The sequence below is a fragment of the Anas acuta genome, chromosome 4 (genome assembly GCF_963932015.1).
Source record: "Anas acuta chromosome 4, bAnaAcu1.1, whole genome shotgun sequence".
Taxonomy (NCBI): domain Eukaryota; kingdom Metazoa; phylum Chordata; class Aves; order Anseriformes; family Anatidae; genus Anas; species Anas acuta.
In genome coordinates, this window is record NC_088982.1 from 14,870,908 (window position 1) to 15,015,086 (window position 144,179).

Genomic DNA, 144,179 nt, shown 5'->3' on the forward strand with positions numbered 1-144,179 from the left:
TGCTTAATAAAATATTGAATTAAGCAGAAGTGAAACTACCTGCCATATCTAAAAGATAGTCTCAATGCCCTTTCAATGCTTTATTTTAAGACCAAGTACAAAAGGTTTTCACCTTACCGTAATTAACTTTTTATCATTAAGATTCAGAAAAATTGAATTGTGTTGGACACAGGTCATCATAATGAGAATTTAATGGATCTGTATTACTATGCAAGTTAAGCTTTGAATATGTGCTAAATGCATTACATTACCATTGACCTATGCAAATTTCCATCTCTGTGACTCTTTTTCTTCACTGCTGCCGCATTAAGACCCCCTCTCTCTCCTCATCTCCTTAAACAATGATTTCCTCATTTTCATATTAATTGCATCAGTTAACTGAGATAATGCTCCCACTGAAATGAGCAATAGGATGAATCACTGAAATGGTGCAGTTATTCTTTTTGCTTAACCAATTTCACAGGACCTTCACAAAGAACTGCCTTAATTTGACTTTATATAATTGCTTATCATTAGGCACAGCAGCCCCATGAAGTACCTTTATTTATTTAAGTCTCATCTCTGATTGATGGAAAATTAGTCACTTGCATATCTGAGGAACACAGATTGTTCTGCTACCAGGCAACTTCGTTGTAGAATACCCTAGAGAACTTCAAAACAAGCAACTGCTAATGCATGCTGAATATAAAATACAGGGAAACAAAGTGCAACAGCTAATGACATCCAGGAGTTCCTGTAGAACAACCATGATGTCACAAAATTGCTTTACCTGCTCTTCACTAAATTTCCTATGTGAAGGAAAAGAAAGACAGATGTTGTTTCAGGAGAGATTATATATCTAGCCGTAGCCACAGATAGACTATGCGTGGCTTTAACACTGACGATGCCTGTCTGTCACACAGTGTGAGCACTGAAGGTTATAACATTCCTCCTTTTAAAATTAACAAAGCACCCTACGTGGTTTGGAATTCAGTCAGAAAGCTTTAATCCACTTCTCATTTTTAATATTCTTAAAGTATTTATTCAGGACGGCTCAAAGGAAATGTTCATGCTTTTCTCCTTTGTAAGGAAAAGGGTGTGTATGTGTGGGGAATTAAAATTTCTAAGGCAAATTATGCTGTTATCATCAACTGACATACTCAGAAGGGATCTAGAAAGGATGCCACCTCCAGCATAAAAAGAGCCATAGCATATTATCCTATCATGGGATTTGAGTTGAAGGATTGCCTCCAGGTCTCCTCGCGGCACACTGTGTACTTTTGTCCCTGCGGATGAGACTACCTGTCACTGAACTAGATATCAGCAGTCATTAAATCCATATAGTCATAATATTGTTCTTTCCAGACATCAATACTGTGATTCATTTTCCCCTTTATATTAGCTCCTACTCTAATTCCACACACAGACCTGCCATCGCCCTCCCCAGCAGAAACCTCAGTTAACCTTCCCCATCTCGCCAGGCTGCTGTGACTCCCCAGCAGCACAGCACCCAAGCGGCCCCTCCAATTTATGCCTCAATTCAGCTTCAGCCACTGGTGCTTGAGTCAGAAGAAAGAAAAAACAAACAAACAAACAAAAAAAACCCAACAGAACACCCTCCTAATGAGCTGAAAGCAGCAGCGAAGAATTATACTGATTATTTCTTCAGTGTGCTGTGCTTGGAGCTGTATCAAATACAAACTGAAGGCAATATTGCCTTGGGGGCTTGCAGTCAGAAGTATTAACCTTGCAGTAATGGCTGTTTTCAATTGTTTGAGAGGGTTAAATTTTAGTTTAATTCTGTTCCTGTTGAAATCCCAGATAAATGAAGAGCAATTTTGGCTTCATTTTGTTTTCCCTGTTTTAACTCTATTTAGGACCTGTGCAGGCAGGAAGGTGGGTCCTTGCCCTCTCTGGCATCATCCATAGCATTACACACAAAATCAGGAAAATTAGCTTGCTCTTTGTGGAAAGACAAGGGCTTGATAAATTAACTTTTCATGTTAGTTGTTAAATATCAGTACATTTTTTTAAACCATTCATGATGCTTAGGCTGAATTATGTTTGCAGGATTCATGCAAACAGGACATAAGAAACACAGAATAGAAATTTTGGTGTTCTATTGAGTTAATCTCAAAGGTCAGAATAACCTGCCATCTCAGTTCATCAGACGTTGGCAAACCTTTTTTTCCTGCCATCTAAAGGTAACTTTCAGAATTAATGCCAAGGAAAAAACCTCACACACTGCCTTCCCAAATGCTGCATTAATCAAAGTTTATTTAAACTGAATAGAAAATTTCCTTGTTGTTTGGCACATCATTTTGCCTTGTATCAGCACTGATATCATACATCAGGAGCATAAACTCAAAACCACTGTCAGCATGAAGACAACATGGGGGTCAGCCTAAGGCCGTGGATGGCCGTGGCTGCACTTTGTATGAAGACAATGCCATTATAAACACTTTCCAAAAGTCTTCACGCCGGTTAAGCTGTCCGTATGCTAGCTGCCAGGGAATGCTCTGCGAGCTCTTTCCTTCTTCACGAGCTTTTATAACTCATCCTTGCTTGTAAAACAATTTGCTATGAAATTACGAGAACATTTCACAAACTGAGAGCAAAACATGGAGCTATTCCAGGAGGCAAGTATTTGCAATCAGGAGGCATCATAGTCTTAGGTAAGTTTAAGAACCCTGCTGTTTACTGTCATGTGTCTGTAGCTGCTTATTTTAGTCCAAAATGGCTAAAATTAATACAACTGCAAGAATCTTTCCCCCACAAACCCTCAACAGCAGCAATAATGAGTGTGTTAAATCAGACCTCATTGCAATGTAATGAAGCCTGACTGACATATTGCAGGTATGATACTAAGTAATTTCATAAATTATTAAACTGTAATTGAAAGTAATAGAGCAGATTACTTTTTGACACGCTTAAAAAAAAGACCTTGGCTTGAAAATAAGGACTGTAACATGGCTGATTGGAAATAATAATCAATACATTAATTTTAAGAATGGCCACAAGTTCCAAGTTTGAAATTAAAACAGAATAAAATTTGAATTTTCTATCACTCAAACAATCTTGACACTCTGATTTCTGCTTTATGTTTAAGTAAAGAGGATAATTGGAAATATATTTTGCCTCATAGAATAGGAATCTCTAACAATTTAAGATTAGAAATGTCAAAACATTAACGGAAAATGAAAATTTAGAGAAAAATAACAACTTTTCATAGAAAATTTTACTTTTCAGAAACCGCATTTTCTCCCTGAATGTGACCTCAAAGGAACCTGTGGCACTAAAATGTTGGTATTATATAAACTGTATTATTTTATGCCTCAGGACATTTTGTGTTTCCTATTTCACCCTAGTAAAAGGTTCTTTGCTGTTATACATGTTTATTTGTGCACATGCCCTATGAAACCAGCCATACCCTTGCACCTCTGCTCAGTTAATTATATTTACTCCAGACCTGGTGTTTTGATGCATTTAGGCAGGGATTTGAAAACAAGGTCAACAAACCTTTGGATGTATTTCTTGATTGTTTAGCTTGGGATATTGTGGGCATGAACTGCATGACAGTAAAGATATTTATTAGATTAACCTGGTTGTTAGTAAATTTCACATGTGGTGCTTGCAAGGATTTTTCTGACAAAGCAATTGTTGGTTAAAAATATAATGTTCTAAAGGGAAAAAGTCAGAATCAGTGATACTTTTATTGTATAAATGCAGAAATTTCAGGGGAAGTGTGTGTGGGGTTGAAAGGAGAGGTGGGCACTGAAACCTGATGGTGAGGATAGGTGGGTAGGTGCAGGAGACCACAGGCTGTCTCAGCTCTCACTGATGGGGATTTTTGTTATCAAGAGATGGAGTTCCACCTCTTAGTAATACTCAGCAAGCTAAAATCACTCTTCTCATAATTACATGGAGAACTACGGTGTAAAATGCCCGAGTCATCCCACCAAAGACAGAAAAAATATTGCCTATTTTAATGCAATCATGCTTCACAGTTTCCCGCTCACTTTATTGGGTTTCCTAAAGTGAAGCACTTTCAGTTCAAGGACATCTTCATCTTTAGCTCTTGTTTATTTTTCTTGTCACTGGTCTATTGCTCTCCAGAGGAACATTAAACATCTCAATGGCATGGCTTATATGTGAAATATACAGTTGGTTCAGCACAGAGGGCTTCATTTTAGGGCTCATATTAGTGGGTCCCTTGCGAGTTGATATTATGCCATTTTTGTCCTTAGATCTTCTGGGGAAAGCCATCATCCAGTAAATTGCCTTAGTCAGATAAACATTACCAGATAGATCTCTTCCAGCCTCTCTCAGCAATGGGCTCTGCGGAAGGAAAGGTCATTGTTCATTTTCTTTCACTTTACCCTGCTCAATTGTTTCTCATTGTATCAGGACAGAGTCGGTTAGTTTTTACCAAGGTGAACTTAAGAAATACTAGTAACATAAACACACAACTTAAGTGAATCAAAACATCCAGTGGTTCAGGGAGAGTGCATTGACTCTTCAGGAAATTTCTTCTTTTACTCTAATTCTGACCAGAGTTCACAAGAGAATAAACATTTTCCAGCCTCTTAGGTTTTCTACCTTTACTCTTCAAAGCCCATAGAACAATTCTGCAACCTTTCCATGAGAATGACTTGGCTTTGATCCATGTCTGTCAACGGGTCAATCCTATTCAATTGTCTTTCTTAGTCAGGGAAAAGATGAAGAGTTTCACAAAGACAAAACAGAGTTACCACCAGTTTCTAACTGTGACTACTTCGTCTACCTGGATGTTCATAGGCATTGTTCAGTCACCATTAGTATAAGAAATGTCACTGCGTGGTCTCTACCAGCCAAGAAAGGGTAGGAGGGAATGGGGGAGTCGTTTTTCCTCTCTGTTGTAGCCCTACCATCACATCCTCATACTGCTTCTCCATCTCACGGCTGCTCCTGCTGTGCCAGCTCAGGCACTGTCCCCCTCTGTGACATTTCTAACTGACTAGTCTAAACGACTCCCTGCCCATCTTGCTGCCTTTACCAAGATTACAATTTCTTCAGGATGGTGCAGTGCTTAAAAAGTTCTGGTTATTGCTGGTTCCTGGACTCTGGCAGTGTAAGTCTCTTGTACTTTATTCCATTCAAAATTCAGAGCCTTTGTCATGAAATTTCCCATAGATGCGTCTTGTCAGTGTGACATTTGAGGTGAAATCAGCATCAGCCGGGGCCTTGTTGAAGTAGCTGATGAGCATTATTTCAATTTTATTCATTTGTACTGCAGCCAACAGCCATGCATTTGAATCTGTTTAAATGTAATTTGGGTTGGATCAGTTTAACCTGGAGACCATACAGGGCAGGCTGATGCTTTAACATAGTCAGTGTAACATATAGGGAAAGCATCCAGCCCTAAATATCTCAACTAAAGCTTAAGATTGCAGTGTGTATTGGAGTAACAGATGATGTGACCAGGGGGCAGCCACTGTACGCTCATCCAAATGAGACAGCTCATACCTTGGTAGGGTTTATGAGTGTGAATAAGGAAGAATTACAAGGGCAATCTCAGATCAGGCATTGAGTGTTTGCTGCAGACTCTTCTCTAGGATCTTGCAGAAATTAAGCTGATAGAAAGAGGGAGAGCTTCTAAATGGCAGATTTTCTGGTTATCTCTCTTTTTGCTCCTACTCTTCCTCTTGCTTTTGATGTGATGCTACAGAAAAGAGTACCACACCACAGAGTGGAGGTTCACCCAAAGGCCCTTCTCTTCCTGACAATCTCCACACTATCCTCTCAGCCTGGATTTTGGGGCCCTAAAATGGAGGGAACAAAATTAGAGCATTTGGTATTTTACTGAATTTGCATCTGGGCATAACTTATTGAAATTTCATTTGGGAAAGTCTTCATTATTTTTCTTACCTTTTCCAACAGCATGAACACCTCAGATTTTAAGTCTAGAGTTTGCTGAATCTATGTTTTCCTCAAACTTGCTACTTTTGTCTTTAGAAATCCAAGCCCTTCAGAAAATGCTTGCTGCACATTTTCAGCTCTTTAGCACACAAGCAGGAGCTCCAATTGATCTAGAATGATGCAAGGGTCCTTCCCACAGGCAAATTGATCTCTGTGTGCTGAAAATCCTGTCTTCAATCATTTAAAAAATGCAACAAATTCTGCTGTTTCACTTGCAGCTGTCAGGCATTCACTAGTAAGCCAGTCAGACTGCAGGACCTGACCTCAAGCAAACCTGTTTTACTCTGTGCTCTAGCAACTAAAGCAATCCACCTTTCCTAAGGAGATTTTCCTTACTTCTAAAATATGCAGAAAGCTAAATAATAAAAATTCCTGTGCAAACTCTCAGCTAAAACCAATACAATTTACATGTTGCACAATGTGTTCCTGATAGCAGTACTTTTAATCTGCAGGATAGAGTACAGCAAAGTTGCCTGCAGAATTTCCCTCATATTTGCAAACAAGTCAGACAGCATTCTGCTTCGTGGCTCTCTTTCAAGCCCCTGTGGCAGAGTATGTACAGAGCAAAATGTTGCTAACCATTACCAACGTTCATATGAATCTGCCTGCCCTGCAGCACGTCTCTAATGCAAGAGAGATGCTACGCTGCATCAAGCTGAGGATTTACTAGTCTGATGCTCTGACACTGGCTGAAACCAATTGTTCTGGAAGATGCTGGAAGATATTACTGTCCAGTAGTTGAGTTGGGGAAGGCTTTTATGTTCCCCTGCTCCACTTTTCCTCACAAACTATTGTCCTCTTTTTCTATGAGGGGGAAAGACTTTTTTTTTTTTTTTTTTTTTTTTTTTTTTTTTTTTTCCCAAAGTCTGGTTGGAAAGTTCTCATCTATGTCTGCAGTTCAAGGTGGACATTATTCATCTCCTCCCTTTCTGGATGACTCAGAGTTTCCCTTAGACATCATTCCTGGAAAAAAAATAAGGTATTGGAATGCTTACTGCCTGGGTGCAGAGTTGAAATGAAATTTTCTTTCATCACAATAACACAAGGTAATTGCATTGCATGAGCTTGTGTGGTCTTAGTTGCAAAAGGTCAGTAAGATCCTTGTGTACCTCTTTCAGTCGTATCTTGCCAAGCCTGTGACAAATAGTTGTGGGAAGCCTCTCTTTGTACAGTGCTAACTGTTGTTCCAATGCAGAGAAAATATTCCTACTGCATCGTGCATTGTAGCCTGCAATTTTCTGTCACTCTCATAGCTGCTGTCCCTAAATACCTCTGTCTGTGCTTGCCTGTGCAACTCCAGTTGAGGCAGATCATCGTGTTGCTCCCTTAACTGCTTCAGCACCAAAATCCCAGAGATTTTTTTAGGTTTGATGACCATTATCCTTGTACTCATTTGCTATCACCATAGCAACAAAGACAAATAGCTATAGCAACAGAAGTTACAGTTTTGCCTTCCAAATGGACTTGTTTAGGTATCGGATAGAAGAAGCACTGCATAGGGTGTGCAGAGTTTTGTCACAGACCCGCAGTTGGCCACAGATCCCCAAAAATTCCTGCAGAGGGGCCACACTGCCATGAACTCAGACCAGAACATGCAAAACAGCTATTTGATATGTGGGTTTTGAGGACAATGTATGGAAAGGAGAGATCAGCTACTGACAATATATGCCTAAGTGCTTCTCAGGAAAAGCCACTGAAAGCTGACAGGCAAGCAACAGCACAGAGAGGTTGCCCAGAGAGTCTCTCCATCAGCAGAGATTTTTGAGATCCAGATGTATCAAGTCCTTAGCAGCTTAGTCTGATCTCAGAGCTGACCCTGTTATGAGCAAGAGGTTTAACTTTGGACCTCCTGAGGTTCTTTCCAGCCTGAGTTGTCCTGTACATATTGATATGAGAGTATCACAGTAATGTGTGAGAACTGGGTAAGAGCTAGGAGCAAAGAAAACCCTTTGGTACAGAATGAGAAAAGCAAAGGGGTTGAAAAGGCCTTTCTTTCCCTTCGGATCATCCTTTTGAGGATAGCTGGGAAATACCAATGACTGAGATTGTGAGATGTATAGCTTATATAGTTGTATAGGTTGTGCAGTTTCCTCAGTTTTGTGATCCAACCCATGTAGCTTACATAGCACACTGGCTGCAAATGAGGTCCTCAAGTATCTGGAAAACTAATCTCTCAAGTGCCAAATCATGGGAAAATATTAGGGAATTAAGGTGAACAGCTGCAGCATTGTGCCATAGAGCAGAGCGTGATTCTACAATGATGAAGATGCATACCAGTGCCTGCTACAATCTCAGCTGTCCCAACAAGACTTCATGTCTTCTGTGCCCCTCTAACTCCTACCTAGAGCAATGAAAACAGCACTGGAGGCCAACCTGTGCAGAAAACATCTGCAGAAAACTCCCCTTCCTGAGGTAAAAACCCTTCACTGTAAGGAAGAAGTATTGTGGAAGTAAATGGTTGATTCCATTGCTCAACACAGGGAAAAAAGAGTTTCTTCCCATCATGTGCTTCTTGTAGTGCCAGACCTTTGCCAGTGCTGAAGGCAGCACAGTGCACTGACTGTGACCTGTAGGCTCTGCCTGACCGCAGACATGTAGAAATGCGGGGTCTTGATCTCTGTGACTCAATCAACTTTCTTAGCAGCAATCCCTGCCAACATACCTCATGCTCTGTCTTAGGAAAAGGCAGCTTTTACAGGAAAAGGGCCTACAAGTTGCTTGTTGTTTACAAAGTCTCTGACAGTGTCCCATCCCCATGAACCCCACATCTGTACATCAGGTCTTTCTCTGCTGAGGTCTCAGCCGTGCTGAACTTCAGAAGAGCTGCCCCTATCAGCCAGTCCAGTGCTGCAGATTACTTTTGCTGGTGGTTATAGATAGAAAATCACCTCCTCTAGGAGACAAAATGTAGGTGAGGGGAGGAGGTGGCACAGCTCATATTCCAGCTCTGACAAGAGAGGGGAACTGCTTCCCTCTGTGTTACACCGTGCAGGTCCTGCAAACACCATGCTGTGCCTGGCATGGCAAGAGTAGTCCTGGAGGAAGCTATCACGATGTTAGCAATGGTTCAAGATACTCCGAATGCCTAGTGGGGCCAACCATGATGGCCACCTTCACAAAGATTCACAAACAAATCCAAAGGCTAATGAGGAACTTGTCTTGAAGAATCCGTAGGCTCACACAGAAAACTTAACAACTCTTAGATGGACATTCATACCAGTAATGTTTAATTTTTTTAACCTTTTGTGCTTATGTCCAGGTGATGATAACCGATATTTATGTGTGCTCCTACATTCAGGTGTCTCTTTGACAGCAAATGCCCTGTCTCTGTCATATGTCATATGTCATATGGTGGTAAAGTTTATCTATACCTGACAAAATGTTTCTGTTAAAATAGTTTGTAGATAACAGAAGTGTTCTCAACCACTTTTTAATTTTGATTGAACTATATTTCCTAGAAGAGACTGTTTTATTTTCATAGAAACAGAGTTTTTGGCATGAAGTCTTTTTTTACAAATAGAGACGTGGGGATTATGATTTCATTTATTTAAAAACAATATTTTTGAAAATTAAGCTTTAAGTTGTGATTAGAAATTATTATTGTAAGAAGAATTACTTCTCACAATATTTTCACTAAATATATTTCAAAATTTCACATTAAAAAACTTTTTATTATGTTCCAATCACATCATAAATAATTTGCATTTACAGGCAGAGGTAAAAATTTCTCAGGAAGTGGGTGGGCAAAAGGCACCACCATACAGTGCCTTTTGATTTTTTTACAGTGCCATCCTGATTTTTTTTGTTGCTTTTGCCTTTGCTGCTGCCATTTCATAGTTGGTAGTTTTCTGTTCACAGCTGCATTTCTGAGGCTGCTCTTCAAGCTTTCTCCATTTTGCTGGAGCTCAGCATTCCAGCTTGTTTGAAGCATGTCTATTCTTCTATTTTTTCTTTGAAATTGAACCAGGGACTGACATTTCCTGCCAATATTTCTGACCTCTCCAGGTCATTTAGAATTGCTCCCTTGGCCTCCTCACTTTCATCAGCAGTGTTAATCATTAATGTTTAGCAAGAGCAGCTCTCAGGCGGGCAGCCCAATGCCCCTGCAGACCCACACTTGGGGAGTCACAGCACCTGCTGGGTTAGAGACCTTCACCTGTTCCATCCATGGACAGTGTTGTCCAAAGCTTCACTTCCAAATCTAAACAAAGCACCCCAGGAGCATGCTGCCCCAGGCAGAGCCAGGACATAACCTTCTGTTCCATGCACACCTTTCTTCAGGAGGTGATGGAGGCTACATCTTCTGCTGGGGCATGTTCTCCCATTGGAGAGAGTTGCACATACACCCACATGTCTGTGCTCACAGCTCTGGGAGGAGCTGGGGCAGTGTGTGGTTGCTTTACTACTGAAATACCATTCAGTAGCTGCATGGCCAGTGTGGAGCATGGGTAACAGATACTGTTTTATATCAGTAGATGCATAAAAAAGGTCACAAAATAAATCTTTTGTGTGATTTTTATTATTTATTTTATTGCCTTCACCACAAACCACGGATTTTAGTATCCTTTTTACCTAAATCAAAGAAGGAAAGCAAAGGAAGCCCCCTAAAAAAATCAGGCCAGTATAATTTCTGGAGGAAATTTCAGGTTTAGCATTTTTAAGAAAGGCAGGAACATTTATCAGGCATTTTTTATTTCTGACTGTTGCTGGAAGGAAATCTGGGAAGTTTAGGAGACCACACAGACACAGTTAGTTGGCAGAGCTCACCTGCAGTGGTAAAGGTTGTTTATTAAAGGTTGTTTATTAAACTGCTTTGAAACTTTGTGTGCATCACCACCATATGTGTACGTACATGGAGCACACAGCTAAGGATGTACGTGTTACTCTCCATAGGCACAGGCAGACACAAGGTGGAGAAGTTTGAAACAGAGATAAAACATGAACCCTTTTGAAATTTATCTGCTAAGAGCACAAGGTAATACATAAAAGGAAAAATCATTTTTCTGTGTTTACAGTTTATGTTAAATGCCATTGTAGATAGAATCTCAGTTACAAAGGCAAACAGTTTGGTTCAGGGTGATTCGATTACCAGCTTTTTAAATGGAAATGTCACTATTTCAAAGCAGCAATACTGAGTATTAACTTCAAGCATGTCATGTGGCAACAAGTTGGACTAATCTCTTCTGGTGCAACTGGTTCTGTTCTTATTCACTCCAGGTTTAAACACAGCTAATAAGGTCTCAGCAGCTGTGCACAGATGGCAAAAGATGGGGTGCAAAGCCTATGACTCCCCCGCCCTAGCTCAGTGACAAGAGGATGATCACACAGATGACAGAAGTGTATCAGCGTGACATGACAGAACATCAGCACTGCTCCTCCAAGGGTTTTGTAAATCCCTGGTGACAGGCTTAAGGCAGGCAACTCACAAGCACCTGGGAACTTGCTACATTTTGGTAATTGGAAAGTTTAGAAGCAAACACAACAAAATTGTTGATATAATTAGTAAATATTTGGTCTGAGAAGTTTTTCTGTTATATATGTACATATATATTTGTGAGGAAAATGACTGCCAGCTTAAAAGCTTAAATTCTGCAGCTCTGGCCATACCTTTATAGCCTAAGAAAACAAAATTGTAACAGAATTAAAAGGCATAGTTTATGTCAATATTCACTCCTCTGGCAAAGTTCCTGGAAAGGAATTTAAAAATGCTCTTTTCCTTTAGGGTTATAAATAATAGAATATCTGCCATTGGTAGTTGTGTAGTTTATTTTCATTACACGTCTTGAGGTTTTATTGAGTTTCATTTAGGAACACATCAAGTTAACTTCTGAACAAGGATTTCTCAGGCCTGTCATCATAGTGGCTCAGTTACAAGGTGAAGCAAGGAGTAAGAAGCTTGAGGGTCAGATGCTCCACCTGACCTCTGAGGTTTTATTTTGCACAGATATTACACCACAGTAACATTCCTTTGTCCCTTGAGATGTGATCTCCACTCAAAAATTACCCTGTGGGTCCAGGCTGCTCTTGGTGTAAACATATTTTAAAGACGCTTTTTTTTTTTTTTTTTTAATGGTTATTTTGTAACTTTTATCTATAAATTCCTTCAATGAAATATCAGAGAGTTATTCAGCTGTGAAACTACATAGAAGGGACATTTTCCTTATCCTGGGTCAGCATTTTCTGACTTTCTGTAAACACTCTCTCACATGATGCTTGTTAATAGGCTTCCTCATGCAGAAAATTCTTGGCAGCCACTGGAAAAGTTCTCCAAAAGACTGATTACTTTCCCTTTGCCTGAGGCCAGCTGCTGATCATGGCCCTTACGTAGCATGACAAACACAGTTAATATCAGAACACGCAGCCAGGACTGAAACACTCAGTCATGCACCAGTTAAAGCCTGGCCCACCAGCACCCCAGGAGGTATATTAATATGTTGTGACCTGTTGGCACTGGTTTCCAGGGGTTTTAAAATAGATGTGGTAATGGAGGGGGAGAGAAGATGGAGAGAGCAAAGGATGGATTTAGCTGGAACTCACCCAGGCACTAGCTCTCATGGTCTGGGAACACTGTTGGTATGGATTGGATGGAAGAAACTCTTCAGCCCCTTCTGATTGTCCTCTACCCTGCCCGGTGGGATGAGCCACAGATGGAAAAATCCTGCCCTACCACTTTTTTTTTTTTTTTTTTTTTGGCTTAAGAACAAAAATTGAATGCTTGGACCATGATGAATTGTGCCATCTTCTTTCCTGAAGGCTGCCTCTAGACAAAATAAATACAAGCGTTTCTGGGATCATGTAGAAGGTTCTTAACTATCAGTGGTAATGATCCTACATCTGCACTGTGCTGCTATTCAGATGGATCCCTAAGCACTTTGCACGTGTTGCTACTTGGATTAACATAAAAGAGAGTTCACCAGAGCAGCAGAGAAAGATGAAATAGAGTAACTGTAACAGTGGGCAGCAGCACTAGAGTAACCCGGGACAAATTAAATGTTCTGCAACCCTCTGAAGTATGTGTGGGGCAGGAAAGGGAGGAAGGAGTTTAGAAACGCCTGGTGGAATTTGGCTAAGACCATGTTAAAAAATATTTTGCAACTGTTGTTACAACGTAGTTCTCTCTGAATGAGCTGTCAACCTTTAAATTCTCACAAAGCTGTTTGCTAGAATATTATAGTGAAATAAAATACTTTATCTGGGGCCAAACAGAAGGGAAAATAAGCGTAAGTAAAACGGTGCAAAACAAAGCTCTGATATACCCTTCCTAGATGTTTTCAGTGAGCAATTAATGGATGCCTGCCAAAAAAAAAGAAAAAAAAAGGTTAAAAAAAAAGTATGTAAGTGGTAATATCCATGCAGACAACACCTAAAATTAGAACCAGAAACCAGATCACACTTTCAAACACAATTTGATCATAGGACGAGACTGCATTACTGTATTGCTGCACATTGACAAAGTGCAATGATTTCACACAAATGTGTGATGCAGGATGTGATAATGTCTCTTCACTAAAGTTGGTACAAATAGGTTCAAGAGATCTGTTCTGTGTCTTACCAGAAGGGCTTCCCTAGTGATTTTCTGGTCTTTGTTCATCATGGTTGCAAAAAATTCCAGTTTATAACAGTGTAATAAAAACTGCCTCTAATCTCAATAAAAACAAAACAAAGCAAAGCAAAACAAAACACTATCAAATTTTACAAGGAAAGCAGTGGCACAGACTAGATATACCCAGAGGAGACTTCATTGTAAGGACAAAATTTCCTAAGCCTTTAAAAGGCTCTCTTTTACATTTCCAGACCGTAGATGAGATTTCCATGCACATACACAGATGCTGAATTTTACCTTTTCCTTTATAAAATGACTGAACAAGTTGCAGTATAGATTTCCAAAAGGAGATGAGTTATTAATGGCTGACAGATGGAAAGCTCTTTCAGGTTCATTCTTGTATCTCCCTGTTCAAGTTTTTTTTTTTTTTTTTTTTTTTTTCCTGAGACTCCATGTCTCAGCTTTGCTCACACTGATGTTTCAGGAGGAATGGAGATACAAACTTCTGTGTGCAGGCTTTGGTGTGCTGTGCTCCTAGCAGATATTGAAATATTGCTATGAACTGAATGTAACTGCAAAGACAGAACTGAACAAAAATGTATCTGTGAATGACCTGTATGGATGATGAAATTAAATGTAGACATCAGGATATCATCCTAATTTAATTTGTAAATTGAGGGCTTCTGACCTAACCTTTACCACTTTGGAGAGAGATTTTGAGGATACTGTTGGTAATTCCATGAAAATAAGTGCTAGTGGTGAACAACAAAGCAACAAAATCACAAATGTTAGGAACTATTGGTAAACCAACAGAGAACAAAACAGGGTTCATCATTATACCTTTATATAAATGCATGGTGCATCTCTGTCTTTGTACTGTTCTGTTCTTTTCATCTCAGAAAGAATGTAGTAGAACTGGAAAAAGGTTCAATTGTCCTTGATTGTCAAGTGCCATCAATATATGGGACGTGTTCTGTGCAAGGAATAGCTAAGTAAGCTAAGATTCTTCTTTCTGGAAAAAAGACAAATTACAGGAGACATGCTAGAAGGCTATAAAATGAGGAGTGAGGATGAGAGGATGGATAGGGGTTGATTGTTCACTGTCTCTTCCACTATAAGCACTAGGGATCATCAACGTAAGATAGAAGGTACAAGCTTCAAAACAAACAGAACTGGGTTATTCTTCTTGCAGTGGGTAATATATCAGTGATGCTGCCTGCCAAAGGATGCAGTGAATCCTAGAGGTTTAGGGGGGACCAAGGGGAGACTGGACATGTTAATGGAAAATAAATACATTGGGGAATACCAACTACACAGAAGTCAGACTTAACACAGGAATTCCCTGAGCTGGAAATTTCTGGTGGCTGGAAGGTATCACAGAAGGATATGGTCTGTTCTTGCCTTGTTTGTAGTCGTCCCTAGTTTACCCCCTTGTGGCAGCTGTAACCTCCAGCCCCGTCTCCCATCAATATTGCTTGTCACCAGTTTGCTTATTCTTACATTTGTTGAGACACAGTGCCTTAACGAAGGGAGATTCTTGGCTTTTCTAATTTGTGTACATGAATGCAGTTCCTAACCTGCATTTAACACTTATTGGCTTTCACACTAATATGCCTTTATGTGGCAGGCCAACAATGCTCTTATTCAGGTGGTGTTCTTGTGTCCATCAGTATAGATATGCCACTTGTGTTCACAGTTCAATTCTTCCATCTTTTCTCTATCTGTGCTTTTCATGCCTGTACTATGTCATTTCTATTGCAAAATGAAGGAAAGGCCTTTGTAATACACAGGGAAACCTAATTTGCTTTCACAATGGACTTAAAACCAGTGATTGATGTGTTTCAGTAATTAAATTCTGCTACCTGTGAGGTGCTGAATGTAAGATTTAGGAAGGCAGGGGGGAATGGGTTGGAAATGGAAAATATATTAGCAACTTTTTTGTCTTGTACTAGGTTATGCAGTGTAGTATTTTATTTACATATTTGAACACCTTAATATTGATCCATGGTAGATGGACTTCCCCCATTTGAGTTGCTTAAAGAGAGTTATATGTATTTCTAAACTGTGTGTTATAACTAGAAGTTACCTGGAAGTTACAGCCTTTGTGCAGACACTGCTGCCTGGGCCTCTGACCTCATTGAAAACATCAACTAAATGAGCAGGGCAATTCCTTCTGGTCTTAAAATCTATGAAAAGCTGGACCACTCAACTGGCTGAGAAAATTTTATGGCCACAACAATTGTCAGTATGCATAATAAATTTGTAAGCACTCCACTACTGAGCTGCATTATGGGTTGGTGGGATTTTTAGCTTTCATATATGTGTTCACCTGACAACTCATCATCTATGGTGCCCGGGAAGGTTATTGAGTATTTGACTTATTTTTGCAGTGCTCCACAGCCTGGAGCAGGGGTGCAGGAAGCCAGGCTGGAGACTGAATCCAAGAACAAAGCAGTGCTGGATGCAGTCTACAAGCAGGATTCTTCCCACTGTGCTAACATGTTTATTTTGTGGTAGCATAATTTTCTAGCTGATGATCTGATCTAATTAAGGCCATTGCCATTAAATTAAAAAGCCATGATGATCTGACTGCATTTGGGAGGCATAACAACTAAAAGGTTTGACATATGGGGATATCCACACCTTGGAAATACAGTGTTTTATGAAAAGTAGCACTAACAGCAAGGATGCTCTTGTTGCAAGTAGAAAAAAGGAGATGCCAGGGGTACTCAGAGCTGTGACACAACCGTAACATCTTGTAACTTACATGTATTCTGCAATTATTACTTTGAGATAAAAAGTGATGCTAGATTTCATTATTGAGCTCTTTGCTTTGAAAGTGAAGTTCAGCCACAAAAAAAGATTCTACAAAGCTGTTGCATTTCTGCAGCCATCAAACAGGGGGCTAGTGAGGTGAAGACTTCATACTGACTTTTTCACACAGACAGTGGCCAAAACAGAACTTCAGGTGTGATTCAGAGTGGTATTTTTAAAGGTGGTTTTAATTTTAAGTGCTCTGCTTTTCTCTTATTCACAGTATGTGGGTTGTTTTACATCAAAACCCCTCGAATTGCTAATACTTCCAGCTAACAGCTGCCAAGTGAGATACAGACCAAAAACTACATTAGGAAATTAGTCAAAGGATAATTAAGAATGGCACATATATTTTAGAAAGTTCAAATATGCTTGCAAATTTTTCTTAAAGTTTCTTTCTTTCCTCTTCCTTTCCACCCTAACAATAAAGAGCTTTGTGATATTCTGCTTTTGTTTTATAGCTCATGGAAAGCAGTTGTGTGTTCTCTTCCTTTTGATATGTAGAGTTCTTAACCCTGCTTAGCCTGGAAAGAGAGAAATATATTTCAGTCCTGAGTACTGTCTGCTGTTTGCTTGTAAATCCATTTTGTTTTACTTTAGCTATTATTTTTGATATTGCCTTCTGAATGTCCCCACACTTTAATTGGTTTAATATAAGACACTTGATGTGTGCCATGAAAAAAGATAAAGCTTTGGAACAAGAAAGGTCACTTCTAATATGCATGAAGAGTACTACATGTCTAAACAACAAAAATTCTATATTTTTGCTCATTTCACTTGTCTAAACTAAAACAAACAAACAAAAAATCTCCTTTCTGTTTCTTTATTCTTGCAGTAGCAGTTTCATATTAATTCTGCCTTCTGTCTATTTTGTTATCAAATGAATGTTACAGCTGTCACAGGTGGTACTGCAGTAATCATGATTATTCAAATGGGAGGAAAAATATTTTTGGTCTAATGAGAAACAAACAAACAAACAAAAGTAAATAAAATGAAAAGCAATCCTGATTCCCTCCCCAAATAAATCCTCATTTGCAGTGCATAAGCAATGAGATAGGTTATTGTGTGCTCTCTTTTATTTTATTTTATTTTATTTTATTTTATTTTATTTTATTTTATTTTATTTTATTTTATTTTATTTTATTTTATTTTATTTTATTTATCAGAGAGGATCTTCTGCCCAAACACTTTATTTCATTTGACAAAAAGTGGTCCTTGCTTTAAGACTGATGTAATTTCTCTGAGGCCATTGCTTTGCTCTTGCTGTAAAGGCATCCTATGGACACCTCCAACGTTACCTGGAAGGATAAGTAGGATGAGGCTGAATTAATGGTAGAGGTTAAACAGAAGCAGAAATACTGGTCATTTAACTTGCCTTTTACCCAGGATCATGCATAGGAAGGGAAGTTCCCCAATGCATTGAACCTGCCATTTGAAATAACAGTTTGTTAGAAACTTAGAAAGAGGGGTAACACAGAAAATATGTGGTTTTATGTAGAAATGTGAAAACAAAGGACACAGCACTGAGGGGAACTGCTATGAACCAGGGCCAGGAGACTAAAGCACCACATCACTTCGGGGATTTCATCCTGCGTAAATTTCTGGCCAATATATACCTTTCTGTTTTGGTGTCAACATTGCTACCTTAACTAGCTTTCTCCTTCAGACACTAGTCCATCTCCCAGGCTATATTTATTAAATGTAAACTTATGAAATTTCATTTCATCTCTTTTAACCAATGCAAAGACAGTCAGAATCTCGTGTCTCTTCTTGCCTAGTTGATCGCAGATCCCTGACCAACTGCATTCTAGATGGTTCCACCTGCAGTAAATCTTACGATGTTGCACCTGCAGTGCATTCACTAGCATATGACCTCCCAATAACGTTGAGCCCTCGGGTGAGTCCAATGGCATCTGAATGAGAGATGGAAGCCCCAAAGGGATGTGGGACACAGAAATTGGAGTTCATAGAACTTCAGATCATATGGTGTGTTATTTCTCTTTTCCAAGTGCCTGAAAGTCAAAGTTTGATAAAATATGCTTTTAGTTAATAAAAAGTAACAGAAGACTCTTACTTCCCATACTGGTGGCAGATTAAGCAGGGATCACGACAGCCACTGAACTCTGTGTCCATTAACACCAGCAGCAAGAAGAGCCATGGAAAGGGTATTTTGACAAAATGTGCAGGTGTTTTATAAGGTACTTGACACTTTTTCTGACTGTTAAAGGCAATTGGGCACTGAAGAATTTGGAAGGAAAGAGAATGAAGTACTTTATTGCATTAGTGCTAGGAATTATAGTCCAGACCATTACTGACTAAGGAAGATGATAGTGTCCATTAAAGATAAATGTTTAAAAAATATCATAACTTCTCCAAGATCTCCAAAAGAGCTGGCTAGGAACATATCATGGAAACTCAGGGAAAAGAGAGATGTCTGGAGAAATACTAAATTTATGATGATACTCACAAATCAAGAAGGATAGCATAGATTACATAAAGAATGGCCAATATACCATCAGTGTAAGGTGGAACAGCAGAAAATATGATGAAAAGCAATAAATGATAAAGAATAAAATGTATAAATGTGAAACAATATGATTTTATGGCAAAGAGGTCTTGTGAAACAAACCTGACATTTTTTATATTTTTAATTTAATTTTTGTTTGACCAAGATAGATTGATAGACTTCTTTAAGATATTTGGCTTAGCACTGCATTTGACCCTTATTTATAAAATTGCTTCTTAAAATATCAGCAGTGAATATGTGAAATGGGATTAGGTACCGGCTAAATGATAGATCTGAAGGAGTTAATGCACAGGGAGAAATTTTGCCGAATGAGATTCTTCTACAGGTTTAGGAGTTTGAAAGTCTTAATTCCAAAACTATTTTCACAACATGCCAAAAAGTGCAGCCTGGGGATGTGTACAATGGAGATCACTGATGAAAAATGAGGAAAAGATTTAACTTCCACATGCTAGAATGAGATTAATACTAGAATAACACTGCTTGTTCTGGCACATTCATTTTTAAAAGGTTGTTGAGAAATTTGAAACAATGATACAGAGACACAAAAATGATGAGAGACCTGAAGGAAATGCTTCACAGAAAAAAAGCTTACCAACCTCAATTTGTTCAGTTTATCAGACAAAAGACTTGGAGACACTATATAAATACCTTAATGAAGAACAAAAAAACTATCAAACAAAGTAACAAAACAACAATAACAACAAAGCAGTTTTCTAAACAGCTCCTCTAGAATCAATGCCTGGAAGTAGAAAAATTAGGCTGAAAAATAAGGTGCCTGTTTTTAATGGTGATTTCTATTACAGCAGATTATTCACAGAAGTATTTTTTTTTTCCTATTGCTTAGTATGTTCATCAGGATTTGATACCTTTGTAGAAACTATGCTTTTGTCAGAAACAAGTCTTCAGGCACCATGTAAAAGTGATATATAATTAACCTGTGATATAAGGACTAGACAATCTTATGGCCTTTCCAACTTTAAATTTAATGAATCTCCAGTTGATTTTTAGAGAATTCTCAAGCCTATACTACTCAAATATGTACATGTTAGGCAGCCACAAAAGAGCATAAAAGTGCTGTATGCGGTTAGACCAAGATATGAAGTGCCCTGAACTCTCAGGGGGACCCTTCTGTAGAAGCAGCAAGAGACGCCAACCTATCTTTCAACAGTTATATAAAAGCCAACTATTCAAAAAGATGAAAAATTATCACCTTCTGTTGCTGCCAGTAGGTCAATTTAATACCTGTAACCTCGCACATGTTCACCTGAGTCAGTTGAAAAGAGTTCTAGGCAAGCAAGCAGGCTGTATCTCAGAAGACCATGAAACATTACTGAGACATCCAATCCCAGAGGTACATGGAGTTGTAGTAGGAAAGATGGTGAAAAGATGATCAGGCGAAAAAAGAAATGTGTTTGGAGTTATGAAATGACAGATTAATATAAAAACCTTGTGGGCAGCTTACAAGGATATTGGATTTAGCAGAAGAATTACTGAGAGTTAAACAAACTTGTATTTATGTAAAGACACACATCACAGTGACTAAAAGAATATTTCTTTAAAAAAAGTAATCAATTTCATTTCCATCTTCAACCAGAAAACTATTCCTTATAAAGAAGAAGAAATTTGAGTTCTTTACAAAATATGAGATCCTCTCAATATCCACTCCCTCCTTGAAAGTCTTGTCACACTTTTTTCCTATTAATCAATGATCTGTAAGATGGCCAGGCTTTAATCAAAGGCAATGTTATTATTCGGCAGGTAAAAGTGCTTGCAACATGCCAAAGGGTATTTGTTTAAACTTTAATGGGTAAAGTGTAGAGAGTAAGTTTCATTAGTCTGCAGACAAAAAACATTTATTTATCATTATGTGTGAAGCCAATAATTCTGTATGTTTGCTTACGATCCTGAAAGGTTCCAGAAAAAAATTGTAAGAATGATCATGAATAACACACTCTGAAACCTTAGAATATTTCTTGTGAGGAAAGGAGAGATTGCCTCTGTCTGGTAATAAAAATAAATAAAAATAAATAAAATAATAAATAAAAAAGACCAACATCTAAAATTCAGATTCAAGTTAAATAAAGTTCTTAAAACATTTTGATTTTTCTGTGGGCACAAGAAACATAGGGAGTTCACTGGGAGATGGTCATACTTCCTGGTCAAGGTCTGGGGGTGTTGAGCAATTATGCCCCCAAAGCAGCTGCTTTCTGCAACATTAATGATTCATCTGAAGCTCCACATTCTGGGAAGCCAGGCTGGATATTTTGCAGGAAAGGTCTTTCTCCAGAGAGATTTCAGGCACTTTCACTCTGGATTACAGCTATATCACTGACAATTTTATTTCCACATTTGTTGTGATGATCCCAGTTGGTAAGTGCGAGTGAAATCCCTTACCCCTTTGTTTATGAGTTTTATGAAAAGTTTTGTTACTTTATGAAAAGTTTTTTTTGGTGGACAAAGATTCACAGAGACTGAGCAGAGATGAGAAGAAGGAATTATTTATTGTGCTAGAGTGTTAACATGCAATATGATGAATTCCAATTTAGGGAATTAAAAATAATGATGTGTAAAAAATAAATAATGCTCAAAACCCAATAATTTCATTGTATTTCACCTATTTCACTTCTACAGGAACTCCATGTTGTCTGAAAATTGCTTCTCAGATTCTCTTGTATTTACCATATTTGCCTAAAAAATCCTAGCAAAACTAGGAGTTTTATAATAACTCCTAGCAAAAGGCTAATCTTAACTTTTCTTAAACCATAACTCCAAAAAAGCTCAAAACCTTTACAGAATACTCCAGGACTTTTTTCACCTGTACAGCAGCAGTGCTACCAGATGAGATCAGGAATTCTGCGCTACAGGCATTGCTCATAAACAGAGAAAAGACACTCTCTACCCAAAGCGTTTGCAGTCCAAATTGACAAGACAGAGGAAATAATTATTATTCAAAGCAGTATATTATTTTTATTTTGCAAATGAAGACCTGAAATATGCAGAGAGCTAAAGGGCTTGTTTTTAATACTGCTGTTTATGCTTTTCATTCATGTGGGTTCATCTGGGGCCAAGCCTGGCTTTTCGTATACTGAATAACTATTCCAGCACCTCGTTTCACACACAGTCGGCCCTGCTTACACTTAATTACTGTTCAGTACTTGTTTATTTCCTGTTTCTTTCAGAAGAATTACCTGCCATTGTGAACAAGGATATTGCCATCTAATCCTGTCACATGCAGCCCCTGAGGCAGGACTGGGAGCTGAACCCAAGCTTCCCATCCCTGGATGGTCACTCAGACACAAGGTCATTTTTCCCTATGACAGGTAGTGGTGACTAAATGGCAATGTAATGGTGACTCAGGATAATAATTCTGGATGCCCTTTTGCCCATGCTAAGCCATCATTAAAGTTAGCAATCCACTTACATGCTCAGTTCATCCGTAATTAGTCAGCCTTTAACGAATGGTTGTACTTGATGGTTGCACTTCATGTGCTTGAGGGTCTTTTCCAACCTAGATGATTCTATGTGTCGTGGTTTAACCCGGCCGGCAGCTAAACACCACGCAGCCGTTCGCTCACCCTCCCCCCTCCCTCTCTGGGACGGGGGAGAGAAATGGAAAGTGAAGCCCGTGAGTTGAGATAAAGACAGTTTAATAAGACAGGAAAATAATAATAACAAAATAATAATAAAATAATAACAATAATAATACAATGGTGATAATAGGAAAGTAATAATAGTATGTACAAACAAGTGATGCACAATGCAATTGCTCACCACTCGCTGACCGATGCCCAGCCTAACCCCGAGCAGTCCGGCCCCCTCCCCCCGGCTAGCCACCCCTATATATTGTTTAGCATGACGTCAGATGGTATGGAATACCCCTTTGGCTAGTTTGGGTCACCTGTCCTGGGTCTGTCCCCTCCCAGCTCTTACTGCACCCCCAGCCTGCCCGCTGGCAGGACAGAGCAAAAGGCTGAGATGTCCTTGGCTTAGTATAAGCACTGCTCTGCAACAATTAAAGCATCGGGGTGTTATCAGCACTCTTCTCATCCCAAGCCAAAACACAGCATTCCACCAGCTACTAGGAAGAAAATTAATTCTGTGCTAACTGAAACCAGGACACTATGATTCAAAATGGCTGTGTGTTTACGTGACAGGTATACTGACGTTTGTTACTTTTCTGCTATATTAAAGGCTAAAATGACAAACTTTCATTCCTTTCACCCTTGACCCAGTTTGACACCTCACAGTTCTGCTAGCTCCTTGGCAAATTTCTGCTGCGAACCCACATGCCTGTGTGCTGTATTGTAAATGCTGAGTAAGCAGAGAAATTTAGATGAAACACCGGGCCTGGGGCTACAGCAAACTGCATGGATTATCTAGTCTAACCACCAATTCACTTTTAGAGGTATATCTATAGCTGCCAGCCATACTGCAGCTTCTGTTCTCCAAACTGTGTTTCTTCTAGTTTACGTATTAACAGCTGGTTGCTTACAAACTGTGCTCTGAAAGGAAAAATGTATCTGCTAATTTCCCAGCGGAATGGTGACCAAGGTAACAAAAAGCTTTACTCATGAATACATTTTACCATGACTGGGAAAAAAATGAATATAACTGCCAAAAGAGCATTTGTTCCTTAATAAAAATAACTAATACTACAACAACTGTAGTAATAATGCATTTAAATTACAAGACATACTCACTAGGTCAGTACCTTGACGTGGTAGGTGCTATGCAGTCACAAAGTAAATATAATGCCTGAAGTCAAAGGCATAAGTATAAAATAAATAAATAAATAAATAAATGAGGAGAGACTCTGAGTAGGTTGGTGGCAACAGGAATGAAAAATGGCGTAACAAAATTTATTCAGTCCAAATCTCAGTAAATAAGCTATCTGAGAGAAAAAATAGATTAAATTAAATCAAACATTTTACTCAAATGAATATTTTACCATCTTTGTGATAGTTTGGTTCTTTTAGCTTTCCAGGCCATAAGATTTATCAGACCTTCTGGTAAAGTATCACCTCTCATGAAAAAGCAAGGAACTAAGTGAGATACAAATTAATTACAAAAAAGCAATACCGAAGTAAATTTCTATCAGTCTTGTGTTTCCAACCATTTACATTGTGGCACAGACAACATTAACAATGGGAGCCAGCAATATATATACTGAGATGTAATTAAAATACACACAAAGCTCTGGGCAGATATACAAAATACACTGAGAAATTCATGCAAATTGGGCAAAATTCAATACTATATTCTCGACAAGCTTATTCATACCACAATTCCTCCTACACAAGAGCCTTATTATTAATTTTCTCCCACCAAAAGACTGAAAAAGTGGGTCTTGTGAAATAAACTGAAGGTCACACTACGAAGGAGATATTAAACTTAGGGGAAAATGCAAGAACTGAAGGCATTGGCATTTAAACCAACCTGATTTAGATGATACAGATGTAAAACTTGATCTTTTCATACCGTGAAGCCTCCTGTATTGTAACTAGCTGTAGAGCTGCATCTCCCTATTATAAATGTTGTATTTTGCCATTCCCTGTGAATGAGAAAGTTCCTGTCTGGCACAGATATAGAATTACTGTCCTTATGTCCCTTTCTCGCATAAATTGCCAATTGCCCCAAATTGTTCAAACTCTATTGGGACAGAGAAGAAAATTGGCCAAACCAAGGAGGATTTTGGGAAAAGTGTGATACTTTGCTAGCTGGAACTGGTAAGCCCTTTGGTCCACCCAGATGTTCATAAAACCACAACTTGATGCACTCAGGCTGTTCCACAGCCACAGAAATGCCAAAGAAGATGGATGTGTACTCAGCCCCTCCATGAATTCACACCTTGAGAGGCATTTGATGGACTTGAGTTGTGCAAGACATGGCTTGGGAAGACTCCTCTTTTCCAGGCATAACAGAGAGCTGAGAGATATGTCATACCTCTGAGTATACCCCAAGGCATTGTAGCCAGCACCCAGCTTCATTCCCACCAACATTATCCCATAGCATTATCTCACTGCACTTTTTTTCTCTGGTCTGATACATTACAGCCTTGTGCTAAGCTCTGCACAGAAGAACCTACTTTACAGGATGAAAACAGACTGTCAGGGTAAAGTACTCACACCAGCTTGATACAAAATTCTCTTTTTAAACACAGACAAGTGTTTTCCAATGATTTAAGATCAAGAATTCAAAGTAGTTCTTTAGTTCTTTAAAACAAACAAACAAAAAATCTTGATCATGGCTTAAATGACCTTTAACTTAATGGCTGGCAAGCTGGCAAAATGCCAGATTTTATTATGGATCCTAAATGACTGTTCTTAATTTGTTCCAAGACATCCTTATCTATCATTTCCCCCTGAGCTTTATCTGAGTTCATTACCTTATTTGGTTGTAGTTTATAAGCTATAACATTATTTTAGCTTGAAAATAAGGAGTTGAAAAATGACTGCAACAATCTGGGTATTCATGCATTTACCAGCTGTTCTGCAGATAATATAGGCAATACTGGCAACCCTTGGCTTCTTGTGACTATATTTTAAAGTAAATATTACTTACTGTAAAATGCACATATCAGTATACTGAAGTGTGGTTTTGAGGGAACAGAGAAGGTCAAAAGCCATTCAAGGCCATATTATTCCATATGTTAACTTAAAAAAACAGAGGTGCAAGTCATTGAGTGAGATTTCTATAAGATGTACAAGAGAAAGATATTTCACCATGAAAGGACTGCAGGAAGCTTCAAAATACGTTACTGAAGTAAATACCGATACACATTTAAAGTGATTTTTGAAGAAATATGCTTTAATAATTAGCTAATGCAAAAATGCAACCATTTGCACAGAAAAGCGCACACACGCAAAAAAATATCAGTTGAGGTCCAGGAAGGGTCTTGTTAGGAGAAACTTCAATTTCCTGTTCTTTTTTTTTTTTTTTTCTTTTTTTTTTTTTCTTTTCCAGCTAAATTGAAAGAACTAAAACCTAAGTCTCTAAACCAAGTATCTACAATTCATCTAAATCATAGTAAATCATGTAGATGTCTGGCACAGTCACTCTGCTTATTCAGCATCAAAAGCTTGATCCCAGATAGCATGAACTCAGTTGAACTATTAATGCGAACTCAGTAGAACTGGATAGGGTGATCTCAGTTGCCTATGGAACTTGAGGGATGTAACAGCTGACCTTCAACATATCTTTTCTTAAAGTATTTCTGGAATAGTTAGTGACATTTGAGGAAAGTTTTACTCTGTAGACTCTTTGGTGCCTTCATGCAAAAAGAAGTGAAAGGGGTGGTGTTGGAGAATTCAGGAGAAATGCAGAGCAAGGTGTCTTGTGGAAACGGTTCTGACCTGCACTGAGGGTTCTGGGGACAGAACTTCTGTTGCTCTTTGATCAACTCTCTGAAGATGTGTTATTTATTTATTTATTTTTATTTATTTTTATTTATTTTTATTTTTATTTTTTTATTCATGTTCTACATATGTTTATTTTTATCTTTGGTTTCTGAATCTGACAGAATCCAATCTTTCTGATCAGGAAGAATCATTTCCGAATCCTGTAATACACATATCACAAAGTACTACTCAATTACACCTTCTCTGAGACCAGCAGCTTGTGTTTTGCTAACAGATATATTCCACAAAAGTGTCTATCTTTGATCTGAAGACACATACAGAGGGATAATATACAGATATCTCTAATAGTTTGATTCATTTTTACTTGAAAAAAAAAAAAGAAGGAAAAAAAAAATTTCACATTAGCTTTCAGCCACAGGCACTGATGCTTTTTTCCTGCATTGAAGAACACTTTAACATCAGATGTTTCCTCTGCAGGAATACACTTATACATTCATACACCCTAATCAAAGCTGGGTACTTGATCATATTCCCACATGAAATGGGACTGGGTTTGAGGTCTGAAGCATCCGTATGTGACACCAGAAGATTTTCACTCACAAGATTAGGAAGTTAGTAGCAGTTAAGTGGCCTGGTATTTGATATATACTGTCCAGTATATTCAGATGTATTCTGACCTGTATGGAGGACCAGACTGAACTCATGACCAGTACTGAAGTCATTGCAAGATGTGGAGCTGCTGAGGGAAATGAGAGATCAGTAAAAAGACACATTTCTTACCCATAGAGTGAACCTCATTATTTCTAATGAGTTTTCCTTTCCCCATTTTACCTTCAATCTCTTCTTAAGAAAACACCAATATTTGATGACTGACACAAGCAGATTGGCATCCCTTAAAGCTCTCTTAATCTAAGCACCAAGCTACTTGGCTTCAGGCAGGTTTTGTGAGGTCCTGCTTTTTGCTTGGCTCATGGTAACAAAAAAAGGCCAGACACTCCTGGCTCTGCAAGGCTTTGTGTTACCATCTGAAGTGTAAATAAAGTGTAATTTGGACTGAGTTTTAAATATAGTTTTTCAATGCAACAATTTACTAATTTACTTGCTTTTTTTTTTTTTTTTCCAGGTCAAACCTGAGCACCTCTTGCTCAGGTCATTGCAAATGCACACAGGTGTCCCCAGCCTAACTTCCCATGCAATTAAATTCATGCTAAGTCTGCTATGGTGCTTGGCAATTCTAGACCTCATCTTTGGGTCACAGAAAACCTGCCTTCTTGGGCACAGATTTTGAAGAAACAGACAATTCAAGAAGAATCTCCACTCACCTTGCACTTAATTTCCAGTCCATTTCTTTGCCTGTATATAGTGCCACTTGCATAAACTCATGTGTAGCTGTCCCAAAGCTAGAAAGGGAGAAGGGATTGTGGTGAAAGTGGCCGTACAGTGTCTTCTACATGTGTGTACAACACACACACATTTTAATGCTTTTATATAACATTGTATATTTGTATATAGTTTTTTATTTATTTATGCGTATATATACGTACATGTGTCAAATTGAAAGTCTACTCTTAAAATCTTAGACTTATTCTAGGCTAATTTGTTATGGAGATGGAACAAATAGGGAAAATCAGTTTTCAAGCTTGCTGTGGCTGACTGGTTGTAGTGTCTAATGTCTAGTCCTCAGAGAAGAGGTCTTGTTCAACATAGGACCAGCTGCCACACAGGTTTCTGGGTCACTTATTATGGGATCCACATTTTCTTATGTCAGCTGTTTCCTGAACTGATTACTAGGTTGCAAGGTAAGATTTCAGCCTGTAGAATTTGATATATACCTAGGCATAACTATATCAATTGAGAATGTCAAAAGACTCATATGCCTAACTTTAAGGTCCTAGTATTTTCCCCATGACTTTCCAGAAAGGTGCACTGTGAGTGTGCTAACACCAGGAATTATTGAACCTGTGATATTTGCTGTGAAGGTGACTTGCACCTGGACATCTGTCTGAGGCATCCTTGGCACTGATTATTCTGATATAAGGTGTGCTCATGTGTATGCTCAGTGACCCAGGATTTTCAGATACACAGAGGTAGCTCTGGCTTGGCAGCTAGACATCTAGAAATCCCGGACACCTGACCAGACTTCAAATTCAACCTGAAAAAAACATCCAGGGAAAAAATTAAGGCTTGTCAGAGAAACTTGGATGTATAACACCTGCCTTGGTGTAGCTTTACAATAAGAAATCAAAGACTAAAACAGATATATGCAAAGAAGAATACAGAAAACCACTTTTTTTTTTTTTTTTCAACATGTGAAAAATATTTATCTTACAGGAATAACTTATCTTACTGAAGAAAACAGCATAAAAGGTACTAGGACTCCCCAAAGGGGCCTGTTGATATCAGCAAACCCACCCAAAAGCAGTCACTTAAGGAGTTACTAGATATTTTCCAGAGTCATTTGAGCTTCTGGGATTTTCAGTCTGAAATCCTGTTTCCAGACATCTAACCCCTGGATACCGTACAACTGCTGAAAATGTTTATTTTGAACTAAGAGACTCTTGTTACTGAGGCTACTAGAGGACTTCTGTACAACAACAGTAATCAACATTTCCCTCAAAGTGAAATCAAACACTCGCCAACTGTTTGGGGGCAAGGCAGTGTTTGTGTATGAATTATAACTAATGTGGAATTGAAAGGGAATTGCTCTGTTCCCAGGTTAAGCGCTGCTGGTGAAATTAGCAAATGTGATTCCTTTTTTCCCTCAAGGCATGAAGCTGGAGAAAAAAGCAAGAAGAGAAGGAAGCAGCTTCTGCATTTTTCTTCTAATCAGCCATGCGTATTAGCGTATAAGGCAAGACAGGAAGGTAATATGAGAATCAGGCAAGCAGCCAGATGACATTGTGTAAGGCATCTTTGTATAACTGCCAGCTAGTGTCTTATAATATTGAACACTGAAGTTTCTATTTAGCAGTGTTGATTGAATGGTGGAAAAAAAAAGAAATCCAGGCAAGGATAATGTCTGTAATCAGCACTGCACGATTGCTATTGTCTATGCTTGGTATACTTAATGGAGAAGCTAATTACCATGTGTTCATTTTTTTTTATTACGTTTACTATATTGCATGGAGGAGTAATATGATTTTTTTTTCCTGCATGGGTTTACAGAAAACAAACAATACAAACAAAAACACGATGGACCCCCCCCCGCCTCCACCCCCAGCCCTAATTAATTCTCATTAGGGCCACCGTTTTTATTTCCAAGAGGAAGTCAGAAGGCGAGGACAGCATGCCTGATGAGCTCACTAGCCTAGCCCAGTGTGTGCTTGGATGGGGCTGCTGATGCGTTTGAATGTGACAGGAAGGAAACGGCGTAAGCCCAATGCACAGTCGTTCCATTTAACTTCTCTGAGACGCATTCATTTTACCTAGTACTTCCCATGCAGCTTTAGAAAAACAAAAGGGCAAAGTACCCCTGAAAAGTGGTGGATTGACAACTTCTTTCTGCACGGCTGGAGAGGAGCAATACCATGGAAGCGTACCCCCAGAATGACATGACAGTGTCCTAAGAATTTTTGACCAAGTCCGGCAGTAACTAGGTGTGAGAACTTCTGGCACTCTGTTCCTTGGGCCATCCTCCGTGTCTGCTCAGTGTAAACCAGCTGAGTTTACCCTCTCTCTGACTGCCATTGAAGGGCACCTGCAACCACCAGGGCAGGCAGAGAGAAGTCCCTGCAAGACAGTGCCTGTGGCTGTGCCCCCTAACCCCTGGCCTTGTGGATAGGACTCTCTCTAAGGTCAAAAGCTTCTGCTGTTGGAAAGGGGCTGAAAGCCACATCCTCAGTGGTCAACATCCTCTAAGCCTTCCTAGGTAGAGCTGTTTTACTTTGTGTAATATGCTTGAATATATATTGGGAAAGGGACCAGAGCTTTTCCCTGAAGGTGAGTAATCTGGTTACTCATCTACTCACTGTTCTCCCCCTCTCTCTTTTCCAGTGAATAATTATTCCACAAAAAGTGAGCATTTAGGGCCTTCTGTGACCCAGGTCATTGGGAATTTATATCTCACCTATTGTTAATGTATGTCTTTCAGTCAGATCTGTGCCACTAAGGGCCCAATTTTTAAGTGTGTCTGGAAACTGTAAGATGTAGCTGGCAATACCTAGTGGGATTTTTCTGAAGTGCCTTTGTGTTCCAAACTCCCATTGGAAAGCAGCTCTATCTAACTCTGTTAAATACTGAGAAATATCTTATTTGCATTAACTATGCTTGGAGTGTTAAAAAGACATTAGCATAACCCATACAAAACTTGTAAAATGCTATGGAGTCCTGTGAATTGCTGAGTGGCCCCTGGGAGAGGTTGGGATCCTACTCAGGTCCTGCTGCTTCTTCTGGAAGGATGAGGTTCCACATCCATGCTACATGTAGAGCATGCACAAAGTGCAGCCTTCCCAGGGATGTGAACGTCAATTGTGAGGTGCCGATTAGACCAACATTCATACCAAGGCAGAGCTAGAAACAACGTCAGTCAAACTGAACTCAGTGCTCATTTTGACAAGAAGGTTCACAAAGTCTGGTCCTCCCACGCTGAAAGAAATAGGAAGATGTTACAGTATTTATAGACTGGATTTCAAAAAGCAGAAGCAGCTAATGCACTCTCTTTATTAAGCACACTCCCTAGTGCCTGCAAATTGCTGAATATTTCAAGCCTTATTTAATTTTTAATACAGCAATCTGTTACGTAATCAGATATATTTTGAGGGAAACTTATTATTGCGTCTCGCAGTCTGACTGGTTTCCCTCTAAGAGGTTGGCAAGCTATTGCATGTGGTTTTTATGGGCAGGAACTCCTTTTTTTTCATACCACTGAAGCTGAAATTAGAATGTCCTACTCAATGTATGTGGTATATTAAGCACAAAGAAGCAGTGTCTGACAGAGTGGTGGTAAGGTGACAGATTAGTTCTCTGTCACACAGGGAGGGAGTGAAGACTTTCTATCCTGATAACAAAAATTTTGATATAAAAATTGGCTGTTCCCCCATCTCATCCTCTATGGCTGCCACTTTGGCAAGGTAAGCAGGAAAGACCAGGTGAAGATAAAATGTTTCAGTGCCTTTGAGACATGAGAAGAAGGTCCCTGAAGAGTTTGCTTGTTTCTGGATTCATAAATCTTAAAAATATTAAACTGAGAAATGTGAGACCTGGCTCAGGATCCTTCATTTCTGCTCTGCCCTCTCTTGCTATGGGAAATGCAGTATGTTGGAGGGATGGGCATAAGAGTAATCTATGGAGGTACAATTTCATTTACATTTATTATAAGTAAGTTTCCTCAGAAAAAAAATACAGGGTAAATACATGAGGGAAACTTACACCAGGCTTCTCCCTTTGAATCGATGTGTAGAGCTAGACAGGGAGCAAACTTTACCAGGTCTCACACTCTGTACCCCAAAGGGGATGAACAACAAGTGAAATACTCAGAAGAGGGAGTTGTATCTCAGGGACTGAAGAGCACCTTCCCTAGGATGCTGGGTGGTGTAGTGGGGCAAAATGTCCTGCTCTTCCTTAAACTTCCATCAGACTTGTATTTCTTTTAAGAAAGCATGAAAATTTGTTGGAGTTTCCCTAGACATGTGGTTTGGTTACTTACAGGTCTTTTAGATTAAACCATCTGTCTGTGTATCTGGGTGTGCCATACTCAGTTCTGGTCCCATTATACCCTGGGTGTAACCTTCTACATCCTAAATATCTTATTTGGCAAAAAGACTCAATTGAAATGTCTTTTCTGAAGATAGTACATAAAGTTCTTGAAATAATAGTTGTTTCCACATGCAAAAGATCTGCTTTTACTGAAAAAGAGATATTTTCCAAGATTAAAAAAAAAAGGGGGAAAAAATAACATTTTGTAGTTCTCTGTTACAGAACATCAACAGCTTACTTTGTGTATTTGGGCTTGAAGTGATAACAAAGGACATGTTGAAGAAACCAGCGACTGAAATTACAGTAGCAGATTTGTTTGGGTCTCTTGTACAGGAATAAGCTTTCTGCTGGCCTCCACAGTGACCTTCCTGTGTCAGTTATCAGGTGCTCTCATTATTCTTTCTTCTGAGTTCTTCTGTAAGGTGTGGGAGGAAAAGAAGTGAAAGAAATACGACATATTGCCTATATACACATGGTAGTAAGGTAGTTTAGACTGAACTATGTCAGTTGGATTTTTTTTTCTTTTATTTTCATAATCAAGAGAAGTTTATAGACAGCTTGGTTCTCTTTTACTGTATAACAGTATGTAATGGACGTTTCACTGAGTTTGCCTCTAAAACTTTTCTTACTGTCATCAGTTTTAGACTGTATTTTCTTCCAAACATTTCAGGTTGATCTAGCCAAAGCTTTGGGTCTCACACCTAGTTATTAGTAAATACTTAGCATTCAAAAGTGAATACAACACTTCCTATCCTCTTCCTATGCATAAGACAGTTCCCTAATGTGTTCTGATGTGCTGAAAAATACTGAAATAGCAAAATGATTCTTCTCTCTAAACAGATTTGAAAGTGGATATTATCCTTCTAACTGCACATATCCTTATCCTTAGACATCTCATAAAATGTCAGCAAGGGACTACATATTTTAGAGAGAATTAAATCTGTGGGAATTAAAAGTTTAACTAATATTAAAAGTCATATATATATATATATCTATATATATATATAGATATAAAGTCATATATATATATATATATATATATATATATATATATATAAGTATATATAGACTTTATATATATATATATATGTATATGTATTTCTTTCTGTCTTGGAGCCAGTCAATCTATATCATGACATAGAATGTCAAAAAAACAATTTTTCTCTTCTAAGACATAAGAAGAGACTTTCCTGGAGTGTGTAAAATATAATATGATCTTAATAATGCTTTGTCCTCCTTGGTTTTGCTGGAAAGAGTCAGCCTAGACTCTCCCAGATCTGACTTTATGTTTTTTTTTACTAGAAATGTACATAATATCTTTATCGATGATCTGGACGAGGGCATTGAGTGCACCCTCAGTAAGTTTGCAGATGACACCAAGTTAGGTGCATGTGTCGATCTGCTTGAGGGTAGGAAGGTTCTGCAGGAGGATCTGGATAGGCTGCACCGATGGGCTGAGGTCAACTGCATGAAGTTCAACAAGGCCAAGTGCTGGGTCCTGCACCTGGGGCGCAATAACCCCAAGCAGAGCTATAGGCTGGGAGATGAGTGGTTGGAGAGCTGCCAGGCAGAGAAAGACCTGGGAGTGATTGTGGACAGTCAGCTGAATATGAGCCAGCAGTGTGCTCAGGTGGCCAAGAAGGCCAACGGCATCCTGGCTTGTATCAGAAACACTGTGACCAGCAGGGCTAGGGAGGTGATCGTCCCCCTGTACTCAGCTCTGGTGAGGCCGCACCTCGAGTACTGTGTTCAGTTTTGGGCCCCTCGCTACAAGAAGGACATCGAGGTGCTTGAGCGGGTCCAGAGAAGGGCGACGAAGCTGGTGAGGGGCTTGGAGAACAAGTCCTACGAGGAGCGGCTGAGGGAGCTGGGCTTGTTCAGCCTGGAGAAAAGGAGGCTCAGGGGTGACCTTATTGCTCTTTACAGATACCTTAAAGGAGGCTGTAGTGAGGTGGGGGTTGGTCTGTTCTCCCACATGCCTGGTGACAGGACGAGGGGGAATGGGCTTAAGTTGCGCCAGGGGAGTTTTAGGTTAGATGTTAGGAAGAACTTCTTTACCGAAAGGGTTGTTAGACACTGGAACAGGCTGCCCAGGGAAGTGGTGGAGTCACCATCCCTGGAAGTCTTTAAAAGACGTTTAGATGTAGAGCTTAGGGATATGGTTTAGTGGGGACTGTTAGTGTTAGGTCAGAGGTTGGACTCGATGATCTTGAGGTCTCTTCCAACCTAGAAATTCTGTGATTCTGTGATTACTTCTTATCTTGAACTGCAACTCTATCCATGTGCAGCTCTGTAGTGATCTAGTAAAACACTTCAGTTAATGTTTTTAAAGATATTTTCTGTGCTTAGATACATACTTTAAGTTCTTCTTTACAGAGGTGGGAGAAGCTAAAGTTGCCCATAATGTTATTATTATTTTTTTTTCTATGAACAAAAGGTTGCAAGTGAGTACATCAAGAATTTATTCTGGCATCATTGGTCAGGAATCTGGAGAGCACATGTTGTTCATTTTGAAAATGGAAACAGTTTGAGCCTCCATTCAATCTATCAGATTGGCAATAGACTAGAGCATTACATCGAAACTAAGGGCTCAAGTGAATTATGAATTTAAATTGATTTTTGTCAAGTCACCTTTACCCTTCATCAGCTTCAGTAACTCTTCGCAGGTAGGTTCATGGCACATATTTTGTAAATCGCCTTTTACTAAAAGCCAAGCCTGATGTGGCATTTGGTGTGGGCTAAGAGCAAACAAACAAGCTGCAGTGATACAGCTATCTATTAAGGTTAGGTAGCATTTTATACTGAAGATTGCTCATCAGCAGCTTCTCTGGAATGTAAAGCCCAGCACATATACATTTCAGCAAGGAGGTTTCTCCTTTGTTATCCACAGAGAGGAAGGATTGGCTCTAAAGACATATTAAAAGGATAACAGGCACTGATACCAAAAGAAAAAAAATCCTTCCTCAATAAGAAGAAAAAAAATTACACCAATTATAGAAGATCTGGTCATTTGAAATCTCTTATGCCCACATTACATTTGATTTCCATCTCTATAAGGTCTTGCTAATGCTGCAAGACATATTTTTAATCAGATTCCAAAATAAATACAGTTTATGACAGAGCTGGTACCTTGGAAAGGATTAGTTCTGCTCTGTCACTTGTCTATCTATTAAATTTTGTTCAGCCATCATACATTCAAGAATACTGTATCTCATGTATATATTTTAAGACAGTAAATTAAAGCAGTACACAGTAGTTGTCCCATTAGTGGAAAGTGGCAAATCCAGTGCATTTCTAAGCACTCTAATCTTCCTACCTCTGTGCTATACAGAAGACATTAATGTGTTGTTTTAATTTGAGACTCAGACACTCAAAAAGCTCTCATCAAGAACAATTTCCAGGCCTTGCAAGATAGAGGGGATAAAATAAAGCACCAAAAATAAATAATTCAAGACAAATTTTATTCATTATGCTGTGTTTTCTATGGGCAATGGTTTGTGTAATTTCTCCTGCAGTGCCATTCTGAGCAGCATCTCCTTGTGCCTTTTGCTTCACACAAAACATTTGATTTATATACTTGTACTTTACTATCAAGGTAAGCCTAAAATCTCTCTGACTGTCCTTAACACCTGAAAAAAAGTTCAACTGCCCCCTACGATGTGCATGCAATTTTTACAATCTTTCTTTTCTTTTAAGAAAGGAATATTATAATTCTTTGCTTTTTAATTAAGCATATTTGTTTATATGTTTTTCATATTGTTTACACGGAACTTGGAAAAACATCTTTGTTGTCAGTGTGAAGTGCTAAGATTCTTTGGAATTGTAAAATTTTGGCCTAGTTCACATGAAATCTGACCTTCTGCTCACATGAGATTTACCTTGCTCAAATCTCATACGCCCAGCCTTGAGTAGGGAAATTGAATGCATTTTAAAACATGCTGGCTATCACAGTTTTCATTTTTTATAAGTTGGTACCAACATTGTGTAAATCACAAATTAACACATGGAATATAAAGCAAACCTATCTTTTCCAGGAAGGATCCTAAGTATCTCAGGATATTGTTAATGTTCATAGTTACTCAGATTGTTCTACCTACTTGTGGCTTCCTTCTCACCTTCCTCAAATATTCCTGTCAGGCAGGTAACTCTCTGGCACCAAATGCCATACAAAGCTTGTTCAGTCAAGAAGTTACTGAGGAATAACTTTTTGGCCTATAGATTGTGGCCAAACTCATGAAACCTAAGTGTGTCTTTTACCAAGTAAGCAGATAAAAGTGTTCCTCTTCAAAGAAGTAGATGGAATATTTTGAATCAATAGTAAGTCTGAGTTGTATGGGTTAGGAGGCTTTGTCAGAGACAGAGCAATATGTGGTACAGGAAGCTGAGTACTATTGGAGAAGGAAAGTCAGAACAAAAAAAAAACATAATCTGCAAAAGAATCAATCTCAACTGAACAGCAGGAAGCAGTAATAAACATAGCCGCTGGTGAAGCTAGTAAACAAAGTTTCTTTTGGGCCTGGTGGTAGATGATGGAACCTGGATTTCTGCCCAAGACTGTGGCTCTGGTTGTTTATTTCCAATACACTTTGAGAAACAAGACTTTGTGAGGGCCTGGGTATTAATTACATAGACCAAAAAAAAAAAAAAGAATAATAGCAAAGAGATGGGGCTTTGTCTTAACAAGACAAAGGATAAGATGAAAGGGATAATACATTGCTTTGTGGCCAATGCCACAGTAATGAGTTTGCTGCAGAATAAAAGGAAAGTGGGAATCTATAGCTTCTACTCAACAAAAGCCTCTCAAAAGACAATTCCATTCTCATTACTGTTTCAACAAAAGAATAACTTTCCCTGCCTGTCCAGACAGAGAAAATCAAGCACTTCAAAAGGTTGACTGTAGCAGGTGAAATGACATCTAACTAGATCCTGGGGTCACACTTTGGAAGCAATTAAAGTACTTCAGCTAAAAGGCCATGGTTGTAGCTATCATGGATAGATACGGTGGAAAATCTCTATCTTCTTCTTTGGGACCCACTCTCTGTGGAGCTGATCCAGGGGAGTCCTGGCTCCTGGGAGTCCTGGGCAACAGGTGGTGCTATTTCATCCACCCTCAAAAGATCCTTTTTTTTTTTTTTTTTTTTTTTAATATTTATTTTTTTCTTGTGTGCACTCTTCTCTGAGGAAATATTACGTTGTTGGATTTTTTTGGTAGGGGCTGAGACACCAAAACAGACTCCAAACATGTTGTCTGTCTTAATCTCTTTAATACAAGTCAGTACATCGAGCAGAACTGCCTTGTTATTCTGAATGAAGCTGCATGAGTGTCATTTGACAGTCTCTCTTGGTGAACTAGCAGTTGGAATATAAACAAACTCGGTTACCTAAGAAAAATCCTACTGTTCTGCATCAGTTTCCACTTCCAGTGGGGAAGAGAGGTGCATATTCCACACTTTGCTCACAAAACTTTCTCTCAGCACGGTTCGCAACTTACACCAGCTTTCAAATGTCACATCTTCAACTGAATGCTATTGCTACTGAAGAATCTGGTAGGTTTTCATGGGATGGACATGAAAAGGAATGTGTGAAGGGATCTTTTGCTCTAGATGACAAAGTGCTCAGTGTCCTTGCCTTTAGGTGAATGGGACAAAGAATAGTAATAGAAACAGCTTTTCCTATAATCCTGCAACACAGAATTTCTCATGACATTTTGGGAATTACTGCAATTTTCACAAAGACTGTAAGTGTAACAAAGGACTAATTGGGGTGTCCAATAGACTTAAAATAAGCCTCCTAGATGAAAGTTAAAATTTAGTTTTATTATGGAATTAAACAGAAAGACATTTCTTAATACAGAGATTGTGAAAGCAGTGTGGAAAATCAGCATTTACACATTGAACAGACATTGTAATTATGGGACAGTTATTGTAAGATTGTCATACGCAAGGCAGAGGAGACATATTCTCCTCCATTTGTCCTGAGAAATTGTTGCCTGAAATAAAGTGTCCATTTTAAAAAAACCCTTCTTGGAATAAAAAGCAGTTGATAGGAAGCCCAGAAAAGAACAACACAATTATCAGAGAATCAGTTAAGACAGACTGTGAATAAGTTCAAAGAATTTGGTTTGTACAGATTGGAAAAAGCAAGATAAATGTGGGACATGATAACAGTCTTCAAATATGCAAAAAACTGTTATAATGAGAGAGCAAACTACTTGCTATGCCTGTGGAGTAATTTGGCAGAAAAGAAGATTTAAGTTGAGCACAAGAAATAAAATTGAAGAGGCTGCTGAGAGAATCCCCTTCAGTGGGAGTACAAAAAAGCAGGCTATGCATGCTTTGTTTAGTCTGGTCAAAGTTTAAGCTTAATCCTTCTTCTGAGGAGGGAGTAGGTGGCCACTTGAGGTCCCTTCTCACTGGCAGGTTTATGAGTCATAGTGGCAGCTAGAGAATAGAATTAATGGGCACCTGCCAAAATTACATCCAGGAAGTCCTTCTCTTATCAATCATCTAGAAATATTGTTGCTGTTATGTCACATCGGAGAGGTGTTTTCTTTCTGTCGTTGACACAAACTCCATGCTTGCTCTTAAGAAAGTGGGTTCTTGGAGGACAATTAGCTTATAATTTCAGAAATCCAAAGTAGGGTCTTGTTTAAATTCCATAGATGCTTATAATTTTTTTTTAATCCACTCCTGAACCAGGTGAGAAATGTCTCTCATAGGAGTTATTCCCGGTACTTGTCATCAGAGGAAACACAAGGTGAACAGGGCTAATGGGTATTCAACAGCAAAAGCAAACCAAATAATATTTATCACCAGTAGCTCAGTGAGAGGTGGTGTCCCAGGCCCTGATCTGCCAGGTTGATGTCTTGCATTCACAGGTAGGTGCTTCTGATGAGAAATCTGTACTGTAGTAAGAGATCTGGCATACCCTGATTTGAAGCTGGACAAGATCCCTACATCTGGGTAACACTGATCACTGTAACATTAGGCCATAGCTGATTACATCAATGCACATGCACAAATAGGTTGTTCATTAAGAATGTCTCCCACTGCAAACCTGTGCCTAGTCTTATGAAGATAATAACTTTTTGCTGGCTTGCTAAGATGGTAAGCCTTGTATACACTCCTCTGTACAACCATATACCTTTCTGTAACCACAGCTGCATATGCATGGAGTGCTAGGCCAGGTATGTAAGAAGAGGCAAGGTTTTATTAGGCCAGCCATTATAATTTGTAGAAATTCTCCTCATGGGCAGTACATTCTTTCAGGCCCACAGGCCTTCAGCTGGTTCTTGGGAATTAGAACTTTTTCTTTCAGGTGTGTCACAGAAATTCAGAAGAGCCTAAGGTATCTTTCGGCCTATTAAATCAGTCACCATTTTTCAAGGTAACAGTATTTTAAATATATTGTGTTTTTTTTTTTTTTTTTTTAATTATTATTATTATTTTTCTTTTTATTTCTCAGCTAGTAGTTTTCTTTATCTGAAGGTTATTCAGACTGATAATGTATGCTTGACCTTTGGTTTAGGAAGAGGAAAAATAGGCCCAATACCTCCATCTTTATTTGTCCCACCATTAGTATTTCCTTTCTTTATAAATCACTCACAGGTCTAATGCTGCCTTAACTGTTGAGAAAAGACAGGCTGGAGAAATCAGCAGGTGATCAAGGAAACACTTAAAGGTGATGGGCTGCTGCTTCAAAAAGCACTTGCATAAATAAATCTGCAGCACAGAGCAGAAAGGAAATCAGGCTAGAAATCTGGCTGACTGCCTGTAGTCCCCAGGCCCAAGGCAGTGCTGCTGTTAAGTGAGAACAGGTGAAAGCAATTCTTTGTTTTTGCCTTTATCTCTTCCCTTTGGACATGCGCTGGGAAGCTGAGGTGTCCATTCAATAGGAAACAAGTGAACACTGGCAGGAAAGGCATTCCTTTCTTCAAGGCGATCCCAAATACCAGACTAAAGCTTTACTTCTTCTCCAGCATCACTGATGTCAGGTAAGCTCTGACCTTCTTGTTTTCCCTATTATGAAGTGCTGCTCAGCCTCCAGCATGTAAAATGCTTTGCAGGTAACATAATCACAACCCTTACAAAACTGGGTGGCTCAGATGGTAGAACAATACATTGAGGTCTCCAGCTGAATGAGGGCATCAACACTTTCCAGCAGGCAGAAGTGACAGATAGAGACAAGAACACTTGGACCCTCTACACATGGAGGGAACTGTAAAGAAGTTGCAAATGGCTGGGGGAGTCAGATGGTATCAGGGACAATTTGAGTATATGTGACAACAAATTATTGGAACAAAAGCCATCAGAAGGGAGATGATAAATATTAATTACAGAGTGCAATTGGAAGAGCAGTAGGAAGGAGGAGGTGCAAAGAACTGAAGAGAAAAGATTGGGATGGACGTATAAAACAGGTAGTGGAAGGTTTTCAGAAATTCTGGACTGGAAAAAAGCAAGTCAGATTTAGAGAGCACCAGACAACACCAAATTTGTTAAAGAGACAGTTGTTAGTATGCCATCAATTAGAGCTGGTGTTGAAATGATAGTCAATACAATCACAGAGCAAGATTTTAGTTCTCTGACTTCCTAAAATATTCTCTCAAGGCTGTATGTGATGCTGTATTTAAAGAAGAATATATATATATATATATATATATTTTTTTTTTTTTTTTTTTTTTTCTCCTGAGCTTTGAAGAAAGGTTAAATCACAACAGTTTCTTTCCTGATTCCCTTCTGGATGGCTTTTAAAATACACATCTAAAAGTACTGAGGTTTAATGGTTTGACACTGCTCTCACTGAAGTCACTGCTGAAATCCCCATTGAATTCAGGTTCTAAACAAGCTAATGAATAGGGTGAAAAATAAGTACAAGATATGTGATCATAAAGCTTGTGACCAATGGAGATTTTCATTACAGTTCTAGTAGATCAAGGTTTAAAATAAGAGAAGCTAGTTTTCTCATTTGATATATGACTACCTGGACTTTCAGATTCCTGTCCATTCTAGATATCAGAGTTGTGACCACTTACTTGCTCCCTGCTAATCAAGCAAATAAAGAAGTCAAGTCTTGATTTAAACTCAGGAGAGAATGGGACGTTTTTGTAGTCGTCCTCCCCTCCTTCTCCCCCGCCCCCCCCCCCCCCCCCCCCAAAAAAAAAAAAAAAGCCAAAAAAATATATATCCCTCAGCTCAAACTTTATTCTTTGTTCTGCTTTTGTTTGCACTTGTCCTGGCAGAGATGACCACATCTTTCTGGGGCTAAATACACATTGTCTAAGGCCTGCGATCAAAATAACATTTTGTCCCTTAACACCTTTCAAAAGAGCTCCTAGGCTTCCTTCCCTGCTGCCTTTGTGCCATGACCCACACAACACCAATTGTAATAAGCTTGAGATGTGTTAAAATAGAGAAAATGGAATCAAAATCCAGAAACTTTCTAAAAGGTCTGGATTTCTAATTTTCAAAACAAGTGAGGCATCTCACATAAATGCTGTGCTAGTCAAGCAATGTCTGGTTCCCTTAACTGTCTTCAGCCCTGATTCACACTCTCAGCAATTCAATGGGAGTCCTTCCATTCACTTCACTGGATGATACCTCTGGGTCTCAATGCTCCAGCAGTATGTGCCTAGGAAATATATTAGATTACTGATAAAAGTTGTCATGTATCCAAGGGATCATTTACTTCTCTCTCATGTAAAGAGAGTGGTTTTCTGAACATGAATAGACTGGCCTTGAGAATATTAAAAATGACCATTATACATTCCGTAATTTATGACTGAAATCGCAGCTTCAGCTATATTGGGTATGCTTAAGTATACTAGAAGGTTGTGTGATTAAGTACTCAGTAAGTTAAATTCATTTCCTCACATGTAGGGACATCATTTACATGTTAGATTTATTACTTGCATGTTATATTTATTAATTATTTCTATAATATCTGCAATATCACAGTACCTAACAATCTGCAGTTATGTACATATACCTAGGCTAATTAACAGTTAATAGACATGGGCCCCAAAAATCAAATAATCAAAAATCCCATAGAATCAGAATGGCTGAGGCTGGCAGGGACCTCTGGAAGGCATCTGTTCCATCCCCTGCTCCAGAAGGGCCACCCAGAACAGGTAGCCCAGGACCACATCCTTTTGACAGTCTCTAAGGAGGGAGACTCCACAATGCACCTGAAGGATCTCATAGTCCAAGAAGAAGAAGGGAGAGAATGGTTGGGTACAGCAGGTTCAGGAGTGTATGACAGGCTGGTATAACAGGAGCCCTTGTGCTCCATCCATGTACCCATTTGTCAAATTTATGTTTTGTTTTAATGTTGACATCTTGGCAAAGGTGATTTTCAAGGAGGGATTGAAGGAGAATGGTGAAGGAGCATTACAGTTGTATGCAGGAAACATCTCCCATGCTGAGAATGCCAGCTCTGGTTTGAAAACTGACCAAGTGCGGACTTGAAGGCTGTCAGCTTGGGTAAGCAGGGAGTAAGCCCTCCAGCGCTAAATTACTGATGATTGGTTTAATTGTTTGTGAAGCATTTGAGATCCTCAGGTGAATGACACCATAGGAAACAATGTTGAGAAGGGAAATGCTGAATATAATGCAGGTAATAGTGCTTCTGGAAGAGACAGGAGGTACTGCACAGACCACAGCTTCCACCAACGCAAGGTTGATTCCTTTGTCCCATGCAGGCATTTCCTTTCCTGTCCTACTTCTTGCTATCATCAAAATTAGAAAATTAAATAGTTGTAATATATTGAGTAAATTATTTTAATGAGAAAATTGACTTTGTCCTGAACAGTAATAACATTAATTGCCTTTTTTTTTTTTATTTGAAGCTGTTATTTTTACTCCATCATTAAAAAATAAGCTAATGTGAGTGCAAAGTGGAAAAAGTAATATATCTTGAATTTAACTCTTTTTTTTTTTTTTTTTTGAGCAGTAATTTTCATTTGTTACCACTGAAAAAACATGGTTTAGCAGTTCAAAGTGCAAGGCCTATCCTTTACTATGTGTGTGAAAAACACTGATGTATGTATTTCAGAAGTTCTTGTGCAATGATTGCAATTTTGATCCCTATAATCCTCAGAAAACCCCACTTTATATAGCTCTATGTCCCACATACTACCAGGAGCAAATTTTTCCAGGCAACCCCACCATCCCAGTAAGCTTATCACTGTATTTCTCTGTAACTTAGACAAAACTTAAACCAAATTGCTCTCAAATGTATGAGAAATGAACCTTGTACATAGGTATTCACTCTATAAATAGCCCATTAACTCCTAGGCAAGGGTCTAACATAGATATATGTAGTCATTATTATGCTTTTGGTATCATAATTACGGGGTCTGCTATGTCAGTAGATGTGTAGAATATGTGTAAACATATTTGAGGAAATTTTGTCCCATCATAAATGAATGGGATTTTAGGACGTATAGAATGACAGAATCCTAGAATCACAGAATAGTTTGTGTTGGAAGGAACCTTAAAGTTCCTCATTCCAACCCCCCTGCCATGGGCAGGGACACTTCCCACCAGACCAGGTTGCTCAAAGCCCCATCCAGCCTGGCCTTGAACACCTCCAGGGACGAGACATCCAGAACTTCTCTGGGCAACCTGTTCCAGTATGTCACCACCCACATAGTGGAGAATCTTCCATAAACACCTAATCTAAATCCACTCTCTTTTAGCTTAAAGCCTTTTAGCTGTGTCCTATCACTACACCCCTTGACAAAGGGTCCCTCCCGAGGTTTTCTGTAGCCCCCTTTAGGTACTGGAAGGCCAGTATAAGGTCTCCCCAGAGCCTTTTCTTTTCCAGGATGAATAACACCAACTCCCTCAGCCTGGCTTCATAAGAGAGGGACTCCAGCCCTCTGATCATCTTTGTGGCCCTCCTCTGGACTTGTTCTAATATTTCCATGTCCTTGTGCTGGGAGCCCTAAAGCTGAACACAGCACCCAGGTAGGGTCTCACAGAGCAGAGGAGAGCAGAGCAGAACACAAACAACATCCCACTTCTCATGTGGCTTTAATTGTACTGAGCCATGGTTTACTTCTCCTAGTAAGATCTGGGTGCAAGATACAAGCAATTAATGTTTAATTAGGTTTAGCTATGAGAGTGATATGCTTGGCAGGACTTCAAGCATCAAGCTTTGAGCTGTACATAGAAGGTCTGGTCCTGAGAGACAATGTATACTTTTATCTTGCTAGCAACTTAATGGTAGCTGTGGGTGCTTGACTTCTTATCTGACCTCTTCTTGGAGCTGTGCTCTGGAAAGATCCAGCTTGCCAGGGTGGAGAGGGTAAGTAGTTTGTATAGACCATTACATACGCAAACTTGCTATTTTGGCTGGCAATAGAGACAGTGGGAAGAAAATAATTAGAGGACACTCAGCATGGCTAGTCATCAAAGTGAAACAAACAAACAAAACACACACACACATACGAAAAACAAAAATCAAGCCCAGAAATACAATTTTTTATTTTTATTTATTTATTTTTTAAGTTGTAACCTTCAGACTAACAGAAAGAGAAGCCATAGGAAAACAGATTTGTGACTTTTACGACAGACTGACAGACTGGAAGTCCTCATTATCAAGCCTCTACCTTAAGACAGAAAATATATCCCTGCAACTTGATTCTTCACAATAAACTCTGACTGCTAATTATTTGCTAAATTTCCTGGTGATGTTCCCTGAATGAAGTCAGACTTGATGAAAGTTTCTGACACTTCTCTTGTCAGCAGAATAGAAAAAGTGGGCCAGCTTAGTTCAGAAAGGACCCTCACTGCTTATCATTTATGTTTCTACTGAACATGCATTGATGCTTGTCTGTCACCACCTCACAGCTTCCCATCCACCTTCCGTTTTCATGGTCATTTGAAGTACAGATGCTCAGCTTCTTCCAAACTATATAATGACAAAAAAATACAAAGAAAAAAAAAATAATATGTCACTCATCTTTTACAGTCTCCAGAAGAGAAGAAAACTTGCATGCAAGAAAATTAGTGTGACCAGTATTCACACAGTAACTTCTGCATGCCTATCATCACTGCTTGCACACCCACGAGTCAAACTAAAAATAGTAAATTATCCCCACTTGGTGTTATTTCATCTTTATTGTGCAAATTTCCCAGCACAATGAGGAACTGCCAGAGATGTGTTTCCAACACTTCCGTAAAAGTATTATATACTGTAGAGGGAGAGGTCTGTGGTATCAGACAGAGGTCAGTTTTTCAATGATATTGAGTGATAATTGCAAAATTACTTTGGAGGAAAATTAAAGAAGAGGAGCAGAGACTGGAATCTTGGATCTCTGTGCCACAGAAAGGGCTCTGTGCAATCCTAATCACACCTGGTCTCCTCTTCCACCTTAATGAATATTATTCTATATAATGTGGAAGAGTTTTAATAGGAGGAAATTGGAGGACATTTCTTGTCCTCTTGTCATCCCACATCAGCTGCTATGATTTGGCTATAGTCTTATAGTTATCCCTTCTGCTTTGGAAAAATTAGGTTCGGCATCAGTATCTTAGAATCCTTTATATATTTTAATTGCAATTTTTCAGAGAAAAGACTTATCTCCTTCCATTATTAGTCTAAAAATTTGGCACCACAGCAGTTAGCACAACAGCTGCAGCCCTTAGAGCACTAGTCCTAAGTCCCAAGGTTGTATGTAGCAGAGCTGATAACTGAGCAAAGACAGTGCAAGTCTCACAGAAACACATAATGTAAGATAAAGATTTCTCCCCAAATCTAGATTTATTACATAGTTTATTTCAGCATTACAGCTGAGAGGAGATTTATTCTCCCAAACACCAATGTTTGTGGTCATCATTGAGAAAATAGAAATTAGGGCCTTAAGTGTTTGTTCATGTTTCTTTGTTTCATAAGTGCCTCACTTTTGGGACCAAGTAAGTCATCCAATAGCCCAAATAATAAATATGGGATTCTATCCAGTGTACATTCCAGAATGAGTTACCAATCCAGTGACCTGCAGTCTAGGGCTGAACCTTACCCACACAAATAATCCTTCCAACCCAAATAATACTGTATTCTCCTTGTAGCTGGAATATAGCCAGATACCTAAACATGTTACCCAGATACATCATTCCACAGCCTTCCATCTCAGCCTGCCTGTCATTCCTTTACCATTGCTTTCCTGATCTAAAGAGAATGAGGGATTGCTCTCTGAAGCAGTTCTACTGACCCCTTTTTGATTTTGCCTTTTTTGTTTTGTTTTGTTTTGTTTGTTTGTTTGTTTTAAGCAGGAATTGTCAGCATTCTCTGTCAGTACGGGTGACTGATTCATAGTCATGAAGAGGAAATAGAAAATATGAGAAAGGAAGTTTAACATCTGATCCAAGAATCAATTTTTATTATTTTTAACTGTCAAATGATAACTTGTGATTTTTTTTAAGGATCTTCTTATAGATATCAGAAAAATTCCAAAAACTTTACACTGCTCTTGTGCTTTTTTGTGCCAGCAAGATCATCCAAGGCAAATAAAACAAGCAACAGAAATTTATACCACCCAAGTATTTAGCTACTGAGAAGTGATGATGCAGTGAATTAATGGCTTAGTTTATTATAGTTTTTCCTTATGACTCTGCATTAGAGGGTCTAACTCTATAGATCCAATTTATTCTGATCACATAATGTTAAGTGTATTAGGTTTAATGGGCCTATTTCAAAAGAGATTAAAGAAATCATGTTTACCAAAAAAGTAGGTTGGAATGAATAAAAATACCATTAAAAAAACTAAATCACTTTTTATTTCCTAAACTTTTATGTCTGAATTTTGCTGTGAGAATGGAAGAATGATCATTTCTCTCTCTCTTCCTTCCTTGCTTCCTTCCTTCGGTAGTTATATACTCTTTACAGGAGAAACATCACGTATTTTGACCCTTCTGAAGTATTCTGAATTCCCCTTCAACGTCATTACTTATTTCTATGGAATGAGATTATGGTACCAAATACCAGAGCATGAAGTAAGTTTACCCTGTTTGCTCCATAAAGTTTGTGATATTAGGGCCAAGTTAACAAATAAATAAGAAAACTTCATAACAAAACTATCTCATGATGGTCTGTTCTTGTGGTGCATCAAAGTATAACCTCTTGGCAAACTCAGATTTCTCCAGTTCTGTGACTTTCCTATTTATCTCTGTTTTGGAGGCCATATTTAAAAGTAACATAGTTTTCATGGCAGTTGATAGTTATATAGATAATTTTAAATACTTAGCTCTGTATCAGGTGGATACAGAAAATTATAATTAAAGACTTTTTCTCTTGAAAGGTTTCCTTGAAAACTCAAAGTAAATAAGTACTGTAACTTTGAGGAGGACCGAAAAAAAGAACTGGAGTTAGTGATTTTAGGGCTTGCTTATAAAATGCAGGCTTTCACTATCATGTGAATGAAACCCAAGCATTAAAATTTACAGATTTTGTCTTTCACAGGTTTTGTCTTTAAGCTGCTTTCTGTAGCAAGATGCTCTAAGACATGACAGAGGCCTTGGGCAAATTAAGAACATTATTGCAATCTGACTTTGTATCAGGTACTGTATTCTTGAAATTTGCAATTGAGATTTGGTCTAAAATACTGTAGAGGAGCAGTCAGGCTCAATGTTTACTGGGATATTATGGAAATCCCAATAAGTTGCTGCTGAAAAAGCCCATTTACAACACCATGTGTTACAGCATACCCATATTGAAATACTGGAAGCATAGTCCCAGGGATAATCAGTTTTGCTGAGTGCTGTAGGACCTGTAGTTCTCTAACAGAGACTACAGGCTTGGACTAGCTTCAGGAGCATGCAGGGGACCTGTTTTCTATCTAACAACTCAACCAACATATCCACCCACTCAACTGTTTAATCATAAAGTGTGGCATATTACATTGAGCAAACCTTGGATCCAAAGTGTGTGGCTCAGTCTGCCCTGAATTTGTAATATTTGTCTCTATCATGGGAAATCTCAATCATTTCTATCTTGATAAGTCTGTCTCACCTACCACATAAAGATTTTGTAGTTGATCTTGCAAAGAAATTTGTAGGAAGCTACTTCCTTTGCTACTACAGTAGACTTGTATTTTATCTCCTTTGCTGCTTGGGGGAGATTTTTTTTTTTTTTTCCCCAAGCTAAGATCTCAGATCCCTTTTTTTCCCCCTTCATTTCCCCCCAGGGTTGATCAAAAGCTCAGTACCCAAGATCAGGAAAGCCACAGGGTGCTTGGCAAAACTGGCACAAAAATGTCAGTGCACAACAGCAAAGCAAGAGGCACTTGTCTGCTGATTGCTGGGCTGGTTATGCACTGAGTCATGCCGTTTGTAACACATAGCAACTAGAAAACTATTACTGTATCTAAGAGGAGAGAGAAATGACTTCTTAATTTAAAGATGACTTTTCTGTGTTAGGGATTTGACAGAGAGGATGAAGGACTAGAGGAGATAAAGTGTTTGTCTGGTGAAAAAAAATCATTTTGTAAACATGAAATATTGATCGGGCATGTATTGTGTGAGTGCTTGCTGTATGTGTATATCGAGTTCCAAATGTTGCACATTCAGAAAAGTTCAGTTAGAAAAATCACTCACAGACATACATAGACAGAGGTCTACAATCTGTGCTGTCTGGAGAACATGAAACATTTATTTAGACAAGAAGAAACTTCTCTCACATATTGCTGAATAAGATTTTTGTGACCACTAGTTTTGTCTGAGGAGGATTTAAGACTATCTAAAGCGTCCCTAATCTGTTTTTTTTTTATGCTTAATTAATAGAGCTGATCTGACAAGTGCTTTTATTGGAATTTGTCTTCTACTCTTTTCTGTTTCTTTTTTGCTTGACTTCAATAGAAATTTTCTCTGCAGCCCTGAAAATGAGGACATATCTTTTTAGAGCTACATAATTCAAGTGTATGGGCTCTAATTGTTATTATTCTCTGTCCCCTTTGCAACATCTTTAAGACTTTCCTATATTACCAGAGTGACATAAAGACATAAAATGGTCATAGTCTAAATGAACATCAGACTTAGAAGAGTTTAATTATAGAGGTACCATTAAAAGTACATTGATTTTCACTTAAGAAGGAGATTAATTTTTTTTTTTTTTTTTTTTTTTTATAAACAATGTAGGGCAACTTACTCAAATTTACAGCTTTACCTGTATCTCTCACCATTGCCATAAGAATAGTTATATAATAACAACCTCTCTCTTCCTGGTTTTTGAGTCTTTAGAAGTTTAGCTTTCATAGTCTTCCCAATCATAAAGCCTAAGAAAATGTCTCTAAAGATAAGAACATTTCATATTCAAGAACAAAATAATTTAAGAACTGATGTCATATTATAAACAGATAACTGATAATGAAGGCATTTATATTGCAAGATATAAATAAACAGAGAAAACTGGCAATGTACAGGTCAAATACAATGAATATATTCAGGTAAATCTTTTAATTAATTGAAATTATTTTTTCATGATGTGGGTAAAGTTTTGTCATGGTTGCACGAAGACTGGTAAGAGTTAATGCATCTGTCATGCATGTTTTATATGCAAATAATGTGAGTCTTAACATTATGGCTACAGTGACACTAGAATCACTAGATTATAGTAGTTTTGAAGATGTCTTTCCTGTCTTGACTTGAAGAAGTTCACTAACTTTAGAGGTGGTTACAAAACTGGAATGATGGTTATGTAGTAATCATGATATCTCTTCAACATAAAAAAAAAAAAAAAAGTGTCATGAAAAAGGGGCAATGAAAGCCAAAACGATGTGAGTCAAGCTAAGGGAATGTCCTGACCATGGCTGTGAAGGAGAAAGTGGTGGATGAAGAGAGAGGGACACGTGGAGAGGTGGCCTCAGTACCCTTGCTCTTGTTGCTGACATTGAGAAGGTGTTTGCACCTCCCTCTGCCACTGAGATCTCTGCTCACACACCTCCATAGGCTGGGGCCCTCAGGCAGGTATTTCCCTCCTGGAGGCAGAGGATCTGTCAGTCCTGCTTTCCCAGAGGCAGCATGGATCCTATCCAGGCACAGAAAGAGTGTTTTATGCTCACTTTCCTGGGAAGGCCAGGTGGAATATGACCCTAGGATACTTCCTCCCCCTGTGTTTTACAATTAAAGTGAAGATCTGGAGTGGAGAGGCAGCAGCCAAATCACTAATTAGCACTCTGATGACTACATCTGCATTTTTAAGATTTCATTTTGATTTGCATGGGCCTGCACAGTCAGCTATTACGTTGCAATTCAGCTGAGTTAAGTGTTTACTTGTTTTTTTAGAAGAGGGAGAGAAAAGATCCAACAGAACTGGGTTTTTATCTAGAAATAAATGTTAGCCAGGAGGTTTCATTCACTAGTGGAGTGCTAGGACCAACACTACCAAAAGAAGAGAAAATTTTTTTATGGGTAGAAAGGAGGCAAACAGTCACTTCAGGAGTAATACACAGATGAATGATGCACATTGATGTTTCCCACATTAAGGAGGAAGATGTGCTAGAGACGCATTTCTTGGTTAAAAGTAGAAAGTATGATGTACAGTTTTTGAGTGCTTACTACTGTAGCTGAGATATGTAAGGAGCTTTTACAAACTAAGTATACTCTGATACCTTCCCTTTCCAAAGCATTCATTATGGTTTTGGATTGTCTCCCTCCTACCCCTCATCCTTCAGGACTGAAATTAAGGTGATGCCTGAAAGTGTCATTCTGAAAATTAACTTCTCCAACCAACACTAGTTATCTCATGGCTGAGCACTTTGCCCATTATTGTCTTACCAAACACATTGGCAAACATTCTGATAAGTAACCCCTTCTTACTATAGCAAACTGACTCAAAATACAGAAGTGAAGAACAGAAGAACCTGTATGGTTGAAAGCCAAAGTAGGTTTTCCATTACCACTTGGAAATATGGAAGCCTTCTCCCATTGTTGAAGAAAAGTTACTACCACATCAATTGTCATGTGGGTAGCTACAATGTTTTTCCTCCTATTAGCATGAGACCAAAGTCTGCCAGATCTATGGCCAAGATTTGAGATACTCAATTCATTTTTGTTTTGCTGTAGATTCTTTGTAGTCTCAGATGGGATACATAATCTCTGCTCACCTCAAGGTTGTATCGAAAATTAGAGATAATGGCACATTCCCAACTCTCAGAAGTGGTATGTAGCTAAATAACAATTTCATTGGAAGTAACGGAAAAATAGGAACCTATTCCCAGAACCCATCCATTTCTTCATCACTTTTGAAATTAAACACTTTCACCAGACTTTTTACCAAAGAGATCCAGCCAGTATGACTGAACTAAAACAAAAAATGGGAGTCTCACCTCAGCTATGGCATACCTGTCCTTCAGTTACAGACTACGGAAGCTCCAGGCAAAAAAGTGGTTCTCCATTGAACCTGATGAATTGGCTCCAGCCTACGAGTTATTCCAAAATGGCTTTCTCTCTCTGATTTTTCATGAATTTAAGAGTTTTCTTCCTAATATGGAATTAGCCAGCTATGGAAATTACAACATTTTACAAAAGGAAAATTGTTTTCTTCCAGCCTATAGTTATGAGGATAAGAGTATTAATTAGTCTGAAATGCCCAAATCCTGTGGAAATAAAAATTCCTAAGAATAAAGATTAATTTGAAACTGCACCATGAATAAATTCATTCTTTAAACTAAAACTCCTTACAGAATACAAAGTTGTCAGTATGACTATGGCAACAGGGACCTGCATGGACCAATTACATCCTCATACTTGCATGCAGTATCACGTTGCTCATTTATATTGAAATTAATCAGATTTACTCCCAAATCCTCACCTTCAGTGCTGATTCCTAACAATATATCATTTATACACTTGATTTTTCCATACTGAACTGAGTTTAGGCATTCAAATGCTCACATACTTGAATATACAATTCATATATGTACAGCACTTTTGATGAACATCATTAAAATGCTTGTTCTTTTTAATCAATTGCTCAAAAATCAGAGTGCTCTTGATCTATAGCACTCCGTTCTCCTTTGCTTAGGCAGATAAAACTACATAGGACAGAGAGTATGTAATTATTTACATGCTTATCCCAGAAATAATTTTCTGAAGAGGTTACTGTGTTATGAGAGTATTTAATGAAGTACTTTCAGCTTTTCTGTAATTAATGCAAATTTATGTGATGATCTACTATTTTAACAATCACCGACTGTGTGTATTTTAATTTTCTACCTTTTTTTTTTTTTTTTTTTTTTACTGAAAAAAATTGTTTGCATTATCTCTTGACCGAGTTTAAATACAGCTGCTTTGAAATTTGCGGTTTGTGGTCTGTGGGAGGACCTAGAATTGCAAAACAACAAAAAAGAAATTCAGAATGAAAATGAGAATGTCTTCAAATTTCCCTTGGAAAGGAAGCTTGAATGGGTGGGGAGCAATGGCTGATATCTGCATCTTTAACAGACTGGATGACAGGGCTGCCTCAGACTACAGGTATTTGTTTCAACCCCCCCTTTTTTTTTCCTTTTTTATTTTTATTTTTTTTTTCCCCTTTTGTTTTAGCACACATCAGAAGGGCCTGGTGCTTTTGGGCATGTTGGCTTAAGAAAGTGCTTGAGGAAGAAACCCCAGTGCTGAGCTGGTGGCTCTGCTCTGTAGCAGGGTTCAGTATGGACATGATGTAGATCACCTGGGAAACCAAGGGTTTGTTTTGTGTGAGCTATTTTTGTTGTGAATAGGATAGAATAGAACAGAATAGAACAGAACAGAATAGTACCATTGGAAGGCACATACAAAAATGATGAAGTTCAACTTCCTGACCTCTCCAGGGCAGGACACGAGGGCATTATCCAAAGGCCTCTTGAACAGGCATGGGGCATACAATACCTGTAATCCTGGTCCAGTAAAGAAATGTTACTCTCCAATCCAGACCTCCCCTGGCACAGTTCGTTGCCTTAGCCTTCTGTTCTGTCATCAGTTACTGGGGGGCAAAGACCAGCACCTCCCTCTCACCTTCTCCCTCTTCTTTCTTGTCAGTTTAACAAAGTGATGCTTGATCACTTTCTTTAAAAGAAATTTCTTTTGATTTCCTTGAAAGACCACTTTCTTTGCTGGTAACTCAGCCACTCCCTTTCCATCCATTTCCTTATAGTGTGAAGGGCAATCCACTTCTCATGCCTGATACCATCCCATCATTTATGCTTCTTCTTGCACTTTTAATCATATCACCATATTGCTGTCCATGTCCAACTGTCTAGATTCCTGCACCTTTGATATATTTCTTACCCACTTCACATACATTTTCTCCCCTGTTGGCCCTTAAGCTGCAATACTGGCAATACTTCTCCCTGATGTGGCCAGTAGCATGTTGAGGTCACTGACTACTATCCAGGTTGAAAATATCTAATCTTTTTCCCACATTTCCCCTTGGTTTACCATTTTTCATTTCTTCTTTTGTAACTAAACTGCAAACTTATTGGGGTGGGAGAGCTGTTTGTTCTTTGTTTGCATAACATTTAGTACAAGGCATCTGGGAGATGTGAATTCTTAAACCATGTAGTTATAAATGAGTAAAGGCTTGTAAGTAGAGCCAAATATGATAAGAAAGGTAGAGTCATCTCACAAGTTAACGTTTTAGACCCCAGAAATATAGGACTACCCTCAACTTCCAAAAAATGTAGTAATATTAAGACACCAAACATCGGTCTGCTTGCTTGACCTTAGTTCTGGTAGTGATGCTGAGTAACAACAATATGATTATGGCTTTTTAGGGATTTAATTTTCCATTTGATTGAACTGATTCATACATGGTTCATTTCATGGCATCTTTGCCTTCCCAGATGGGAGGCAGCTGTGGAGGAGGGGAGCCCTCCTGAGGACCTCCCAAGCTACTCCTTTCCCATCTCTTGCTGATAAATGAGAAATTTCAGCTCTGAGGAGTAACAGCAAAAGGGGCATAATTCCTAAAATAATTGATTTTAAAATGTCCTGTGGAAAGGCTTCAAAGACTGTTGATAATATATGAATAATGAAGGGTCTGTATTTTATAACAGAATTCATTAAAGATAAATAAAAGTCTGACAGAAGGTGCAAAATGACCTATTTTCAATTAACTTTAACTCAAACTAATTAATGGGTTTACTTGTAAATTCTCAGAAAATCCATTTTATAGTCAGAAGTACTGTAATTTTAGCAATGATACAGTATTTTTGTGCGCAGCCAAAAGACTGAACCCCCTCCTTTAAGTACAAACTTTAGTTCAGCTTCAACTTTGGAGCAGTGCCTGGTACCTTCATAATTCTCTTCCTTCCCTCTACCCACGATGTAAAAAAGAAGATGGATATACAGAAAGCCTACAAGGAAACCTGATATATCATCAGGGAAAAAAAAATGACACATTAAGAGTGTTCCATGAATCATGAAAGTACATTTCAATAACTAAGCTAGAAGGAAGAAAAGAAAAGGAAAAAAAAAATAATTGTCTTGATTGGCCAATTATAAAATTATAAATGGTTGTGCTTCTGAGAATACTCATGCAGCATGAGTAGAGGTTTTCAACTGAGCCTGATGAAATCCTGTCCTGCTTGGAGTGGTATCTCAGTGCAGATTTTCCATGCCTGACATTGCTCTCACGCTACTGTTAAAAAAAAAATTGCATTAAAAATTCTTCCAGAAATGCACATGACTTAATTAAACAAAATCAAGAAACAAATTGGCAAATGCCATACATGGGAATTCTTCAGATTTCTTCTCCACTTCACCTCATTTTTAGGGTGGTATTTCAAAAACTTTTTCACCAGGAACATGAAGAAATTGTGTATGCATAAAACTGGGTATCTTGCAGTTTAAATATGTCTCTGTATTTTTGGCATGTTCTACAAATTCTAAGCATTTATTTAATCTTTATAACTACAAACAATACAAATTCAAATACTTTTTCACTGTTGCTCATCTATTACATTTTATGGTATACGTTTAAAGACATGAATGGAAGTGTGATAGACTACAGATTTAACAGATTTAATCAAAGACTGTGCTGAGCATGTAGCAGAGGTTAGTGTTTCTGTAAGAATCATGATGTTATCATTTCCTGCTCTTTCAAGTATGTAGCCATTATATTTCATTTATGTATGGTCTGGGTGAGCTTTTTTATCATTTTAGTCTGGCTTCCTAGGAAGACATGGCAAACCGCTTTCCTTGCACCATGGCTCTGCTTGGCCATTTTCTCCTCCCTCAAATATTTCCATCCAAAGAAGAAAGAGCCACTGAAAGCTCAGGGTTAGTTGTAACCCCAAATGTTACATAAAAGGCAGTGTCTAACCTCAGGGACTGATGAAAAGGCTGGTCAGAGGTGGCTACGGTGCATCTGTTTTGGCAATGACCATGGGAATGTGTGTACATCAAATGATCTAGCAGCCACTGCAGATGTCCCTTGCCCTGGGGCATATTACAGGAGACATGAAGGGATGAAGCAGAATGGCAAAGCTGGTGGGCAAAGGATGCATCGCTTGAGTGAAGCCAGGTTTTGTCAGTTTTTTCACCCACTAAAAAAACCATTAGGTTTTGGTGTGCCAGCTCCATGGGGCTGAAGGAAACCTTCAGCTTGTCCCCAAAGCATCAGGGGTTCCCACAAGATCTCCAGTAGATGTAAAGCTGCACAGCTTCCAAGACTGGCATGCAGTTCAGCATGTGGGCTGTCTTCTGCACTTCATAAAGGTAAAATATGCATAGATTGGGGCTGCATTTTTTCATGATTATGAAGGGGTTAAAAAGAAACACATTTGCAGCACTGAGGCAGAACGACCTTGTGGGGAGCATTCCGGTGTGTGCCAACTGTTCTTTCTTCCTCTGCACGCAGCTTGCAATGGAAAAGTACTGCCTGCCCTCTGTAAATTATTAATTTCTTCATGTTATCAGATACCGTTGATAAAAAGACAAGTGGCCCCTGTACTGACTGTCTAGGGTAAAATGAATACTTGCTGATGCCCTTTAAACTCTGTATAGGTTTTCATCTACTTTCTACTGAGGTCGGCTTTGCACTGTGCAATGGACTGTTACACACTTTTAGCTGCTCACAAGTAACTCCCTATGGAATAAACCATTACTGCTTTCATTTTAGGTGCTGACTTAGATGAATGACTTTAAATTACTTACAACCTTCAGCCGATCTAAGATGTCAAACAAACTTTAAACTAGTATATGTTCAAGGATGTGTGAACCTGAAAACAAGAAAAGGTGGAGGTGCTTTTTCATTAGTCACTGCTTTGTACAGGAGAGAAGGTCATCGCCTGGAGAGGCTGGGCACAGAGACAGAAGACGCTATCGCTCCTAGTCAGTGCTCTTAACTATTATTAATACAAACAACTCTAAGCAGTACCTCTGATAAAAAGCTTGATTAAAGCTACTGAGATTAGGGATCATGTTAACTAGTGATGATAGGATAAATTATCAAGTGGAATGGCTCCAAACTGTAGCATAAAGGGACCCATTTACAAGGGATTATACATCAGGTTCAAAAAGAATGAGGAATTGACGAGAATAAAAGCACATACTAGATCCAACAAGTGGTACCTTTGCCAGGACTGCTGTATTGCAGATGGCTATATTTAACTTTTCAGGATAGACAGTGGAAAGGAAACTGCAACAGGCAAGACAATAAGAGTGAGCAGCTGTCTAAAAAGCTGTAATGTACTGAAAATGGCACTTAACGCATATTCATCAGGGTCAGCAGAGTATTCTCCACTGCAGTTAAATGCATTAGGACTAGCAGCAGACGGTCTAGTTACTGAGGATCGTCTCCATACTATTCACTTCAATTCTTCATCATTCTTTCAGAGATTTCTGTCTCATGTTTTTTATGCCATTGCTGAAAGGTAGGGTCCATTTCTAGTACAGATGGAACTCTTGAGCCTCTGAAGAAGACAAATGACAGGTAGCTAGGTTGTACTTGTCTCTTCCAAAGTAGGCTTTTAAAATGAGTGGCAGATCTAAAGTGCAAACTGAATTAAGCTTTTGCTTGGAATTCTTTAGACTACACAAAATACAAAGAACTGGGACAATGCCCATCTGACCAAACCCAGCCTTGTGCTATCAGCTCTTGCAGTGCCGGTTATAATTTTACCATTCTTCCTTTAAAGCATGGAGGTGTTTCTGTGGAGCAACATCGTGTGTTCCTTATTCACTGGTGTCAGCCCTGCTCCAGGAAGTTCTCTCTGATTTTCCTCAGCACTTAGCAGAACTGGATGCTCTACTTTTCTGCAACCACTTCAGATTGTGAGAAAAAAGAGCCATTTGAATATCACTGTGGAGGAGAAAGTCCTGCAGACATTGTCCTCAGAAACAGGAACATCAGATATTATCAACATTTATAATACTAATGTATGCACTTTACTAACCAGGCACATGGTCTGGCAAATTAATTATGCTTGCTGATAACTTGTACTCATGGAAACTCAGAGCTAAACCAAGGTTTCCATAGATGGGCTGATGTTATTTTCATAAAACTATGGGAAGCAACTTGTCCTCAAAACTATACTGTGATTGATCTCAATCTATCAGATTGAAAAAGAAGCAAATTCCTTTATAAAACTACTATCAAAGCATGTTCAGAGAAACAAGTCTTTATGGGCTTTTCTTATATGTAACCACCATTATGTCTTTTATTATTATTATTATTTTTTCAATATTTTTGTTAGTTTGTCCAGTGATGTTTGAGGGAAATTTGGACTATGCTGTTGCATTGGTCAACTGTATAACTGAAGTTTCTGTGCATAATCTTGGACTTTTCAGGAACATTAAAATACTTTAAATAATTATTTGTCGTCCTGGGATGATAATGTTGCAAGTGGAGGTATGTAGACAAAACTCCTGGCAAACTGGTGTCTGCTTCAGGAAACAAATATTTCAGTTGGGGTTAACTATGCAAAAATATGTCACCTTAATAAAAACCATAAAAATCCTGCCCTGCCTCTGAGGAGGTTGCCTTGGAAAGAAGATGAGAAGTGGAATATATGTTAGTATCTACATCAAGTAACAGATGGGCTGGAAGCTGCCCTCACCTAGAAATATTAGAAGCTTGTAGCTACCTTCTTCATTGCTTGTCTGCACTAATCATGGGACCAATTAGTGATGAGATGATCAAACCAGATGCTGCCACTGGTATCCTCTAGATTCCCTACCCCTTGATTTGAAGAAATGTAAGACAAATTAGAAAGCAATGGAGGACCTATTGGATTGCAGCATCACTGTCATAAGACATTATTCTTAAATAGTTTATAGAGTTTACAAGAGAAAAATATTTGACAGGAAGGAATAAATGCTGCCAACATTGATTGTTTCACATTTCAAGGGCAAATCTGAAACTGTACTTTCACAGTGACTGAACATAGATTATTGGAGAGATGTTCTTGTAAACACCTGTGAGAGATATGAAAATCTTTCTGCTGGCATAATACATTAATAATCTAGAAATGCCTACTTGCTACATGTGGGAGGATGTAGTCTGCAGAAAGGAAGAGAAAGAAAAGGAAAATGAACAAGTAGGAACACAGAGGATTAATAAGCCATCAGAGAAAATAAAAATTGTCAAAGCTATGTCCAGAATTTCCTTTCAAAAGGAAGGGAGCTCCCTACAGGAGTTCTCTGTTCTAACTCATAACTGCATTTCTGACATTGCAGCGTCCCAGAGGTGAAGATGGTCCCCACATGCACATGTGAGCCCGTCCCGTCCCGTCCCTGTCCCTGTCCCTGTCCCTGTCCCTGTCCCTGTGAATGACCTTGTTCCCCTCTCCCCAGAAGAGACAGCAGAATCCATCTCCCATCCCATATTGTATTACCCTTGCAGATGGATTTCTAATGCTAAAACTTTGCTTTCTCTCATGGAAGGCCTCCCCCCTGCCTGGCGCTCCACTGCGCTCCACTGCGCTGCTTGCCGCTCTGTGTGGCTGCCACCATTCACAGCTCTTCTGGTGCTCTTTGCCCATGCACACAGATCAAGTGGAGCTTTCAGTGTGTGAGCAGTGCAATGTATACAAGGTGAAAACAACAGTAATAGAAGGCTAGCGAAGCTTTGGAAGGAAAGCCAAACGATTAAGGGAGAGGAAGGAAAGAAAAACTAAAATTAGCATTTGTCTCTTTGAAAAGAGAGAAAAATCTACTGAGAAAAACAAATTGTTCATAAACGAAAAAGTTGATAAATCACTCTCTGTAGATTTCATGTCATCTTAACTGCAAATATTTCTGATTATAGCATACATTTCCATGATTGCTGTCTTTTTTTCTGTTTGTCTTTATTCAAACCTGCTAAAAACCTTCTCTTTAATACAAGTGGTTTGTTATGGAAGCTTTCCTAGCTCAACATTCCTTGTCTGCCAGCACTTACACAAGCAGCCTTTGTGAGTTAATTATTCCAGGTGGCTTAATTCTTCCTGACAAAAGAGGGAAAGGTAAAAAAACACTTATTATTTTTGTGACTGTTACAGAGACCAAACACTCGGCTGTATTAACTCTTGCGTGGCTTTTTAGAGCCTGCACACTTGCATCCTCTAGTGCGATCCAGTTTGCAGTGTGTCCCCAGGGAACTGGCAAAATCTTTGTGCTGAAATCAATGGCAAAGCTTTTGTTGACTCTCTTGATAGGCTGAAGCTCTTCCAGTGGCTCAGACCTGCAGCTCAGAGGGGGCTCAGTCAGACTCCCACCCCAACCTCTACGTGGCTGCTACCCAAGTCTTGCCTTGTCTTGGTGCTTCTTTGACAGCGCAGGAGGGAGCATAGATCATCATTCTCCCACGGGGTTTCCATCAGAGCCAGCCCAAATTTCAGGTGCAGACGAGATAGGGCCTACTGAACCTCAGCCACTCCAGAGGAGGAGGAGAACACAGCTGTTCCTGGAGGTGTTTGCTCCATCACTCTTACACCTGAGTGTATTTCTAGTATATTGATCACAACTAGGAAGTAGAGAAGGGTGATCCACTTTTACAGACGAGATTCAAAGATATAGAAGCTGATCATCAGATGTATTTGGATGCTTAACTTCTGAGAGTATCGATAAATGAGATCCTTAGGTATATCAGCATATTTGGATCTAACCAGATCAGTTATCTATTCCTTTCTCCCTCAGATTTTCTCTAGAGATAATTTTATATTTGATAGACAAAATTGTGATATCTCAGTCCATAATTCACCACAGACAATTTACAAACAACTTTTTTTTTTTTCCTGATATTTTTATTACATTGCTGTTCGCTTTATTGATGTTGTTTTTCATGGAGACAATTCACACTTGGATTAATAACAGTTAAAAAAAATTAAATGTGACACTACTGTAATGTTTCAAAATAAAGTTGACATCACAAGTTGATGTTGCCTGGGATTCTCGAGATGAATTGTAGTAACAATAGTTTGAGGAAAATATTTGTAATTGCTCTCTGAATGCTTATTTAAAAAAAAAAAAAAAAAAAAGTTGTTTGAGTTCATCAGCTTAGAAGGCATGATGTAATTAGTAATGGTACAGTCCTGTCACCCAGGAAAATTTGCTTCAGATCTTAGACCACTGTGGGATATTGCGGCAATGACAATGATTCAGGAAGATAGAGGAAGAATTTATGAGAGTCATCTGAAGAGCATGAGGGGACATCTGAATCAAAAGTTAGGCAGAACTGAAGAAAGATAAGGATCTTAAACTAGGACAGGAACACAAATGGTATAAACGTCTCCTGGCCCAAGAGACATTGGCCCAAGATCTACAATAAAATTTGGGGATAAGCCTTTTTAATTCTATAGTTCACTATTAAAAGATTATTTTTGCCTGATTTTGAAAAAGATCATATTAGCCAGTACTAGACACAAGTAAGTCAGTATATTAGATAGGCTGCTGGTCTTTCATTATATCTAATTCCTCTGTTTCTTATTTCACCCTGGTTTGGTGCAGCCAGAAATAACCATCATTTATCTTCATCTCTATGGAAGGCTTGGAATAGATGGTGATTTAGAGTAGCTAATGAAGCAGTCATCTATGAATGACATTGGTGCTCTAATATGTTCCTTAGAACATGAAGAACAGCTCTGAAGATAATAAAATTACACTTGTGTGTAATAGTGAGTGACTTGAAACATTTCTGATAACCAGTTATAACACCTCTCTCCTTGATTTGCATAAAGAAAAATCAATCAGTAGGTAGATTTTGCATAGACCAAAGCAATCTTTATGCCAGCAAAGTTCTCATATGAATTTCTCAAACAAAGCAAAGGCTTAAGGCTGACCTAGATGATTGTATAAGGCTGAATTTGAGGAGTATAAAGGGGTAGGGTAAGCCTTATGTAGGGCCAAAATAGGAAGGCGGGCACATTTTTGATCAGGAGAGGTATTTCTAGGCAACTGAGGGACTCATAAGGTCTCAAATTTTGGCTTAACTTCTGCTGGAAACTGTTTCAGCCCCCACTGAGCACAGAAAGTGGAGAGCACAGCAGTAGAGAGAAGCTATCCTTGCTTCTCCCTAAGGTTTGCGTTGCTGAAAAAGTCGAAAACTAGCTCAAATCCATGCTCGGCAACCTCTCCTGGTGATTCACTGGGTTGTGTTAAAGCTGACCAAATGTGAATATAGTTACACAAAAGCTATTTTTCTGGACTCCTTTAATAAGTCAGTGCAGAGAAGCATTTTAAAGGTGTGATTCATGTCCTCCTAAAGTAGATATCTAACTAGGCCAACTGAATCACACCTCTGAAACTCCCATCTCTTTTATTTAGATATAGAGGTAGGTCAGGGTGATGTGTTTAGATGTAAACATCTGAAGGACAGACATATAAACTTGGATGGTATAACTGCCATCCATAGGCACAGGGCTTAGGAAAAAAAATGGTATATACATTCCACCTCAGGGCAGTTGTAGTGTCTGTGTTCTGATCTGTTTTTGTTGGCAGCCCCAACCTTTCTGTGTTGCTGTGACCTGAGGCTGGGAGCAGCCAGGCCCTTTGCCTCAGAATGACCTCTGAGAGAAAAATCTGTTTTCTAGCTCTCATTTCTGATGACCAAAATAAGCAGTCGAGCTTTGTGCTGCAACCCTATACAAAACACCTTACTCTTACCTCACTAAGAAACCTTTTTAATGTACTTTGCCATAATGGCTTTTTTAGTCACAGAAATAAAGGAAAGAACAGCTGAAAATCCATATATAAAACTATTTCTGAATGCACTGCCACAGTCCTAAACCTCATTTGTTTTCTTTTCCCTTTTAATTAGGTTTTCTGCAGGCTCCAGCCATTAACTCTGTTTTAAAACAAACTGTCCAAGGCTTTTCTTTGATAATGGTTTAATTTTAGCTTTTTTTCTCCAACCTCCAAAACACAATTAACTCTCATGCCTGGTATCTCTCATCAGATTTTCCTGCATCTCCTCCCTTGGCAGCTCTCCAAAGCAGGTTCATTTAACACCCACAAAGTTCCCACAATTGAATCCCATCTCTACAGATCTCACTTTCTCTGCACATCAGTTCACTACGGAGAGCGTTGGCTTCCTGTTTCATTTACATCAAAGCCGTCAGATGCTGTGGGCAGCAGTGCCTGTATGACATGATTTAATCCAATCTTCACAGTTAAAGTGCCCAGTCAGGATGTGGAAGGAGACTGAGACTGCTGCTACTTATTATAAATGAGCAGCACCAGTACCTTGCCAACACACTACCAATGCTAAGGTAATGGTATTGGCTTGGGCTTGAAGTTAATTACTTTCCCTTTTCCTCCCTGCACAGGCAAGAGATGAGCTAATCATTGAGGTTGCTCACCAAATCTTGACATGGCCTCATTACAAGCTGCTTTCTGCTGCTGTCTGCAGACAGAAGTAATGATAGCCGTACTCGGAGAGACAGTGCATCACCAAACCAACACAGTGCTGTTTCTGAGGATATCCAGAACTCTAATAGGGACAGGAATATTCATCATCATTCCCTGCATTCCTAGGGAAGCTTTTATCTGAGGGTTTGAAAAAACATACTCTATTCCAGCAGTATCACTGACATGCAGCTGAGGCAGCTGTGTTGTGTTATGGTTGCTGAATCTGTGAGAGAATTAACATCAGCACCATGTAAACCAGAGACACTTTCATTTGAAGCTGTTGGGTCCTCAGTATTATGCAAAGTCAGGGTGCTTCCTTTAAGCCATTTATTTCTAGGCAACAAGGACCGAAAATTTGGAGCATTTGTTTATGCAGGTACAGTTCCAAGTTTTGACATGGTGGAGTCAAAATGCCTTTGCTTAAGAAGGCATGTAACATGCTGCTGTAGAAACCTGTGTATAAACCTTCTGCAGTGGGTGTACTGAGGACATTATTTTTGATTACCTACAATTATAATTTAGAGAATTTGTTACTCCAGAGCCCTGCCACAGCAGTGAAGTTCAAGCCTCAAGCCTCAGACCATCATGACATTCAGCAATGTTGTTTTTGTGGAGCCTGATTTCTTTCTGCTGATACGGAAGGACCTGATGGACGTATTTCTTCTTAGGGCTTCTGAGACTGCAAATCCTGTTCAGTGTTATAAGACTGTTTTTCTCTCGAGAGCCACATAATCTATTTCAAAAAATAAAATAAAACAAAACAATACAAAAACTGAAGAAAGAAAGGAAAGATGAGAAAAGGAAATGAATGTAGACTCTAAATTCTATAGAGAACTGCATGAAAGAATTTATAAAAGCATCTTTAGAAATACAATTGGAAACTTGCCATCATCTCTAGGTGCTTGGTCACTTTTAGAAATCTGCCCCTAAAAGAGCTCTGGTATAAAATAAATGATAAACCAAGGCTTTATGTCCAAGAATGATCTCAGCACTGGATTTTAGAAGCTTAAAAATCTTTCTTTTTATTTTTCTTAGCTTTGTAGAGAGTTGGTAGGACAGTACATTAATCTACGCATACAAGGTTTGTATTCTTTGTGTAAAGCAATCTGGTACTGAGCTGCTGTGTGACCTTAGGCAAGTCTCTTCTTTTTATAATCCTTTTCTCTCTATTTTGTGTATTTAGGTTCTAGTCATGTTGCTCTGGGACTCCTAGCTGTAGCACAGTACTCAGGATATTCAGAAGAAAAATGATGAGGTGTTTATCTCTGTATTATTTTCTGTTCATTCATAACTTGAAAAATAACAATTTCTAGGTTTAAAATGGAATATGTCTTTGGAAAACTATGGAACCAGCAAGTGAAATCTGTGCAGTATTGTGGTGCAGCTCCTCCATTTCCTTGGCATGAACACTGTGGCACAGAGTGAGTCACAGAGATATTGATTGACACAAAGATAAGTCAGAGGCACGCCTGTTGGTGTAGATAGAGTGGGCTTTATTAGACAAGTAGGTTAATGAGTCAGTGTAGACATGGTGATTATATTTGTGCTTGTGACTCAGAGACTAGTTCTAGATGGCAACAGAAGGAGAACTTGGTGGGACTACAAAGGACTTCTCTGCCCTAAAGCAGCAGTTGGAAGGCAGGAAAAGTGAAGAAATCCCAAGCTTTGATGAAAGTGCAGCTGACAGTGTCAGAAGTAGCTTCTGGGCTTCAGAAACAAGGCTGGAGAGCTGGTAACAAAGTAAGACATACAAAGGTCTGGAAAAACTTTGAAAAAAGCGGTCTCAGTGGAATAAGAAGAGAAAGAACTGGATTGGAGAATGAGGAGTTAAAAGAAGAGATTAGGAAGGGAAAATGAATGGCCAAGGGTTAAGACAGATCACAGATGTGAAAATAGCCAATAGCTTCATGATACAAAGGGTGAAAAAATGGTTAAAACAAATTGAAATGGTTTTGTGAATCTGAAATGAAATCTTTTCAGTATTTTCTTTTCCAAATTTTATTATATTTCATTAGATTCAGAATGAAGTCGAGATTGGAGACCACAAAATCCTTTGTGAAATGGAACATCTGTCTCCTGCACATTTCTCATTGCAAGTCAATGAGTTCTGGTTAAAATTGCTTTCTGCTTTCCATGTTTATCTGATACCAGATTGCTAAATAACTTGAATAATTTAGAGTTTTAAAACCTTTACACTTTTATATAAACTGATCTTAAAGAATTCTGAACTAATCGATGCTAAGATAATTCTTTTATTTATTTATGAATCACACAGTGGCAAGATAGAAAAGGGGAGTTCTCCATGAAAATTTTTGGATTGGCACGAGAGATTATGTTTCCAGAAAATCCAGGAACTAATTTATTTCAGTCTAATTGCTGGAGATTTGAGTACTTTAACTATGATACCATAATATCACTTGGCACTCATAATCTCCAAATATATCAAAATATACGTATAAAATATGGTACAGTCTCTTCCAGAAAGGCAACACACTTTGCTCTTACAAACTCATTGCATGTCAGAGTAGTCAGCTTCCTTTTTTTAAAGAGAAGCTTCAAATCTGAGATGATTTTAACCGATCTACTGACTTTCATTGTTGTCATGACAACATCTTTTGCACGCGGGTTTGGCTTGTATATGTACAAACAGGTTTCTTTTAAGATAGTTCAGATGGTGATATGAAGCTATATTAAAACAGTCTTTACTATAACATCTGTAAAGACGCTATCAGATTTAGGTACACACAAACTAAAATATGCCATATGTTTCAGCTGAGATATCCCTGAGAAAAACAAGGTTCCTTGTTTCGTCTCGAGTAGAAATCAGGTTGTAAACTTTTATGTTACTCTTCCAGGAAGAAAGACAAACATTTCTGCTAGGAATAGATCCACATATTGTGAAAACAGGGTGAGAAACCTTATTTAAAACTCTGTATTTCAAGTGATCATAGAAAATGTGTGGATAATTGGTCACCTATCTCAAAATTTGTGAACGAATTTTTCCTTTGCCACCAGGATACTATTCCCAGAGGTGGGAGGTGTATAGATGGGATGGTTGTGTGACTGACCTGCATGAATACTGGGAAGTGGTCACTGGCTGTTGTGTTGGTTGGACAACGGAAAGGATGTTGTGAGCAATAGAAGCAGCTTTCTCACAGTTGTGTTCAAACATAGCCTGGGGGTACTTCGTAGCATAACATTTCTTCACATCCCCTCCTTTTGGCAAGTACTGCTTTGCACAACAACTGATGGCTCCCACTTTGTCACAGTACATTCATATCTCCTGAAACATTCAATTTTTGTCTAACTTCTTTGCTTCTTGCTCCCTAACCTACTGCTGCATTGCAGAAAAAATACACTTTCAAAACCAAATCAATTTGAATTGCCAGGGATGCACTGTTGAGCTACTTTTCGACGTGCCCTTAACATGCTTTTTGCTCTTGATGGCTGGGACCAGATCCCTTTCTTCTTAACCTTTTCAAATCCAGAATCTGATGCAGATACTTAAATATGGCAATATAATTTTCTGCTCATAGTTTTGCTTGCATTCTCATTGTTCCTGATTTTACTGCATCGGACGCATCATGAACTGGAAAAACAAGCAAGCAACCAAATAAAAACACAAGCAAACAAACAAACAAAATCCCCACCACTTTCTGACAACATAGCTCGTCTGCCAGTAATGTACCATTTCCCTTCATCCAGGGCTTTTGATAGTCCAGAGAATTGACCTCTAATGCCTGCTAGTTTCTTGGCATTTCCAAGCATTTCGTGGTATTTCTAAATGCACTGGCTTCTTCATTCATCAGCCCCCTGCGTCAGGAAGAGCTCTCAGGGTTCTTGCTCCCCACTGATTTCCAGTTTCTGGCAAAGTACTAACAAAGTTTCATATCTCTTCATTTAACTGGCAGCTGCAAATAAATGTTCCTATTTTCATCAACACTTTGGGGAGCTTCATGCAACAATTTCTATTCTTTTCAATATGCAAATGCCCCAGTTTCCTTGTGTTTCCTCTGAAAGTGAGTGGAGTTTATCACAAAAAGAAACATCTTTTATTAGATTAATGCAGTGAGAAGTAAAAAGCAGAGGAGCTAGTGAGCACACAAGCTTTTCTTCATCTTGCAGAGACAGCTGCTCTCATGCTGCTAACACGTAACCATAATCATTTCTTAGCTGCCTCACATCAAGAACAGTCTTCAGATATGAAGGAATGAAACCTCACCACTGAATCATAAACCTGGTGGGACTGTCAACGTAAACTCCCCAGGAGGGTTGAGGAGGGTTTAAGTCATTTCCAAGAAAAACACGGAATCTCTCAGGTATCTGAACAGCACAGGTCCCAAAACAATGAATTTTAGCAAAAAATGGTGTTTTATGTGAAAATTCATGGTCATATTCCCTTGTTGTTCTTCTACTGTTTAAAAATCAAAGCAGAAACTTAGGCAGCCAAGTCACACAACAAGCGTAATGAACATTGATAGCAGGAGTGAATGGTTTGTGAGCAGTCTATAGCTTGAATGTTACTCATCCAGATTATTCAGAAAATACCAATGAATAACAAATGCTCAGACAAAATAAGGGACAATTTAGTCAATGGTCCCATCTGCACTTCTTGAAGCTAGTTATTCAAAGGTGGCGGAGGCGGTGGTAGTGGGGAGTTTGACAGTATTGGAATCACTGCAATAAAATCCCATTTCAAATGAAGTGATGGCAATAAGGGTAAACTATATGGGAGTGCAGATGAGACCCAGAGGAAGGCTCTCGCTCTCATTAGTTATGTACTGCAGTGGCTTTGCTGTTAGTTACTCACTTCAGAATAAGCTCAGAAATCATCTGATAGGTTACTCAACACTCAGGAGTCCTGTACACAATCTACAAGAAGCAGAGAATACTTGGTGGAGGTTTTATAAAAGGACAGAACAATAATGAGGATGTATGGCCATGAGGATGTGCACCGCGGTGAGGTAAATAAATAATAGAAATACCATGTTAGGTAAAGCGCAGAAACAAAATCTTCTGTGACTAATGAGAGACACAGAGTATACCCAGATTCACATTGAGTGGGATGCGGGGATCTTAAATAGCAGCAAACCTTTGAACTCTGGATCCAGAAGCAACATAGCCACGTCAGGGTGATACAGTGCTTCAGTTAATTAACAGAATGAGATGTCACCAACACATTTATGTTGTGTACATAGGCCCCTAATTGCTGCTGGGTGGGCTTTAGATATTATGTCTAAAAATGCAATATAGATGAAAATGCCAGCTGAGCTGTGGCCTCAGCTGAGAGGTGACCAACTTGGCATATGCCTTCCATACCCCAGGACCTTTAGGAGCTAGGATCACAGTTCCAGCATGTTCCCAGAGAAATATTTCTTGCAGAGGGTGACTAGGGACAGAGGAAGCAGGCAGTTACCCCACACCATCAGTACATCTGAGCAAGGTTGGTGCTCTCACAAAATGAAATCCCAGATACTTCCTTTTGGAAGTAAATGCCACCAGTACTCTGGTGCTAGATTATCAAAATCTTAGAATCATAGAATCATTTAGTTCATGCATAAATGCATGAACTGTATTTCAACCTCCTCAGCAAGTAGTAGTCACTATTCCTTTTTTTTTTTTTTTTTTTTTTTTTTTTTACCTGCAAGCACTGATCAATTAATTTTTTTCTCCCTATTGTATCCCCTCTACAAACTAGCCCATGAGGACTTTATCTGGTAGCTCATCTACAGACTTTAAGAAGCTCCTCTGATTGTTCTTCTGTAACTAATGTAGAAAAGTGACAATTTTAGCATCTTTGTTTTATTCCAGGGAATGTCAGAGCTGCATTCTGCCAAGGAGGGGAGGGGGAAGTAAGACTATCCCCACTCAGAGAGTAGGGGTGCAGAGCCCTGCCCTGAAGTCCCATGAAAGTGGAACCACCTGCAAGGGTTATTAGCTTCACCTCCAGAAAAAGGTAAGATTTATAACATACTTTGTGCATCATTTCTTTTTATCTAGTACTAAATTGTTTTCTGCTCAGCTGGTTATCTGAATCACTAGTTTCATGAATCTAATTCTCTCTTAAGCTTTAAGAGGGAATGTATGTATCTTTCATAGGGTTCCAGTTTCCCTCTGAAGAATGGAATAGGCTTGTGAACATTTTTGCCCTTTATTGCAGTAGCTCATTGTTATTATGTAAAGCATGAACTATCTTCACTAATCTATTCGGTGACTAAAAAAAAATTACAAAGCTGTACATAAAAAGAAGATAAAGCATGGAAAAATATCATAACCAGTGGGGCAGGAAAATCCTTGACTGCCTCATTTCTGAGCAGGAACTTCTCCCACTGCTCACCTGCACAGCCAGGTTTTCCGTAGAAATGTGTTCTTCCCTCACTGTGTGACAGTGTTCAGTTTTGCTCATAATCTAATTAATAACATGTTCACATGAAGTCATGTCTATCATGTTGTCACATCAGTCTTACAAAGCGATACACCAGAGCTTTCTCACTTCATAGGAATCAATCTCTGCAGAACCAGAGGCAACACAAATCCATTTAAAAAGAAACGTGTAAGTGTAGTCTCATATATTTGAGGAAAAGCTTCTAACAAATGCCATTCACGTTTGTCTTGTAGTTTGTGATTCCAGGATCTTGCTCAAACAACTGAACAATAGTATCTATGTGGCAAATTGCCACCTTGGTGGCCAAGAAGATAATGTACGTTATTATGTAGACATTATCTAGTCAACAGCATACAGAAAGTCTTTGAAGCATTTTAAATTGTAGCCTTCATTTTGTTCTCCAAATAGTGTACCAAATATTTTGATCATTGCTTTTCATTCAAATTGTATCTTTAACTCCTCTTCCTATCTCACTATTAGCTTCCACTAAACACATAAGATAGATGAGCGGAAGTAGGAGCCCATGCTGTTCTGAGATTAGATAAAGAGATGATGAAAGGTCTTAAAGTGAATGAGGAAATAACCCAGGTGTTCTAGACAAGCAATAATGCAAATACTTGGGAAATGAATGAACGCTCATTTTTTTTGTGCTAGTGATGTTTATGGAAAAGTATACAATACCTGGATTTTCACAAATAAATTCTAAATTCTATTATTGCTTATTTTAAGTTTGTGATCCCCAGTATGATCATCTTAAGATTATTTTGTTTACAAAGAAATTTCTTTTGAGCACTCTCATAGAAATATCCAATTACTTGTCATATGAGTTTTATCTGTCTCACTCTGTTCCCCAATTATGTCAGAGCTACTGCACTGAAAACAAATGTGCTTTTTCTCTACAATCTCCCTGCTCCTATAAAAGCCATAATGATGTCAAAATGTTAAATTAGTGATGATACGCCCTCCCTCCCCCCCCCCCCAGATAAAATAATCCACATAAATCACATAAAATTAAGACTATATTATCTCTGTGGTATGATGAGAAAAGAGCAATGTAGAAGAATGTGGAATGATCCCATCCTGTCTGCAGATTCTGCAGATGCCTGGGTCCCCCTGAAGTGAGTTTTGTCCCTGGTCGCTGGCCATGGAGGCTGAAAGTCCTGTGTCCCAGAGATGGAAAATTTTGGTATGAAGAAACCAAATTCTAGATATTGACGAGTATTCATGTGTTATTCCCCTTGAAATGAATAACAGTAAGCTACTTAAATACAGTCAAAGCACAGGATCTTATGATTTTCCCAGCACCACTTCAAGAGTGGGTAATGAAGCAGAGAATTAAACTTGTGTATTTGAACTTCTGAGCTACTGTTTTAGCTACTGGGATATGATGACACAGTATAACAATGCGATCTTACCAGCATTGCCCTCATCCTGCCAGCACCTCCCTCCCTGCTTGCTATCTTCCCTTCTCCCTTCTTCCCATGGGAGAATTGCCCTGGGGACTTCTCTCTGGTGATGGCAGCTGAGTGGGATGACCTGTGCCTTCCTCCTTGCACAGGGTAGTATCCCTCTGTTTAGCCTGGAGACCTAAGGTCTAAGTGTGCATGTCCAGTGAAAACTACCGTAAAAAGAATCCTTGCAGTTGAAACAATAGCCTTCTCCTTATTGTCCTTTTCTTTTTCTTGTTCTTTTAACTTCTGTTTTCTGAAAAGGACAGGAATCTCAGCTTGGTCCATATTAAAATAAGGATAAGATATAACCCATTCATTTATAAGAATATGTTCTTTTGAGTATATTTCTATAAACCACATTTCTGAGTTGCAGTAGTTACCAAGGAATATGTTCCCATGCTGCCATTTTACATCTACTCTCTAGAACTCTGGGGGAAAAAAAGTTAATTTTCTTTAAATGCTTTCTTTTGCACATCTCCTCTCTTGTGAAAGGGCCTTTCTGAGGGCTCAGTATAGCTCCTGAGGAGTTCAGCAATAATAGGAATACATTCTTAGTTTGTATAGCCAGGATGTGGATCCATTATTTAGAAAGTATTTCAATTGTCTGATGTCATTCAAATTTTCTCTTATTCAGTGCCGACTACCTACCTCTCTGTGGTGGGAGAAAGAAAACAACCCTTCTTCCAGGGGTAATCACACTGCAATCAAACTGCGCGATATGATTAGGTCTGCCTGAGTCCTTGGTGCATTCTCAGAGCACTGAAACAGTGGTCCCTGAGGACCAGTCCATTGTATATCGTTCCTCTCAGTACCAGCAGCTGATAGAAGTCATAGCCTAAAGAAGTTGCACAATCTGAAAAGCAAACATACTAGCAGGGGAACAAAGTGGAAAGCAAGAGCAAAGAAAAACAGCATGAAAGAAAAAGATATAATTGGGAAGAGGGGAAAACAGTCCAAAGGAAAAATACATCCCAAGTAAACATATATATATACATACATATATGAAAACAAAACAAAACACAAATCAAGAAAGTAAATTAGGTCAACAAAAAAGTAAAAGCTAGAATGCTTGCTGTGAAAATGAAAGAAAATAATAAAACCTACATTCTCTCCAAAATCAAACCCAAAAAGAACAGAGCAAACAGAGAACACAGAACAACTTGAAGAAAAGTCAAGATTAAGAAAAAAAATTACTTCTAAAAAGAACATGTCCAGAATAAAATCTGAAATAGCCTATAGGGTGCCTTCACCCTTGACATCTTAAAAGAGGTCTATAAGAAAAAAGTCTATAAGAAGTACTGTCCGCAAAATATACAAATCAGAAATTCAATATTAGTTAGCAGGGTTTCATATGTTTTTATCATTGAAGACTGATCTGTTTTTATTGCACACATAAAGCATATGATACCATTTCTGTTTCTTGTTGGCTAATATTACTCTTCAAAGCAAGGTTTAGGTGCAAATAACTGATCGTGACTTTCAATCTACTCTTCTCCAGCATCTGGGAATGTCATAAATGAGGCCTCATTGACTTCCTGGAACTGAATTTTCACCTATGAAATTTATTATTTCATCAAACTTTCCTACCAACAAAAGTTTTTCTGGAATATTCATAAAAAGCAAAAGTAAATAGGACAAACCTGCAACTAAAGTGGAGGCTTTTCCAAGGTCAAATAAGGGATTGCTTAATATTTTTGCTACTTCACTTAGGTGTATCAGAAAGGAAAAGCATTTTAAAAGGTGTTTTTTGCTTGTTTACATTACTTATCTCTTCTACCAATCAACATATTTTGGGGCTGGTGTTTTTTAACACAAATTTACCCTTGTTTAAGCCTCTCCTATAGTGTGTATATTCTCCCATCACTCCATTCTTCATTCCCTTGTTTTCACTGACTTCAAAGTTTAGAAGTTAAATAAGCAGGCCACCCACTAGAAAGTTAACTTCCAGGGGGAAAAAAAATAGTATTCTATACAACAAAACACACAAGTGTTTATTAGAAAAACTTTTGAGACCTTTTATTGACAAAAAGGCAAAAAGTGGTTGAAAAGATTCTTGTTACCACTGCACTGGGGGTTTTGAGGCTGCACATTAACATATTACTGGGAACCCTAGTTTCCGTTTTTGTTGAAGTACAGAGACAACAGAAGGTCATTCTATGGTGACAAAACCATATTGTTTTCAAATGTTATTTTGTAAATCAAATGACAGTAACTCTGAGCATGACCATTTCACTATTTCTGACTGCTTTCATTTAAGTATCCTCACAGGAGTGCTGAAAATCAACATCCCAATTATAGATACCTTTGACATTTGTGCCCTTTGTAATATAAGAAAGACATTGCCAACATACAGGAGGGACAGGTGGAGCTAGGCTGGTTCACCCTGAAGTGGTGACTTTGGGAGGACCCAACAGCCACCTCCAGAGCCTACAGGGATGGCATCAAGGAAATGGAGCCAGGCTCTTTATAGTGATGTGTGGCTGGAAGGTGAGGAACAACAGATGTTGAAACAAGAGATGTTCAGACTGGAGAAAAGTGTAAACTTTTTCCCCTTCAAGACAGTACAGCAGTGGCACAGACTGCCCACAAAGGCTGTGCAGTCTTTATTCTCTCAGGTTTTCAGGAGCCATCTGATACAGACCTGAACAGCTGGGTCTAATCTCAGAGCTACCCCTGGTCAGAGCAGGATATTGAGATGGGCACCTCATGAAGTCCCTTCCAACTTGAGTTCTCTTGTGATCCTGTGCTTTGATGTAAATGGCTAGTGACCAGGTATGAATTACAACAGGCTTCGCATAAGTAGCTGTGAGCAATGCTCAAGTACATATATGCTGCTGATCAGCGCAAGCCAGATGACAAAGCCTGAATTTTGTCAAGTATATTTGTGTATATGTAAGACGTTTCAGAGTTTGACTCACCCCAGGCACTCAAAGATCTGCTTGACCAGGACCTGCATGTTGCAAACATGTACCTATACATTTGTAATATAATAATCATTTCCTATGTTTACAAGGATCTCTGTCAGAAGTGTTAAAATATTCATGAATGTTATGTGTCACTGGGAAAAGAGAAACAAATAGAAATAAAAAAAAAAAAAAAGCACAACCCCCCCCCACCAACCCACAGATAAATTCAACCAGAGTTATGCATCACAGTTACACCTCATAAATGGGCATAAGTACTTTATAGAGAGGTTTAGACATATAGTGCTGTGCCATGATATAGGTGAAATTATTTTTAAATTAATATGAACACCTATGAACACCTGAATGATCTGTACATTTTGGTACTTGCTCTCAGTTATGTTTTATGTGCTCTATTGCAAGCACTCTTCAACCCTCTCTCTTACTGTAGTCTAAGGACTGCTGACTTCTTTGTACCGACCTTAAGTAGAACGGTTTGAACTGCAGCCCTGGGCTGTCACTACCTCTCATGGAGAGGTACAACCCACAAAGGGTATAAATCATGACACATTATACTCTGTCCAGCTTCTAGGCTTGCCTCCATAGAGCCATGCATGTTACAGCATTCACCTTTGCAAGCAATGTAATAATCTTTTCCTTGTGCTGTGAGGAATCAGCTTCCCTTGTAAGCAGCACACTGTGGCAGTAAAAGTCATTGCAGTCATAACAAAAATTAGGTGTTTCTCTACTAACAAGCAGTTAGCACTATCTTCAGCTGGGCACAATAAGGATTAGGAGTTTCTACAGGTTGCTGGAAGACACGTTTTCTGTTGCTGTCTCCAGGAGAGGTGTGTAGCCAGCATTTAGCAACAGAGAATGGGGTCTGAGCACAAATTCCAGCACCTTTTGAAGGTTCTGGTCCAGAGTTGCTGCTGTCATCAGCTTCTGGGAAGAAGGAGCTAGTTGGATATGCAGGGTCATGTGCTGGTTATGACTGTCTTGATGCTTACCATGGCACTGCAATGAGCTAGAGGAACTTATAGTCTGCTGCAGGGTTTGGTGGCTCTTTTGCAGTAACAAAGGGGCCCCTTAATCCCTCTCTCCCTGTGTCTGGTCTCTGAATGCAGCGTGCAGTGGGTGTCTAGAAGGAATATAAGCACAAGGCATATGTGACAGTAGTTTTCTCATGGTGCTCTCCAATCCTCTGGACATGTCTGGCTCAGGGGGTTGAGGAATAAAGATGGCATGTTCATGTTGGTGTCCCTTGATGGATTTTTCTCCCATTAATTGGTCTGACAGCATTTTCAATGCATGTACCCTTGAAGCACCCTCAAGATACAAATGATTCTCACAGACAACTCAAGCTTTTGCTCTGCAAACCTCTAACAGTTTCTTTTTCTCTACTTCATATTTTTGACTCCCAGTCCTGTGACTGGTGTAAGAGGGGACAAGCAAGAGCTGCTTTCCAGCACTGTTAGGAGAATATCCACCAAGGACATTGTGGGCAGTTTCCATGATTCTTCTGTAGCCCTAGAGGTCAGTGTTAATGTTCATCCTCCTGAAGTGCTTGTACTAATTGCCTTTCCTTTAAAACCCATTCTATTTTTTTTTTTTTTTCTTTTAGAACCAGCTGTCAGTTCTTTGTTAAAGCTCTGTCAGAGATATTGTGCATACATCTGGTTATCTGTCACAAGCAGTCTGCTATTTTTGATAATGGCTACAGGTCTCTAAAATTGTTTTGCATCTCTAGGCTCTCTGAATCAAGGTGTTGTTCGCAGTGTGCTCATTTCCTATTTTATTACTGGTATAATGATTTCATTGCAAAGATTAGCAGAGTCTTGGGGCCTCTTAATATAAGCAGCCTCACAGCAGAAAAATAAATAAATAAATAAATAAAATATTGATAGAGTTTATTCTGGATGTAAAAAAAAATGCTTTAGATGTTTATTTAGTAATGAGTGGCATGAATTCCTTAAAAATACCCACTGTGCAACATCAAAAGACTGTCAGAAAGGCTGTAAGAAAACAAATAAACAAACAAAAAAACAACATCAGATTTCATGAGAAATTGTTCTTACAATACAAGCATTAAATATTTTTCTTATATTTACACATAATTTAGATTTCTATTTGCAGACAAAGCTCTGTCAGAAACTTCCCTGGTTTATCCAGTATTTCAGCCAAGAGTTCTTAGCCATGTAAAATATAAAGGAAAGGACCATTTCAGTTTCTAAGGAGCCACAGGACTCCCTGATGCTTATAAGGTGTCCTGATGCCTGACACAATAACAGGAGAGAGATTAAGTATAAAGCAATTGGAGCAGATAGCCTGAGATGGCTCTTACCGCAGCTGACCATGGTATTCACAGACCGTGTTTCACATTGTGTTAGGCTGAGTCCAAAAGCAAAATAGCAATGTCCTTGGATATATGCTTTTTGGTCCCCATTAACTCTGGGAACTTCGAGTCATACTCTGCTGTGTGGTGTTGCCATGCTTTTAGCTGCCTGAGATAAAGGATTTCCTGAAGACCTCAGGTCTTCAGTAGAAAATACTGATGAAATGGAGAAATAGATCTCCATTGCAGTCCTCTGTCGCTCTGCCAATCCTGGCTTTCCCATACTCTCTGTGAGTGCTCATCACTGGTTGAAGAGGGACATCCCATCACAGCAAGTGGTTCCCATCACTAGTTTGTGTCGTTCCTAATCTTCTGGTAATGACGTAGAAATAACATAGGAGAGGATGTCCGAGCTTGAGAATATTGCACAGCTTTGTTGTGCAATAGGTGATACAGCTATGTATATTGCTAGCAAAACAGGTGTCAGGAGATTTTTCTGGCAGAGATCTTGGTGCTTATAGGATTACAAGGCTGATGAGAAACTAGTGTGATGTCTGAATCTTCACTTACAATACTGAAGAAACAGTCACAGACCAAACCTTTAAATCTTAATGTGTATCGTTATTTAATTCCACAAAATACAAACAAACACACATGCAATATAAACATGGATAAGTATCCAAGCTAACATGGTTACACTACTAAATGACATAGCTCACAAGTTTTAAGACATTTCATAGTGTTTCACAGTCTTCCTGTAATAACTAAAAAGAAAAAATAAAAACAGGGATCTCTCAGGGAAGGATTAATATCCTATTTATCTCACTAGTAGGATAGCAAAAATCTTTTTGGGAGAGACTAAAAGATCTGAATATGGCATGGTTGGAGCAGGATACAAGTTTTTCCAGTTTTAATGATGCTTGGGTTGCAGGAGCTGAACTGGATGGATTAATTATAGAGAAGACATCAGGAAAAAACATTAATTTTCACATCTGAATTCCCACTTACATCAAAGGTTGGTGGAGTTTAGATGAGAAGCAGAATTTAATACCCATGTGTAATACTAGACATTTTTATGCCTAAGAACTCCACCTGCCATCAGTAGAGCTGGCTGTTTTGTTTTCAGAGTTCCTACAGGCTGTGTTACCTTCATTTGCCTGTCTCACAGAATCACAGAATCACAGAATCACAGAATCACAGAATTTCTAGGTTGGAAGAGACCTCAAGATCATTGAGTCCAACCTCTGACCTAACACTAACAGTCCCCACTAAACCATAACCCTAAGCTCTACATCTAAACGTCTTTTGAAGACTTCCAGGGATGGTGACTCCACCACTTCCCTGGGCAGCCTGTTCCAATGCCTAACAACCCTTTCAGTAAAGAAGTTCTTCCTAACATCTAACCTAAAACTCCCCTGGCGCAACTTAAGCCCATTCCCCCTCGTCCTGTCACCAGGCACGTGGGAGAACAGGCCAACCCCCACCTCGCTACAGCCTCCTTTGAGGTACCTGTAGAGAGCAATAAGGTCGCCCCTGAGCCTCCTCTTCTCCAGGCTGAACAAGCCCAGCTCCCTCAGCCGCTCCTCGTAGGACTCGTTCTCCAAGCCCCTCACCAGCTCATATGTTAAGAACTATGATGACACATCTTTATCATGTCCTCATTACATACCAGTATTTCCATACATTGTGCCTTCTTTCCTAAACCTATGCCTCAGTACGCAGAGAGGAGGAAGCTTGTTTAGGCAGTAATTATTCAATACTTTTTAATCTTTGTTCTCTGTAGCGGTTCCTACCTTTTTTGCTGTAATTTTTTCCATTTTTCAAACTCTTCTACAAACAGATTAATTATTTTTTCCCCATTGGAGTTAATTTGTATAGAGTTCTAGCTTTTCACAAACTTTTCTTTATTTTCACAATGCTTTTGAAAGATAAGTAGTGTCACCTGCATTTTGCAATTGGCAAACAAAGGTGCATAGAGGAAAAGTAAAAGAGAGGATAATTCTGTGTTTCTTTTCAAGCATGTAACGTGATACAGTATTTTACATGTTAAGAGTTCTGCTTCTGTTAATGTCCATTGCAGCTGTGAATCTTCAGTTTCTCACTTTCCTGCCAAATTTCAAGTGCCTTCTCTAAGGACGAGAGTTTATGAAAGAAGAGGTCACCAGCATTTCTAACACACATGAAAGCTAGCCTCATTCTGAGAAATGCCATGCTCTTAGAGGTAAAATATTCCAAAAAACTTTGTCTGGAGGCAGTCTTGGGGGCATATAACATTTCAGTTTATGTTATTAGGATTTAACAACTCACATGCAAATAGAAAAGACTTATGGTAGTATTTAGCAACCCTAGTAGCAGATGATGCTTTCAGAAAAAGAACATTCCTCTAAAAAAGTACTGTTGAATACTTGATAACCTAAGGGTCATGTTGGCTTCTATTTCAGTCATGAAAAGAATGGCTTGTGCTGTGAATGCTTCTCTGTTCCTTATAACTACGAGAAATACTGCCTCTCAGACCTGTAACAAGATGCCTTTTTATACGTACTTTCAGTTTTAGACCAGATTTGGAAATTTCATTCTGTGAACTATTTCAGAATCTGTTTCCTGAAATTCAGGTATTCCAGTGAGAAAAAGGTGGACTTAAATTCCTTCAAAAATTTTTGTGTGAGTCTTGACAAAATTGAATATTATTCGTATTAGTTTTTTTTTTATTATTATTATTTATATATTTGCACTTTCCATACTATATTCTCCCAACATGGTCTTCTTTTTAAGTTGAAGAATGGTCTTGTAGTTAAGGCATTCAAGTGGGATTCAGAGTACATGAATTCATTTCCCATGCCTGCTTGGAAAATGTTCCATGTGGTGGAATCGTTCTGTCTCTGATGCATTTTCCCATCTGTCAGATGGCTACCATAGTGTAAAGTCTGCCACCTGGCAAGCTTCTAACTAGCTCATACAGCTTATTCTTGTCTTGTCAACTGCTGGTGAGGCAGTTCAACCTGTTGGTTTCACACCGTCTAGGAAGTGATGGACTCACCTTGTGGGTGACCTGTTCATGCACCACAACTGCAATACATCTCAAATACATAAGATATAAACCTTTTGCACACAGATCAATATATGTAAGTTCTCCAACTTGTCCTGGGCCTGCTGGAGATGAGCAGAAGTACAACACATATATGCTCCAATAATTTCTGAAGGTGTCTTGTTCTGTGTTTTGTTGTTGTTGTTTGTTTTGTTTTGTTTTATTTTTTTTATTTTTTTCTTTCTTTTTCACTGCTAAAAGAAAAAAAAAGGAACATTTTATCAATTTTTGAATTACAGAATCTTAATGTTGATGAGAATATTTGTATTAGTTATAAATCAAAGAATCACTTTTCCAGTAAAAACTAATGCCCCTTAATCTTAGAACACATCCTTTGCTTTTTTTTTTTGGCAAAAATATCTCTTCAGAACCGTTTTTAGAATGATTATAAATAAATCTATACCACTTTGTATGTACTGTACAGCTATATTACTCTAGCTAATTTTGATATAAGTATCAGGAAGTGAGTTAGCTGCTCACTCTTTTGTGTTTAATGGATCCTAAGTCACATTTTTCCTAGATAATGGAAATGCAATGAGTATTCTGACAAATTCTTTTTATATGAATCTTTCTTCATTTTTACACTAGAAATAATGACAAACATTTATACAATCCTACATCTGAACTAAGTAAATTAATTCAACATTTCCACACTGAATATCTGCTTATGAAGTCATGAATATATTTCCTATTCTCTTTATTTCTCCAAAGGGATGCCATCCATTCTCTCACCATAAAAGCTGTAATCTAAAGACTGCTGATTGCAGTGTGATTGGTAGCACAATGTTATTTTATTGACACACAGGGTTAAGAAAGTACCTTGGAAGTGAATAGATTTTGAATATATCTTGTTGTTTGATGTCCGTTACTTAGAAGAACAAATTCTAATGTGAGCAATTATGGACTTCATTTCTTTGCTGTCCCACAAAGCAGACTTGATTTTTCTTTCATTTATCCTAGCTGTATTCTGATTTAACTTCACTGACTTCACTAATGTTATACTGATTTCAATGTAAGTTAAGAATTAAATTCAATTTGCTTTTGCCAGAATAAATTACTCTCAAGTGGCATGACTCAAGTTGAGAGAAAAGTAAATGGAAAAACTATCCTTTAGTATATTTTATGATCAGGCCTCATCCCAAATTTTACAATACTTCTCCACAGCATTCTTTAGACAGCCTTTGAGATAGAACTTGATCTGATGAGGCCTGATGAGAAGACTCAGGACCTTTGATAGAAACCAAAAGATCTGAAGAGCCAGTCAAGTTGAACATTGCATACCAAAGAAGAAGCATAAGCTGATCACAGTGTTTAATTATTATTACTATTAACTCTTAGGGTTGCAAGAAAATGACTAGATTGTCAATTGGGCCCTGGGCTGAAGTTTAGTTAAACACACAGGACACAGAAAACTAGAGGACATAACTTGAGAACCTGCTGGATGTGGTAGAGAACGATACACGAGACTCACAAAGGTCAAAGACAGTGTTGTGAGAGATGGCCAGAGTTCACAGGATTCATGTGTCAGTGGACTGAACTTCATGGGAATTTAGAGGCCTTTTGAGGGTGTTATTTTGCAAGGTCAACAGTTCCTATCAGAAATACTATGCAAGGCTAAGATGACGCAGGAAACAATTAAAAAATGACAAATCTGTGTATCAACGTAGAAAAATTAGGGCCAGTGAGGAAAAAGCAATTAAGCAATTGAGGATAAGTTGTTCACTTGTGAGGAGTCTGGGTCCAGCCTAATCAGGGCAACAAATGAAATCTGTATTTCAGACTGTATGACTTATTTCTTTTCTGCCGCTGTGGTCAGGACTGGAGTGGGAACAAGAGGTTTTATTTTCTGTGCTGAGGACCATCTCGACTATGTGGGTAGACCAAGCTATGTTAGTGCCCATCCTGGCTCCAGTGGCATCGAGATCTACTCAACACTCTCTATAACTAACATTTTAATAGGTTATTGATTAAAAGGTTATGTTCAAACACTGAAAGTTTATTGAAGACTTTGACCAGAGTTAATGTTGCAGAGCTCTAGGTACCACATGTATCTAGACATTCCTATGGTCAATGAGTGCCAGCAATCATCACTTGCATAAATACTACTCAAGTGCATTATGCCTTTGCCTACCCTGGCCAAGCCATAGTTCATCACTGACTGTCAGATAGTCCTTAAGGAGTAATGTTTATCGATTTCTTTGAATTCAACCTACATTGCCAAATAATTAGGTCTACAGCTTCACTTTTTAAAAGATGGTTGCTCAATGAGAAATGCCCTTTTGAGTTTAAGTACCATATTTTAAAATCCACTGTCCTGTGACTAAAGTATTTTTAGATATTTAAAAAAATTATTCTGAATTCATGACTCCACAGATTTTTAGTTCCTTCAGAAACAGCTAATCATCCAGTAGAGGGAGCAAAAGCTACCTTAAAAATGACTGAGGAGCATTTGAATTGTATTAGTTAAATAATTTATTGTACAATTCTAATATTTTTGAATAAATTATTCAAAATTATATTTTTCCATTATTCACCATTTTCTAGTGCTCCTCAAATAATTCACAACTATATTAATCACAATTTTTTCTCAGTGAATTCAATTATTATTTAAAATAAAATATCTATGCCCCAAACTGGGCAAACCACAGAAAGTGATGCTGAAGGCAAATAAAGACATCATCACTATTCAGACTATTTATATGATAACAGAACATATGAGCCACAACATATTGATTTTAATGACAGGGCAGTGGATCAAGACAAGCGTGAAAATGAAAATAATTGTTGGAAATGCAAAAAAATAGAACAAAGCATTGTGAGAGCTGTTCTAACATTGACAACCACAAACCATCCTTATGTGGTAGAAGAGATATTCTACATGTAAAGATCAAGAGAATGACAAAAAATGACACATTAATAATTGACTACTAAATAATGACTATGTTAAGAAGGAAAAATATTTCCTTCAAGATTGTTGTGAATTGATAGAAATAGCAGAGCTTATGTCTCAAATTTTCACAAACCCTTGGCCTTGAACAACTAATGCAGTGAGAGCTGGATATTAATTCAATTAGGTTGGGGAAGGAGAATTACAAGTAAAGATAAAGTGAACCCCTTTATAGCTATCTCCTCAGATTGTAATGTAGCAGAAAGAGGTGCTATTTCAGAATGAATGTGGCATGGGATAAAATGACTGAGATGTACAGTCCTAGAGAATTTGAAACCTTCAGCTCAAACCAAAGGCCTACACCTCTAAAATTCCTGGAAGCAAAAATGCTATGAGGATATTTAATTTCCAGTCTGAGTGCTGTCAGCAATGGTAGAAAATTAAGCCCAGGCATCAAAATACTACTTCCATAACAAATATGCATCCTCAAGCTACTGTAGACCAACAAAGTTGCTCTACATGTATTTAAATTTTGTTGTACATTGTGACAAAGGTAAATAAAGCTATAGCTGATCATCTCACTTTAGCATTTTATATTTGTGTTTATTCAATCAGTAAGCTTTGTGTCATGGCTGGTACTTGTTTTTCCCTGGGAAAACAATGTCAGCAGGCAGTTCCTGCTGAAGCAGAAGGTTCTGAAGAGACTGTGCAGGCAAAAAAAAAAAAAAAAAAAAAAAAAAAGACTGATGATTTGTTTTCCTTTCTGATTTTATATGTACTAAGCTTGTGTATTTGTGGCATATTGTAGTTTGGCTGAGGTAAATGAGAATATTAACTCACGCTGATTTCAAGCTACCAAACATATGTGTGTTGTGTGTGTTGTTCTCATTGAAATCAGTAAGTTGTATGAGGAATAGATTTAGAACAGCACCAAGTTTTTTTTTTTTTTTAGTATCATGACAAGTCCAGTCTTATCTTTAATCTGTGATCGGTGAAGTCTATCCCAGAGTTATGCTTAACATGCCACCTGTGCTACATCTGACATTAAACTCAAGATTTTTAACTGCTTTTCCTTTCATGCAGAATTAGGGGAAGGATAAGAAAGAGGATGTCAGAGTATTTGCTATCATAACCTATGTAGGTAACAGTTATTATAAAACACCCTTGCCTACTCCTACACTGCAGGTGCTGCATTTCCATTTTCTCCTGGATAAAACTAATGCTGATTGTACTCACCTTGATCTTGCAGCCCTTCCTCCAGCTGGTTTCTGTATGCAGCCTATGAGAGCAGGTTCAGAAAGTACAAATGCATGATGCCATCCTTAAAAAGGCATTAGAGAGGGGGCTGACATACTTGCTGCATTCCAGTTATGATGACCTTGCAGTAGGGTTAGCATGGGACCAATGAACCAAGGCATTGTATTTCAAGCTATTGAACACTGCCCCCTCCCTTACAGTTTCAAAGGGAGAGATTTGTATTCTAAATGAAGCAATGACCTTTGATCTTGTTTTTTAATTAAGCACCTAGCTAGAAGGTTTCATAGGCCATGTTATTACCCGTGGGTTTATTATTAGATATTAAGATAAAGGATTCAGAGAGTACGTGGTCCTGGGCCTTTTTCTTTTCTTACAATGCCTTAAAGCTTGCTCTCTGTGAGTTTAAAGATTTTACACCAGCAATAAAATCCAAAGTATTAAAATAAAGGCTCATCCTTATAAAGAGGTTTCAGTGGGGCTTCTTTAAAGTTAATATGCAGATTTTGTCCTCTGTTATCTCAAAGAATTAGGTTTATTAGAAAAGGGTTGGTCATTGAAAAAAAGACAAGCAAAATGAGACACCAATGCTAGCTCCTACCTGCCAAAGCCCTTCCCACACACACAAGCTTTGAAGCAGAATGAAAAGACTAAGTGAAGCCATAATTACATCTTGTTTAACCTGGCCCTTTAAACAGCTAACCCTTTAACATGCTTTTCTTTTCCACACTTCTGCATACTGCAGAACTCTCCCAATCAGCACAGAGCTTAATCAACAGATGATTAAAATCAAATCTATACTTTGTGTTTCTACTCTGCTCAATATTACATGCGTACTTAAAGTTAAGCATATATTTAATGGCTTTGAGGACTCAGAACTTTTCTCTTTTTTTCTTCAAGATGTCTTTCCTTTTTCTTTTGAAAATGTGGTTAACATTATGTACTATATGCCCTTGTGGGAAAAATTAATCTTGGACTGGAATGTATAGGGATTTTTGTCCTAATAGGATTTAAACCATTGTTTTTTGTTTGTTTGTTTGTTTATTATTTTTCCTTGCTTTTCAGTATTCACAATGGCTGGGAAGAAATGGGTTTCTGTGGCTATTTCCCACATTTGTGTCTGTTAGGAAAGTGCTCTAATATCCATTTAGTTCGTGGTGATTACACAAAGTGCAGAAAATAGGATTAGTGCCTTTGACTACATTTTAAAAGATAACTGTCTGTCTTCATATTTTGGTGCTGGATGTACTTTTCTCTCTCTCTTTATACCCTATGCTAAATCTCTGTAAGTCTCAAAAAGAAGCAGACTGGAAGTCCCTGACTTTGTTGGTTCCTATCACTCCTAAGGGACACATTTTCACAGTAACTGTAACTATCTGAATTTTGATGTATTGAAAAAGTTAGTAAGGTGCTGGGGAAGGCGAGAAAGATGAGAAATTAGCTTCCAAGAAAAACAACTTGATATTTTGCTCAGAGCTGTATAGAAACCTCATTAGGAGAGAGTGGTGTGATGGATGTATACTCAGGTTAAATAAGCCTTGTCCCACTGGTGGTTGCTCTCCTCCAGTCTGTACTCTTGGCTGTTGTACTAGTTCTCTTCCTCTTTCAGAGTTGTAAGAGCTATTTGTCTCAGATGAAGCATCCACTGCATGAGCTCAGCCTGTAGCCTGAATGCCACCGGTAGCAGTATATCAGGCTCCCAAAATATAATGTGATTACTTCATAGCATTCCTATTCTGAAGTCTCTTCTCACTGAAACTGATCTAAAAAAAAATTAAAAAAAAAAAAATAAAAAATGCAAAAACAAACAAACAAAACCTCTTATTACTCAGCAATATAGTCCTGTTTCTTTTGAAATTATTTTTTTTCCAAGAAAAATTCAGAACAAATACATATGAGTGCCAGAGCATCAAGAGGAACTCTGATATTTCAGGTTTCCTGCTGAAGAAAGACTTTGTGTTAGATACACAAAAATATCATGCTTGCAGTATTCTTTGCTTATACCAGATTACATAAATGTGTGTGACCTCTATACAAAATAATTCAGAGCCTCAACAAATATATTCCTTTTCTTACCCACCATCTCTTTGTCATCAATGTAGCTTGCAGAGGTGAGAAGAGTCAGTGAATTAATTTTACTCTGAGAGAATTTTAAAAGCAGGAGAGTTTTAAAAGCCCCTCTCATTCCGGTTACTCCTGCCGACTTCATTAGCTTTTCACCCCTGAAAGTCACAGGTCAATCTCATATTGAAAACTTGCTCCCACACAGTTAGGTAATGCCCTTGGTAAGAAACTGCAATTAATAAATAACAAACAGTAATACATGTGAGACAATGCACACCCTGCGAGAAGAGAGTCTGAGATTTTATAAAAAGATGAACAATGCATTTTCAGCTTCTGAAGCAGAAACAAAGACAGATCCCCTCAGTCCTCTGTAGCTGTATATTGCTCCACAAATTTATTGCAAGAAGTTGTTTTTCCCCTCTGTAAACAATTCAGATAGATGTGAACAACTTCCAAATAGCAACATAAGTTTAATTCATCTGTCTCAAGTGACATAACATATGTCACTAGTGCCTGTTGCAGAACCACAGAAGTCTGCTACACTGTGTAGTATTATGCTTTATAGCCATACAAAGAGTGTCATTAGTACCAGAGCATTTTGAAAGAGGAATCTATGTAGCAACTACAGCGATCCTTTCTACATGCGTCTCCCTTCTGCAGGTGGGTAAATTTAGCTTTTTTGGGGGAGAGGATTGGTAGGAAAATCCAAATTATCTTGAAAGGGAATTGTTTACTGCACTTTTTCTAGGCTAAAAGAAAATATTTTCTGTTTCTCTCTTTCCATTTTATATTTACTGTGAATGTAAAATGAGATCTGAATGAGAGAAGCAAGGTAAAACTGTTGTTGATTCACTAAAATGCCTAGCCTCATCTCTGGAAATTCAACCAATTTTCACTATAATCTCTTCCTCTTTACTAGTCTGCATAGTATAGTTTGGTATTTGACAATGTAATCATTTCAACCATATAACATAAAATCTGGATTCGAGTGCGATTATGTTAACCTACTAGAGACATTTTTTAATAGTGTCAATAGGTGACACTAACCAATAGTATTTCTACCAGAAAGAAATGTAACAAATTGAGGTTCTATAGTCACCAAAGAATAAACTATAGACTGCTGTGAAGCCAATAGCTAACCTAAACCACCCCTTTTCAGAGAAATATGAAGCCAAGCAGGTAGGAAAACCTTGAGTAGCTCTGATAGATGATTTATTGAATCAGATGTATTAAAAACAATGCCACTATTTATGTAATAAAGTCAGCCAAGCACGCCAGTCTGTTCTTCTACAAACAACTCTGGGTTCATAAATTTGCATACAATTTCAGAGCCTGCCTATGTAGGTAATAATACTAGCTCTTTAGCAATGTCATGTCCAAAGGTTTACGAATAAGTAGTCATGGCATGTGTTATCTATTATCTATAACACTGACTGTAATATTTTAACATAAAAAAAGTTTTCATACAATTTAAAAATATTGAAACCTAAGAGTGGAAACAAGCCTGAAGACATGATAGCTGCACTTTTAAGAGTCAAACAAGACATTGAGAAAGTAAACTCTCCATTTAGCCATTTCTTTACAGTGAGAGCCCCCAAACTATTTATCAGCCAGAGATGACAAAAACAACTCCAAAGAATATATACAACCCTCCACACTGAACAGATGTTTTACCACTTACATGCTACAGTCCTGAAATTTTTAGAATTACTCAGACGCTGCAGAAGCTGTGAGGCCTCTCTGTTTATTGCTCCTAGTGGATATAAAATCAAATAATGATTTGTTTGTCGTTTTATTTTATGGAAAGTTTTACACTGTCTAGTCCAGAACAACTGTGTTGATCTTCCAAACGAGACATAAAACTTGAGGTTTTAACCACTTCTGTTCATTAATATCCCTTGAGGGTGTAGGGGAATTTTTCTGGGGCAAGATTATGAGTGTAAACGTCCTGACTAAATTACCACTCTGGTAATTACATTCATCTTATCTGCGTATCCCCCTGCAGCTTCAATGGAATATGGTTTCTTCTTCTCCCAATGTGTTGTGTTGAACTGTTATGTGCTGTTAAATAGTTTGCTTAAGTATGCTCAGAAGCTGCCACTGGCAACATGTAGCCTAATTTTGCCTATTAGACACTTGCTATCTCTTCTCTTTCTGATTGTGCCCGAGAGAATGGCATGGAGCTGGGACAGAGGAGGGTCAGACTGGGTGTAAGGAAAAGGTTCTTCACCCAGAGGGTGGTCAGGCACTGTGACAGGCTCCACAGGACAGTGGTCACGACACTGAGTCTGCCAAAGGTCAAGAAGCATTTGGACAATGCTCTCAGACACAAAGTCTGATTTTTGGGTGGTCTTGTGTGGAGCCACTCAATGATCCTTGTGGGTCCCCTCCAACTCAGGATATTCTATGGCTCTATGATTCTATATTTTCAGTGCTGCATACTACCTGTTTCTCAGAATTTCCTTGTGGGAAAGGATATGGAAAGGGATTTTCAAAACTGCCTAAAGATGTGAAGTGCAAAATTTGCATTCAATTTCAGTGAGGGTAAGGCACCTAAACCCATAGGCCCCTTGGAAATCCTAGCTATTGAATATAACAGCAGGGAGCAGAGCCAGAATCTCCATGCAGTCCTTTGGGAATTAGGCTACTGCGAAGCCAAGCCTTTTTATGTGTAAAATGCTCAGATACTACAATGACAGAGCAATACAAAACCTTATGCAGACAGATAATAAACAATGATTAAATATGAAGTAGTGCCTTTTCTTTACCCAAATAAATGGCACTGGGTTTGCCAGTTTTGAAGGAGGTATTTTGGCTCTGCTCTTGGGACAGTGGAAACTGTTGATAAGAAAAGCAACACATCAAACAATAATAAGGTGATACTGGTCAATTTAGACCACTGTGGTCTAAGAGATACCTTGGCACACACAGAAAAGTTAGCCTTACCTAGTGGGTGAATGAAGAGGTTAACAAAGCTAAGGTAAAGGCAAAAGAGACTGTTCTGGGGTTGTGATGAAATCCATTACAACTAAGAATTTAGTCAAACAATTTCTACCTTTCATTTGGGGTGAAATGCTCACCAAGAACAATCTACTGCTGCTGTCTTTTGAGATTTTAAAATGTCATGAGTTAGAAAGAGCTACCAATATGTGTAAATGGGTGCTTGTGCTTGGCTGGAGGAATGTGTAGTTGTAATCATGAAGTATTCCATACATGGGTACAAATCTGTTCACAGTGCTTTCTCTTTTTTTTTTTTTGTAAATTGCTTTGTTTAGATGAATTCTAATGAAAGAAACATAATTAACAAACAAGAGTTGATTTATCTTTTGATAATTTTAGTTCCCTCAATTACAATTTTCAGGGATTGACTTTACCACAACCCACTGTGAACCTACAAATGCATAGTTATGTAGCTGATATAACAAAGGGAAAGTAGTGTAGTTATATCTGGTCAACTTTGTCTTTGGAGTTACGCATTTTGCAATAAAATAAGTAGCATGATTAGGCAACAAAAGAAATTTTATTCTTAAAACAAATGGCAGAAGAATGGTTGGCTGTACAGTATTATTTCATTTGGCCTGGACAGCTTTCGATGACATCATTTACTTACACATTAGAGGGATAGGAATGTAAGACAATTTTCCTGGCAAATTAAATATATTGATATTGGAGTACAAATAAAAAGTTAAAACAGATCCACCATTCATCTTTGCAAGTAAAAGTAAAATACAACATGTTTTGTATTAGTATAGTTTGGATAAGTTATGAGCAACTGGCTGCAAGTGAGTGATCCAGAGTTCTTTGAACTTTGTCCTAGGAATGAAGGTCATAAACTCCCAGCCAATATGTGGAACTCCAAACTGATAACCACTGAATGGAAACAGGATTGAGGGAGTGTCTTTGCTGGAGAATCATGTGAACAGAAGTTGCTGATGCTTTGTCCAAGCATTGGCAGTTGTAATAGTGAAAAGAGTATGGAGAGAGAGGAGTGGTTAGGTTAGGACATTGTGCCATAGGGTCTATGTTGGGATTCTTTGTTAGCTCAAGGAAGGCACTAGGAAGTTAAAAGAGCTCCAGAAAATTGTGACAATGGTTTTAAAAGCTGGGTGGGAGAAAGGGATTCCACAAGCTAATTTCATCTAGTTTATAACAACAAGGTTCCTGGCAAGCTGAACAGAATCTGTAATGGCTATGCAGGGAAGATAATTAGCTCTTCAATTTGGGAAGCAACAGTAGAACTAAAACAAAGTGCTGGAAGATAAGGCTAAGGCTAATATTGGATATTTTCTATAAAATACTCTATATTTAAATTAAATAAATTAGTACTGTTACACAGCATATGTTAAACAGAACAGTCTGGCACAGGTACTCCTTCTGGCTTAATTAGGCAATTAGGTGTCTTGGAAATCAACAGTAATACTCATCAGAACTTCAGTAGAAAGTGGTAGAAACACCACATTAAGGCCCCACATGCATTTTCCTTACTCTTGGGAGCCCCTAGGTATTCAAAAAGTTTCAAAGCTGGTAGTAAAATTTGGCCATGCCTCAATATTATGGCATTGTCAGTGGACAACAACTCCTTACTCTTAAGCATGATCAATTCAGAAAGCAAATCTTGTTGTTCCTGGCAATTTGTTTAATAGCCTTAGGCTCTGACGCAGAAAATATGTGAGTGCAGTCAGATTTACCTGTGTTCACACAGGAGCTTTCTTCATTTGTTCAAATGAAGAAAGGAGATGAGCAGGATACTCAAAAGCAGGAAGCAGATTTCCACCTGAGCATATCACTCCACATGCTGTTTTGAATTTGGCCATTGAGATAGTGTGAGTGTTCAGCCAGAGTGTTTTAGCCTGCTAGTTGAATTGATTTTGTACAGAAAACATTCGTGGAACAAACATTGGAGATCCCACTGTGTGTGCCCGACTGGGGATGGTACTGGAATTATTGGCTGTTTAACAAAGGTTTTGTATTTATTAACTCACAACAGTTTGTTTATTTGTTTATTTATTTATTTATTTATTTATTTATTTTGGTGGCTCAGAAGTATCTTTTTAGGCTTTGAACAAAGACGCTAGCAGAGGAATCAACTAACTGACTGACCAACCAACCAAAAAAAAGCACAGTTGATAGAGCAGGATTGATTTCTAAGCAGGTCAGTTAAGCAAAGTGGAAGTGATAGCCACTTTGGCAGTTGTTCTCCACTGAGTAGCTGAAAACATATAGAAGACTTCTGTGATGAGTTTTTTTGTTTTTTGTTTTTTGTTTTTTTTTTTTGTATTATAAAACAAAATAACTAATTCTGCCTGCAAGAGTTGAGACCACATCCACTCTCTGCAGTAAATTAACACCATTTTCTCAACATTACGCTGAATCTATATGAGTCTCATAAATCATTCAAAATTATTTTCAGTAATATCCTTATAATGACTAAATCTGTGGCAGTTGAGAAATGAAGTCAGCTACTTAGTGTATACACTAAATACTGAGATTTATCTAGGCATTTTGTCTGGTGTCTGTAAAACTCACTATTTTTGAATTTTATGGTATTGCCTGAAGCATGTGTTTTCTATCAATACAGTGGGATCAGATAATCATTGCAATGAGGGTTAGCTAGTAAAATTCAAACAGATGAGTTGCTGTATTTTAAGGACCATATATTATGTCCCAGTACAGGAAGTACTTAGAACCAAATCCAAAAAGGACTTTGATGCCTAACATGGGATTTAGGCAGAATTTAGGTACTTAAACAGGAAAGTATAATCTTGAAAATCTTTTCTTAGTTTCTGTCTAACCCAGGTGGTGTCAAAACTCCCTCAGAGGCTTGTTATTTTAAAGTTTTCAAGGTAGCTGGTGTTGAATAATGCACTACTAAAAACTGCTGCACTAGCAGGCCTCATCCACAAGTTAATTAGCACTTTAGCACTTTGTTCATTCCCCCATCCAGCCATGGTCCATAAACTGTGTTCCCTCACCTAAATCCTTGGGGGGGGGGGGAGGGGGAAGGAGTCAAGGCAGTGGAACAGTTTGACAGGACCAGCAGTCATGATTATCCTTTCTATTTAAATGCAAGAGAAACAAGATTGGAATATTGTTGTCCTTATTTTTTTTTTTTTCCCCGGCTTAAGGGCCATAGTAATCTTTCTGAAAGCTGTCAAACCATACACTATCCTCTTCTCATCCTCTCCAAGTGGCTGAAGGCCAGGAAGAGCCAGGGTTTTGCTGGTGACTCAAAATAATGTCAGACCACCAAGCTTTAGTCTTTTGGGGAGTGGCTATTCCTCCTCTCAGAGGAATTAAAGATTACTTGGTAGAGACAGAAAGAACAAGAAAGGTTTTGACTTTTCTGTAAGGTACAGACATTCACCTGATCATACCTGTCCTTCAGAGGTATCAGAAGTCCTCATGGTCTCTAGAAATTGTGGATTCCTCCTTGCATTAAAATCCTAAATATTAAGTATGATGTCACCTCAATTTTAAATGTTTTGGTCTTTATTTTTGTCTCTCTCTAAAACTGATATACTTCAGGTATATGTTCAAGGTTTTTAGTTAGGAGTCACAGATCTAACTCAGACTCAGGCAAGTGTAGGAGGGGACTGCATGGAGCAATGCTCAAGCTCCACCAACTGCTCTATTCAGATTATGAAATTTAAGGCTTCCATTATTAGGCTTATAGCTTACCTGTGGACTCTCTTATGCAATTACTCTAAATTACATTTATTTTGCACAGGCATTAGTTTCCATTTTTAATAGTAAAGCTAACAATTAATAATCACTTACACTGTTCTTTACACTTTCAAAGTGCTGAACAAATATTAATTCAGTTTCTTCATAAAACCTTAGGCTTCTTGTGAAACTAATAGGCTGGCTGAATCTTACCTTCATATTCATGAGCTATAGTTTCTTTCCCATTATGTTTTAGAATTAATACAAATCAATTTTACAGCTATTTTTTTTAAAGGAACTTCAGCATCTCCAAAGCACAGGTTTATGTCCTTATTATTTTATGAAACGAAAGTTGCAACATAAACCTGAAAGATTTTGTATGTAGGGTTGGAACATTTCATAACATCTTAGAAATTTTGTTTTAAAATTTTATTTCATTGTGTTGAAAATGTATCTTAGCATATTTTTGAAAAGACATGGAAATGAGTATTTTGGGCCTTCAGTTTAAAAAAAATACTTCTTGGTAGCTTATGTAATAGACTAAGCTTATGTAAAAACAAAACAAAACAAAGCCAAATACTAAACAATGAACCCCATAACAACTTAGAAAATAACAAAAACAAACAAACAAAAAAACAGAAACCATGCCAGTCTTTTGTTGCAACATTTAATTTCATTGGATTACTAGAAGAGCAAAAATACATGCTTTGGAGATGGTGCATTTCCTTGAACAAATGACTTTACAATTCATTTATGTTTATTCTGAAATGTGTGAAAACACTAGTGATGGTTTATACATATGGAGCTATGACTCAGACAATCTACTAGCGTCACAAAGAGCCTGAGGTTTTATGAAGAAATGAGACTGACTTCTTTAATCCTTTTCCAGTTCAAGGCCACATTCAGCTCTCAGATGTGCAGTGTATACAAATATTTGTATAACCTGAAATCTCCATTGCTATGCCCCTGTATATAAGTAGAGTGGTCAGATATTCAAGCTTTATTGTAATCTATGCATTATTCTCTTGAGAATAGAATCTAGCACTTTGGGAAAGGTTCTTTTTAGATAAAACATGACAATTGTTTTATTGGTTTTAATGTAAAACAACTGCTGGGTTTCAGAACAAGTAATACATAGCATGAATTCTGACAGGACTGAATGACTGCTGTGTGTCACATCAGTAGAGCTTTGTTCAAGGGAAATTCAAAAGATTATAAGATCAGCAGAAGAAAACGTGCACCCCACTTGCACCATTTTGTACATCAGACTTGAAATTACTTTTTTTTTTTTTTTTTAAACTCAATAAAGCTGTTAAATATTCATTACTATGGATGCAGGGAAAATGTGAGCTTGACTTCAGGTTTTGCACCCAAAGCTGGTTATGTGTTTTATTCAGTGGCTCTTTGTTACAAAACATATAAACTGCCTCTGGTACTCGAAGTTGTTCCCCATCCTTCTAGGGCAGCACCTTCCTCAGAGGTATGAGATAATCAGACTCCTTCTCATTTGTATTTAACCTGAACTTATTCCTTGCTCCGCAAGGGGTCCTGCATAGTCATGACAGATGGACAGTGATACCACCAATGCTGTGTTTCACTCAGCTAAGGCAGTCTCCTTGGAGTCAGAGTACTTACAGGGAAGCTAGGAGGATATGGTGAATATGCTAAATCTGCCTCATGATCCATCTAAGTGTTTTCCCCAGCATCTGTCTGGATGAAGACACTTTGCTTTATTTAGGTTCAATTTGCCAGAGGTTTGAAGGAGCATCCACTGCTTCTTCCCTTAATAGGATATTTCCAGAAGGAACTGGATGAATCATAGCGTCATGATTCCTAACCTTTAGGTGTATAGATGCTTAATCGAATTCACAGCTCTCAAATGACAGCCTCAGGCTCCAAAAATGATGCATTGGTTAAGCATGCATCAAAAAATTAAGCTGCTCAGAGTCAGGTTGACAAAAGGTCATACTCACAAAAGGTGCAGGAGGAGAAATATGTGCCCCAAGTCACTCAGCCTGGGTTGAGTGGAGCTACTTCCCACTGCTCAGGATTCACAGCCCTGAGTCTGCTCCTGCAGGTACCTAATGCCTTTCTTTCAGAGACTGCCACTGAGACAAAGCTTTGGAAGTTAGCAAAAGTAGTCTTATGACCCTTCTTACCTAGTAAAAGTAGAAGTTTCCCAGTTAAGTTATTCACAGAAGAGGAGGGAAATATGCCTTTTTCCAAAGGGAAGTAGAACCACATCTACAAAAGGTATGTTCAAACCTCCCAGCTTAAGGAAATTGGTGGATGCGAACATTCTTGGTCCTTTGCCTTGAAACTGGCCCAAATTGCATGGTGTAGTTAAATATCCATTCGGCCAGATAAAAAAAAGCTTGAATATAAGTACCAAGCTTTTTGACTGGAGCATTCACCTTGATGGAAGGGATGTGGATTTCATTCTCTGCTCTCAGATGTATGTAATATAAACCAAGGAAATTGTCCTTTTGCATAGTATCTAGCAGACATGTTTTCTTTATCCTGGGTGAATAATTTTACTATTAGTCTGGATGTTGGTCTCTCCCCATTCTTCCCATTCCTGACCAAACTAATATATATATATATATATTATATATATATATATATATATATATTATAATATATATATTATAATATATTATATATATTATATATTATATATTATATATTATATATTATATATTATATATTATATATTATATATTATATATTATATATTATATATATTATATATTATAATATATATATTATAATATATATATATATATATATATTAGTTTGGTCAGGAATGGGAAGAATGGGGAGAGACCAACATCCAGACTAATAGTAAAATTATTCACCCATATATATATATTAATATATATTTTATATATATTATTTTTTATATATTTTAATATAAAATATATATTAATATATATATTAATATATATATATATATATATATATATTAATACTAACAGAAAAGCTTCAAAAAGAAGCTTAGGTATTTTAGTTTAGTTTAGTTCAGCCTTTCAGGGCAATTTTTCAAAAGCGATTAGTTGACTAAGGAGCCTCAATCCCAATTAATTTCCTAATCACAAACTATTTCTGTGGGGGTTGACTTGGGGTCTGTTACCATTCCTAGGAAAAAAATACAGCTTAACATCATGTGGGTTTCCACAGGATGGTGCCTAGATGAAAGGTGTTCCAATTAAGCCTCCAGAACATTGTGTGAAGAGAAGAGACATGTCACGAGGCATGACACAGCTGGCAGGTGTAGGGGCTGTATGAGCTTTCAGGGTACAATGGCAATCCAAATCTATCAAGTCAAGATGAGCAGAGAAACGCTGTGACTCACAGAAATCACATGAACAGCCCTGCCACAAACCCACTCATCATGAGAAGTATCTGTTTGAGTAGTTACTGTATTCCCCTTCTCTGCCCCAGGGCTTTTCAAGAGCATCTCAGATGTATTACTGCTAGCTGCTAAGGTGTCAGGCATTGTGATAGGTGAAAGATCCACAGAACATACCAATTTAAAAGATCAGATAACTTGCTCAGAAGAGATAGCTGCACAGAAAGGCATACAAATATTAATCACAGAACATTTGGCAATACGTGGGTGGCTGGTTCTTATAACTGTTGTGCTTATTAAATATATTGGGATTATCTTGCTGTTACTTCTCAGTCTACCTTGACTAAAATCTGAACTGAAAGTACCTTAAGCCAACATTTGTCCACTCATTTTAGGTAACAGAAGGTATTCACCAAAAGTGATCCACCTCAGATCTTGATGTGCTGCCACAATGCACATAACTGGCACTAATCCCATCAACTGTTCCAGTTGTTCCCAAACTGGGGACCATAACTTCTACTGTAATTGTTAAACTAGCAGTTTAAACTAACCACTGATGCTGATATCTGGGGCTGCATGAAAATGACTGGTCTGTAAGAGAGGCAGAATCAGAAAAAGGTTACATCCTCTCTTCTGCAGATTTATTCTATTGATATTTTCTTTTCAACATTAATTATTGCTCTTCTTTCTTTTCTCTCCAACGTCTTAAAAAGCTTCTTTTTAACAACACAATGACAGAATGGTCCAAATCTCCTCTCTTTCATTAGTGTCAAAAGATTATTAAAGATTATCAAAAGATATATTAAAGACCTGTTCAGGCCTTATTTTACTAGGAAAACATTTCTAGTTCCCTTTTCATGTCTCCATCCTTGAAACACAAAAAGCTTCCCCATGGACTTTGTTGTTTTTTCCATTTTTGCTATAGAAGCTCTCAGTTAATGTCAATAGAAACAGCTTAGATTAGAGGAACCCACTGCAGTGTCTAGAAAACTGACTCAATTGTCATGAATGAATTTATTACACTAACATATGCTAAAACTTAAAGCTGCCAGTGCTGCAAAGAAAACTGTCTGCAGCTCCTACTTGCATTTGCAAGACCAAAAGGGATTCAATTTTATTCTAAAAAAGTGTGGTGCATTTGCAGCTGGGAGTGAGGTAGACTCAAGATACATTAAGTAAAAACGACATTACAAGTGCAATAGAACAGATGGAAGCAAAAGTGAATTTTTATCATGACGATCCATTAATGTTTTGCAGCCAGGCAGAGAAAAACAGTGACCTGGAACAAATCAAAAAGAACGATGCTTGACTTATGCTTCCTTCTGCAAAGTGTGACCCATATTCATAGTTTTTAATTAGAAGTATATTTTCTTTATGGGGTAATGAGCTAATTTCTGTCCATTTCTGTAATTCATTAAGTACCCAGGTTAAATTACAAATAAATGGGGAAAAAATGGACCAGTCATTGGACCAGTTACCAGAAGGATTCCTTATAAAATAGTAAAATAGGGAAATCGATCAGCACATTGCTCTGTGCTGACCAGTTGCATAAGCCACTGGTAACCTCATACAACCTTGAGTAAATCTTGCCATCAATATTTAAAACAAGTCTAGCACAAAATATTTTTTTTTTTTTAATCCTCAGCTAGTCATGTAGAAGACTGATTTTGTCCCATAAATGACCTCTGGAAACAAAACCAAGTGCACATCACTTTTTTCTGCTAGGGGAAATATGTCCACCACATATAAGACTGGCAAAGCAGTGCAGAAGAAAGTACATTGACTTAAAAGCACTTTCAGGGAGCTTCTGAATGAATACAACAGTGCTATCTGAAAGGATATTGGGCCAGGTCCTGAGTCTCCAATTTGAAAGAGACCCTGCTACTGCTAATTTCTGTGTTTAATGTTGGACACATAGCTGACCCTTTACATATATACCTACTAGTTGATCTGGTCAATCACAATGTCAAATGCAGTAAGACTAGGCTTTAAAGCCTCCCTCCAGTGGAACGTAATAATCCATCATTTGCAAAATAAACTATCTACCATGACACTCTCACGCAGGCCCTGACATTACATTGTTTAGACAAGAAGACTGAAATATTCATCAAAAGTGTAATGACACTGGACTCTCCATTGCACATGCCATGAATCTGGTCCACACTGCATGAACACACAGTTACTAGGGCTTGAGCTCAGAGGCTTTCATGATGGAGCAGAAGAGTGCTACTTATATTTGGTGTTTTTGAAAACCTGCAACAGCAGCTGTAATAGTTTGTGTATATGCTTTTGAAGTCAGAAAGGATTTTGTAACCATGTTTTCATCATTAGTTGGCATGTAAGAGTCATGCTACCCCTTCATTTTCTCAGCTGTGTAGTAAATGTTAACTTTGCACAATGGTATCTTCATTAACTATAAATACTCACGGAAAGGGATTTTGGGGAGAAAGGTTATGTTGATCCACTCATGGCTATGAATCTTTCTTCTAAAGGATATTTTAGTTTGGTAGATGGTGAGAGTAAAGGAGTAATGGAAGTGATAAGCAAAGTGAGAAGACAGAAGGTTGCTCATACAGTGGGAAAACAGCAATGGTAATTGACAACCTGATGACTTATTTCATTCTATGGATTGGTGTTTGGTTTTTATACTTGGGGTGCTATAGTGTATTTCACTGAGCAGAGAATAAGAAGCAGAGAGATGCCAGAAGAGTGTTTTCCATGGAAGCTGGCAAAATCCTTTGGAGTTGCTCTCTGCCTCTGACGGGTGTTTGCTGCATTCTTCCAGGCAAGTTTTATCGTGTCTAATCAGCAGTGTTCCAACAGACAGCTGATTCTGGGAACAAATTCAGAGTGCTTAATCCCTCTTTCTTTTAAACTGCTTGAAATCAGAATCAGTTCTGCAATAATGCCAGTGTAAGCAAGGAAAGAACTGACATGGTCTCTGCTCTGTCTCCTCATTCTTCATATCAATACATATGTGAGGTGTGCATGAGAGGTAACTCATGTTGATCATGGAACCATTCACACAGAACCAGTGCAAGAGTACAAGAAAAGATAGATGGTGGCAGATGAGGAGGACAAAGAATCAAAAGATGGGCCTTCTTCACAAGAATAAAATTTGTAGGAATTGTTGGAGAATAAAGCATTGTGATTTAATATTATGAAACAAATGCTAGGTCTTGGTGATGTTTACCATTCAAGGAACAAGATGGTGTTTAACAGACTGAAGCTGACATGGATCTGATCAAGCCCCAGGTGAACTGGCATTCCCCAGAATGCTATGAGGGTACACAGTTGCTGAACCTTATTTGTCCTTAGACAGGGTATATGACTGGGAGAGTTCACCCAGGCTTTGGGGAAACAGTCCCAACCTAAGCTACAAATATACAGTGCTTCTTGATGGTGGGTACCCACTGACCCAGTCACCTGCTTTATGGATTCTGCAGATTCTCACAACCCTTCAAGTACTCTTTAAACAAGCTGCAAAATCACACAAACATTTTAAAGGTTTGCCCTGTCAGAGGTATTTGATAGGAGTAGAATAATATACACAGAGGTATTGCAGTGGGGTTCAGAAACAACAAATCTTGTTTACGTATATATATATGTTTATATATATGTTTATATATATATATATATATATATATATATATATAATATATATATATATATTATATATATATAATATATAATATATATATATATATTTATATATATAATATATATATATATATATATAATATATATATATATATAATATATATATATATATATATATATTTTTTTTTTTTTTGTATGTTTGTTCAGTTTTCTCAGCTCTTAAGTGCATGGTTTCCAGATTGTGTCAGAGTCTATTCTGGAATCTGTTCTTTGTAGTCCACAGTTTGTTCCCTGGCATCTCCTCATCTCGGCTCATGCTGTGCCTTACCTGATCCCAGCACTAAGGTCTGTCACCTGAAAGTTTTCCATGTCTAGCTGTAGGTTTCCTGTATAGCCTTTCCATGTTCATATGCTACCTTCTGGAAAACAATCCCTTTTTGCTTGGCTTTTAATAGCTTTATGTAGTTCAGTGTCAGTTTACTGCAGAAAAGACTGAAGCAAATTGATTTATTTGAAACTTTTTGTCACTTAGATTGTTTGGACAAGGCTTGAAACTTAAACACTGGCATGCTATTGTTCCTTTGTTCCTACTTTGGACTGAAGGGGCTTTTTTTTTTTTTTTTTTTTTTTTTTTTTTTGCCAGGAATGGTGGATATCCAAAAACACTGTTCCATGTTCCAGCAGTTTCTCTTTCTTTGAAATGTCAACTAGCAGTACCCTGAAAGTGGATGGTCTGTGGTGCTGGAGCAGGTTAGGCTTGATATGGGCTGAAACATTCATGTATTGCTCTGGACTCACATTTGAAACAGCACCCATATTGTCAATTAGCTGGTGAAAGGGAGGTAGATATGCATTTTGCTTTCTGAGTGAGGTTGGCTGCAGAAATAACCTTTTTCATGTGCGCCTAAGGTGATATGTATGTAGGGTTTGGTTGACCTTGACCCTTCTGCATCGTGGTGGCTGGAACAAACAGGTTCCCCTATTTCTAAGTAGTGTTATATTACTATTTAATCATCATTCTCAAGAAATGGCAACTTTAATTTCACGGTAATATTTGCTGTTCTAGACTCACTAGTTGTGTCAGAAATCCAAACTCTGGTGAGCAAATCCTCGAAGCTTGACTGGAAAAAGCTTTTGAACTCACTGCCTCAGATGGAAAACAAATCTTAAAGCTTCCAATATTTATGTTTAGGGGGAACTAGCTGAAAAAAAAAAGAAAGATTTTATGAGCCCAGAACAAAAATAGACCATTAAAAATCTTATTTTGTTTTCTCCCTTTGAAAATTCCTTTTTCATTTTAATTAAGCTCTCACAGGATTCATGATGTTGGAGAGTTTTCAAAGAATTTTTGTTGTTGTTGTTGTTGTTTTTTTTTTTTTTTTCTCCCTCTTCAGCTCTCAGCTCTACTTGTTGTAAATATTTATCTTTTCTGAGAAAAGCAGTTGAAGCAAAGGAATGGCTGGGAGTGTTCAGAAAACTTAAAAACAACACTTTTAGACTTTTACAACTTCTACATTTTAGAGATAGAAAAGTCCTTACAACTCCTCTATTTTACTTAAATTGATCCAAACTAGAAAAAATATGCCCAAAATTGTGTTGCCTTATAGTTGTAAACCATGACCATAGAAGCTTGATTTTTCTTCTAGGACTAGAAAGATATAGATGTTGCTATAATACATTGATTTGTACTAAATTCCACGCAGTTTTGGCCTCCATCCTGCAAATGCCAAGCTGGTCATTTCAGATACGGGTTTCCTGAGGGGCTGACAGAGGCTTTATCTCCTTCACAATAGCTCTGGCAGCTCCCGTGTTCCCAGGAGAAGATCATGACTTTTCTCTGTATTTGAGAAATGGGTACTGCATACACCCAGAGATGCTCACCAACGCTTCTCAGCAGCTGCAGGTGCTTCACCTTGACTTCAGCCAAGAGTACCGTGTCTCCTGGGCTGTACTGCTGGGTGCTGTCCCCCACTCTGCCCCTATGTCATGGGATCTCATAGTCTCAATGGGCATAACATTATAGGCATAAAAATTCTGAGCTTCTAGAAGAGTGGCTTTATTTCCAAAGCACATAATAAACTTGAAATACAGAATACAGTCCAGAAGGATGCTTCAGGTTAAATATGACTTAGATATAAAATTTTTGTCATACAACTTGAAAATTGGTCCTTGCATCAGTTGCAAGAACTGCTAGTTGCAAGAACAGTAGAACTGCTCAGGTTCATCTTCTCTGGTATGGTATCATCAAAACAAACAAACCAACAATAAAAACAATAACAATCAACTTCCCCCCCCAAACAAACAAACAAACAAACAACCACACAACAAACACACACACAAAACCAAAACACTCTAAAACAAAACAACAGTAACAAAACACAAAACAACAAAAAATTCACAGAATAAAATATGTCTTTCTTACACACTATGACATTTTGTTGAATTTAACAGGAGTCATACAGACAGGAGTAGAATTCGGCCTGATTAGCTGTTAGGAATGTGTACTTGACACTTAAACAAGACTCCACATAAACAAGCGTTGAAGTAGTACCATCACCCTCTGCTGAACAGAGAAAATGACAGAAGAAAAAGTAAGGTGATTTTTCCCAAATCACCCAGATCTTTCTAATTCCACTGGTCCATAGGACCAAAGTAGGTTCATTCCCACATAAAGGAAAATCACTATCACGTGACTTAGTTTATGAGAACTGAGGGAAAAGCAACTGCTGGATGTGAAAATTACTATTTGAAAACTACCTGTTTTTAATTATGTCTTAATAAAAGAATAAGTTTCAAAGATTTTTATGGCTAGCATAAAATAATTTTCCAAAAATAGATTATATTTTGAGGAATATATGTTTCTTATTCTTTCCAAAGACTATACATGGAGATGAAGCAGTTTTATGTAACAGGCATGAAATAGTCTAAATATCAAATGCTTTCTGAAGTTACTACATGACTCTATGTCCTTCTCAGGCTTCTTAAAAAATGAGAAGATAGAAGAAGGGTTTTCAAGACTTGACTGGATGAAACCCCAAGGAACCTGGTGAGATGTCATGTCTAACCCTACTCTGAGCAGGATGTTGTAATGAAGACGCTGTGAGGTCCCACCCATCCCTACTGGCTCTATTATTCTGTGGCTTTCTGAGAGCTGGATTTGGCCTTTAGAATGACGATTGAACATGTGCTAGTGCCTCTCTTTCTCCACAAATATGTACATATGTGTGCTTACATCCAGCTATACTCTCAAAACCTTTTGCCAATTTGAGTTGTTATTAATTATTGTGATCTAAAAATAAAACCTTTTTTCCCCAAGATTGAAAGATCTTCAGGCACTACTAAGCAATTCACTGTGTGTTGCAGCATATAAGTAATGACTGAAGAGTGTGAAACTCCAAGCAGACCTCTGCATCAAGATGAATAGATGAGCAGAGTACATTCGCTGAAGTGCTTTCTGTATGGGTGAACACAACAGTGTGTTTGAAATATATCAAAAGGAACTGTTGTGTATTTCACACTTCTCAACAGTGAGGGCAAAATGTATTGTATGCAGTACCTTGCATGTAAGAGTTACAAGAAAAATAACGGAACATAATGCTCCTCTGAATATTAAAACAAGGTTCAGAAAATGCAGCTATACTTTTGGCAGCTGGCTGATATGTCAGCAGCAATCAAACTGGGGAGAGGAGGCTGAAATTAGCTCCTTTCTCTGCTAATATATTGTCTATAATAAGGTCCCAGATTTTTCCCATTTGTTTGTTATTTAGCAGTTCATCTGAACAAATATCTGTGCTAATAGAGCATTCATAAATGATTACAGCCCTTTGAGCATTTGCTGCTTGAAATTTGCTTGCTGCCTGGGCTACTTGGTCACCTATGAACACGTCTATATTACATAACATTGTGCCATGGGGGAGATAGCCAAGATAGCTCAAGAAGAAGGATGGTATGTCTGCATGGCACAGTGCCACACTGCGTACTCACCTAGGTCCCAGAGGCTGTATAAATAAGTTAGCTCCATTCAGTTGGCACAGCTCTATGCTGACCTAGCTGTCCTAATCTGAGGACTAGAACTGGCTTGTTTAGAGGTAGGTCAGTGTGGATAGAATTTCTCTCCCTCATTCGTCTGACCTCAACAATGATGTCGCAGTTTATTCCCCCAGTTTTTTTTCTCATTCATCCTCTTTTTTTTTTTTTTTTTTGTTTCATAATGAAACAACAAGGATGTTTAAAGTTACTTTCCATACATACTTGTGTAAGAAATTATTTGTTGAGTTGGCTTGCTATAAAAGTGAACAAAAAGAGTGTAAAAATGGATAATTAATACTATTAAGATTTCACAATCATTGTGCAAAATATGATTTCCCTCTGTTCACTCAATACTCTTGCTTTTGGCAAAGCAAGCTGCTACCTTTCATTAATAAAAATATATGCCACTAAAAATAGAAGATAATTACACAGGTTAATGAGTAAAGATTGGACACTACATGATACACATCTGAATTTCTTGCATTTTTCTTTCTAGGTTGAGAACCTTTGGTAATCTAATCACTGAAACTACCTGGAATCATTATTAATTATTATTATTATTATTATTATTATTATTATTATTATTATTTAATTACATAACTGATACTGAACAAGAAAAGCAGAGTGAATTGTTTGTATGCTCTGTAAAGCATCCTGCTATCAGACTGTTCTGATGTCTTACTGCTCCTGGTTTAAATTATTTACATGCCTTTCCAATTATTTTCATAGTTTATGAGAAGGCATAGGACTATATGAGAACAGTGAAAGAATGTGTCAATGTATACTTCATGTAACATTATGCTAATTTGCTCATCGGTACAGCAAAACCCATCTTGGTGGGTTTGAACCATTTTGTATAGTGTGGCCTTTTTCAATGTCAGAAGGATAATCATGTGAGATAGGAAGAGCTCAGGCTCTATGTTCTCATTACCGATGATCAGGGTGTGTGAAGATCTCATAAAAACATCAGGAGCCTTCTTTGTACCCTCCAGTTCTGCTGTTTCTTTAAAGACCATTTGCAAAAGAAGAAGAACCTGACATAACCACGTCAATGAAAAAATAGTGAAAGTGAAGTGAAAAAAATAATCTCAAAATCTATTTCTCTTGCCATAATTTGTGATTTTTGGCACAGAAAACAATAAGCATGAGGAAAAAAAAAAGTAAGATTGCAAGCTGAAGACAAGTTAATAAGAGGAAGATTGCATAAGATTTAAATCAGACAAGAAACATTTCACAGCAGAAACTTAGGATGAAAATTCCTTCACATCCTCCCAAGGAAACCCAACACGGAAGCATGCTTAATGGTGCACAGCACAACTGCCTTTTGCTGCAGGCTAGGAATAAGTAATTCAAATGAATGAGAGAAATTTGTATCTTAGAAGGAAAGGATATTTGTATCCTCCCTGCAATGTGATGTTGTAAAAGTTCACAGAAGGGCTGTTACCAGATGGACTAACAAGCAGAGTAAGGGGGTTGTTAAGAAACGGAAACCTAATGAGAACATTCACAAACCAAGAAACTGAAATGGTAAAAATGAAGAACAAAGCCATAAATGTTCCAACCCTGCTTCAATCCATGAATAACAACATGTATGTAATTAAGCTGGGGGTTTCACGAACAATTTGACATGCTGGAAGTGTTGCTATTGCTTTGCCTGCCAGATACATGGACCATATAGTAATGAGTAACAACACACAAGCCAGTGTATGTTTTAGCTGGTATGAGCCAATGTCCATGTAGCTGAATTAGGGCAACACTCAATGAACCAATGAGCCCTGCAGAAGAGCAGGTATAAAGCTTAGCTAGCCCAGAGCATGAGCTGGATGAGCTCCCACCTACTGCAGTGTGGGGAGAGGGTCAGTCTGTACTTCAGAGCTCTGGTTGAATGTTCCCTAAGACAAACAGAGTGTTTAAAGGGAAAAAAAAAAAAAAAAAAAAAAAAGGAACTGTATGTGTATCCAAACAAACAAATAATAATAATAAAAAGAAATGAATAAAGAAATGAGTGCTCCCCCTCCCCTCAGCCCTCATAATTAATAGTTTTACATCACATTGAATGTAATGCATACTAAATTGATTAAAACATAGCATACACTAATGGGCTAATGCAAGCCTCTCTGTCTAATGAGTATGTACCAAAACAGCCGAAAAATAAAGGATGGTAGACTTGCCCCTGGGTTACCTCCATTGCTTGCAGTTAATGTCAAATTATATTGGCAGTGAATTTGGCCCTTATACAAACACTTCAGTGGCACCATTTTCTCATCGCACTTGCTTTCTTTCCTACAGTAAGCACTAAAACAACAAAAAGTAGTGATAGACAAAGAAGCCACCTTTTCTTATACAGAGCTTGGCAGGCACAAATTGCTAGGCTTCAGCTAGCAGGTCTGTTGGCTTCCATCTGCCAATTTCCTTTCCTGTAACATCAGCCTTTTCTTTGTTCACTCCAAGATTTGTGACCTCTGAGCAAGTTTTCCAGGGTTCAGACTCTGATCTAACCAAGCTTTCCCTGACTAGAATGGGAATTGGCTTGTCTGTTCATGTGTTTTCCTAATAAATCTGCAGTGTGTTGCAGCAACTTGTTTTATATCACCAGGAAAGATGTGTCTTTAGCATAACTTGGTTAAACATTTTTCTGAGAAAAAAAAAGGGGGGGGGGGGGGAAGGGAAAAAAAAAAAACACAACACAAACAAGCAAACAAAACCAAATTCAACCAAACAAAAAGCACTGTCACCCATGTTGACTGCTGAGACTCCTGCAGCCTTCCTAGCAATGACTGAATGACAGTTCATCTGTTGGTGTAGAGCAACCTTCCTTCTGATTGTCTTTGATTCTTGCTAAACACATCATCTTACCTGAGATATAAACTGGAGTGTTTGCCAAACATAAATATCATTTCGTCTATAGGAAGTCATACAGTACATGAAGGCAAATAAAATGTTGCTTTGCAGCTGGTGAGCAAGTATTTCAGGACTATAATAAGATTAAATGTCAGTATGACTACACTATATAATTCTGGATCACAAATAAAAAAAAAAAAAAAGAGCAGATTCAGCACTTTGCCCATCGGAAACAGCTAACAGTACACAACAGCTGAAAAAGGTCTATTTTTATATCCCTATCAATAGAAGTCTGAGTAGCTGCTAACAGTTTTGCATCCATAGATTTACAGCTGCAGTTATTACAAAATTTCACCTATCGCTGTTTTTCACATGACTTTAAAAAATCTGTCTGTGTGCTATTAGGACTTCTCAGTTTACTTATATGTTATATATGTACATCCCCACCCAGCTTTTCCCAGGCAGCAAACACATCTAATTCACTTATTATTGTGCATTTGGCAGCAACCCCTGTATTTAAGTTGCTCAGCAGTGCTGATTATAATGGGATTGTTGTGGACTTTCCATTCCTCTACTGTTGGTATCCAGCCTTCTGCTGAGATGACTGCCTCCAGGCTACAGCAGTAACTTTTTCGCATTCTATGACTTTTTTTTCTCTCTCTTTTTTTTTTTTTTTTTAATGTAAGTGGTTAAAATAGTCATTTCCCTTCTGTGTGTTGCTGACTTAGGCCAACTTCAGCTACTCTGCAAAACAACTGAGAGAATATGTGAATACAGATACTTCTCAGTCATCTCACATTTTAGGTCTCAGGTCAAAGCACATTACACAGAACATTTATCCCTCGAAAGACATGCTTCTCATCACCACCATATAAGGATACTTTTATCATATTCAGCTTTCTTGCCAACATGCATCTTCTGAAAAGAAACTTTTGGGCCTTTTATTTTCATTCTGGTTTGGAGGAAGTAGAGAATCGCACTCTGAAAATTATTTGCTTTCCGTTAAAACTTTTTCTGTACTTTTTGGCTGCTCAAAATAAATGTTTCACTCCTTAAAAGTCTGTTTCATCCAAGGTGTGACACATACTCTTTAACATATTCTCCTGTAGAAATGTCTTTTAGCCGTAACATTGTCTGCTAAAATAAACATAATGGGTCTCACTCACACGCAGAATTAGAAACAAAATAAAGATTTATTAATGAGATGCTGAAGCAGAACATTTTCCAGCATGTGAAGAAAAAGAGCTTAATAATCCCTGCTGTTTTTTTATCTTTGTGGATTTCTAAAAATTATTTATATCCTCTTTCTGCCTGCAAGAGTGAAAGATCAAAATAATGTACGGTAGGAAGAAAGGAAGTTTTCTCTAGTAAAAATAAATAAATAAATAAAAAATATTATTATCAACACATCCAAGCATATATATAATATTTTTGAGTAGAAAAACCAACCATGCTTTTTTATATTTTTCTCATTGCAGATCAATATTCAAAGATATATAATCAGCAAGGAATTGTCTTTATCAGTCAGTAAAGTACTGTGTGTCACCCATTGTAAGGACCTAATGCCATGTTGAAGTATTGCAGGACAGTAAAAGGTAAAACCAATCCTGATAAAGGATATAAAAGGGTCTGGTAAATTACCACAAGTTTCTGTTTTCAGAGTGGACATCTGTCTGAAAGATGGCCTCATCAACTAAAGAAACAACTATGCTCTTTAAGTAATCAATGCTCAATTACAATGATGACCCCCTTTTTGTTTTGGGGGCACTGATGATCTTTGCTGACTGAGTTTCCAGATGATGATATTTATGAAAACTGTGTTAAAAACTCCTTTAACTTTATATCATCATGTTAATTTTATGGATATGATATTAGACCTCTAAAATCAGATTAGAAGCTACACATTACAAACCTAATAAGTAACTAAGATGTGTAAAACTGAGTTCTATTAATATTTTGAGAAAAAGAATTTACTGATGGATAAGAATTTTAGCAACCTAGGATAACAAATGTGTTCACTCAGAGCTCAGTACTACTCACTATTTATGGCAAAGTGGTCAATGTTATGGGAAGAAATTGGAAAAACAATGTGGCGGCTGTCAGCATGGAAATATGAACAGTACACAGCTATGCCATGAGTTGTCTTTGGGTTCTGTATCTACTATATCTACCTTGATATCCTGCAATGATTTCCCCAAAAGCTGACTGTATCAAAGCCATGTACAGAAAACACAGGCAGGTCTTCATTTTGTGAAGTACCAGCTGAAGATGGTGCCATCCTGGTTGTCCACCATTTTTGCACTGCTCCTGTTCTCACAGTTTGGCTAGCTGAAGCATTGTTAAGTATATCTTATCTGGCAAAGTCAGCCAGCAACATTAACCTACCAATAAAGAGGGGTCAGGTGCCTTTACCTGAGGTAGGGAAGGGCGCATCCAAAGAGCCCCCAGCCAGTAGATCTGTGGGGGCAGTACTTCTAACTGGGGGAGGAATGCAATGCACCATCTCCAGTCAGCAGAGCGAGACCTAGAAAACATCTGTCTATGGCCTTGACAAACCACACGAATACACTCACACAGCATGGCTTGCTGTGTACCTGGCAGAAACAAAGGCTGGAAATACTTTGATTTGTATGAACATTCATGACCTGTGCTTCCTTTCCTAGAAAAGCTATGAATTTTAAACAAAAATGCCTCTGGTGCTACACTGTGCACTCCACTATTGCAAGACCCCTGCTCAGTTACCTCTGTTAATCTCCACGTGTTTTCCTACATCGCCATGGCAAGGGCTTATCTTCTGAACAGAATTAAGGACTATATTTGGTTGGTTTAGAGCAGCACAACTGTCTGGTGCTTCAGTTTGTAAAACTAAAACATAAAATGTAGGACATGCCCAGACTCGCTTACAAACATTTCAGCAAGTCTGGACCTGTGTTCTTGCAATGGATCTTTTTATCATGTTTCTCACTAAATGAGATATGCTCAAAGACTGCTGTTGCCTGCCTTTCACTACCATGATGTTTCTTTATCCCAATGGACTAGTTCAAAGAGATTATACAGTGCAATAGTAAAGAATCACTTTATTTACAATAACAACAACTAAATAGTTCTATATCAAAAATATAGATATTAAGAGTATACGAACATCATATACTGAGTTTGAATACTTTATGTGGTTTTCAGCTTTTAAAAGAGGAGACAGGGAACACATGAATAGATCTCCAGTCATGTCCAATGTCTATGTTAGATTTTTCTGATATATTGAAAGTGCATTTTTTGAAAATTTTCATCCAGATATATCTAACTTAGAAATGGCATTCATGCAAAACTTTCCCAGACTTTAGCTGTGAAAAGAACTTGGGTAATACTCTGCACCAAACTGAGTACACTAAAATAATTAACATCTAAGCCTTTATACACAAAACCTCATTTATCATTCTGAGAAGAAATATATTTGAGATCAGCCCAGCTTATTTAGTAGTACTTCAGTGTTTTCTTGTCCTGTAATATTTATTCACACTCCCCAACACTTCCTGGACAACAAAACTGCAATTATTTGGCATTTCTTAAGTTTGGCAGTTCTCATGGCTCTCCTGCTCCATAGAGGCACACTCATTTTTCTTTTGTGCGAATCATCCTGCCTCACATACATCCGATATTTACAAAGCGCAGAAGTGAAAAGTTTGGCTTTTATGCATTCAGTTGAATCTGTTCTTTGCAGACTGGTCTCTGTTTCAGCATCCAGGAGGTAAATGCCTGTGGCTCTGTTATTTTCCTCTACAGCAGAAGTGGCCTCAATTGCCCCAGCTGGTGGCTGGGTCCCAGGCAGGCTGCATGTCCTCCATTCCCCATACTACACCACTTGCTGGTTAAAAGCATTGTTATCAGAAGGACAGAAAACAACAACAAAGCAAAACAAAACAAAACAAAACAAAAAACAGCCCTGATAAACCTTGCTGGCTGTTTCAAAAACAATTTTCTTTTTAAAAAGCCTGGTTTTATTTTTAATGAATTTGGCTTCATGTGTGTGCGTGTATGTGTGTTCACTTGCCTTGCCAGGTTCTCTATCAAAAGTAATTCACCAAGAGCCTTTTTGTGAGCTGGTCACTACTTAAATCACCAGGAGCCAAATGCCATGTCTTTTTTAGGGTTTTGATACAGAGCTGTGAAAGAAGCACCTCTCAACTAAGGTATGTTTTCATGGACCCAGGAGCCTCCAACAAAGAAGTTCTCTCTTTTGATATTCTACTGTTGTTTTTTTCAAAGCCTCAACTCCTAGTCAGCCTGAAGGGAACAGCTCAGTTCTTAAGCCCTAAAATTCTCAGTTCTGACACGGAGGAACTATCTGACTTGTTGGTATCACCTTCAGAGCTTCTGTAGAGAACTCAAGATTGACAGCTTCACTCAGTGATCAGTATTGTAATCTCCACCTTGTTTCTAAAGATTTTTACAAGTCTGATGCTTAGCTTGCACAGATAATTTTTGTTTTGTTTTGTTTTGTCCTGGATATACTTGTTCCAATCTATGGATTTGATACTCATAAACAATTGATTAAGTCCCTTCTCAATTTAATTGCTTTCAGAAGCAGCATCCATCAAAGTCACCTACAATTAATCACATTCCTCACACTGAATAAAAAGAGCGGCCTGTTTTATAAGCCAGGGAAAATCCATTAGAAAACGTTTCCTTAAGCCAATGTTACTAGTGGTTGCAATGGCAGACACCATATTTCCAGGAAAAAAGAACATCAAGATCATAGTTTCTAACTTTATTTTCTCTATAGAGAAAAGTTTCCCGTGGTTATTTGACCTTCAAAGAAATGGATACATGTTGGAAAAGTCCTCTAAGTCTCTGTCAGCTCTGTCTTCTATTCCTGATGCAGGCTGGTTGTTGGATGATTACTTCTCTACAGCACTCCTGCAGAGGGTCTAAGCAACAGACTAAAGCTTTCAAGTTTTCAAAGCTGATATTTTCAGTAGCCTTTCTAGACAAAATAATGCCTTCAATTTTCATGCAGGCCATTCAGTCTTCCTCAGTTTGCTCACCCTGCTGACACCAATGTTCTGATCTGGCAGAATATAGCTTGTCAGGTCCTCTCAATAAACAGTGTGAGGGGGTTCACAAGTATCACAAAAGCTGTGTGAAGGTTCAGATGCTGCTCTGTAACAGCTGTAACAGATTGGATGCATATAAATAACATGAAAGCAGTTCTGAGAAAATAGTCCTTCCAAAAACTTTCTTGTGGATACCTCCCAAATATATCAAACTGTTTGCAAGAAGTCTTGGAAGACAGCTAAAATAATAATAATAATTAAAAAAAAAAAAAAGGTGATATTCAAATAAGTCATAGCAGTCATTGATGAGGCCAGGATCAAACAGGCTTGGTTCCTATCTGAATTTTACTGTAAAATAATTCAGAAACAATATGGCAGAAAATTTAGTCTTTATGTCATCATAAATGAATACCTTCTTTCTCACAGAAATAACTTGTTTATTGGTTTTATTTAGTAAGCAGGAAACCTTGACCTTTCCTGCCTTCACTGAAGATCTATGCTGATGTTCTTGACCAGTGGCTGACTGTTCCTATGAAAGAAGTGTCAGGCTTCACAGACTATTCACTTTATTTGGTTTCAGAGTCACCTGAGATTTGCCATAACCCTTTACCACCAGATATATAACATAAGTATGTGAGATGGGAGGTCCAACCAAAACCAGCCCTCATAGTACCTACTAACTCTAGAAGCTGTACAGAAGCTCAGGAGTAAGCCAGAATTTTCAGATAAAACTAATAGCAAGAAAACCTAACATCATGACCACTTTTCAATACAGTTGACAAGTCATCCATGACAGAATAAAACTGGTGGATAAATTTACAAAGTCTAACTTCACCAGTGAAGACAATTTGAAAGTAGGGGATCTGTTCATAGTCCAGCAGCAAACTTTAGCTAAATATTTATGGCAAGTAAATAACAGCCACCAAATAACCTGGGTAGAATATCACTTTTTCTACCTGAGGTTGTTATCTGGTAAGAGAATTTTCCTGGTTGAGGGGATACAAATGTAAGCCTAAGGCCAGCATGGAAAACTTCTAGGTCCAAGGAAAACCTTCAGTTTGTTTTCTAACTCCCACTGTCACAGCCACTTCTTTCATTGCTATTTGTAGAGGATGCAGGCTTCTCTCAACATTTTAACATCCTGTTAGTTGCAATGAGCCAGCTCTTTTTAGAGGTCAAATATGTTGTTTTGATTAGCTTAACACCTTCCCAAAAAACCTGCCTTCTCCCCATGCATCATACAGTTAACGATATCCAGCTATACTTCAGGAATAGTAACAACATACTTTTGGCTTTTCAAAGTGTTAAAAATGTGGGAAGTGGCCTTTGCACCTTTCAAAACCCATATTTTGCAATGTCTTCCTGAACATCATGGGATTTAGTTCATCAACAAAACCTCCAGTTTAGTAGTCTATCTTCCCCAGCTCTGGAGTAGCATTCAGGTTTTGTACCCATGACTTCATTATAAAGTATGCACCATAGATTCATACCCCAAACTGTTATGCTACAAAGATCTTGGCAAAGTTTGAAATATATTATTTGCTCTTAAATATTCATGAAACCTTACCTGTGTCTACACACTGGAACTAAGTGAGTTCATGCTACTTTCTTACAAATGCTCAACATCTGGAAAAAAATTACACGTTCTATTGATTGTTTGATGCCTTCTACTTCTGTAACACAAAGATTTGTGCTGCTGCAGCAGTATTAAAATGTGTTAACATTTTTTTTAACATTTTTTAACATTTTTTAACATTTTTATTTTATTTTTATCATTTTTTTAACATTTTATTTTATTTTTTTTAACATTTTATTTTTAACATTTTATTTTATTTTAATTTAATTTATTTTTATTTTATTTCTTATTTTATTTTATTTTTAGCCAAAACAGACCACAAACTTTCATCACAAAAGTTTGGTATAACAATTATGTACTGGAGAAAAAGAGAGTCAAAATATATCAGCATGCTTCCTCTTGAAATTGAAACATATTTTTAAGTAGCAAAACTGTTACTTTCTTCTGTAGGGGATGCCTTAACCTTTCACTTCATAGAGGAAAAAGATGTTATGTGGATGACTGTCCTAGAAATGTAAAGTTTCTATCTATCATAATTACCTTTGAAATTCTTCCAAAAAAAAATTCTTCCAATGTTATCTAAAATGTTGAAGAAATTTTCTTTCCTCTCTAGGATGAAAACAGAGCAGCACATAATTCTCAGTGTTTCAAAAAGTTATTAATCACAGTCACAGTTAAAATTTTAACTTACAATGGTAAACTGTGGCTTCAGTTTTTTATTTGTTTGTTTTGTTTAGTGTATGTTTTTTTTTGTTTGTTTTTTTTTTTTCCCTGCTAAACTAACCACAATGCAATAATGTGTGGCATCATTAGAAAAGAAGACACATAAAATGGATTGACAAAGAATAAATGGTGTGCCTTCATATCCAGAGCTTTAAAACAAAGATGAAATTATCCTATTCCCATGGCAGAATGCTTTGTGATATAAAAGTCTCAAGAAATATACAAAACAAAACAAAACAAAACATGTTTTTGTCCTATCTGTTTCCGTTATGTTCCTCATAATCCAATCACTGACTGTGACTATCTTCCAAATACCTGTACTTTTACTGGTAGGTATAAAAATTCTACCTGTACTCTGATTTAGGAACCAAAGCAAGTAAATTTAATCTTGAAATCAGATTGGTGCTTGTCCAGGAGATTAGATCTCTGTTAATATTTACATACTCCTTCAAAGACAAGAAGGTGTTTTATCTTAGAGAGCTGTGATAACTGAGCAAGAGTGCTTCCAATTAAGTCAAAGGGTTCTGAATCTACACAACTATCAGATAACTGGCAGGCAGACAGTTTCAGCTGTTCATTTTATAAACTGTCATGGCTCCCTATGGCTGAACCTTCATATTTACGAAGCTACTTTGTGGAACTTTGTTTTATTGGAAATCTCTGGCTTTCTTTTCTATTGGAATTCTCTACAGATATTTTAGTCTGTTAAAATTTAAAGCAGATTTATTACTTCAGAAACATAACACTGAGGTTCTTACAGATTATTTCAAAGGTGACATAATCCTTGAATATTGCACATATATATCTTCAAAAGTAAATAATAATGTTTCATTTATGATTCATATCAGAGACAAAGAAAACCTCTACAAAGTCATTCCAAAATTATGCATGTATATACTTTTAAATTGACCACATTTTGATTATAACATGTGACCATATGTATTCTTGCTTAAATCTTTCAGTCTTCTTACAACAGATTCTTAAATATAACTTATTTTTAAAGGTCATTTGATGTGTTGGTCAACAGAAGCCATCAAGTACTTGATGATTTGTTTAGTTATCTTGAACTCTCTAAGATCTTTAGGTTTTCAAAAAACATTTATCATATCCATAACTTAAGTAAATGTTCTTGAGTTAAGCACAATTATGGCACTATAAACATTACTACAATAACAGCACTTATCAGTAATACACTTTCCAAAAACCACTTAGCCAAACTGCCTGGATTTTCCTGTTGATATCTGTGGAAATCTAGATTAAACTGTTATGATGACATTGAGTTGATACCTGTAGGACATCTCTTAACAGCCTTTAAAATGGATCCCATGATCCCAACAGTACATGTAAACTTGACTTATGATTTTTTTTTTCAGCTATATTATCTCTATGCATAATAGCTACCTAGAAGGTTTTTAGTCTTCTTTGTTTTTGAGCGCAGGGCCAAGATTTGAAGCAAAAACTCTGCCTTTATCTGGGCAGAAACAGTATAAATTTGACTACTTTGTGACTGAGGAGCTGCTATCTGGAGATATTCTCTGGCATATTCTAGAGTGACATTTAGCTTTTGACATATTTAAGAAAGAAGTCTGAAATCATAGTTTAAGATTATGGCATTGATTCTGTTGGTTTCTATTTCACTAGGTATATTTGGCCTTCAAGCCTCTGAAATTTTGTTTACTCCATTATCATTTAAAGTTTGAACAAAACTATGGCACTCATAGGTTCTATTTTCCAATATGGAGTTTGAAAGAAAACTGATAGGTAACTAATTCAAAGCAAACAGAAACAGGTACTTCTTTACGAGCACCTGCCACTGTCAGGACCATCTGAGCACTAGATCCTGGCAGGCTGGGAAGTGGCACTACACACTTTCCCTCTACTTCTTATGCTTTTAGCTGGATATTTACCACTGGCTATGCTTAATGACCTCTATTCTGATCCAGAATATTTTTTCTTGCGCTTTGTGCTTAGTGTTTCCTCTTCTTTTTCCCACTTCAAAAAATAAGTACTATGTTTACTCCTTTACTATCTTCATGTGTCTCACCTGTGTTCACCATATGTTCATGAAGTTCACCATATGTTCATGAAGTCTCAGAAATAACCATTACTGGCTCTAAGATTACTTTAGTATGCTAGCATGATATTTATCAACCTTAGCCAAATTAAGAACATCTTCTTTATCTATGTATCATGTATCATTTTGCTCTTTCTCTGTTCCAGCTTGAGATCAAATTTTTTTAGTTGCCGGTAATTAATGTGCTAGTCCTTTATTTGCAGATGATCTTTTTACTGAGAACTGAGTAAAAGAACCACTAAACAATTCAGGTTTCTCGTTGTACTTTAGAGTCCCTCCCTAATGAACAACAGAGATTATATCTTCTTGGTCTTCACCTAATTGCTATGCTTAGGAAGCTTACTTGGGCTTTCTATGTCTCTTTATATCTCATTTTCTGTCATGTATACTTAGACTTGGTTCTTATGGGCTAATATCCACCAGGTCTCTGATCATATTGAAGTCAGTCTTCCTCCAATGCAAAGTGGTTTTACTTTGCTACTCTCTACTCTCTTTCTTATGCATCACAGGCTCTCCAGTTTTATGGTTACTCCCCCTAAGTTGTTTTCCTCTGTCTCATTCTTAATTAATTCAGCTTTATTAATTAGAAGAGGATGTTTTCCTTATCTTTCAAATATATTAAAAAGAATATGTTCACAAAGTACTCAAAGAAATTGGTGGACACTTCTTGCCCTCCTGCATTCCTTTCTCATTATATGACAGGGTAATTAAATTCCTCTTTTTTCAGTTCATGCGCTTTAATAACTAAGCTGGTTTGTTGCTTACAGCAAGCCTGAACCAGCAGATCTTTTTGGATAGGATGTTTACTCCTATTATTAATTCACTTTATTTTTAACTTTGTCTTCTGAAGTAGTTCTTGAACAGTAAATTGTTGGAAATGTTGTTAACATTGTTTTGTCATATCTTATTAACTACATGTATTTTGCAAGAGTAGGTAGACCTCCAGTCTCACATGTTGAGAGAATTTTCATTTTTAAGGGCTAGATTGTCATAAATTTTCGCTTGTCTATATTTTTAGCCTTTGTCTATACTTCTGAAATACCTAAGCTATTGACAACCTCAAAAACATGGAGAGATGGATCAGATGTTTTTCTGGCTAAGCTTTAAACAGTATTTCATTCAAACTATATTTACTTTAGCTGGAAAACCTCTTTAATACAAAGTTTTGATAGTGTTAATTATTTTTGTTGGCTTTTGATAACATTTCAAGATGAATCACAGTGGGTGCTGACAAAGGTTTTCTAGAAATCTTAAATTTTGTTGAGTGATTTTTTGCCACTCAGAGGCAATCTTTGATGATTACTCTTAAGGTGGAAACTTGTACAACATCTTACAGTTTGGAATATGGACTCTTCTACATTGGAGTTCAGCTTAACTGCTGACTTTGTTCTAGTTATGATCATTCTGTGGAAGATTTTGTTACTGAAAACAATTTCACATTATACAGTGTAAACTGAAAGATTGTTCTTGCTTAATGAAGTTTTTGCTTCAGTTGCTATGGTTCCCATCATCATTAATTCATTATCAGAGAAGAGAAAAACAGATAAATTAGAATACTGTTGTCATGGCATAGGTAACAAGAATCTAATGAGAATATGAGACTGACAGAAAAGAAGAACAAATGAAGAGTTACCATTCTTGGTCTCGGGTTACTCAAGTGTTTCATAATAACAAGGTATCAAAATTCTAATAAAGAAACATAAAATAATAGTCTAAATTATGATTCAGGTAGACTTTTAGAAAATTAGACCTATTAACTTATTAGTTAATATAATCAACTTTACTGAATAAATAACATCTGAGTAAAGCAATCCTATTTTTCCCTAGAATACTTTGGATAGATTTTTGTGTTCCTCTAGGACCCCTGATTACTTACCAATAAAAAAATAGAAGAGAACAGAATATATGTTGTTTTCTTACAAAGCTTTGTATATCCGAGATTGACCTTAGGGCATGATTACAATAATGGATTACAAGTCAAAATAAAAAGGAATCTAAATGGTAGAAAATTAATTAGTGTTGGTGGAGATACAATTTCTGTGCTTCTGCCTGCTTGCTCTCTATAACACCCAGAAGCTTTAGATGAGCTTGGTCATCACTGTATTAAGTGGTCAAGCAGTGTAAAGATTTTATTTAAAGATTTTATTTAAAAATTACTATATTATATTATGTTATATTATGTTATATTATGTTATATTATGTTATACTATACTATACTATACTATACTATACTATACTATACTATACTATACTATACTATATATTATATATATAAAATAATATATTTATTTAAAAGATTTTATTTAAAGATTACAAGCAAAATAGTCAAATTTTGGCTGGACTAAGAGGAACTAGCAGTGTGTTGTGGTTAGCTTGCTACTGTACACCTGCTGGTACAGAGACTGGTAGTGTTGAACAGTTTTCCCATCTCAGTCCTGTAGTAAACATGTGAGACATGAAAGATAAAATGAAGTGCCACTTTAAACTTCATCTTTGGTGACAGCCTCATTGCTGTTGTCTTGTTTTCAGTAAGAAAATACTCTCTGATTAAAAGTTTTTTTTTGTTTGTTCCCTCCCCTCCATTCTTTTGAATATGTTAGAAACATGAATAACCCTGCAATGCTTTTTGTCATGAATACATGAATACATGAACTTGATCTTAATTTTCCCATAAACCCTCCTTCAGTATATTATGCAAACATCATTTAAAACCTGTTCATAGATCCTTTTTTGCCTTGCTCAACCAATGCTGAGATACAGCTCCTCTAGCCTCCAAACTTTCCTCCACTTATGAGATATATATTTACTCTCAAATATTATTTTCCTTATTTAAACCAGGCAGTGCCTGTAGCCTGCTCATACCTATTGCTTGTTAGTCTTCATCTGGGTTGTGTAGCTCTCATGGGAACCTGAGCAAATCTCTTCAGTCAGAGATGGTACAGAGCAGAAAACAGTTCTTTAGTCCTTGGTAAACATCCCTCACTTGGCTGGTAAACATAACTGGCTCAGAAACCCTCAGTGTAAATAAGCAACTGTCTTGCTTAAGGAGTATATTTACTGTAATTGGGCTGAACTGAAGAAAACCTGTATTATTTTGTTAATCCTTTGGGCTATATAAAAATTTATGTATCTCCAAAACATACTTGTAAAGAAAATTATTACTTCAGTGATATTCCTGCAGTAGGAGAAGATAATACTAGTAGTAGCCCCAGGAATGGAGATGTAAGAATACAGCTGGGAGAGATGTGGAAGTCAGCTAAGGCCTTGAAATCTCAGAAGACATTTGTCTGCCTTATAAGGGACAGTGAACAATTGTTGACTTTATACTATTGTCCCACCTTCCAGGACTTTAGCCATCTTTTTTTTTTTTTTTTTTTTTTTCTAGGATGAGGAATCATAGAAAAAAAAAAATCCTATTTGCATTTGCAAGAAAAAGTCATGTCAAACTATTTTAACAGGTTGGAACGATAAGGAAGAAACGATAGAGGTCATGTATCTTAAGAAGCTTTTTGATACAGCTTCACATAAAACTTTCATAAGCAAGTCAAGAAAACTAAGTGAAACTGCTATAGGGTGGATACAAAACTGTTTTTAATTTAATGTCAGAATAGAAGGATGTATAGTAGATTTCAGCAGGTTGTCCTGGGCCTAGCCAATATTTCCACTTATGACTTGGAAGAAGGAATAGAGTATAAATTTATTAAATTTTTAGATGATCCAGAACAGGCCAGGCTGTAATTAGATTGAAGAACAGGATTAAAGTGCAAAATTATCTTGATAAATTGAAGAAATGTCCTAAAAAAAAAAATGGGATTCAATTCAGTAAGTACAAGTACAGAGCTCTATATTTTATCAAAAATTATGAACTACACAAATACAAAATGAGGAGCAATTGGCTAGAAAGTAGTTCAGGAGAGGAGGACATTGTGAGAAAAATGAGTCACAAACCCAAAATGCCACATCACAATTAAAATGCAGTATAATTGGGATGTATAAGGCATACTAGAAAATATGATACAGGAATGAATCTTTCTATTTTACTCATCATTGATAAAGCTGTAGCTGGAGTATTGTGTCCACTTTTGGGCCTTTTGGTCTAAGACAGAAAGAGGAGAGAAAAGCTGTTAACAACTGCGATAATTTGGACACTATAACTTAAGTTTTTTAAAATCAAGTTTAATAAACATATGTTAGACAAATATCTATCAGAATGATATTAATAATCTTGATTTTCCTTTTCATGGGTGAATAGGTTTGGATGACTACCCGATGTACTTCTCACCCCTGTTTTCTGGATGATTTATATATATCAGTAGAAATATTTAAGGTACAGCAAATGCAAAATAGAATAACGATACTAGCTGGCAAGACATTGGCTGTATTCATATACTTAGGTAGGATACGATAAACATCTGCAGCTGTGAAGCTTCAACTCAAACATTATATCTTGAGTACAAAATGTATGTGACAACCTACTGTAGTGGGTTTACGTGGCAAGGTTTGGTAGCAGGGGGCCATAGGGGTGGTTTCTGTGAGAAAGATCTAGAAGCCGCCCCATGTTTGGGAAGGGCCCCGTTGTTTTCCAGATCTGAGCCAATAAGCGATGTTGTTTTGCGCCTCTGCGAGAGCATATTTAAGACAGGGAAAAAAAACGCTGCGCCACACAGCAGCCGGGAGAGTCAAGGGAGTGAGAAACAGCCTTGCAGGTGCCAAGGTCAGTGTAGAAGGAGGGGGAGAGGTGCTCCAGGCGCCGGAGCAGAAGTCCCCTGCGGCCTGTGGTGAGGACCATGGTGAAGCAGGATGTCCCCCTGCAGCCCATGGAGTACCACGGTGGAGCAGGGTTTCACGCTGCAGCCCGTGGAGGAGACCACGGTGGAGCAGGTGGCCCTGCACCGACGGAGGCGGCCGCCTGTGGAAGACCCCTGCCGGAGCAGATTCCGGGCCGGACCTGTAGCCCGTGGAGAGGAGACCACGCAGGAGCAGGTGATCTGGCAGGAGCTGCTGCCCGTAGGGGAGCCAGGTTGGAGCAGTTTTCTCCTGAGGGATGGACCCCGTGGTACGGACCCATATCTGGAGCAGTTCTGGAAGAGCTGCTGCCTGTGGGAAGCCCACGCCGGATCAGTTCATCAAGGACTGCATCCCGTGGGTGGGACCCCACAGCACAGGGGACGAGAGTGACCGAGAAGGAGCGGCAGAGAAGAAGTGCTGTAGACTGACCATAACCCCCATTCCCCCATTCCCCTGTGCCGCTCGGGGGGAGGAGGTGGAAGAGGGTGGATGGGGGGGAAGGTGCTTTTGGTTTCTTTCCTTTGTTTCTCACTTCTCTAGCTTGTTAGTAATGAGCAATAAATCTTACTATCTGTCTTCTTATGCTGAGTCTGGTTTGCCCGTTACACTAATTATTGCGTGATTTTCTCGTCCTTATCTCAATCCTTGAGCCCCTTTCACATATTTTCTCCCCATTCCTTTTTGAGGAGGGGGAGTGAGAGAGCGGCTGTGGTGGAGCTCGGCTGCCCACTCGAGCGGAACCACGACACCTACCCAAGAAACAGTCACCTGTATTTATGACCTCTACAATATCTTATGCAAAAAAAATGGTTTGGCTTTTTAACAAATACTGCAAATTATGTCAGCAAGAATGAGTTACACTGCCACTTGCTCAACTTAATACCATACACAGGTAATCTAGTTTCAAGAAGAGAGTTCTATGCCTTGATCTATAGCCTCTTGGGTAATAACCTGCATTAATGTTACCAAAGTAACCACTTTAATTTGGTCAACACCAAACTAAATAGTTCTGGGAGTGAAACATCTATTTAGTATATTCAAAGGAAGGATGACAACCACAGGATTACTAGGCTTTTGAGAAACTGTCAGCCAGCCTCTTCTCTTTTTTTTCTAGAGACATACTTGCTCTGAAAGTGCATCCATTGATACTGAAATGCTTTTTCTGAGAACTGACCACAGCTAATGTAGAGCCTTATGTTTCTCAGGACTTGGACAGTTTTTGTCCATGTTAAATGTCAGAAATTTAGGCAGCTACAGAAAAGTTCAATATGGGATTGTCTCTGGTACCTAATTTAAATGCCTCTAATAGCTAATCTTCTGTCAGCTAAGGGGCTTCATGATGCTTTGTCTGATAGATTGATTGGCACTTTATTTTCAAAGTTTTTTACCTCATATAAATTCTTGAAGGCTATGATAAAATCAAGTTGATCCAGCTCATATTTGCCATATAGCAAATTGGTCTTTTAAGATATCAAATACACACATAACAAATAGTTTTTTGTTGTTGTTGTTGTTGTTGTTTTTTCTTTTTTTTTTTCTGTTTGAACAAGACAAATGCAACAAAGTCACAGTCACTTGGTTCTTAGTATGGCCCAGTTTTTAAATCTGTAATCACTGTATTTTTATCTTACTGTTTTGGATTTCAGGATGTTTGTCTTTAAAAATAAAAATTTTGCAAGGACACATTAGCAATGTCAAAGTTGACAATTTGTCACATCTGAATGAAACAGATGTCCCCCATCACAGCATGCCTTTTTGTCACATGTGCATTATAGGATGAATTGTAAAGATCCCCTTCTGCTGTTCCATAGTGTGATTTAGTGATCTATGACAGACACAAACTATTACCCCATTTAATGTTTTCTTAAATTTGTTCCATAGATATTCAAGATCATTTACTCTGAGTTATCAGTAACTTTGGGAGAGGTCATGTTAACTTGCCTTCCCCTTCCCACACAAAACAGAACTTGCAATTTTCATGTTTCAGTCAGTTGAATCTTGCACAGTTTTAATACCAGTAACTAAATCAAGTATATGGTCCTAAACAAGATATTCAAATTCTTCCCAGTTATTACTCAGAATCCTAATATTGATGAATAGATAGTTAAAGAATTTCTTCTTCTGTCCTTGATAGCATTTTTTTTTTTTTTATTGATTTGGTATTAAATGAATATTTTTTTCTCTACTCTTGTCCTCTCTGACACTTAAACCTTTTGTTTGTTTTATGCCTTTGTCCGGCCTTTTACCCTAGAGGAAAAGTTCTTCCATATTGCAATGGATACTGCAGTTTTGCTTCTTGCACTACAACATCGCTGTTTTATATCTAACATCATATGCCTATGCAGCTGTTCAGTTTCAGTCTTCAAGGATAGGAGATCTCTGTGAATTGCTTCACTGCCAATGTCCTCCAAATTGTTCATGTGCTATCACATACAGAATAGCCATTTGTGCTAATGTGCAATATCAGCAATGGAACTTTTCCTGCCAACCTCAAAAAGCCTTCCCAGAATGATGTCATGAGACTTGGCTCCAAGAAAGCAGCACAGTTTGTTATTGTCTAGCCTCCTTTACAAGCTGTTCTTTCCATTCCTTTTAGCATAGTAATTTTGGATGTCTGAAGAGGTCTTCTTGGAAGATGCTTCAGCATCTTTCAGGTGGCCCTGAAAGCCAAACTCGTGCTTCTGTCACAAAGTTCCTAGCTCCATTTAACCATCTGAATCTTCAGAGAAAGTTTCTGTAGTTTCCACTTGAAACTTGAGTATTTATGAGCATTCATTTTCTCTTGTCTATCTTCTCAGTGGTAACAATCTTATTGTTCTATTGAATCCTATTTTCATTTACTTCCACAATATTCAATGTCGTCCTTTCTTTTTATGTCCAACAGTTATGAAATCCTCACTCCCATTTTGACTTTCTTCAGATTCTTTGTTTCCCTTGGTTCTTGTTGACCATACCTGGCCTCTCTAAGGTCTCCTAATGTTAGTATCAGTTTTTCCAAGTTACATTTCATTCCTAGCAGAGCCATGGAGGAAATACGTTCTAGTTTCAGGGGGCAAAGCAAGCACAATACAAGTTCTATCTGTTTTCATCATGGCAAAATATACATCTGTGTACAGAGCAAAATATGCTCAAATATTTTCTAAAACTCTTCCTAAATACTCCTGTCTGCAGAGCCTGTTGATGTGATTAGGGCTTAACAAAGCAGTCAACGAGTACACTAAGGTTCACAGCTTTGCTCAGCATGCTTTTTACTTCTGGTTATTAAGAAATTATAAATGTAAACCCCAGGACTGATATTATACCCATAGGATCCAGCAATATGATCCTTAGAGAGAAACCCACACAAACAGGCGTGCTTTATCCATCCTGTTTAGAACCTATAAAACCTTCACAGTTGGCAGATAACTCTTGCTATTTCACTTGAGGGATGATTGTATTTCACTAGTGGGTAGGACAATTCTTTCTTGTAAAAAAGAACACTTATGAACTTTTTTTTCTTTCCTAGAATGTATTTTCTCATTCCCAGATGCATCATTACGTGACATAAACACTGCATATGTGTACATAGACATAACTACCAGAACCATGAATATATGAAATAAATGCACATAACTGCAGTATTGTTGTAGTTACGAGTAGTTATGTTGCTCTTTGAAGGTCTGTCTCATAACTCATAGTATTTAAGGCAGTTTTTTTCTTCCTCAGATTGAAAAATATGTATAATTATCATAAGAGGCACCACCATTTCCAATGCACCTCTGTGAATAAATATCAATTAATTCACGCATCATGAAATGATAATGAAATATTACAACTTCATCTGTGATAACAGTGTAACTTTTCATGCCAGTTCACTTGCAATCATCTTCTCTAGATTGTTAATTATATGCCTCAAGCTGTATTTAGTAGAAAAGATTGAACCATTTGTTCTTTTGTATATTTTGTCAGAATAAGAATGTCTGTATGAGATGTCTTTGGACTTGTTCACACTGGAAAAAAAAATCAGCACTCAAACCTACTGCATTGTTTACTTGACCTAACTGTAAAATACCTCACTTCTGTGTGCAAAAACAATCCTTGGAGCACACGAGTCTTCTAACCACACACTGAACTCTTCTTGTGAATCTTTGAGCTATTATGCTACTATATTATGTTATGGCATGGATGCCTACATACTCTGGAAACTCTACTAATAAAATTTTTCCTGTATAAATATCATCAGTTTTATGGTCTCCTATCTCCCACATCTCCCACAGTATGGATTTTGAACCTTTTTTTTTTTTTTTCAGAAAAAAAAAAAAAAAATCATGGATGCAAAATCCTCCCACTCCTTTACTTATGCATAGGATAGAGTTTATTTGTACTATCTTATTAATAGAGAGTAAAATGTTGTACCTTATGTTGTAATCTTATCTTCCACGTAACTGCAGCCTAGTTTGTCAGTGCCTTCATTGTAGAAGCTAAAGCTTTCAGTGCTTGTGTCCAGGTTTTATGTATCAAGCTTTAACTGCAGAGATGAGGCTCTGGATTTAGTGGTATATCCGTCTCTATGGAGACTTCTATAGAAATTGTGTTACTAGTTTTACCTGCAGTGATGGAGCAAAACTGAGGCTGGACACTGAAGTTCAGCCTGTCAGGATGGGTGGAGGGAGCACTGACAAAATGCTATGGCCCTGGTAACACAAAGGCACAAGAAAACATAATTTTGTTCCACTATTGCACCATAGTTAGTGTTACATTTACTTGATATCGCTTTCATGGGTATTCATGTTGTTTGGTAGTCTGTCAGTTGAAAGAATGTTTTCTGAGGGATGGGCTTGGTAGTAAAGAGAAGCATTTAAAGGCAATTTTGTTATATAACTGCTTTTATGTGGTATAAATATATATATATATAGGTGAGATTTCAGCCAAAAATGTGAAATCCTTAACAGAACAGGGACATATTTCTGGTATTTTATTCTAATAAGAAAATCTTACAAATTCAGGTGCTCCAAGAAGTTTCCAAAATATCTGCTTTTTTAATCTCAGTGGAAATTTGCAAGGAGACCAAGGTTCTTGCATGGGTAACAGTCTTTATGGGAGGCCGAGCTGTCACATCAGTCTTTTTACAATGGAAATTCATGCATTTATGGTTCATAACATAATTTTCCCTGCACCTGAGGTGCTCTCAGCATGTATAAATGCATATTCAATAGCTCATGTTGATCGATATAAGCCAACTTGTGCAATATGAAAATGATATACGCATGTTTCCTAAACAAAGCAAAGGTCTGAAAGGCTTATGTGCATGGTTTACAGAATTTAGTCTTCACTTGTGAGAAAAGTATTTTTAAGCCAGCAATGTCAAGAATGACTGAAAAGAGTAGCCATCTTCACAGATCTGGAAGCCCATTGGGAAGAAATATGTGATCTTTGCCCAATTTCTAATAATTTCCTGTTACAGCTGGCACCAAGCAGGGTGTCTGGTGCGGTTGCTGCCACTGAACCCTATGTATGGTGGAGGACAGTATAAATCCACATCGTAGGTAGTTGCCCTTTCATGCTCAGATCACAGCATCAGGAAGACAAGGTGTAAGAACCTTTACAGTCCCCTGTTCCTGCTGCCTTGGCATTGTGAACAGGCAGTATCACTTACTCTGCAGCCCACCTTTCTACGCAAGCACTTCTAGCGCAGAAAAGGGGCAATAATATTAAACATAATCACCAAAGTACACACAAAGGGAATCTGTGCAACCATTTAGTTAGCAACTCTAAAAGAAAGGGAAAGAAAACCCGACCTTGTTAAAACAGCAGACCTCTTTGAAAACCGTTTTTTACTTTTACCTGCTGATTTTAAGCAAAATAATTTTATTCTGAGCAGCCTGTTCCTGGAAATGGTCTCATAATTGCTAACTTTATCTTCTGCTGCCAGTGTCTGTTTAATCACCTCCTTGTTGCGTTCACAGCCCACACACTGACGCAAAATGTCCTCCTGTTCTGATCCTTTACCTATTAGAGCCTGGTCCCGAATACCTCTCTAACACTGAATAAGCAAACACCGAGTCAATGTGAAAGCCAACCAGGCATAACTTGCCGCAGAGCGTATTTCTGTGCCTATTTCCCTTTTGCATCTCATATATAATATTGCCTAAAATTATGGCCTGAAGGATGCTGGAATTCAATATTTGCTGAACATTTTCTAAAAGCAGATGCTTTTGCTGTATACTAAACTATTCTTGGTTAAGCTGTTGCACTGTTTTATCAACAATGCAAATGAAAGCATAAGTTTAAATACTTAGAAAAAGGAATCAGAATAAGATGTCAGAGTTCATGGCTTCCTCTGCAGAGGTGATTACCACCAGTGGCTTCCACACTGCAGTCTGCCAACACTGCTGAAAATTAACTGTTTTACTCAACTGTTGAACTGTAAGGTTGGGGTTGCTAAGATCCGAGTTAGGTACTGGCATATCCATTTATGTTAATGCTGGGCCAATTCTGCATAGACACTGCAACAGTGTTAGTCACCTGGAGAATTTATAGCAAGAAAGTAAAGCATCCCCAGATGTTTGGTTTCTGTAGGGTTGGAAAACAGCTGAACAGCAACATTTTTCAATAGTTTTGTGATGTTTGGTACTCAGGTGCCAGAATTCCATCTAAGGTCCATTTTGGGTACCTAAGCCCTTGTTTAGATACAGCCTCAAAGCTTAATTTTAGGCATCCAGGAATTTTGGCACAACGCCAGTGTTTCAATGCAGCAGAGGAATTTCGGCAGCTAATCCAGGAGATAAGGCTGTGATACGTGCCCTGGAATTTACAGAGACGTGCCCCGTGCCAGCACACAGCTCTCTGAGAAGCCACGTGTCTTCAGGCTCTGTGGGAATGAGCATGGGGCCAGGCACCTTCCCGGGACTCTGAAACTATGTGGGAGGTAGGCATAATGGGAGCTCTGCTTTGAGGCTGCCAGAAAACCAGATCAGTAGAAATCATTTTGGTACGCATCTGTGTGAAACTGAAGCAATGCAGAGGGAAATCAGGTTGTTGTGTTTACCACATGTGTACTTTAACCGTGTATGAACAAGCTGCGTCCTATTGTCTTGCTGCAGAATGTGTTATTTCCCCAGGAAAAGAGTAAATACTATATTTCCATGCAGGGAAGCAATGGTTTGCTGGATTGGAAGGGACAGCTGGCATGTGTCTGTTGTGGCACTTTCCCTCTGCACGGATGTCGGGATGCAGCACAATGCTGGCTGCTGGAGTAAAACAGAATTTTAATGAACAAGCTGCAGGGAGAGAAATAAAACAAATTTGTCTCTATCCAAGTGATCAGCCACCAAACATGCACATAAAATTCAGATATAGCAGAATAGCAAGTGAGTGTCTGTGATCAGTTTGGATTTTACTTTTCATTGACTTTCTCATATAAAATCTATCCTGGTGCATCTATGTGAATACAAATTTACCTTGAAACTATGCCTAAATCCCAGCCCATTAGTAACCAGCTTGTTATTGCTGCTAGTGCTGTCTGATGCTGTGGCATACCTTACATTTTTTTGTTGTTCCTTTAAGAAGCCCGTTTTATGCAAACAATCAATTTATCTGGTGCAATGCATTTTTGCCTCAAATTGAGGCTGCATTTATAGGCAATATAGTACAATGTGGTTTCCATTTTTCTCGCAGAAAAGCAGCTCACAGAGTTTTCTCAGAGAAGGCAGCAGAGCCTGGGGTTGTGTTGCCTTTTCCATACAGTCCAGCTGTGCTGAGGAACAACTCCTCAGGGGGCACCTCAGGAAGCTGCATCCCACAGCATCTTGCTGGGAGATTGGCTTCCATTGATATTAAATCAGACAAAATTTTAAAATAAACCATAGAATATATGTATATATTTAATTACTCATGTTGTTGCAATACACAACAAGGAGGGTCAGAATGGGGGGCAAGGTACTGTACCGCACTGCTGTATACCCCATACAGCAGTAAGGACCATAGAGACAGTGTCTGGTGCTGCTTATAATCATGGTAGTGACATGATAAGTTTGGACAGGTGAAAATCCCAAACACTAAATTTTAGTGCTTCCTCCTACTGTTTTGGCATTATGAACTCAAAATGCTCAGTATTCAAAAGGGGGACAAAGCTGAGCCAGAGAGGAAGGATGGGAGTGAAACCCAGATCCACTGAAATCATGGCAAAGTTTTCACAGACCAAGAGGAATCAGCATATCACTGCAGATCTGCCTCTTTTCCTAGGTGACAGCAATGCTATTCACCCACAAAGGGAAATGTGGTAGAAAAATTGCAAACTTTCCTTCAATAATGACAGGGGACCTCACAAAACTAAATCTGGCCAGGAAGCAAAAATACAGGAGGATAGAAGGGAAAGATTGCTGCATTTTTCAGTGCTGACAATGTGCTTGTTAGTTAGTTTTCCTAGCTTCAAAAGATTTCATAACATTCACTGGGAACTAGGCACTGAAGTACTATTTCTGCCTTCCAAAATCAGAACTGCAATCATATAAAAATAAGTAAATAACAGTTCATTTGTCCTTTTGCTCAGGTTCCTGCCTCTACCTCAGGCCTTTTCCAAGGAGCACCTATCTCAGCCCTTCGGATCTCATGACTTTCATTTCCTGCAGCCTGTATGTACTTTACTAGGAACACTCAAAGGCAATGAGAAAGTATTGACATTTTGATAAGAAAAGCACAGAGATATAACATGCCCTACAGAGCAATATGCTGCCGGCAGACCACCTGGCATAGAGGGCCAAGTTGCCTTCAGAAGGGGTGACTCGTTTTTCTTTCCACTACTTCTTGGTCAATACAACAACAAAGGGAAAATGAAGGGCCTGATCCAAATTTTATTGATGAAGCAGAGAAGAATCTCCCTGATGGATTTGGCTTTGCCATGGATTTTGGCAGCAGTTCAGCCTCTAACATTTTCTACCCTTGAGGAGACACTGGCTGCTATTAGCCCCAGTGACAGATTCTTCTTTTTTCTTTTTAACCTGTAATTCTTCTTCAATTGGAGTTATCTGTAACGTAACTAAGTTAATACTTAGCTCTGGGGTGGCATTTTCATCTTCAGTGTACAATCCTGTAATGAAAACTGCTTACAGAAACTTCTCCCCCCCCCCCCCCCATGTATCTGACTCTTGTGTAGACTCCAAAACTTATCTATAAAATGCTGTGGGCCTGGACACTACCTCATCACTTGATGCGTTCTCTCCTTGTTTTCCAGTATCTTCTTGACTTTTCTTTGTTTTATTTAGTATATGCACATAGGTGGACAGACAGAAACACATCAAAGCTTCTGTCACGAATGAGCCTCATTGCTTTTAGCAGATGTCTACTTTGACAGATGGGCCTCTCAAAACAACTGCGGCTCCATTTTGTGATGCAGTAGGACACATTGCACCAGCTGGTGTTAGCACAGGGGAGGTCAAGACCTCTTCACATGCCTTTGCTTATTCCTGTAAATCTCTGTGTGGGAAGCATGATTCCAGCTAAGGCAAGATCTAACAAGAGATGGTAGCAAACTACAGAGAGAAATGGTTTTCCTGGTTACATAGGCTAATAAAGAGATCTGGTCCAAAGCCCAGTAGTAATCTCACTTCTAATATCAATGATTTTTATATGAGGACTAAAATTATTTGGCCCTCTGTTTTGTCAAGTGATGATCCCTATCCATCTTGGAGGTAAAATTCTGCCTTGAGATAGGACATCGGTGAGAGCTGAGGGCAACGCTATTCTCTGAGCAGCTTTCTGCAGAAGAGGTGAGTAGTTGTAGGCTTGATGGACAGGTGATTATAATCTGTTTAAAGAAGTGGCTTAGTGGCTTTTTTTTTTTTTTTTGAGCACTTGTGAAGACAGCACATCTTCTTGCACTACTTCCTATATATCTTGGCCTAAACTTCATCTGAGTGTGCTTTGCCAAGTGTTTGGAGAATGCAAATGTTGTACACACACTAGGATTTAGACTCCATGAAAGCAACAGGAAAGTAAGTGGAAGAAAAGAACAGGGAAAAGAAAAGCTTAGTGCTTTGTATTTCTATGAAAGGCACTGAATTCCATGGCTCCCCTTCTGTTGTTCATATCTTGCTGTGTTATCTCTAATGTAGTTTATAAACTCAGTGCAGACACCTGCTTGCTTTATTTGCACTCATAAGATGTTCACTGAATAAATTGCTAACAACTGCAACAATAATGTTATTGTGCAACAGTGGTATTTACCTTTGCTAAAGCAGACAATGGGGAGTTCCCCAAGACAGAGCAAGAGGCAGGAGCTTATAAGTGCAGCACAATTAAAAGGTGCTAATATCATTAATTATTATTAACACTTGTATTTCTGTAGCAGAAGGAGCTATGAGCAGATTTATATCCCAGTGCTGCACTGTGCTCTTCTAAAGCATAATGAGATCATTCCTGCCCTGAAAAAGAATACATTTAAGACTTTGCTCTTGCAAAGTGTTCACAGATGAAGGACTCATGTACCTCTGAAAAGCAACTCACAGGACTTCTAGGCAATGCAGACAGGAAGAATAACAATTCCCATTATACAGATGGGGAACATACAGATCTGCATCAGCTCACAAAGAAAACCTGCAGCAGAGCAGTGAATCCAAATCTCTTCATGCCTAGTTCAGTACCTTAACTACTAGGCTGTCCTTACTACTGTTTAATATTATCAAGCATTTCCAAATTTTTTTTTCAGTAATGAATCTTACAGCCATGCAAAACTGAGCAATCTAAATTTAATTCTCTTGAACTGATGCTGGATTCAATTTCCTAAAAGTTTAAGATATAAAACATAATACTATGTCTACAGGGAGAATAAAAGAAGAGTCTTAAAGATAAAATTAATGAGACACAGATAGAAAATGATAGTGCGAACTTTCTGACCACCATCTTAATAAAGGATAATGTTCTGGTACACTGAAAACTGTACCAAAATTTTATTACATCAAATACTATGTGACTTCAGGGCATACCTGACTCTTCAGGTGACAACAGTTCTTGACTTTTGAGAACTCTTTTCCAGAATTATTTCACTTCACTCAGGGGAGGTTCAGGTTGGAAATTAGGAGACATATCTCCTGAGAAAGAGCAGTCAGGAATGGGTTGCCTAGGGAAGTAGTGGAGTCACCATCCCTGGGGGTGTTTAACGAAAGGTTGGACGTGGTGCTTAGGGACATGGGTTAGTGGGTGATTGTGGTGGTAGCAGGATGGTTGGAACAGATGATTTTGGAGGTCTTTTCCAAACTTAATGAGTCTATGACTTTTGTTTTGTATATGTTTGTAATTAATGAAATGTAAAATTCATTCAATTTCAACTTTGTTTTTCTGAACCTTAACATTTACCTTTGATATAATCTAAGAATATAAACCAGAAAAAGAATAAAGAGCAATTTTTTAACTGCATAAAATACACATGTGAGATCATCCATATTTTGTACAAACCAGGAATAAAACAACTCCACAATTCCACAATTTCCCCTTTAGTATACTAAACATTTTGGGCAACACTAAAATCTGAAAAGGTCATTTCTTTTACCATAATCTAATATGGCTGAAACTCCAAAATAGTAACACGGCCCTTATACTCCAAAGCATCTCTTCTGTCTGATCTCTGAGGATGCAAGTTTATTTCTTGAACAACTCCTGACTGCCAGCTCTGCCTATACCAAATCAGGCTTTTAACACAAAATATTCCTAATTAAATCTCATGTAGGTTAATGAAGATGGTTGTCAGCCTAATACTATTTGGTATTAGTATACTCTTTAATATCACATGTGATATTAAAATAATGTTTTTTTTTTGCACTGTAAATCAAGTGCTCCAAAGGTAGAAAGTACTAATATTAATGTAGATTTTGGAAATAGTGTCACTACCCAGAAGACCATCCAGTATGATAGCTTTTAATTACTTGATCACCACCTATTTTTCTCAGAAGACCCATGTGTTCTCAGTGCATTGAACTGTTTTCTGCACCACTTGCTAAATAACAACAAAAAAGCTAATTCTTGTAAGCTAAACTAACATTTCATAGAGTGAATAATTTCTCTGTGAAGGAATGCAAAAAGAGCTCTAGACTTTGACACGTAAATGAACTTCTGTATGCATTCTCCAATTTTCTTCTCCTGTCATTTATTCTCCTCCCTCGAACTTTATTCAGGATGCTACCAGTTTCTTATACATAACTGCTTTTTTGTTTAGTGTATTGTACATGTGTTTACTGATGAAAAATTGAGGCAGGGGAAAACACACAACCTCTGTTGGAATATCCCTTTACCATTATTTCACTAAAGCTAGGAGGCCTCTTACACTTCCAGGCTTCTCCAGCATCCAGTTCCTGTCAGAGTTTTCACCACTGGCTCCTTGCTGCTGATTTCATGCTGATACATGGAGTCCTGTTTGTCTCCTGTATTGTTGGTACAGGTTTTGTCTTTGAATTTTGTGTTAGGTCAGATAATATAGGAGATCACGTCACACCAAGGCCTGTGTATGGAGGTGGCATCTGACTGCTGCTTTCCTGTGATTGCCTAATTTCCTTCCAACACTTTCTGGATCTGCAGTGACTTCCTATGACCTATGTTACTTTGCAGTTTATGCAGCTGTCTTTCTCTTGCTTTTCACAGTTAGGTCAATAGCAATAGAAAATCCACTAATCTTTATGGTCTCTTGATTTCCTTTTTTTGTCCTCTGAGGTGTGGCAGGTCATAATTGCATCTTCTCAGGTGCAGAGTCTTTGACCTCTGAGCTGAGAGAGGAAATACTGTGCATATAAAGTAGGGTGCACGGCAAGCACACTCACCCATGCAGTCAGAAATGGACAGCCTTCTCGGATCTCTCAGACTTGCCATTTGTGTCTTCATTCTCTTCAGTATTGACTCTGTCTATTACTGTGATTGAACCTGGAGGGGAGATGTCTTGTGCTAGCACCCTGCTTGGTGTTCAGGCACCTGAGTTCTTCTTCAGCCTTCTGTGGCTCTGTACTTTAACATCGTGTAGGAGGTATGCCATACTTCTGCATAACATAATTGCAGTTTCTTGCGTGTCCTTCAGACAGCACATCTCCCCAGAGGTAGAGTACTTCCTTATCTTGAATATCCAATTAAAATGAAAAAGAGCTTTTCCAGAGATGGGCTACGATTTCTAAAACTTCTCCTTGCTGGGAAAAGAAAGACCCTTTTAACACTACTCACTGTCCTCTCCAAATTCAGATAATAAAGTAGTTTTTTTCCACTAACTTTTATACATTTATTCATCTCATGATGGAAACTCTGAAGTCTGCACACATTGCTGCTTGCTCCACACTGTATTCATCCTACACTGGGCAGGAGTGAATTTATTTCTACAGCACTAGGTCTTTGCAATCTCATGAATTTTGGAGTGCAAGCTTTCTTTCTGCTACATTCTCATCAGTATTACATTCATCGGAGCCACAGAGATCTATGTACTGTACAAAAGCAGAAAGAGGTTCATCCAACTAAATATTGGTCTGCTATGCAGTGGTCCACATCTAAGCTCCTTTAAGGCTATCTTACTGGACAGAGACAAGAACTCTTCCATCACAGTGCAATTCCACCTTGACAGGTAAACTAGGTCAGCTGAATCACTGCTTGAAAGTGCCTGTTTCTTAACACAGAACGTAAAATGAGTCCTAGGTGACTTGCTCATTTGCTGGCATCTGCACTGTAGATGTGTACATTTAAATGAGATGAAGACCACTCCTTGAGCCTGTAGTAACTCTCCTAATCAACTATCATACTACAGCACAGGACAATTGGTGATGCCCACTAGCATGTTTTGAGTGCAGCAACTGATGGTTTCCTTATGAAGCTTTCCAATGAATTTTCATCATCCCACGCATCCACCTAACCCTCAAATTAAACAGATGAATCAAATTTTCTTTAAAAAATATAGCCAATAACCCATTTTCTACGACAGTAAATCTTTCTAAGAAACCTACCAACAAATGGTTTAGCTTTCTGGCTATTGGACAGCACAGCTGAGGGCTGTTCTACTTATCAAATTAGGGTCCCATTGCAGAAGAAATACTAGGTTTCTGGAGCCAGAGTGATAATAAGCATAAAGTCACTAGATCTGTAACCACCAAGGTTGCACAACAGCTAGCAGTGGTTACAGATGTAAAAGCATGTCTCTTTTCTTCCCTAGATGAGCTTTGTAACCCCTTTTGGGTGATGTCTGCCATGTCAAATTTCAGCTTGAACAGCTGAAGCTTGGCAGAGAGTAAGCAGCAGAAAATGAGGTCTCTTCAGGGCATGGGCTGGATGGCATTAATAATAGACACTGCTACCAGCTCTTTCCTAGCTGCTCCTCACTGACAAGGCTTTATTTCTTGTCTTTCCTATGCTTAATTTAAAAATGAAAGATTCCTCATAATCCTTCATGGTTTTCTTGGATCATTTAGGTTAGGATAGTTAAGTTGAAATATCACTAACAACATTTTTTCATTAAAAGGGATCATTTCCTTCTTTAACTTGCAGAATCATACTCTTACCGATGGAGAACCATAGGCAGGCTTGATCCTTGTAATAATAAATCTGAGATTCCCAGGTTCTGTCTTTCCTGTTCAGGCCCTGAGCAGGTGAATCATCCAGAAACATTGCAGCAAGACCTAGACAGTGCAAAGGGCTTGGACTATTCCTTTGTGCCTGTCTACTTTGCTCCTTACGAACCTAGGATCCATCTTTTTTTTTTTTTCTTGGATGTTAGCGAGAAAACAGTTTAGTCTCCAGTTCCTCCTCTGACTTTCAGCAATGCAATACCCCTGACCTCCGAATGTCTTTGAAAAATCCTCTGCTAATCCTGACATTTTTTTTAGTTTGCAGCTATCTGACTGATTTATAACGGTTTCAAAGGGAAGTGAGCACCCCATCCATTATCAATCAAACCTCACCTCTTGCTAAGCTGTAGAAAGACTATTCCAGCTGTAAGGCTGTTACTCACCAGCCACCATGTACCAGCAGAGAGATTAGAGGTCTTGAACTTTACAGAGTACATTCTCACAGTGCTTGCTGAGTTATGTACTGTTGCCACAAATTCCCATGCATCATGATGAGAGTATGCTATGCTTATGCAGGATAGTGTTATTTTCAACCAAATTTCTGGTGGTACAGGATTAGATAATATATTTTCATGCTGGTCTGCTACTTGCAATACCACACATATCTAACAGCTGGAGGAAGCTTCAGAATCTCAGGACTCCAAGACTAGCTGGTATCCACAAGTTACTGAGGGTGGAATTCATTTTACCTGACTTTAATCTGAAAATCAAATGTCTAGCCCAAGGAAGATTGGGATGGCTTTTCTTATGGCAGATAGTCAGATTTCTTTCTGAAGGTGGTTGTTTAGTCATCCTCAATAAATCTATAAGGAAGACTTTTTTCCCCAGGAACAAGGCAAGGAATCTCACATAGCTTAAAATTCAGGGTATGTGTAGCTCCAATAGATCATACCCAACTGCCTCAGCTGGTGTGACACAACTCCACCTCTTTTGCTAGTAGTTTTAATTGGTCTAGTGTTGGTCAGTGTTAGAGAGCTGCAGAGAATTTGCAGGGCTGCACAACAGGAGTGCAAGAGATGGCAATTAATGTTTTCCTTGTCCCTCCCTTGAAACCCCTTATGTGATATAACACAACACAGTGCTGAAAGGATATGATAACAGCAGTTCTGAGCCTCCTGTAAGTGAACCAAGGTTAAAGACATCTTATGGAAACAAAACATTTTAACTATAAATGAGGAAAAAAAAAGGCAATTAAGTCATTTAATACTTGTAAACCTCTTCCCCTCTTTTTTTTCCTTAGAAAACATTATTTCATCAGAAAAGAGACAAATATCACTTTAAACATATATATATATATATTTAAATGCTACTATATATGTGTATGTGTGTGTGTGTGTATATATATTTGTGAAATAAAAATTCAACCTTCAAGCAGAGCCTGGATCCAGATATTTCATCGTGAAATCTTGTGGGATGGAAGGTACTGGAGTGATTCATCTGAAACCCAAATTATGTGGGATCAACCATTCACCATTTTACTCACATGCTTAGCCTTACGCAGACTCAAGACCTGCTGCACTGCATACAAACATAAGCTCACAGTCCAGTTTCCCAGATCTCACCAGTTGCTGTGCAGGAGCTGCGTTCTGCACAGGTTTTCTGTGTGTTCTTTGCCCATGACAGATGGAACATGAGTAACAAAGCTTGTCCTAAGCTTATACAATACATTTAAATGCAATGTGGAAGCTTATTTTTGCTACAGACCAAATCCTGCTCACTTATTCTAGTGGTGAATTTTATCACCTTGAGTGAGATTCACCACTAAAAGATGAGTTTTTGCAAGAGATCAAAACAGGTTTCAATGACATTTGGTTCTAAATCTTTGTATGATAAAGCAAACCTATAAAACTCTACTTGCCCCCACCTTCTCCCCTCTTGATTTACAAAGGTGGAAACTTTCAGGATGTCTGAACTGGAGACAATAAAACATTTTTCAAAAACACATTAAGAGTGTCAAAAACCACCTTTGAGATGAGTAACATCTTTTAAAGTAATGGGCTAAATCAAACCAAAACCTTTGCTGACATTTTGATTGCATTTGTGTTAGTCGGTATAATGAAAAATTAACTTTACACATAAAAAATTTATTGTAGCTTCTTTTATTGCCTAGAAAGGAAAGTTTAGTGTAGCCAACTGAACCATGCTTCTTCATGGGTTGTCACTTTATACACTTTATTATTGTAACTTATGGGGATGTTTGTAAGCAAAGGAGTGTTATTTATTCTGCAGCACTCCCATTTGCTCACTCGTTACACTCATCATGGCTCTCTGTAATAAACTTCATAATATCACACATTAATGGGGTTATTTAAACTATAACTACTATAAGTTAATGTGTGAATGCCTTGCAGTTTTCCCTTGTTTACTTGCAATCCTGAAATAATGTTTAGGACGTGCTCAGAGTCTGGGAAGAATCATACAGTTCAGTGCAGTAATGTAGGGGGAAATGTACAATTATTTAATAAATATAGAAGAATTGACATTAATATCTGTGTATCATTGGGTGTGTCTATTCATTAAAATGATCGCTTGCTACTTACTTGTGGCAGATAAAACATTTAGTGCCATTTCATGCAAATTTCTCTGAAAAATACTTGCCCAAACCAGTGCAAACTTTGGAAATAGTATAATGTTGTTAAGTTTCCATTTATTTATTTATTTATTTATTCTAAGAGTTAGCAGAAATGAGAAGGATCTAAACTGCAGGTACCTGAAGACAAGAAATCTGGTGATTAATTTAATTATTTTTTTATTATGTATTTTCTTTTGCATTATGACCAGATCCATAGACCTATAATCCTCCCACATACTCTCTGCCTCAAAGATATTTTGAAACAAATGTTTGAGAACTTAATAAGTAATTCTTAGCAAAGTCATTTTTATAAGAAACAGGTATTTTCTATATAAAAGCAAGCTGAATATTTTTTTCTTTTTCCTTGAAACTAGAATGTGTATACTTGGTCAATAATGTAGGAAGTATCTGAGTGTTGAAAACATACCAATATTCTATTGCCTAATAGAGATAATCAAACTTCCCACAATATTATGACTTTGTGCTAAATTTGATAATCTTTAATCTGATTTTTCTGATGATAATTATTAAAATTCATGAGTTTCACACACTGCAACTTTCTTTAAATAATTTTAGTAATCTAATGGAGTATAAACAGTGTGTATTAAAAAGTTGATCTGATGAAATAACATCACTTTCAAAAGCAGATATTCCCATTATTCAAAAACAGACATTGATTTTTCAGAGTACTTCCTGCGCCTCCTGAGAATGACAACTCATGATGAGGAAACCTCTTGGTAAAAGCCAGTGATATAAATTTGAAACACCATTTTACATGACGGATGATAGCTATTAATTTACAAAGAGATGTGTGTGCTTTAGTGCATATGCCTATAAGTGAAAAGTCAAACATCAGAACAGCTTCAAGCTTAAGTAAGGAAATAAATGGGTGGAGGAGATACCAAATGTGCCTTGAAGGTCAGCTCCTCCCAGTTTTAAGTGAGCTGTCCCTGGCATGCTTGCAACTACACTGCTTCAGATTTGGGTTCTCTCCTCCACCCCCCATCAGTCCCCCCCTTCATTATAACAGATAAAAGAACAGGATCTTCTGTTTCAAAATGACCCAGAAAAGTTCAGACCAAAGCCCTTTTGAATTCCATTATCTGAAATGCAGAAATCCTCTATGAAATGCTGCCAAGCATTGCTATGGCAACATTATGTCACCCAGTGACAGAACAAGTGTTGTAGCATTTAGCTGAGACCATGTTGCTGCCTCCATAAGCAAAAAGAAGATTTCAAAAGCAAGGGCCCAGCTGGGCAGAAGGACATCTGTCATCTAAGCATTTTCTTACACCTTCAGAGGGAGAGAAACTGCCTTTATTTGTCATCACCAGACACTGGGCAGGGTCCAGATCACAGACTCACAGCATGGCTGAGGCTGGCAGGGACATCTGCAGGCCAGGTAGTCCAACGCTGCTCCAGCAGGGCCACCAAGGGCAGGCAGATCAGGACAACATCCAGGCAGCCTTTTAAGCTCTCTAAGGAGGAGAGTCCACAGTCTCTCTGGGCAACCCATGACACTGCTCCATCACCCACGCAGCACAGAAGAGCTTCCTGATGTTCAGAGAGAACCTGTAGTGTTCCTCTAGTCATGTCACTGGGTACCCTTGAAAAGAGCCTGGCTCCATTGTCTTTGCATTCTCTTCTGAAGTATTTATAGACATTGATATTTACATACATTAGAAGCACTGGCATGTTTTAAAAACTAGCTTAGGCTTCCTCTGTTGGTCCTTGCCAGATTTTAGATTGTGCTTTAAGCCTCTGTGAGTTGGTCCCTTTTGCATAGCAGCAGCAGCAGCAGTTCTGCTGTGGGCCTCAGCCAAGAAAAAACTCTCAGTCAATGAGCTTTTCCATCTAGACACCAGGAGGCACTTTACTGTGTGGGTGCTGGAGTACTGGAATATAAATTGCCCAGACAGATTGTGGAGTCTCCCTGCTTTGAAATCTTCAGAAGCCACCTGTATGTAGTCTTGGGCAACCTGCTCTGGGTGGCCCTGCTTGAGTAGGCGTGTTGAAATAGATGACCACCAGATGTCCCTTCCAGCCTCAGCCATTCTACGATTTTCCTTCAAGCTTTTGATAATCTTCAGAGCAAGACAACAAGCACAGAAATTGCACACAAAATCTGCTACAGAATGAACAAAAATAAGATGTTTTGGCATGGACTGTAGGTGAAGAAAACAGGAAAGGAACAGCTAGAAGTTTTGGCAATTAGAAGTCCCACATATGAGCAATTTCAGCATCTAGAGGAGTTTGACTGTAGTGCACATACATTTTCCTCTCTCTTTTTTTTTCTTTTTTTTCTTTTTTTTTTTTTTTTTTTTTTTCCACGTGTTTTTGGCTTCTGTAATGCCTCCAAATTCTAGAACTCAGAGTGAATGCTCGGAGGTACAAGGCAGAGCCAAAACTGTGCAATGCTTCACTGAGGGTATTTTGCAAATGTGCATGTCAAAGTTCTCACTAGTTTGAATCTGAGCTCACAGTCCTTGAGGCATCAGTGAAACTAACACCTCATAATAAAACCCGGGCAAAGCTGCAATGCAAATGTGATTTCAATATTTACAGCAAATCTCAAGCACATTTCAAAGCTGTGAGCCAGCCCAGCTTTGTTGGGTTTTATTTGGATTTACGCTGAGAATACTTGGAAAAGTTATAATTGGGATATTCATTTCTTCCATTTTCTTCAAAAATAGGCTAGATTGCTCCACATCACTTGTAGTATAAATAAAACAATATTTGAATGGCAAGAAATTGTAAAAATCACAATTAAAAACACTTGAAATAATACAAGACTTTAGAGTATTCTTTCTTGTGCTGATATTCTTAAGGTTTCACTTTTTTTTTTTTTTTTTTTTTTTTTTTCCTGGAGAAATCTTAAAATATTAAATTGAAATAGGCCTCTTATCATCTTTGCTGGTATGATGCAGGAAGCCCAATTTCTTCAACTCTACCCTGCTCTCTTCTTGCTGATTTACAAACAATGTATGTTATTGTACATCTTCCTTTCACACTAGGTCTATCAGTGTGATTCTTCGCCATATCATTCTACATCTCACTCATTTTGTAGACCTACTGAACTCTGGTTTAGTTGGTATCATGGTGATTAAGATACCTTTCCAGACTCTGATTTTTCTAATAATTATCAACTGTCTCTTAATTTCTACGTATGTGAATTCACATTTTTCCAGCTAAGTCCCATTGAGTTTTTCATCAAAGCCTGCCCTTCTATTGACAATCTGCCTTGCCTGATTATCTATATAACTATTTTTTGATATGCAATTTTGCTGCTTTACATTTTAACAAAGGTATCACCCTTACCTGACTAAGAAAGATGGCTAATTCTGCGTCTGTACTTCAGTGGTATTTATTTGTTTATTTATTTATTTATTTTCCAGTAAAGCTTTGATGTTTTCCAGGGCATAATACAATTCCACACCATAGCCATCTGGGTTGAAGTCAATGAAGGATAACCTAGGTTATCCTGTTTTTTCACTTTGGAGGACACTTGTTTTCTTTGAAATCAATTATGATTACTCTTCACTTCTTGAGGATTTAGTTGAGATCAATTACTGTTCAGCATTGCTCAAGTGTAGGTTTTGTATGAAGACACTGAACCTTGGATTCAGGCACCCACCTTTAAGGACCCTCATCTGGAAACACTTGTAATGGGGATCTGGTCCTGCAGGACTATCTTGGATGGTACACATAGTGCTATGTTCAGTGACAGTGAAAAATGTGAGTGAATCAGGCAGCAGAGATCAGGGGTTGTTGCTCAGTCCAGCTGATTCTAATGGTCTGCTGCAAGTCCTGTTTCAGTGGGCATGTGTTAACTGTTTAGCTGCAGTCATATTTCACAAGATTGTCGAGTTAACATTACATGAATTATACACGGTTTATAAAATGATTATTTAATCAGTGGAAAATTAAGTTCATAGATGTTTTCCAAATCTGAACTAGGACATTCATCAGCAGAACTGCTAAATTTTTAATCAACTCTGCTGTGCTTGATGTAGCTATCATTCTAAATTGCCCTCTCTCTGCTGGTCCTCTTGTTGCAAAATATATCTTAGAGTTATCTGTTCTCGTTGCTAATTGATTTCTTTTTCAGCTCGGATTTAAGGCGAATGGCACATCATCCAGTATTTTCATCAAAGGACAGTCTTATTTACTTTTAACAGAAGTGCTTCAAATATTAGGACGAGCAAGTTCAAATGCTGCCCAAAATTCTTTGCTTGCTTCAAACTGTCAAATACTAAGGGGTATTCCTTAAAAGCAAACTTGTGGGTGAAACATAAAGAGGAAGTATTTCAAAGATTTTTGGTTTTCTTAAAGAAGAGGAACAATTTGAAATACTCTAATCCAGGTATGTTTGGGGATTTGGTTGACTAACTCATTTCTGGAAAAGGGCAATACAGTTTCTCCAGGTATTTAACCATCTCCCATCCCATTTAAAAACTCAGTCACAAAACCAATTTTTCCTGTTCTGTAAAAAAGCCTTTGGGAACCCTATTTCATGAAAATATTGAAAAAAATATGTGTATATATATGTTTCCCAAGATGAGAAAATTTCCAAAGAATTTACCCTGGGAATAACTTGGAAATATAGCTACTAAAGCTTGTTAAAGCCATGCCAGGTAGGGAAGAGCCAGTAATAACTTTTCAGCCCTAGTTTCTCATGTCCCACTGAGAAAACATTTCAAGACAGCCAGTATCAGAAGATTAGAATTATTTTCTGAAAGAGGTGCGTTCATTTATCACCTGGGTTGCACGTATGACCCAGTGTTCTTTAAGAAATTAGGGTACATGTAGAAAGCTAAGAAATCTCACCTTTACACATTTGAACAAGTACCTAGCTGAATTTCCTTGCTATCTGTCTGCACAAGCTCTCTATGTATTTTTAAGCATCTGAAATTCACTCATCAACAGAATAAGGTACAATCCTGCTCAGGAGTTGAACCTGTTATTCAATGATTCTATGACTGAGCTATATAACAGTTCTAACACTCTGAAGTGTTTGAGCCCTCTTTACTTCTTGCTCTTAGCAATTTGGGCTGCATAATACCTACATTTCTTCTAGATATTAAGAGTGCAAACCCAAGTTTGTGTCTCATTGTAACACCATGTGAGGTTGTGGTTCTGGTGCTGAAGTATGCATAATATGTGCACTTGTAGAAAATTTAGGTGAACATACATCATGATTTATACCTTCCCAGAGATATCTGATGCTGCATCATTGTTGTGGGAGAAGAGCACTACTAGCTTAGAAAGACAGGTACAGCAACCTCCACCGCTCCTTTGCTTCTGCATTTCAGATGTCCTCCACCTATTCCAAGGTACTGTATATTGTGAAGTTTTCTTTACAACCAAATGTTTTGCAGCTTATGTATAGTTTCATATTTATAACATATATTGCCTATCACTACTCCACATCTTGTCAGTGTGCCATAATAATAATAATAATAATAATAATAATAATAATAATAATAATAATAATAATAATAATAATAATAATAATAATAATAATAAATTAAGAAACACGCACACAAAACACCAAACCACACAGAGTAAGAAGGCAGCCCTTCTCTAACCCAGTGCTTAACCTTTTTGCAGTTTGGGCCATGTGGCACCTGGAGGCATTGGCTGTGCTTCTCCAGCTCGTTCTGCACATAGTTAACACAAGGGAGCAACAGAAAGTACAGTAGTATTTAATAGGTTCTGAGGTGCACAATACATCTGAGTAGGAACAAGTGATAACCTTGGATGTTAGAGATGCTTTGGTGCATATACATTTTGTTCTGAGTTTCCGTCTAGAGGATCTGTACTGCTCAAGCTCTTCCCTTTGTCCTTATTCTCTTAAATTATTGTGTGCCTTATGTAGCAATATTGGGAAGAGATTAAATAGAACAAGTGGAATCCTCTCACATATGCATAATCCAGCATCTGTTTTGAAACAATTCTTTTCAAGCAATATATTTTGAATACCATGTTCATTTTATGAACATATTTCTTCACAGCTTTGTTATTCATTCAGCTAATATAAAACCAGTGAAAATAAGGACCAGATGCTCAGCTGGAATAAAATTTACACCAGCTGAAGATCTATCCAGAGTTACGAAAACCTCCTATGGTGAAACACAGATGAAAGTGTCAAGCCACAAAATGTTATTTCCTATCAGTCTGAAACCATGCAGAAAAACAAAGATCTGCATGGGTTCAATGGAGAATTATAAATAAACCTTCACTTATTCAAGACATTTCATGAGCCATTTTTCATCTCCTGACAAATCTGAGATATATTTTAAGTCTCTAACAAAACCATAATGATTTGAGGCTTTGTAACAAAATTTTTGCATTTGATTTTTTGCAGGTAATGGTCCAAGATTATTTCACTTATTCTCATCCACTTCCCTACACTTTGAGATTATTCTGTACACAGACAGAGAATATGTATATATTTATACATGACAAATACTGTTTGTTCATACTGCACATCTAAGATCAGATAGGCCCAAAGTATGAGAAGGTTTTCAAATGAAATAGCTTAATCACTTCCATATTCTGCAGGTCTATTTTTGGCAATAATACTAGGCTCTGGTTTGCACATGTATTTATTTAATGACAGTCTCTGTTCTTAAATTGCCAATTGTATTGCTGATTTTCTTTTCATGGTAATAACCCAGGTCTTTCACAGTCTTTGTATTAGCTTGTTGTCAGGGTTGTTGTTTTCTGTGTTGATGAGGGTGGGGGTTCTTCCTTTTTTACCAAAGGTTGCATTCATCAACCTGGAGAAAAGGCAGTTGTTACAGACTTTTTTATTTTATTTTATTTTATTTTATTTTATTTTATTTTATTTTATTTTATTTTATTTTATTTTATTTTATTTTATTTTATTTTATTTTATTTTATTTTATTTTATTTTTTATTTTTTTTATTTTTTTGTGATTAAGCCCCATTCCTGCAAAGACTTATCCATGTTGCTTACTTTAGAGATGTGATCTGTCCAACCAAGATGAGAGGATTAGCATTAAGGACCAGTATAAATCTTATCAGTTTAAGAATTTAAGTAACATTATATATATATGAATCTAAAGGAATTGATCTAGTGATAACTGCACATTAAACAGTTTCAAAGTGTACTTTCAATTATAGGAAGATTCATCTTGAGGTAAAGTTCTGTGCTGGAACTTACAAGGTTTGGGTCAAGACCTGGTTATTCCCCAGACTCATGCAACAGCTTTGAGTAAATCACTGAAGTCCAGAAACCCAGAGTCATTCAGCTTCCTAAATTCCCTGTTTCGAAATTTCTCAGATT

The 144,179-nt window shown here is 37.9% G+C and overlaps 3 long non-coding RNA genes across 4 annotated transcripts in view; 2 read left to right on the forward strand and 1 right to left on the reverse strand.

Moving 5' to 3' along the window:
- The first annotated feature begins 39,480 nt into the window (after positions 1-39,480).
- On the forward strand, positions 39,481-105,108 carry LOC137855618 (uncharacterized). 2 transcript variants are annotated; one of them, XR_011095853.1, is made up of 3 exons: positions 39,481-39,866; positions 68,485-68,629; positions 101,629-105,108. It is a non-coding gene; the product is annotated as an uncharacterized lncRNA (long non-coding RNA). The 2 variants fall into 2 exon arrangements; XR_011095852.1 differs by lacking the exon at positions 101,629-105,108 and adding an exon at positions 70,149-70,935 and having other exon boundaries at positions 39,482-39,866.
- LOC137855617 (uncharacterized) lies at positions 76,348-85,177 on the reverse strand. Its single transcript, XR_011095851.1, has 3 exons — positions 85,054-85,177; positions 82,956-84,736; positions 76,348-79,026 (listed from the first exon to the last, which is right to left on the reverse strand). It is a non-coding gene; the product is annotated as an uncharacterized lncRNA (long non-coding RNA).
- Positions 105,109-142,077: 36,969 nt separating the features above from the next.
- Positions 142,078-144,179, forward strand: part of LOC137855619 (uncharacterized) — a 19,690-nt gene continuing 17,588 nt past the window's right edge. Inside the window, exon 1 of the long non-coding RNA XR_011095854.1 lies at positions 142,078-142,200. This is a non-coding gene — a long non-coding RNA (uncharacterized lncRNA). The remainder of the gene's footprint in view (positions 142,201-144,179) is intronic.